Below are 144,179 nucleotides of genomic sequence, written 5' to 3' on the forward strand. Positions count from 1 at the left end.
TTGGTTAAGTGCATGGACTCTTATCTGGGAGAACCAGGTTTGATTCCCCACTCCTCCACTTGCAGCTGCTGGAATGGCCTTGGGTCAGCCATAGCTCTCTCACAGAGGTGTCCTTGAAAGGGCAGCTTCTATGAGACCTCTCTCAGCCCCACCCACCTCACAGGGTGTCTGTTGTGGGGGGAGAAGATATGGGAGATTGTAAGCCGCTCTGAGACTCTGATTCAGGGAGAAGGGCAGGGTATAAATCTGCAGTTCTTTTTCTTCTTCTTCTAAAGCAAAGAGCTAGTCTGGCTTTCATCTGCTTTCACTGAGGTAGGTACTTCAGAAGAACACAGGAGGCATCACTTTTCAGTCTGCAGGTAAGTCTGATTCTGAAGGAGCTGCTTCCATTGCAGAAGAATGCTCAGCTTGACACCTGGCAACTTTTTAGTTTCTTCTTCTTCATTCCAAAAGTGCCCATGGGCTAAACATGATCAGGGACCCCTGCTATAGATCTTTTCATATTAGAAGAACATGTTCTTTATGACTGCTGGAAGAGAAGAACTTGGCACTGTCTTTTTTGCTTCTGCCTCCAGAGGGGGGTGGGTTACAAAAGAGTCAGTTAGATAGACAAGACTACGGTGGGCCTTTCTTCCTGTTTACTTTTCTGGAGTTTATCCCTTTCATGTCTCAGCTGAGAATTACAGGGAAATTGCCTTCCTTCCTTCTGTTCACTCTCACTCCTCTTTCTTTTACCCACGCACAAAGGAGGTGCATGTTTCTCTCCATCTTGCACCATGGAGGCTGGATATGCAGGACTGTAGCTAGCAGTGGGGGGGGGGGGGCACAGGTGTAGTGCCCTCTGCTGGCTGAAAGAGAAGATTGAAGAAGACTGGGTGGAGGTGCTGCAGATTCTACAGGGGGCACCGCACTGTGTCCCCCCTGCTGGCCATGTGTCCAGCCCTGTGGTCATGTGTCCAGCACCCAGCAGCATCCAATTAGAATAGGTAATCTATCTCTATCTCTTACCTACACTGTCTAGAATATAACTCCTTTACTGAAGTTTTCCTATTACTTTGAAATTGATAAAAAGGCTCTGTGTAACTCTGTAGTTTTGATAGCACACACAAAGTCTCAGTATGGCTGTGTTAAACAGCTTTTGAACACTCTGTGACTTTACTCAGATTCCTAACAGTACCAAAGTCCAGAGAATCCAACAATGACAAAGCCCTGCCACCAACCTGACTGCCACAACCAAACCAACTGAAGTTTCCAAATCACCTTTAAAGACAGCCCCGTCTAACTGCATGGCAAAGTGTTCCACAAGAGGTAAGGCAGTGATATAACCTTTTGGATCAAGACTGGGAGTCACTCAGAATTCTTTCTATTCTTTTTCACTGGTCAGTAAAAGCTATCACCTTACTAGGTGGCATCCCTCAAGAGTGGAAGCAAAGACAATAACAACCTATAACTTCTTCTTTTAAAAGAGGATTTTTAATTAAAGGGTTTAAACTAACAAGGAGGCACCTATGTACCTTTCCCTTATCTTTCAGATAAAGACCTCCTGGGGTAAGCCTGACAAATCCTTATCTTAAAGATAAAGGACCCCACTATGATGGGCCTTATCGCTTAATTAAATCCTAGTACAATGTACAATGAAGTCAATAATTGGTTATTCAAGATAGCAGTTCCAAAATTGTGTCTGTATTGGATGAGGCATCTCTATTGGCTCTCTTGTGCTATAGTGTGGAGTGTAAGGGGACGGGTTACCTAGCTTGTTTGTGGGGAGGAACAAATTAATTAAAATCCAGGTGTGAAGCTTAATGTGGAGAGGGACTGATAAATAAGTCCAATGGCCTGGGAAATAATTGAAAGAGCCCAGGAGACTGCAGGTCTGAATCTAGCAGAGACCCAGTACAGCCAGGTCTCTCCTTCCCTTTGCCACTGCAGAATGAGCAGATACAGCACACACAGGTGCAGAATCCACAGAATGATGGAGAAATGCACAACATCTGAATTCAGTTTAAAAACCAGTGCAACACAAAAAGCATACGTACGCAAAGACAATGCAAAGGAAGAACATAAATTCTCACTATGATACAAACCAGAATACAAATTCTATTTGTAGGAAGTCCTTCTTTGTAGCTTTCAACCACCAGTGTATCCCTTTGAGGATCAAATATCTTATCACCCATTGGGTATTGAGCTTCTGTAGGGTCTGTCAAAGCTATGGTATTCCAAGTAGTGAGGTATGGCTGTGAGAATTGAATCATAAGGAAGGCCGAGCGCAGAAGAACAGATGCTTTCGAATTGTGGTGCTGGAGAAGACTCTTGAGAGTCCCTCAGACTGCAAGAAGATCAAATCAGTCAGTCCTAAGGGAAATCAACCCTGACTGTTCCCTGGAAGGTCAGATGCTGAAGCTGAAGCTCAAATACTTTGGCCGCCAAATGAGAAGGCAGCACTCACTGGATAAGACCCTGATGCTGGGAAAGACAGAAGGCAAAAGAAGAAGGGGACGGCAAAAGATGAGATGGCTGGACAGTGTTACTGATGTAACTAACATGAATTTGAGCACACTTTGGAGAATGGTGGAAGACAGGAGGGCCTGGCGTGACTTGGTTCATGGGGTCACAAAGAGTCTAACTCGACTATGCGACTGAACAAAAGGGACTGTGGAACCAGTATGCCTTCCTTTGTAGGTGATTCACTTCAAGTACTTTTAAAGATCACTGGTGGGGTCTGTTGCAGAAGAGTTCTGCTCTGGCCTGTTCTATTCCGGCAGCTGGGCCCCAGTGGCTGCTGCTCCCAGGTTTTCCCAACACCTGGAACAGTTTTTCTCTCCCTCTCTTGGTTCAACCACTGCCACCACCTGGCCTTTGCAGGAATTGCCCTGGAGATCAATGGGCGATAGATGTTGCAGCCAGATCGCCCTCACATCCAGGAATTGCCCACTGAGAGAGCCAAGGCTATCTCTCCCTGTTGAGGCCTTGCTACCAATGTCTGGTTACCACAGGGACAACTTTCTGCCTTGTGCACCACTCTGAGGGAGTAGCCACTCGCCAACTGACGGCACTCCCCCCACAGCATTCCTTTTTTAAAATAGTGTGCCTGGAATGATGGAAGTCTAATCTACTACTGAGAATCGCTACTAACATTAAAAGTTATAAAGCATTTCTTAAACATATATGTCTACATGCACACTCTCAGCACAGCCACAGACTGAGCACAGAATTCCAAAGAAAAGGGTAAAATGCAACCCCTCTGTTGCTCCCTCTGTACATGTCCCAGTGGACCTTAGTACAAGGCAGGCTGTTTCGCTTAAAAAGTTACAGTTGTTCTATAGGGGCCTCTGCTCAGGTGTGCAGGCCAGCACATGGCAATGGCCACCTCCTACAGCCCTCAGGTAAGACTTCTGAATGCATTGATGGAATCGGCACAAAAGAGAGTTGTTTCCTCACTTCCAGGAGCTGTTATTCCCCCCCCCCACACACACACACAACCTTATGTCTACTTTTTTTCTTTTCTCATTTTAAAAACTTTTTTTAGTTGCTGGGTTATGAGTCCCCCCTTTTATCTGGGAAAACAAAAAATGTAATCAACAGCAACATGCTGAAGGTCCTAGTTTCAATCCCAGAATTTTCAGTTAAAAGAATCCCAGGGCTGGGAAAGGCAAGATAGACCAATAGTCTGACTTATTATGAGCTTCATATGTTACATCATCACTGTTAATCTACTTCTGTGCTAATCACATTATCCAGGCAAAGCTTGTGTGTGTGTGAAACAGGCAGAGCTATGAAACATGCCGCAGTGACAAAGCAATTACCAAGAACAGGGCTCTGAATCCACCAACAGTAGCCCTCGTGGGAACTGGGAGGTACGACTGGGCTGAACCCAACCATTTCATTATTTTCTTCAAGAACTAACATTGGGATAAACCATCTGAGGTTATCAGTGCAGTCCCTTTGCAAATTTGTATTTTTTACTTCATTTGCAATCCACCATTCTTTCCAATGGGGGCTCAAAGTGTTTTGTATAATTTCGCTCTCCTGCATTTTATTATCCTCAACAACTGCCTTGTGAAGTAGGTACTGAGGCTGAGAGTGTGACGCACCCAAGGTCACCAGGCAAGCTTCCAGGACAGAGTGGGGATTCAAGCCTGGGTCTCCCAGATCTTATTCTGAAAATGTAATCATAATACCACATGGCCATTTATATGGACTTTTTTGGTGTAGGCTTGTGAAAAAGGTGACATGCTTGGTGACTGGGATAAACTTCATTTGCACAAAGAAAGATTCAGGTGGGGTTCTCTCCTGGGTGGCTCCTGTGCTGCTGAGGCTATTGCCGTGCTTGAAGCATTTATTATCCGTTCTCCCTTGTGTGATTGCTTGGATGAGAAGTGAGATTTCTTCCGCCAATGAAGCTTTTACTACATATCATACCAGGCATTTGTATGATTTCTCCCACACGTCTCCTTCCACAACAAGTTGTCAGTCTCACTGAACTTCTTTCTACCCTCAGTGCATTTATATGGAATCTCCTCTGTAGTGATAAAGGTTGGTGCTCTGGGAGCACATACAGCCAGGGCTGCGCGGACTGCACTGGTTGCGTTACATACCGGATTCATTACAAAGTGCTGGTTATTACCTTTAAAGCCCTATATGGCCGAGGACCTGCCTACCTGAGGGACCATCTTTCCCTGTATGAACCCCAGAGAGCACTGAGGTCAGCAGGGAAGAACCAACTGACCATCCCCGGGCCGAAGGAGGCAAAACTGCAGAGCACTTGTATGCAGGCCTTCTCTATCGTAGCTCCATGCCTATGGAACCAGCTCCCGGAAGAAGTGAGGGCCCTGCGGAACTTTGAACAGTTCCGCAGGGCCTGCAAGACCATCCTTTTTGAGATGGCCTTCACCGATTAAAATGACAGAGGGACTCGCCTAGGTGACTTTCACCATCATGCTCAAATAGCACCAGAATGTTAATTTTAGAAAATGTTAAATTAGATTGTTTAAATTAGCTACTGTTTTTAAATATTTATTGTATAATTTACTGTATTTGATGTTGTTAGCCGCCCTGAGCCTGCCTTGGCGGGGAGGGCGGGATATAAATAAAATGTTGATTGATTGAAATTCATTCCACACTCAATGCATTTTTGGGTGGTTTTTTTATGTGCGTGGTTACACACATGCGTGTGCGCGCCTCGGGAAGTCACGACAACCTCTGGTGACTGACCCCTACTGGAGGGCATGGAAGATATTCAGAGAAGTGGCTGAATAAATATTGCCTCTGTCCTCCTGACTACCGGTATTTCAAGGATCCCATCCAAGTACTTGCCAGAGTTGACCCTGCTTAGGTTCTCAGATCTGACAAGATCACGTTGCATGAGCTATCCAGGTTAGGGGGACGACACAATGCATTTTTATGGGTCTCCCCAAGATGGCACAGAGGGCTGGTGTGAAGTTCTTTCTCCACTCCGTGCATTTGTATGGTTTCTCCCTTGTGAGACTCCTTTCTTTGATGCACCGTTAGTTATCTGAAGCAACTGAACCTCTTTCCACACTTCAGACATTTCACTCAGAGCAAATTTTATGCAAATTGTTACTCCAGGCTAATCAAATTAAAATCGATTGAGGCGGAAGTGACTGCATGGGATTGCACTGTCATTCGCCAAGCCCTCTCTGAATAAGTAGGAAAGGAAAACTAAAATAGAAAGAGGAGATAAGAAAGCCTTGCATGATTGCTAAGCAGTTCCCAAAACTGGCATCCCGTTTTTTTAAAAAATTATAATACCGTATTATTGTAAGAATAATAATGATAATAATATTTTAAAGTAGTGGGGACGACTTTTTATTGAGGCGACAAGTGCAGATAGAAAGAATTATGCGATTCATACGCCGAACATGCGACTTTGCGACGCCCAAGAACGCGCAAACCAGCCACGAAGATTCATCCTGCCGGAAGAGCGCAATCAACGCAGGAGACCAGAATTTCTTCTGCGCATGCTCCGCACCATCTCGCGTTTGAGATTTTAATCGCCAGCGTTCTCTCTCCGACCCTTATCCGAAAGGCGCATGCGTACCACACAGCCCAGACTTTTGTCAATAAGCCGAGGAAGGACGGCGTAGTAAAAAAAAAATATTGCTTGGCGCACGCGCAAACATCACGTTGCGTCACCACCCGCCTCCCTCCCTCCCCCCCGCCCACTTTCGTCCTACTTCCAACTCTGCGCAGGCGCCCGCGAAGCGGCTCGTCGACCTGGTGCTGCGAGACAACCAATCAGAAGAGCCCTCCGCTATCCCAGCCTGCACCGCGGCGGGGGTAGTGAAGTGCCCCCCTCCCCGCTTTTTCCTTCAGCCACCGGCAGCCATGTTGTGCTAGTTTTGTGCTCGGCGGTGGCGCCAACCGAGAAATTTCCTCCACCGTCGCTCCAAGCGGGAGAGCTCGTCGCTGTGGGCCCTCGCAAGGCCCCGGCGCCATGGCAGCTGCTTTGGGAGGTGGCGCAGGTACGAGGCCGGTGGGGCGCGGCTAGAGGGCGGGCCGTGGAGAGAGGCGGCGGGTGGGCCGCAGGAGAGGGAGGGGGCTCACCTGTGTGCGTGTGGGGGGGCGCTTGGGGGCATGGCAGGTTGAAGCTCTTCAGGGGCGGCGGGGGAGGAGGAGGAGGAAGAAGAGGGTAGTGGCGCTTAGGAGAATCGGGAGGCGGGGGGTGGGGTGGAATGGAAATGGATGGTGGCTTGAAGACTCGAGGTTATCTGTCTTCTGGTTTGAGGGTTCTCTGTGCAAGAAAGGTGGGCAGTCTAGCCCGTAGCTACAGTGGGGCCCGGGGGGGGGAAGCCCACTCAATTCAAACCCCCCTTCTGCCTGAATGGTCCCTCCATTGGAGGGCCTCCAATCTGCCCCCTTTGCTCAGCGCCGCTCGCTGCCACTCTGAACAAGTGCAGTAGTGCTACTGTAGGGGCTTCAGATCGTTATGGGGGTGGGGGAAGAAGCCTATTTGTAGCTGGTTCATCCTGGAAGGTTTACTGAGTTAGGCAAATGCTGTCGCCTTACGTGGGAGGCAGAGAAAGTGTTTAGGGCCAAAACGGGTAGCCCCCTGCTCCCCCCCCAAACCCCCCCCCCCAAAAAAAAATTATGCTGCGGGCCCCGCCAAATATGAAATCCTGGCTACAGCCCTGAGTATAGGAGGCCTGGGCTCTCGTGACTGGCATCTGTGAGCTTCTCAGGCGCTGTTAGAGTTGCTGGCTGCGCAGATTGGATAATGCGTGGGGGTGGGGGAGAGAAGATTTCTTAGAAGCCTGCCTGTAGGTTTTGAGGGATTGGAAGGTCGAGTTGCGTATATCGGGGGCGCTGTCAAGGTAAGTTGTTTAGCTGCAGCATATCGGAAGAGGAGGATATCAGATGCAGAGTTGTTTACATGGGTTGGAAGCCAGATGAACGTCTAGAGAGATGGGAGTGTTGCCTTACAGCACCTTGAAGATGTAGATAGTTTGTAGCACTAAAGAGGCACCTTGTGAAATGAGCTGTGATTTGCAAACGCTTTGTTGAAGGTGCTGTAAGACTAGTGCTTATTATTGCAGCAGTAAACTAGCGCAGTTGTCCCTCCAGAGAAAGGCAAATATGAGAGCGAGGCATCCAGCATGCTTTTTTCTATTTACAGTAGATTGTTGCTTAAGAGAAGGCATAAATAAAAGCCAGTTTATTTATAAAGTGTGGCTGTTTCTTGTTTTCTTTCTGTCAGTATAAGAGGGGTTCAAGTCCCTAACACAGGGCTGTGGAAATTCTGATAGAAAATATGGTGGTGGTTTATTGTCTTCGTTTGTACCCTGCCCTTCTCTCCAAGGGGGATACTAATTAGAATTCATTGTTCTTCTCCATTTTTACCTTACAAAAGCCTTGTGAGGTAATGTTAGGCAGAGTGTGCAAGACTGCCTCAAAGTCACCCGACAAGCATCCATGGCAGAGTGGGGATTCAAACCCTGGTCTCCCAGATATTAGTTCAGTAACACTTCCTCTTATTGGCGTAGTAGAAGTGTGAAATAAGACCTCTTTGGATTTATCATATGCTTAGGATTCCAGAAGTTTCTTCTTGACGATTTTCTATATCTTGCAAGTGTTGCTGCTACCTTTGTTACTTTAGGTGATCTTCCTGTAAAAATTTTTAGTGCAGAAGGAGTGCTCAAAGCATCCTTCATTGATATAGTTCTTCTTTCCACATTTGTCATGTGCACTTCATGAGTTTATTTTTTTCAAGCTGTAAATAAGATGCTTTATTTGAATATTTAATAATTTTATGGTACTTATTATAAGGGTATTATTTGAGTTTATCAGTTCCCTGCAATGAACTGTGGGCGTTGCTCAGCTGCCAGAAAGCTCCTGACTTAATTGGTTTATTGCAAGGCTTTCATAATCTTATTGACCTTGAAGTATGTTGATTTCTTGGTTTGGAATACACTGATGTGGTGCTCTCACACTGCATTGTTGGCTTGCTTTGCTGTAGCTCCCTCTCACTGCTCTGTCATCTGTTCCCAGTTCAGGGTGCTTCATTTAAAAATAAAATCCTGGATATTTCTTCTATGGCTGCTTGTGCCTTGCTGTGTTACTTGAAAGCCTGCCTTATAAAGGCTTGCCAGACTTTTCTGTGTACCAGTCATTTGATACATGTTATCTAGGCCAAATCTAGTTTCATTAGTTTCAGTTAATAGTTCCCCGGAAAGCTTCTTTGGTATTAAGCAAACCAGGTAGTTGTAGAGATGAGACATCCTGGAAGCATTTGGGGGGAAACAATTTTTTGAGGATTCTCCCCCCCTCCCCCCAGTTTTTCCAGTAGAAAATCTTGGGGAGCACTGGGAAAAAGAACTTATGTGAACTGTTTCTCTTTTGGAGTGAATAGTGGTGTGGATGTCTAATGGGTAAAATGCTTCCTAGGGCAAGGTTTTTCACACTCTAAAATGTTTAGCATTGAAGAATTTTTCAGGTTTTCCAGTGGAAAAATGGGAGAATTGGGAGCACTAAAAGCTCATATTTTTTCCCTTTTGGAATAAATGAAATGTTTTTCTCAAATGTGTAGTGACAGGTCAAAAAGCAAAATGTATAAGATGGGAGAGTAAATTCTCATTGCTCAGATAACAAGCCACCACCTCTAACTAAACTTCAGCTGAGACACTGAGGGACAGAGTCTCCACCCCATCCAAAAGTAGGACATTTGTAAGTTGAGTTCCAAAAACAATTATTTTGATAGTTGTAGCCAGAATTGGCCAAGGTTTAGCCTGAAGCCCGGAATCCCAAATAAAACTACAGATTATGATTAATAAGGTTTAGTAAAAGAAATATGCAAGAGCAATGCAAAACAGGAAAGAAAATAATAAAGCTAAAATAACTATCCTAAGGTATGTAATTAAGCTTAAGTCCTCTGATCCAGATATTTCCTGGCCAGACTGAAGAGAAAGAGTAGGGATGGGCATGAACCTTGTCATGAGCATAATTTTGTGATGAACATCACTGATTCATGGTTTGTGAACTGGAAGTTCTGTGCCCATCTCTATCCATGACCCTCCCACATGGTATTGGTGAGGTTCTGTTGGGAAGTGAGAGAGATGGCTGAAATTGCTTGCATTTATTTTAGCTATCCCTTTTGCCCTCCCCCCCCCCCCGCACTTCCAAACATTCCCTTTATATGGCTTTTGCAAGCAGATGTCATGCAGCAAGTTCACTTGGACTTCACTTGCATGCAGTGCCTGCTTGTAAAAGCCTTTTGAAGGGAACATTCCTTTAATGGTTTTTGCAAGCAGGTGCTGCATATAAATGAAATCCAGCCACTTGGAGTTCACTTGCAAAACTCATTTGCATATTAGGCCACACCCCCTGGTGCCAGTACAACCGGAACTGTGTTCCTGCTCAAAAAAAGCTCTGATTCCAGCCATTCTCAAGGCCCAACCTGCAGTCACAAGGGTGACCCAAAGGGGATCCAGGAGAAGCAAGAATGGTCTTACTTTAAGCCATACTTACTGCAACAGATCTAGTCTTTTTTTAGCTCATCGAAGAGGGGCCTTCAGTAACTTAACTAGGCCCAAAAACCTGCATTCAAGTTTGCAAGGCCAAGACATGAGTGTTTTATCATTATTTTTAATTAATTTCAATTAGAAAAGAGAAAATAGCAATAATGATTGACTTTCACATTTTCCAACAAAGTTGCAACAAATAAGGGAACAATAGAATCAAGAATCAGATCCTTTAGCTAGCAAAGATTGTAAAGCTTAGATATAAACAATATGTAGCAATTTCAAACAGCAAACAAAGACATACAACTTGTAGGGATAAGTTGTGTAGAGCATTGTGATGAAAATGAAAATAATGACTTGATGCGTATGCAGCTAGGCCTTGTGGGAATACAAAAAGAAAAGGGGAGGGGAGAGAAAAAATCGAGAGGAAGAGCATCTAAAGATAAATCAGATTTAGATATATCTGTTTGTGGGGTTGAACATCGTTGGAGGATATGTATTTGAAGAATGGAAACCATTTTTGGGAAAAGTGCATTTGCTTGTGGTAACTTCTGACTGTTTTATGTGGTCTCATATCTTCTCTATTGTGAAGAGGTCCCATATTTTTGTGTACCATAATTCATGTGTGGGGGGTAAGATGAGATTTCCATTTTTATGTGACCAAAGTTTGTGCAGCAACTATAAGACTTGAAATCAAATCCTGCCTAATGCTCACTGTAGAGTTATCATGCCATATATTTAAAAAAGAGAATTTCTGGCAAAATTGAAATGTTGTAGCCAGTAACAAGACCAGTTTCTTGATATATAGTATGAAAAAATATATATAAAGCAATCTGCAGAATTAGATGACACAGTACTTTCAAGTATTGAGTCTAGTGGCATCTTTAAGGCCAACAACGTTTAATTCTGGGTATAAGCTGTTGTGTGTATGCTCACGTCTTCACAAAAGTTTTTATCTGAAATTAACCTTTGTTGGTTTTAAAGGTGCTGCTAGACTCAAACTTTGTTCAGTGTTACAAAGTTTAACTTGGTCTTCTCTGACTGTATGAGACTTTCTGTTCCTTTCTACAACATATCTTCATTTTTATTTGTTCTCCTCCTATCTCTGACGTGGAAAAATTAAGATACATATGTTAAGGTAGCATAAGATGCAGTTACTCAAGTATTGGGTGTGTTTGCAATTTTTAATAGAAAACTAAATTAGACTCTTACATTCCAAAGATGTGCAAAATAGTACAATTTTAATGCTAATTTAGTTACAAAATGGTACCTTCTGTATTAAATAAGTAAAAGGAGCTTAGGGTTTGATAGGGAAGTAAACATTGCATATATTCTTCCAAAAATACCAGCCCCTTTAAGAAGACCCCCTCCCCAGCTTCAAAATTTTGAGAAACCTTACCTCTCTAGGTAGTTGAGAGGAGTCTTATGCTTGAGTTAATGGAAACCTGTGCTCTAGTGACTGATGCAGTGTAACCTAGATGCTTCTTTGCCATGATATTTGCTTTATTGAATACAGAGTTTTTACTTTGTATGTAAATTTAAATGGAAAATCCCTTTGACTGTCTTACCTCATACATGTTTATGAGGAGTTGATAAATGGTAGCAAAATGAAATGCCTCTTGTGACATCATTCCCCAGTTTGATGAGTTTAAGTAATGCCAAATACTTGTGGCGCTCCTTACGTTTGTGTTTGTTTTTACATTTTTCTTGTCTTCCTTGGTTTGCAAAGTTAAGTTGTTTTGACATAAAGCCTGTCCCCAAAGCCCCCGGCTTAGTGGGGCAAATCATATGGGCTTAATTTTGTTTTGCTGACAAGTCTAATTAAAAATAAAGCATTTGAAGGAGTTTGCTTTTTATTGTGTAGGAATTCTGAAGGACTTGGCAATTATGGAGCTGTTTCCACGTATACTACAACTATACTATATAAATATACTATAGCTGACCTGATCCTATTTGACGGATCAGGTGTGTTCTAAGACACATAACCACAACCACATACTTCTGCAGCTAGTATGTGCCCTCAGTCAGGCAACTTTCCCTTGGGTTACTTACCCATTATAGTATAATTTATATAGTATATAAAGTATAAATGCTTTAGCTTTAACATGTTGCTTCTGGTTTATTCTTTACCAAAGTAGAATGTATTGATTAAGGTTGAGCAATGCATTTAAGATGCACAGAGGCACCATGAGTATAGTTGAGTTCTTAGAAAAAAGGAACACGGACAGTTTTCTTTGTCTTTCTGTTGTGAACTTGGAAGATTAAACTTAATTTGTGTCTTTAGTTCTGTAGTTATGCAGCTGAGGCTGTCATTTGAAAATAATGACTTGCACCTTATCATTGATGAAGGTTGGTAATAACCGCTCTGGACAACTACTCGCTTCCATTGCAGATGCTCTCCAGATTCCAATTTTGGGGGACTTGGTGGTCTGCGAGGGGAGTAAAGAAACTCCCATCAGGTAACCTTCAGGTTTGTTGGATAGAATGCCATCTGAAAGGAAAAGAAAGTCAAACTGAAATTGTGGTGAACATTGTATTTTAGGGAGAGAAAGTCTCATACAATAAAAATAGCAGCATATTTGGATATTGAATTTAAATTTTTAGGTTGGCGAACACTGAACAATAGTGCATTTATAATCATACCCATTATGGAATATTAATTGGGGACAAAATTAATTGCATTTAAACAATGAACCTGGGTGTGGAGAAACGCCATTTTAGGCAGTGGTGGTGCTTCATTTGGCAGGGGTCAGTAAATCCCTCAGCCGGCGTTGTAGCCTTCCCCTCACTCCCCCCCTCCCTTCCAGAGCCAAACCAACAACGCTAGGGGGAAAATCTCCTAGAGAGGCAGGAAGTGCTGTTGTTCCTTGCATGTGCTAGGCAGGAAGAGAAGCCAGATTTGAACGGGGGCTCGAGCGAGCATGTGGTGAGCAATGGAGGCTCCTGCCTGGGGGGGCCCCAGGCAGGCAGACTAAGTAAGTAATTCACAAGACAGGGCAAGTTTAGATCAGGGCCAGCAGGACGCGTTTATAATCAACTTTTCTTTGTTATACTGGTTGCTGTGCTGGGCTGTGCTGTGCTGGGCTGTGCTGTGCTAATTTTGTAGATGCAACTGTTTTTGTTTTGTTTTTCTTCCCCTATTGTTTTCTCTTTTAAATAAATGTTTTTTCTGTTTTAAATGCTGGCAGTCAACCTCTGTACCACATAGATCCCCAAACCGCTTTAGACCACGCTGTTTTTGAGAAAGGGGCCCCGGGGAAGGGGGAAGGCATGCAGTTGGATAAGGTGCCAATCCTCCAGGGGTGCCCCAAAGACGCGCTGAGGTCTCTGTGAAACCCAAGTGCAGGGTGGCAGAGGACCTGGAGGCCCAGCCTCACAGCTGGAGAGGGGGATTGGGAGTCCTGTTCCTCTCAATCTGAACCCCGGGACTGAGCAGGTGGTGGCAGCGCGCCCAAGGGGCAGGAGGAGCAATAGCTCCCTCCAGGAGTTGGCGACTCAATAGGGAGCTGACGGGACCGGGTCTGAAGGCAGAATCGGGCCGGTTCCGCCACACTGGGCATACTTATTTTGGATAGATATGTGTTCCCTTGAAGTCGACTCAGAGGCTTCAGTTGATATGGAGTGGTGCAGTTCAGCGACCATCAGGAGCCAAGTGGAGCATGCGTATTACACCTATTCTGCAGTTGCGCCATTGTTACAATCCATTGGCTATCACATACAAAGCCCCTCATGACCTTGGGCCCTCACATCTGCATGACTACTACTTCTATTCCCTACAATGACAGCACCGTTCAACTGAGTAGGGCCTGCAGGTGGGCAAGATCAACAGCTTGTCTGTACACATGCATTCTGTTGTGGCTTCCACCTTATGGAATGGTCTGTCTGCGACAGTTCCTGTTCTACTGGCATTCTGCAAACTGTGTAAAATGAGTGTCGAACTTATTTTGTTGTGAAGGCCGGATCTGACATAAATAAGACCTTGTCAGGCTGGGCCATGTGTGTCATAAAATGGAATGCCAGGTAGCGAAGACATAAACTTTATAAAGGACATAGACACAAAATTTTTTTTTAAAAAAAAGCTTTAAACATGCTTAAAAGATTAGCACTCTTGCAATATTTTATTTAACTGTGATAACTGAAGGAAGCAAGAGAGGGAGAAGGAAGCAGACAAACTGATAGGAGCCCTCCGGGGGCCTGATTTGGCTCTCGGGCTGTGTGTTTGACACCCATGTCACCCGGGGCTATATTATAATAGTTCAGGAACATGCTTTAATAAAAGGAATGGGGCAGTGGGCCACACTGCTTTGTATATATATTATCTGCTTGTTGAATTATCTTGCTCTCACTACATGGTTTTCCGCCGATGTAATTCCACTTTTTGGTATTCTTATGTCTAATATCCTTCGTTTCAAATTTCGGTATTCTTTGTTCTGCTAACCTGTTTATCAAATACCTTATTTTGTTGATTTCTCTGATCTAGATTTTGTAATCCATCTTGAATGTCAATAAAAAAGGTAGACTATAAAAAATGTAAATAAATATTTATATCCTGCTATAGTCCCCAATGGGGGCCCAGAATGGCATACAATATGTTTTCTCTTTCTCTGTCTTATCTCCATAACAACTGCCCTGTAAGGTGGGTTAGTATGAGAGAGTGCCCGAGTCAAGGTCATCCAGCAAGTTTCTATGGCAGAGTGTGTGCATTATTTTATTTATTTATTTTTTGATTTTTAGCCTGCCCTTCCCGTAGGAGGCTCAGGGCTGGTTACATCATAAAAAAGACAATCAACAGTTAAAACCAATTAAAATATATAAGATCTAAAATTACCGAGTAAACAGTGGAGACTAAAGTGACATATTTAATATGCAGGAATTGTCATTACATAATGCTGCAGCTTGGCTTACATTCAGAAAAAACGTCATATACATATTTTGAAAAGGCATTTCACTCATTCCAAAAGAGAAAATAGTTCACAGGAGTTGGTTTTTTTCTCCAAAGTGCCCCCCCCCCATTTCTACCTTGGAAAAACTGAAAGTTATGGGGGGCCGTTCTGAATTTTTCTAGCCTTAGTGTCTTTGACCATCACTGCATATGTGTACTGAATATGTGTATGTTTGGGCACTTCCCGCTAACTGAGCAGATGCAAATAGTCTAAAAGAATCAAGCCCTTACAAATAGGCTCTGGCAGAAAGGTGGCTAGCCCCTTCCCTTAATGAATGTTCATTTAATGATGCATTGTTTTCTCTAATGCATTGAAATCTCTGCTTACCTGGGAAGGAGGAAAGAGGGGTGGCATATGCTGAATAGATCTTCATTGATAGGTGCCACACATTCCTCAGCAGTGAGGGTAAGAGACTGTCAAAGAATTCCCATCTCAGCCAGTACAGTGTTTACCACATCGTGAACGGAGGTGTCGAACCTATTTGTTACAAGGGATGGATCTGACATAAATGCCACTTTGCTGAGCTGGGCCATGTGCGTCATAAAATGTAACATGAAGTACCAGAAATAAACTTTATAAAATGATTTCTGATGCCAAATGACAGTAGCCAACTTAATTGGATTAGGAGTGATATGCAGAGGTGGTAAGTAGATGTGGAGATACCAGCATTGGTAATGAGACAGGAAACCGAGGTCTCAATTCCATCCAGGAGGATTCAGTCTGGGGGGATGCAAAGGATAAATGGACGTAAGTCTGACATTAGCAACCACAACATTTAGTAGCAGTGCTCTTACAAAGGAATTTCAAATGAAGATTAGAAAGAGACTGCTGAATTTAAATTGATATTGCATCTCAAGACAATGCATCCTCCTCACCAATGTGTGCTGTTATCATTTGGCATCTGAAATCATGCCACTCGCCAAGATATAAGGACCAATCAGAGTGTTCTAATTCCTAATCAGGGTCTTTTTGAAAGAAAATAAGATCCAGACGGGAACAGAGAAACCCAATCTTTAAAAAAAAATCAGAATAAGCCAAAATAATTTCCTCTATGTAAATTGTGCTTAGAAGAATCCATCCACCCTCCCTCTCTCTGAAGACATTTGCTTGCACACAAAAGCTTATACCTGTAATAAAATGTTGGTTTTAAAGCTGCCATGGGACTCAAAATTTGCACTCTCTCTCCCCCCTCCCTGCCTCCTGCCCTCTCCTGCCTCCCTTTCTCCCCAAAAGAGGAGCAGCAGCCCCGGAGAATGAAGCAGAAGGGGTGTGGGTGTGTGTGAAAGAGGCTTGTCTTTGAATCTCTCCTGTACAAAGCAGGAAGCAGCCACCAAGGGAACTGTGTTTGTAAGGGCAGGGGAGGGAGGCAAGAGGCAGGAAGCAAAGCCACTGAGGGAGCTGGAGGGAAAACAAGCTACAGTGCAGCTGCTGCAGCAGCCTTAGAAAAGGAAGCAGGAGAGGGAAGTTGCTTGTGGGACTGATCTGAGCCCTGCGGGGGCCAAATCCATCCTGCGGGCCATATGTTTCACACCCCTGCCTTAGAGAAAGAGGCGCATGAGCAGAGGTTGGGCCAAAAATATATTTACTGTTTTATAATATTTGTATGCTGCTCTTCGATTGGTTAGTCTTTATCACATACTGTAGAGAAGGTCTGATGCAAATTCTCTAGGTTATCTGCCAGGCCTCAAAGTATCAGACACCCAAAATACTAATTCTAGCATTTAGACTTTTTTGAAACATCTCCTTTACTCTGAAGGGCTGGTTCCTAGGAAATTCAATTGTTTCCAGGCCTCCTGCCTAAGATCCTGCTAGACTCTGGTTTTTAAATGGATTTGAGTACTTCATGATTTATTTGCAGTTACATTGCCCGGGGTTGTCTCAAATGAGCTTTTCAGTAATATCAGGTCAGATACTGACAGTAGCTTTAATTTTAACACCTCCGCAGGTAGATGATGAAAGGTTTCAGAGACCAGGAGTTACAGAAAGCACAGTTGCTGAATTGCTGTAATCAGAACTGCTTTGCAAACAATTGCTCAGTGTTCATCCAACTATAGTTTGCTTGTTCATGAAGCTGCTGCTCCCTCCTAGTAATACTAAATTTCTGGAAATTCTGAAGCCATGGAGGGAAATCTTGTGTGTGTGTGTTTTTTAAACCAGTCTTTAAGGAAAAATGGAATTTAAGGAAAATTTAAATGTGCGTTGTACTTATCAAACCTAAACTAATTTTACTGTTGTAGCATAAAGCACATCATTTTTAATTTGGATAGCAAGAAGAGCTATAGGCCTCTGTTCTCTTGTGCTTCGTTAACACATGCATCTTAGTTTTTGCCATCTTAGAGGAAGAAAACACATCAGAAGTTGAAAATAGAAAATCATACTTTGGTTTTCTATATAGTTATGTGGAACAACATATAGTCACAGCAGGACTAGCAACATGTTTAGATGTAAAGTTCAGTGTTTTAAATGTTGAATTTTTGAATATATTATTGGAAACAGTTTAGCGAATTCATTGGAAATGAAAATCCCATTTAAGTAAATGTATTCTTGAAAATGTGCCATATATGTCCACAGTGGTCATAGGAATTAGCATTAACTAATGCTCTATCTTGTTTTGCATATACATCTTTATGTTATACATTTTAAATAGCCTTGCTTGAAATGGATTTTTATATTATGTCTTTAATTTTGTTAAGCATTTTTTGTTTGTATTTTAAATGCTTTTTAATGTTCACTGCATTGGGGACCTAGAACTGGGTAGAATAGTGGCATAGAAATAAATGTTTTAAATAAATAATTTTGCTCATTGCAAAGGAGAAAATTGTTCATTGGATTTTTTTTTTTGCAGTGCTTTCCACCACCACCCCCCCCAAAAAAAAATAAAGCCCAGAGAAGCTGTTTCTGAATTTTTCTGCCTCCAGTTATCTTTTATGCCTTTACATCTCTTTCCCACATGACTATTTCTCTTGGAATTGGCAGGTAGAACAAACGGTGTGTAACTTTCATAGCATTCCCTTGTCTTGGTATAAGATAGCATTATCAAAGCTGTATTTGTAGCTTTCTGCTATCTTACGATAAAGAAAATTTCAACAACTTTAGGCACTACAAAGTCTTGCTTCCTTTTTGCTAAGTTTCTCATGTAATGCTGAAAATAGCAGTTATTTGAAGAAGAAAATAACATGCTGTATTTACATTCTACGGCTGAGGATCCCTCCTTTATCAGTGTTAATGTCAAAGTATAGGAACAGGAAGTACTGCTTCTTTTAGAAGCACTGTGTGGTACTAAGTTTATCATTGTTGTCCATGGAAATTGGCCAGTGAGTAACTGCAATTTACCAATGAATCTATCACCTGCTGGCTGTTGGCATTCTTGTAACTAGTACTGGGCTAGATCATGATCTGATCCAGCTGGACACTTGCTTTTAAGAGAAATTGTATAGCATTTTCATAGAGAAGGTAGAGAAAGAAGTACTTCTCTCTCGTTCTCACAATACGAGAACTCATGGACATTCAATGAAATTGCTGAACAGTCAAGTTAGAACTGATAAAAGGAAGTACTTCTTCACCCAAAGGGTGATTAACACATGGAATACACTGCCACAGGAAATGGCGGCTGCAAGCATAGATAGCTTCAAGAGGGAATTGGATAAACATATGGAGCAGAGGTCTATCACAGTTTATTGTTGGAACTCTCTGTCTGGGGCAGTGATGTTTTGTATTCTTGGTGCTTTGCGGGGGAAGCACAGTGGGAGGGCTTCTAGTGTCCTGGCCCCACTGATGGACCTCCTGATGGCACCTGGTCTTTTTTTTTTTGGCCACTGTGTGAAACAGTGTTGGACTGGATTGGCCATTGACCTGATCCAACATGGCTTCTCATATTATTAAAATATGTGACCTGATGAATTTTATATTATCCTCTTTTTCAGACTGTTCTAATAAAATTCCATTTATGGAGACAAGATTTTGCATCTCATTATGCTTAACATGAGCTCATTAAGTCTGTTAATTCTTCTGTACTGTTGCAATCTCCCTGACATGGATGGCCCAGGCTATCCTGATCTTGTCATATCTCAGAAGCTAAGCAGGGTCAGCAGTGGTTAGTGTTTGGATGGGAGACCACCAAGGAAGTCCAGAATCGCTGTGCAGGGGAAGGTACTGGCAAACCTCCTCTGTTAGTCTCTTGCCTTGAAAATCCTGAGAACAGCAAGAGCCAGCATTCTGAAGTGGTTAAGAGCAGCAGACTTTAATCTGGAGAACCGGGTATAATTCCCCACTCCTCCACATGAAGCCTGCTGGGTTACCTTGGGCCACTCAATTTCTCTCAGCCCCACCTACTTCATTCACAAGGTGCCTGTTGTGGGGAGAGGAAGGGAAGGAGACTGTAAGCTGCTTTGAGACTCCTTAAGGTAGAGAAAAGAGAGGCGTCAAAACCAACTTTTCTTTTTCTTATGGGGTTGCTATAAGTCAGCTGTGACATGAAGTGCTTTACATACACTGTTCAAATCAGTCTTTTAAATGGCTTTTTAATGTTATTGTATGTAGGTGTTGATGACTCTCTGTCAGTCTTGTCTGATATGTGATTGTGACAAAAAGAAGGAAATGCATGTACTCAAGATTGGAATAGGCTATACTGTTGCCTTGTGTTACCATGTGCATGGGTAACTCATACCAAAGTACAATGTGGATGGAAAGCGTGGAACTGTAAGGGAAAGAAAACTCTGGCAGTAGCAAACTATATGCTGTGGCCGTTGGGGAGCAACTGGGCATCCGTGATGATTCCTAGATCCAGTACAAATGAAAAATTCTCTCCACAAGGAACATTTTCCACTCTACTTTTTAATAATGATTTGTGTTACATTGATACATGTGAGTTCCTTTGTGGGCCAGCTTAACCCTGAAAAGCAGGGTTAAAATAAAAATAAATGACCTTCCACCACTAGTTCCATCAAGAACAAATTCAAGCTCATTGGATGCTCAAGAAAATTCAGTTTGTACAGGCTAACTTCTAACTTCTGTTAAAGGGAGAATCCTAGGCAGCTAACCAGTAATTCCCATGTATACCAATATATGAAATTTTTTAATACTATCGAGTCATTGGCCCTTACTTTCTACCCTTCAACCAGACTTCCATTCTCTGAAAGCTGCAGAACAGCACCAGCCATCTCATTAAGTGGTTCACTATAATAAACATACCTTCTGTAGACTGAATATATAATGCCTTGGACATATATGTTGTCCAAATATATGTAGATGCTGTTGTGATTCATAAAATATAGATTCAATTAAAAGTATTGCTGAATTTGTAGGATGTTTTTTGTCGTTTGAAGTACACATACTGGACAAGGTTGGGAACCACTGTTATGGCATAGCAACCAAAGTAATTTAAGACAGAAAATATTTAAAATATTGTATATGTTTACAGTATAAGAGCTGGAAACATTTTCTCAGATTTTTCATCTGCAAAAAAGAAGCAACAGTTCTTCCCCCAGTTTCTTTTATTTTTTCTGTGGTTCTCACATATCTAAAGTAGATTATGCACAGTACTTATTTATATTTTACTTTTCTCCCTGCTGGAGACCTGAAGCAGCCTCCAACATTGTACTTCCTTCCTCTGTTTTATCCTTACGATTGCAACCCTGTATAGGGGGCTGGCTGAGAGAGTGACACCCCCAAGTCATCCAGTGAGCTTTCATAGCAGAGGGGTATTTGAGCCCACCAGGTCCTAGTCTGACACGGTAACTACTACATCATGCTTCGCTCAATATATAGCTGAAGTTATTTCCTTCCTGTGATTTACAGTGAGCTAATTATATACAGTGTATTCATTTTATGTAAATACACAGCAATAATTCAGTTTTATTGCACAAGGGGTATAAAAAGTCTCATAAAAATGTTTTACAATAACCTCTAGCATGGGGGTGTCGAACAGCCAGATCTGACATAAATGAGACCTTGTCGGGCTGGGCCATGTGTGTACCTATTTAAGATTAGGTAGCAGCGATATAAACTTTATAAAGGACATAGACAAGCACAACTAAAGTTTAAGAAAACCCCCTTAAAATAAAATATGCTTAAAACATTAGCATTTGTTGATCTTAAAGATGCTTTCTTTGTATCTCTCCCATGTATCTCTCCCACTGGGCAAAGAAAGCTCTGTTTTTTTCCTTCCTCCACCAGGGGACCAGGAGGGGGAAGCGCCTCGGCCAATAGAAGAAAGAGAGGCTTGGCTCAGTAGCTGTGCTGTGTGATCGAAAGAGCCTGGCAAAGCGAACTCCCTCCCCCCTTTCTCCCCAGGGGAGGAGCTTGAGCCAATTGAGAAAGATTTTGCTCTGTAGCTCTTATGAGATTGAGCAAGCCTTGCGAAGCAAGCTGTTATGCAGAAGGAAGCATGTGAGAGGGAGAATGAAGTGGATGATAGCCAGTTGCTTGGGGGCCTCATATGGCCCCCGGGCCACATGTTTGATACCCCTGCCAAATGCATTGAGTTAGGGAGCCAGTTTGGTCTAGTGGTTAAGAGTAGCGAACTTTAATCTGGAGAACCAGGTTTGATTTCCCCACTCCTCCACATTTATCTTTTGGGTGACCTTGTATAAGTCACAGTTCTTTCAGAGTTGTTCTCTCAGGAGCAGTTCTTTCAGAGTTCTCATAGGGTGTCTGTTGTGAGGAGAGTAAGGGAAGGAGATCGTAAGCTGCTCCGAAACTGAGTGATGCATGGGGTATAAATACAATCTCCTCCTCCCCCTCCTTCTGATGCAGTGTTAGTAAGCTGAGCATATTCTTAATTGTGGTGTGACAAAATTCTGTTTAACAATCAGCAAGTGTATTTGGTGCCTGCAACTCTTTAAATATGTTCATCCACAAAGTACAATACACTTCTGTTAATTGGAGTGGCATATCTGGGACTGGGAACTGTTATTTCCTGTCATGCAGGCTGCTCAAAAGGGTACATTAACAGCCTTTGTGCAATTCCAGGATGAGGGGGAGAGATATTGAGGATAAATTGAGGAAATCATATGCAGGGTTTTTAATATGTTGGACCTCCCATAGCCATACAATGAGAACTGTTGCTACTGTTCCCATTCTCATGCTCCCCATTTCTGCCTTGAGAAATGAGGTCTTTGGGCTTGCTGCAAAAGAGCCAGCAATGAAGCAGAAGAAGCTTTCTACAACCCACAAGGGGGGCAGGAGAGCCCTTAAATGCCAGCTTCTTGCTTGCAGAGGGCTGAGAACAGACTTTCTTCTTTTCAACTCCTGTTTATGTGTGGAATGCCTTTCACAGGAGGAAGGAAGGGAAGAATTACAGAAAACTATAAATGAGTAGAACTTGAAATGCTTGTTCTGTCGCTTAATAGGCTGCTATCTAGCTTTGAACAGGCTTGATTTGTATTTAATGATGTGCATGTTATTCTGAAGAATTTGCTGTGACAGTGTTAGGATATCAAGTAACATAGCCTGTTTAGAGGAGGGGCTGGGGAAATTACGTAGAAGTGTACTGACAAACTTTAGGCCTTGAATTTGAGAACAACACTGAAACATAAATATAATATCTGGTGCCTCTTCAGTTTCTGAATCTAGCTTGAACATTTGGACATTCTCATTTTGAACTTCACTTTGGTTGACTGAAAAATTAATGTGATGGGCCAGTAGTTGCTGCAATCTTGGACATCTTTTTCAGAATTGGAATGTAGCTTGAATATTTCCAGTGTGTGGGACATTGTTTTCCAAAAGTTAGTTGTCTCTTTTAATGTACTTATGTTAGTCATTTGTGCCAATGATGGCTTTAAAAAGCAACTTTGTAAAGTTCAGCTGAGGATGGATGAGCCAAGTGGCTGTTCATAGGTATGTCAGGAGTTGTGTATTTGAATCTGTATCATTGACTCAGATAATTGAATCAAATATGTAAACAGCAACTCAGGTATCCCAGCTTTCCTCAGAAATTCAGCAGCTAGTATATCCTCCATTTTTGAGTTACATGCTACTTTCAATAAACAATACACTGCCTTGTTTTTTTGTTTTACTACCAATTGTATTGTTGCTTGGATTGGAACGAAGTCTATTACATGCTAAATGTTTTATGCATTTGTAGGCCCTTAAAAGGTTTAAAGAACTTCAGCAGTGTTGCCTTTTTTTCTTCTTGTGAAGGAGCAGTGCAAAGAGAAAGGCAGAAAGGAGGGAAAGGTGTTTTCCACACAAGGATAGGCTTGTGCAGTTTCCCTCTTGCTGTTTTGGCTGCAGATACTGGCAGCGGTGATGGGGCCTCTCAGGTAGCTTTTTTAAAATCAGCGAATTAATAGCTTTATATCAATAAGCCATTATACTAAGATATGCATCAGGTTGTCTGAGGTCCTGTCTTCCATTTTAAAAAGTGACTAGCCCATTTTGTTGTGGATGCTTCACCCCATATATCTCTGCAAGGAAAGGGGCTCAAACTCATTTGCAGGGAGGGCTGGATCTGACATAAATGGGACTTTGTGGGGCTGGGCCATGTGTGTCCTAAAATGTGAAAGCCAGATAGCAGAGATATAGACTTTATAGAGGACTCAGGCCAACACAATTAAAAAGCACAAAGGTCACAGCAGAAACTAAAAAAAAAAATAAAATGCTCTCAGCCTGGGAAAACGTTCAGGAAACTTCAGGTGGTTCAGCTGGCCATAAGAATGCTGGGAAGTTCCTCTCCAGTGAAACACATAGACAAAGCTGCTAGGAAAACGTGGAATGGATTTTTGTTCAAATTTGCTCTGCCCAGAAGCTTGAAAAGAAAATCCATTTTGCATTTTCTTTGCAACTTTGCTTTCAGCATTAACTTCTGCAAAGAGAAGGCAGAAGGAGCGGGGAGCATTGTTGGCAGCCTCGGAGCTTCACAGGGTGAGGGCCGGAGGGGGAAGGGGAAGGAGAAAGCCCCGCAGGCCTGATCGAAGCCTTTTAAAAAAAATGAAATCTGGGAATTCAGAGAACTTCAAGTGTCTTTTGGCATAAGAGACTATTGATATAATACTATTAAATGTCTGGTTGAAAGCGAAAAAAACGCCGTGGTAGAGTGAGGAAACAGCTGCTTCTACTGTTGTTGTTGTCATCTCCTTGTCTCGTTGTTGTTTCAACTTAACAGATTGCCCCATCCTGGCTAGTGTGGGACTCTGGGCATTGTACAATACAAAAATACAATACATACATTTAAATTGGTCTTTTATTGTTTTTGTTGACTTGTTTTTATGTAACCTGCCCTGAGCCTGTTCTACGGGAAGGGCAGGTTAAAAATCGAATAAAATAAATAAAACCAGTTACATTTTTTGAAAAATTATAAACCCTAATGGCATCTCATTTAAAGTGCTATCGTTCAGATTCCCAGTTGTTACATTGGGGTGGGGTGGGAATATCCACTGAACCGGGGGCAGGGAGAAGAGGTTCCAGCATGGCAACTGTCATGGTCCTTATGCAAAGACTTGGCAGAACATCTCTGCCTTTCAGGCCCTGCAAAACTGTAAAAAATCCCACAGGGCCCTGATGTCTTCTGGCAGAGCGTTCCACCAAGTTGATGAGTGTTCCACTCATCGAGGACAGACGGACCTCTTTAGGGCCAGGGGTCACAGCAGGTTCCAACCAGTGGAGCATAATGCCCTTTCAGGGATATAGCGGAGGAGGCAGTCCTGTAGATATGTTGGTCGCAGACTGCTCAAGGCTTTACAGGTCATAACCAGAACCTTGAATCTGATCCAGTATTTAACCAGAAGCCAGTGTAGCTACCGCAGTGCAGGTGGAATATGTGCTGTCCATGGTGTTCCTGTCAGGACTCGCAGCGTTGCATTCTGGATCTGTTGAAGCTTCCAAGGGAACTATGGGGGAAATGGCTGGACCAGGAACATCTGAACTTTCCGGGCTTTGCTGCAATATCCCCCAAAACTTCAGAGTAGAAAGATTGTAGAAAATCCAGGGAAACCCTGCAAGGTGCACAAATACACCACAGTGCTGTGGGGAAGCAGGGCAATGATCTGTTTCCCAAGAGCATCAAGTTGTTTAGAAACTCCAAAAGCCAACAGAATTGGTGCATTGCAGTTGGTGCATTTTCTTCCTGTACAAATAAATGCCTTTTATTAATAGATGATGACTTCGATCAATTCGATAAGCCTGGCGCAGAAAGATCTTGGAGGAGGAGAGCTGGAGATGATGACTGGGACAGGTAAGCTAATGAATTTCACATTCAGGTTCTTTTTCTGGAATTCCATTCTGTTTGTTTTTAAAAGTGCACATTTAGATGCTAATGGAGCGTATGCTTGCCATGTATGCATCAGAAACTGAACGGTAGGAAAACATTTACTTCATTTGTATCCTGCCTTTCTTCCCAGGAGAGACCCTGTGCCACTTATATCATTCTCTGCTTCTCCATTTTATCCTCATAGTAACCCACTGAGGTAGATTCAGTTGAGAGTGAATGTATCTTCCGTGAAGACATAGGAGTGTTTTAAAATAAAAAAAATACAGTGCAGAAAATAGCACTAGGCAGTGTAATGTAAATCTGACTTTTGACATTAGTTTCCAACTAAATGGAGTCCTTCATGCTAGGTGATGCGGTAGAGAGCTCTGGAACCATATGCAGCCCAAAGTCTCTTGGATGCCTCTGTCCTGAGGCGTTCTTTTGCATAGGCGATGTGGAAGCACATTGAAGTACTTCCTCCCTAGTAAGATATGTGTGTTCGATTGGACCTTAATTTCCTGCCCATCATGCAGAGTTGTATGGGAGAAGGGAGCAAGAGCCCCGTGGCGCAGAGTGGTAAAGCTGCAGTACTGCAGTCCAAGCTCTGCTCGTGACCTGAGTTCGATCCCGGTGGAAGCTGGGTTCAGTTAGCCAGCTCAAGGTTGACTTAGCCTTCCATCCTTCCGAGGTCAGTAAAATGAGTACCCAGCTTGCTGGGAGTAAAGTGTAGGTGACAGGGGAAGGCAATGGCACACAACCCTGTAAAAAGTTTGCCGTGATAACGTTGTGATGCGACGTTACCCCAGAGTCGTAAACAACTGGTGCTTGCACAGGGGACTACCTTTTTTACCTTTATGAGAGAAGGGAGAGATGATACTCTTGAAAACAAATGGCAAAGAGGTTGGGGTAGGAATTGAGAAGACAGTGCATCACAGTGGTTATAGGTAAGTCATCTAAGGCCACTTTTAAGACTTAAATACCGTCTAATAGTGACTTACTGGCATAACTCCCTCGAGCCCTTTCAGCTTTCTTATACTCCAGTTGGTGTTTGGCCATTACTGGCTGGAGTAAGAGCCCCAGTGCCTAGTGGTATTTGTGGTGGTTCCTACACAAATGTTGCAACTATGAATCACAATTAGATCAGAGCATGCTTCTTTGTTTTATTTCTTGTGTTTCTTAGTTTTATGCTTTCCTACCACCAGGAACATTAACTGTTTGACAGACAGTAAGAGTCCTCTGTGGCTTTGACAAGTGGCAAACCTACTTATACTTTCTTCCTAATAATGTTGATGAACTCATAGCTTTTTAAGGTCCTCCCCCCCCCCCCCCCCCCGAAAAATCTGAGGTCGCCATGTTGAACACTGTTACAGTGTCACTGAAATCCTGGAACATTGTTATATATAAACTGAGGAGTAGGTGGCAAATGAAAAATAGTGCCCATAAATCTTTTGAGAAAGTTGCATACTGTATGCTATGTTCCTGCTTGTTGTGGCAAATTGAGACTATACTGTATTCTATACTGAAGAATTCCTTGGCAGTCCTTTTAGCAGATGCTTTAACTTTTTAATGAGCATATCGCTATTACATACAAAATCCTTCCTTCAGAAAGAGCTTATTCCAGGGGTATGTTTGTCTTTGTGTTTTCTTGCAGTGAACTGGATGATGACTTGCTAGGAGAAGATTTACTGACTGGGAAAAAGGTCGGTAGTAAACACATTTGAAATGGGTGCATAAATGCACAGGATACATAAGTAACATTTTACGTGCATCTTGTACTTGTTCCTGCTGGTTGTCTGCACACCCTGCGTGCCCTGATATTTATTTTATTTTATCAAATTTATATCCTGCCCTCCCCTGGCGGGCTCAGCAAATTAAACCACATAAAACGTTAAAAACAGATTACACAATAAAATCAACCAGTACAGTTTACAATCATAAAACCAACATGTGCGTTTTTAATTACTCTGAATGTTCTTACTTTAGTTACGATGATTCAGTGGAATTATCGGTGCCGTGGAGTAATAGCTACCTCCCTTCAGCCTCTAAAGGCGAGTTTAAATAATTCGGTTTTACAGGCCCTATGGAACTGTGGCAGGTCCCACAGGGCCGTGATATGTCATCTGCTTGTTTTTCTTTTTCAAATATGTGCATATACGTGGAAGTTTTCAAAGAGGAAAGCCAAGCTAGGCTCATTCAGCGTGTAACAGCCTATTGTTGCCATGAGTATTTACATTGAAACAAAAACATTTTTGAAAATATGTTGTGTGTTTGTGTGCCGAATAAATTATATTGTCATTATTTGATGCTGTGGATTGGTTTATATAAACATTTTCAAGTTACATATTGATTAAAACATTACCTTGTGTTTCACTTGCTTTTTAGTGTTCTCCCAAACCTCCCACTTTTTCCACTAAAAATGTTATCAGGCTTTTTTCATGTTCCATGTTTTGTGAGAAAAACCTTGTCTTAAGAAGCATTCCATTCATCCCAAAAGAGAAAATATTTCATAGGGGTATATTAGTACACCCCTAAATTTCCCACTTCTTTCATTGGAGAAAGGGAGGGGTGTTCTGTGGAGGATAGTTCCCCCACCCCCTTTTTTTTCCTGTTTCTACCCAGTCCTTCACATCTTTATCTGTCTCCTGGACTTTCTTGCTTGCTTTCCTCTAGAATGAAAGTTTTTCAACAAGATAGAACTGGAACATGCATCTGCGCCTGCCAATTGAGCTACTCCTTCCTACTGCCCAGCAAAACTGGTTTTATGTACTCACTGTATATGTTTTATTAATCACTCTTAATGTGTGCCACTGAGATATGAGCCATTGTTGCTGAAGATTTTGCAATCCCTTCCATAGAAGCCACATAACAGTTTATGGCAGAGTTTGTGTGTTGGAACTTAGCAAATTTGTCAGCTGGAGCTACCAAGAGAGTGGTTTGGAGTTTGAAGTCAGGTTGAAAAATTCATATATGTGGTTATGTAAAAATAAGTTTCTGGGTCCTGCAGCTCTTTTTCACTAAGTGAGGAGCTTTGTTCCCTCAGAAATAAGTTTCTTACTTTGTAGACGAGTCCTTGGTTCCTGCCCTTGGTTATATTTATTGTTTGGGCCAATCAGGTGGATCTCATGGGGGCTAAACATTAAGCTCTAATGAGCTTGTGTATTCTAATGAGACTATCTGTTGGACCCAACCAGATTTCCTGCTGGTGAAAAAGTAAGGAACAGTTTGGTGTAGCGGTTAAGTGTGCGGACTCTTATGTGGGAGAGCCAGGCTTGATTCCCCACTCCTCCACATACAGCTGCTGGAATGGCCCTGGGTCAGCCATAGCTGTTGCAGGAGTTTTTCTTGAAAGGGCAGCTGCTGTGAGAGGCCTCTCAGGCCCCCCCCCCACCTTACAGAGTGTCTGTTGTGGGGGGAGAAGATATAGGAGATTGTAATCTGCTCTGAGTCTCTGATTCAGAGAGAAAGGTGGGGTATAAATCTGCAGTCTTCTTCTTCTTCTTTCCCTTTGATCACTAGAAAAGGCTACACTTGAGATTGTAAGGAGTCTGAACAAATTGGAGGGGGGGGGCGGAGTCAGGTGACATGGGGCTGTAATAATCAGAATTTGATGAGACTGGGTGAAAATCTGACTATATCTAGCCCCATGAGGTCACTGTTTTCAAGCCTCATTATTCAGTGTTACGTCTGAGGCAGCATTCAGATGTTACGAGTCATGACAAGCTCCTCTTAAACTCCAGGCACAAGGTCAGTTTGTAGCTGTGGTTGTGCATGCCTGTTGCTCCTCCCACTTTCCTCCCTTAGTATGCAAACGCATCACATTTGATCAAGCGCCACTTTCCTGTGATATCTGGATTTACAATCTTAAATAGCTTGGATTTTGTTTATTCTGCACAAACCAAGAAGCGATACTGGCTTGTTTGGAGTACACAGACTCACAATTCATGGAGGTGCTTGCGTTTGTGTGTCATGGTGCACTGGAGCTTCATCCAACCAGGAAATGTTCATTCAAGTTCTGTATGCTAGAAGTGGGAAGTGCGGAAGGAGGGAAGGGGCATGTGTGAGCACAGCAGCTTTTGTCCAATTTTAATTGCATTTTGCTTTGATTTTTGAATGCAGCCTCTGTTTGGGGAGCTTTGAAATCTTCAGTCAGCTGATATATAGATTTTTCAGAATTGGTGTTTGTTGCACTGATGGTCAAAACAAACCTAATATTGATAATGTCTTGCTTGATATTGATAATACCTTGTAAAAATGTCCCAGGCCTGAAGAACAGCCATCTTTGCTACTTCGTTTAGATCTTTATATATATATTGGGTGATCTCAAGGACAATTTTTTCTGTAATTTAACATTTAGACTCAGTCAGATATATCAGATGAAGAACTGAATGATGATCTTCTGCAGAGCGATAATGAAGAGGATCAACATTTCAGGTTTGTCTGTTTAAAAACCATGTAAAGTAACTGGTTTTCTTGTTCAGTACCTTGAATGTGAATTTTACCAGAATGCTACAGCAGTGAATGCAGTGTACTTTAACTCTGAACAGAGGTGTCCATGCACAAGTGCTAGAGCTGTATAAAAACAGTATTTTAAAATAAGCTGTTTTTAACTGTGATATTTTGAATAGAAATCCATTTTTTCCTGCCTGGTAAAGAGAGTAGTAGGATTTCTTAGATGCATTCTGTAACGCCAAGTTAGACCTATTTTTTAGGGATCAGCTTTTTCAAAATATGATGTTTTGGCTAAATTTTAGTTGTGGAGGGTACTTCAAAATCTGATCCTGTTTTATCATTTGTTCATCTCCATATCCTGTCCCATAGTTTTTGGAGAAAGAACCAAGAAAACTGGGGAGCTGTTCCTTATTGCTTTGGAAAACAAAGTAAATTACACAAAAGTTATTGTAGCCAAGCTCTTAGTTGCTAGTGCGATTCTGGATAGGAGACTCTGGGCAGCTGGTGTAATGAAAGCTTTTTAACCCTGTGCGAATTCCAGTAAAGTGTGTTCAGACTCCCCCTTTAAAGAAGCATCAGTTCTGAAAAAGTCTTAAGATTTGATATAGTGTAAAGAAAAAGAAGTTAACATTGTAATAGTAGTTCTCATGTTGCGCCTTTTTTGTTAGAATGGGAATTAAAATTGAAAGCAGTTTGCTCAGTTACTATATAGAGCCTCTTGCCAACCTAACCTGCTAGACCATCTGGATGGTTTGATCCCTCTGCTCAAATAGCCTGCAGCTGGTGATAAGCTGTGATATAAGTATGCATTATGTGTTTGTGGCATGGAGTCAAGTTGACACGTGGGCTTGTCTTTTTTTCCTGGCTAATGAAGAAAACTGAATGCTTCCGGCATGGTCCAGACTTCTCAGACCTTGCCCACGAAATACGGAGAACGGATCCCTTTATTTCATTCAGGTCTCTGTATTTTATCCTAATGCAGTACCCAGGATGTTGCTGTTAGTCTTAATGCTACATCTGGCCTGGTTCAGTCCTTTGAGCTCTCGGAGAGAGCTCATGATCCATCCACCGAGCAAGATTCAGAATATGAACAAGGGGATGATGAACTGGCTTATGACAAATCAGAGGTTCCTGAAGAATATGCAGAAGAGTACACAGAAGAAGGGCAGTATGAAGGCGCAGAGGCTGAACTGGCAGAAGACCAAATAGAATATGGTGAAGATCAGGGAGAAGAAGAGATTTATAATGATGAAGTGCTAGATCTTGAAATCAATGAACCGCTAGATGAATTTCCAGTGAGTTTCTTTCTATTGTATTTTCTGAGATAACATTGCTTCATGTGTCTAGGTTTTTAGACTGATCTGAAATCTGTTTACCTCCCTAGGGATGGGGGGGAAATTAGACCTATTATCACTGTCTGCCAGTTTCTTTATCTAGCCTGTGACAAAGTTTGTGTTGACAGCTTGTTTGGCTGTAGGTAATGCTCCTTTGTCATTCTGGAAGGCAGTTGAGAATCATGACCTTGAGGATTGTATCCTTAAGGAAGAAAACAGCTTTGTGTGGTGGAGGCGCACAGCCAATTGTTAGAAGTACTTAATGCAAAAGCTTTTATCCAGGCTTTAGACAAGATCTGATAAAGTCCTTCGAAGGTGAAAAGATTATTGACCTGCTAAAGACATCTTTAAGGTGCTAATATTTGAAAGTGATTGATGTCCTGCTCATTCATCCTTTTTTTCTTGTAACTGAGAACTGTCTAAACCTGAATAAAGAGATTGGAGGTTAGTTCAGAAAATGTCATATGCATAATTTGTTCCCATTTTAGTGTCTTGCTTCGAGCAGCTTGCCTTGACTTTAGTGGAAAGTACTCTTGTGACTATCAGTATAACCAAAATATTTCACAAGAAAATTGTGCGTTAGCAGGGCAATTGAGAACCATTCAATTTTACTATATTTCTTGTTTGTACAGCATCTCTTGCAGTTCAGCTATGATAGCTGGCTGGACTTGTTAGGACTTTTAGGTTGCCTGTAATAACTGGAGAAAAACAAAGTACAATTAGATAAATCAGTGACAAAAATATTTTTATGGTGGTGTATGGCAGCTCTTAAATTGACCACATCCAACACCACAGTTGAAACAGCTGCATAAGGAAAAATATCATACTTGTTTGGTTACCTGTGTCTGTCTTAACCTCGCAGATCATGAAAGCTAACTGAATGTATTGAAATAGCTGATACTCAGCTAAACTAGTTACTGCTATAGCCTTCTGTTATATGTCTGTGGTAAAGTTTGGGACACGCTGCTTGGGCCCCTGGCACCCTGGGTGCTGTTGATCTCTTAAGAGGTGGGTAGGGAGCTGCTGGACTCTGTGTCCCATGTGCAAATCCCCACTTCCCTTTCCTGATCTGTGTGGTTCAACATGGCTTGTGGAAGTTACGGGGGAGGTCTTGTAGAAGGGGAGAGCTCTGTTGTGTTTATGGACTCTTTCAGCCGTAACAACTCTCCAAAATATTTGCAATAAAAATAAATATTAAATGAGGAAGAAGAGATTGGATTTATGCTCCACCCTTGACTTGATGTCTCAGAGCAGTTTACCATCACCTTCCCTTCCTCTTCCACAATAGACACCCTGTGAGGTAGGTGGGGCTGAGAGAGCTCCTTTGAGAACTGCTCTTGAGAGAACAGCTCTGCTGAGAACCTGTGACTGACCCAAGGTTGCAGTAGTGGGTTACAGAGATGAAAAGAGGTCAGTCCCTCTTTTCCAGCCTTGCAGTTGTTAACTGCTGAAACTGTTTTTTCGCTTAAAGGGCAAGATTGAAGAAAGTAGCTCCCCCCACCTGAAGAAGTGTTCTGCAGAACAGATACCTGCCATACCAAGTGGTGATCTTCTGGGGAGGGGGGGGCAAAATTCTTCTCGAAGGTTGAGAGGAAGGAAGACATGATCCCACAGGCTTCTTCCAGTCACTTTTGTAGTTAGGAGATTGAGACTGATTTCACACTCACCTTATGCCGCTGTCATGTTCGTCTTCTCAGTGTGCCTTCCTTCCGATTTCACATTATCTACCCCAGGGCTGCAGCAAGCATCTTCGCGCTTTTGCACAGCAAACAGAAACTAGTTTTTTAACACCAACGCTTGCTGCAGCCCCGAGGGAGATAGTGTGAAATCGGAAGGAAGCCATGCTGAGAAGACGAATGTGAGAGCGGCCTAAGGTGAGTGCGAAATCAGTCCGAGAGTTCTACAGATATATTTAGTCCCTAATAAACGAGCAGGTAGGATCAATAAATGAACAGGTAGGACTAACAACCTGCATTTTTTCCTAGGATGAAGACTATATGCAATCCTATGGTGAGCAGCAAGTAATGGAAGAGCAAGAAGAATACGTAGCCGAAGAATTGGAACAGGTTGCTGACAGCCAGACTCCTCCAAATGAACCAGAAGAGGTATTTTGGAAGAGCTGAAATCCTGAAGGAGAATATTGCTTACTGGGTGGGATTTGAAGGGAATCTGAAATTCACTGTGCAGTTACATTAAGGCCAAGTAGCAAACCTGACACCGGTCTTGCATCTTTGAAGCATAGTAGTACAAAGAAAAACTATTCTGTTCATCCTGGTGTTACTCCTCCTTTCTTAAACATGCCCCTTTATGATGTCAGGCCATTTGTCAAGATGCTCACAGTTCTTGTGGCTATACACCAGTAGCTAAATGTCTCGAAATGTTTTTCTTCTTTCCTTAGTTTTTCTTCATCTCTGCTCTTCTCCTAAACTCCTGTACCAGTGTTATCTTTAGGGATATTGGTGTAAGTTTGTGTTATAAGTTCTTGGTAAGAGAGGAGGGGAAATATGTAGGACCTGGACTTTACAATTTGCTCTTCTTTCACCACTTGAACATCTGGATTTTGCTTGGAAAAATAAATGTTTATTTTCCTTGACTTAAAATTCAGAACTGTTAAGTAGCACTCCATAGTATTTATTTATTTATTCGATTTATATCCCGCCCTCCCCACCGAGGCGGGCTCAGGGTGGCTGACAACATAAAATCTAGAACAATAAGATTAATAAATATTAAAATGCATATACAATAATTTACAATAGTTAAAACTGTAAAACAAGAACAAACAGTCTGACAGTTCGGTGCTATTCTCACACCCTTCCTTTGCAGTTTTTAAATACCAGTTAGTTATATGCCAACCGGAAGAGGACCATCTTACAGGCCTTGCGAAACTGCCCAAGGTTCTGCAAGGCCCTCACCTCCTCCAGTAGCTGGTTCCACCAGCAGGGGGCTGTAATTGAAAAGACCCTGTCCCTGGTTGACTTCAGACGGGCCTCCTTCGGCCCGGGGATTACTATCAGTTTTTAGTAAATGAATACTTCTCTTCTTATCTTGTTCTTTTGACTCAAAGGTCTTGAATTTTTTGAGATCCAGCCTTCTTACAGGCAATCACCACTGCTAAATATTTAGCGACTGCTAGGGTAGTTTTCCAGTCCTCATTTACAACAAAAACGGGATGGTTTTTTGAGATGGTAGATTCACATAATCTATTAAGAGGAAGGACAAATACCTTTCTCTCAAAACAGACCAGATTTCACACTCCAGTAAAATATGTTCTAAGGACTCAAGGTGACCAGATCCACATTTACAAATTCTGTCTGCATATGCTATGCCTGCAAATTGGCCTTCCAGCATGACTGAGGGGAAAGAATACTTAGTTTTTTTCATATAAGGCTAACATGCAACTACTATACCATCCTGCATGACATTACCTGCATTTTTATCTTTTGCCTCTGTATGGGAATTGTCTTGTTCCTGAAGGAGGACAGAAAGGGTCAGGCCAGACTTGGGGGAATCTGTTTCAAATCCCCACTCAGCCATGAAACTCCCATTAAAAAAATCATTTAGTACATTTACTACCTTGGACCCTGTTCATGAGTACCCTTTTTTTTTTAAGTCACCTCAAAGCTTTGAAATGAATCTAAGAGATCTTTGATCATCTGCTTGGTAAATAATTTTCATTCTTAGCCAGCAGTTTTCAATAAAGCCTGTTTTCTGCACAGCTGTCTATAGAAGCTTCACCTACCGTGGACTGGTCCCCCCCCCCCCCCCGCTCTCCGTGCCAAGAGAGCCACACAGGCAAGGAAGCTGCAGTCTCAAGCCAGGCCAAACCCTTTAATGAAAATGCCACGTACTGTATAGTGCATGAGTTCCGACACTTGACACTTTAAGACTTTTGGATAAGCAGACATCATGCCAGCAGATGGAGACAGGAAATTCAGAGTGACTTAGGGAAGCCATCCGTGAGAAGACCAATTATCACCTGAGCAATAAGTTCATTTTTGTCTGACGCTTTTATTTTTCCTTTCCTCTTCTGGACGAGAGTAGCTGCCACTCTTCTCTTTTATTGCCAATATTTGAGGCAGAGGATTATATTACTTTCTGGATTTAAGGGTCTTCATCTTAGTTCTCAGGTTCTTTTAAAGTAGGAAGTTGGAGCTTTATCTTAGATTGTGTGACAGGTAGGCAATTTTTTCCCCTCCATCTTCTTTCTAAAGCTCCTCCTCACCCAGTCTTGTTAATGTTTTCTTCAGTCATTTTGATTCACTCAGTGTTTAAAGCCAGTGGCAGACCACTTTGTAAAGCATGTTTAAAGCATCTCCTGCATCACAAATGTTACTTCATTTTAGAACAGAGTCCAGTGGCATCTTTAAGACCAACAAAGTTTTATTCAGGGTATGAGCTTTCATGTGACAAAGCTTTCATGTGAGCTTTGTCAGATAAGAACATTAGAGAAGCCATGTTGGGTCAGGCCAGTGGCCCATCCAGTCCAACGGTCTCATACAGTGGCCAAAAAACCAGGTGCCATCAGAATAATGAAATCAGATAATGAAATGGAATGCAGTGAACAGTACTACATGCAGGGAGTGGGCAGTGAATTAGCCTGCAAAATAGTGAAGATGTTTTTAACAGATTAAAAGAATATAACAAGTTTATCTCATTTGCCTGGGTTCAGTGGAGGGGGAAGACAGCAAAGGCAACAAACACGTCAGAATTGGACCATCAATGTTATTTGGTTTCTTTCTTGTAAAGCAGTATGTACACACAGTAAAAAAACATAATCTTGTTGTAAACTAAATTATATGTTATGTGCATAGTTAATTTAAAAGATATAACCAGGTGCTTTCTTATTTAACAGTGTGGTATTGTTGGTTTCATTAGAGTGATCAGAAATGAGGAGGGACATATAGAACTTGATAGCATCGGTGTGATGTGTAAGGAACAAATGTCTTCATAAAACGGACATTCATCATGAATCAGGGAACACTGTAGTTGTTTTGTTTGTCAAGAGTAACTTTGCAGGGTCTTGAAGATAATGCAGCTGAAACTAACTACACAGTGCAGTCCTAAGCAGAGCTACACCATTCGGAGTCCATTAAATTCAGCGGACTTAGAAGGGTGTAACTCTGCTTAGGATTTCAGAGTAAGTCATGAACCTTGTTCAAACGTTCCTAACAGAACATTCTGTAATAACAGCATAGCCCGTGAACAACAAGGCTTGCATAATTCCAAGTGTCATATCCTTGAATGATATTTCTTGTAGTCACATTATACCAGTGGCTTAGGTATCTTGGAACAAGCCAAGCTACTCTCTTCTTCCTTTGATGCTCTGCAGTAGTTTGTGTAGCATGTGTGTGCAGTAGCGTGCGTGGATGATTATGTGTGTGCCCTTTGCACTTCATTGCACACTTTGTCCCATTTGCATGCAAGACATACATATCAGAGTGTGGCTTTTGCCTCTTCTGGGTTGGATTCAGAGTAAATTTTTCATCAGTGGAATGGGAATTCCCTGCCTCTCTCCTCTCACTGTAGCCAACCGATCTGTTGAAATGCTGCTTCCGGGAGGTAGGGGACCCTGAGAAATGATATGAGGAGGAGAGGGGCCTGCAGCAGGAAGTGGAAATCAGAAGTTGCGAGTTTAGTCTGGGTCCAACCCTTTGTGTTGCAGAGTAGCAACTTTCCAGTTGCACATAATATTGAAACTTTTCAGTTGCAAGATTAAGAGGAGGAGAGCTGACTAGGTGATATGATGAGCAGCAGAACATGAGGAGGTTTTAAAGGAGTAACATTTGTGTCTGGCCTCTTTGATCATTGCTTGGAATGCCAGCATGTTCCAAGGCAATCAGAATTGCTGTAGCCTTCTGTTAAAAACTAGTTTTGGAAAAGAGGTCATTCAAGAAGAAATATCATACTAGTAGGTAATCTTGAATAACTTGTGAAACTGGAGAGGAGGATAATTCTGTATGCCATTTCACTTTGTAGCTGAAACCACTTTCAACTGGTGAAATTTGTTTATTTTGAATTATATACTTCCAGACTCTGCCTTGGAGTTTTGGAACAATAAAAATAAACCATGTGGGACAGAACTTGGCAGAAACTCTGGGTGAACAGAAATGGATTCACCTGGTATTTAAAACTATGGTGTGGTGTAGTGGTTTGAGTGTTGAGCATGAGAGACCCAGGTTCAAATCTTCACTCTGCCATGGAAGCTTTTGCTTGGTGACCTATCTCACACACACTCACCCTAACCTACCTCACAGGATTTTTGTGAGGGTAAAAGGGAGGAGAGGAGAATGATGTAAACCACTTTGGGTCTCCATCAGGGAGAAAGACAGGGTGTAAATGAAGTAAGTAAAATATCCAGACATTAATAGGCAGCCCCTTTACCATTGTTGAGATATGTTCCCTGTAGCTTATATAGCATATCTAAGTGCTGTGTTCTAATCCAACTGAAGTTTCTAAATAGCCTTCAAAGACCACCCCACGATAGGCACATTGCAACAATCTAATCAGGGTGTAATCAGAACATGGATAACTGGGCAATTTATGCTTTATTAAGCAAGTGTTATATCTGGGCACAGTCTGTAAATATTGATCTAAAAGTACCCTAAAACTGAGAATTTGTTCTGGGGGAGGGTCTGCAGCCTCACCTGAGCAACCTTCTTTTACGACTAAGGAGTAACATTATTAACCAGCAGTACCAGAGGTAGTGTCCTGGTTAAACTCTACTTCATTGACGCTCAGCTATCCCATTATAACTCTGGACAGCCATTGTCTCAGCTGATTTGGTTGAAAAGGTAAAACATAGAACTAGATATTACCAGCATATGAACACATATGAAGCTACCTTATACTGAATTAGGCCCTCGGTCCATCAAAGTCAGTATTGTCTCCTCAGACTGGCAGTGGCTCTCCATAGTCTCAAGCTGAGGTTTTTCATGCCTACTTGCCTGGACCCCTTTTAGTTGGAGATGCCGGGGATTGAACCTGGGACCTTCTGCTTACCAAGCAGATGCTCTGCCACTGAGCCACTGTCCCTCTCCCATGTTGATAATATCTCCAAATCCTTTGCATAACTTCTTCCAGTTGTGTCTTATGGATGCTGAACTTTGTGGGAGATAGAAGGGAACCTTGTGGCCAGTGGCCATCTAACACACTTGTCTAGTATTGATTGGGAAGATATGTCTGGAACCACCAGAGGGGAGTGCTCGTGATTCTTACCTTGGCCGCCTTAATCAGAATGGTACTGTTGATAGAATCAAAAGCAGCTGCATGGTCAAGAAGTAACAGTAAGGCCATACTCCTGCCTCTTGTTGTTGTTCAAGGCAAGTAGAACAGTTTAATCCAAAACTAGGTTAGAAGCTAAGTCGAAATGGAACTTGAAGATAATCCAGAAGTTATCTAAGAAAGCATGGCCCATCCTGCACATATTCAGGGAGTTTGCCCAGAATAGGTTAGCTGCCACTAGCTTATAGTTCCACAGATCATTTGGGTCTAGGGAGGACATTCAAGATGGACTTCATGGTCACCGTCTTTAAGATGGTTTTGGATCTTTAGGAGATCTTTGCACACGGTGTGCCACATATATGAAGCTGTGAATTACATGCCTGATAACTGTTCTTTAGCCTTCACCCGACTCTGCTGAACTGAAGACAATTGATGTTAGTAATTCATTCACCTGCTATTATGTTACAGGCAGTTATAGAAAATCTGGAACTTCAAGAGGAATCCAAGGAAGAGTCTGATGAAGAAGAAGATGATGATGAAGAGTCTGGTCGATTACGCTTCAAAACTGAACGGAAAGAAGGAACGATCATTAGGTTATCAGATGTCACAAGAGAACGGAGAAACATCCCAGAAACCTTGGGTAAGATTTGGGGAGGGGCTGGACAGTGTTACTGATGCAACAGCAGACTTCGGAGGATGGTGGACAACAGGAGGGCCTGGCATGACTTTGTCCATGGGGTCGTAAAGAGTCGGACTTGACTGTGCGACTGAACAGCAAAAAAAATTGTAAGTGTTATAAATAATGTGCTGGTCTCAAAGATTAAGATGAGGCAAATAGAAGGTGAGTTGGTGTTAATCTTCATTAATTGTCTTTTGTACTTGCTCTAGTGCCAAGAATACCTTCTTTATGTATTACATGCTGTAGTATTTTATGGTTATTTTAGACTTGATTTTTTTTTTGTAAACTGTGCTGGATACAAAGTGGGGTCTAGATGCTGAACTATAAGAATCCTTCCTAAAAATATTATTCTTGGCTTGGTTACTGATGGGATGATTTAATTGCAGATAATGTTGATTTTGTCTGAGACTGGATACAAAATGAGAAGCTGTTTGAAGGAAAAAGATTTAAACGTGAGGTGGAAAAGTCATGTTTGGCTTATAAGCTATAGATCTTAAGGCAGTTTTACATACATAAAAAAACCACATTCTGATTATATCTGGATGTGTCTTGTCATTCCTAATTTGAGAACAAACAGGTTTTCTTCTAGGGTGACACACAATGTGTGCTCAGCATGGGGGTGTCTTTTCTTTTTATTTTTTTCCCCTTTCCTGGAAGGATTGGCTGATTAACGGTGATACCTGAAAGAAATCTAAGATTCATGTTGTCATCACAGTGAGGTGGAACCGGCAGGATTACTAATGAATTATTTACAGTCCCAGCGTGTCATCTTGAAAGAGAGTACATGCAAACAAGCGTCCTTCTGAAAAAATCCTCAGCATCAAGATCAATATAGAGACATTGTAGAGCTGGCAAACAGAATTTGTGCTGGGAGCTGATACATCCCAGGGTGCGGCAGCTTCAGAGCTGCGTCTTGTGTTGAGTTAATGCAGCCAGGGGTAAGGCACGGCGCTCCCTGCAATCTTATACAAAAAATCTAATTCAGAAGTCCCATGAATTAGAAGATGTGAATGGTTTGGAATTTTGTGAATGACAGACCTCTAGGGGGAGTCTGGTTTACCCACAAATTTCCATATAGGTGCATGGATTGTAATTCTGATGTGTTATTAAAAAAAAAAATCAAGCATCTTTATTTAAACATGTTTGTTCTGCTTTTCTCTCCCATTGAAACATTGGTCCTGTGTTCACTTAAAAAGGCAAAGGTTGTCCCCTGTGCAAGCACTAGTCGTTTCTGACTCTGGGGTGACATTGCATCATGACAGACTTTTTATGGGTTGGTTTGCCATTGCCTTCCCCAGTCATCTACACTTTTCCCCCAGCAAGCTGGGTACTAATTTTACCGACCTCAGAAGGATGGAAGGCTGAGTCAACCTTGAGCCGGCTACCTGAACCCAGCTTCTGCTGGGATCGAACTCAGGTTGTGAGCAAAGAGCTTGGACTGCAGTACTGCAGCTTTACCATTCTGCTCCACAGGGCTCCTCTGTGTTCACTTACATGTGTGTCTATTGTTTTATCCTTGTGTTCACTTACATGAGGATAAAACAATAGACACACAGTAAGAACACTAGGAAAACCCGAAACAACTGTGCTAATACAATCAAGACCACAATACAGATAATTCCATTTATGTCTGATTATTAAGAATAATTATGAAACCCATATACATGAGACACTACATATGAAAGCAGTCCGACGGTGCAGAAATGTCCTTCATAGAGATTTCAGTCTATCAGAAGTTGCAGCAATTCCACCACATGTGCCCTCATCAGATAATGTCTATATTTCTGTTTCTCTGTTTCCTCAAATATGTGGTGGCCTCTTCCCCAAATAGTTGTCCGCCATAATGGTGATCAAGAATACCCTCAGTTCAGACAGCATAGAGTTGATGTCATTTGAGAACTTGAACCACCTATTTGGAGTCCTACCTTTCCTGGACAGGACCACACCTTCTCTGGAAGATCATGTTTGCAGCTTGGGGCATTCATCTGGATCTGGCTTTGCTCTTGCATGAGTACTGGCTGTCACCCAGAGTGCCTTTTACAAATTTGGGATTGAATCATCTGCTGTATTCATGACGTCTCCATTTACATTCATATACCTTTGTGACTGCTTTATTGCCCTCTTCATGGAACTGCTCCTGTAAACAGTCTGGGCACTTCAGTTGGTATGGAATGCTGCAGCTCCAACTGTTGACATGCATAAATGGTATAGGTATATTGCACCTCTTTTTAAAGCACTGACCTGTGTCCAAATTAAGGTACCAGTTTTATCTTTAGAGTGGTGAGCTGCAGTACTGCAGTCCAAGCTCTGCTCACGACCTGAGTTTGATTCCTGGCGGAAGCTGGGTTTTCAGGTAGCCAGCTCATGGTTGACTCAGCCTTCCATCCTTCCGAGGTTGGTAAAATGAGTACCCAGCTTGCTGGGGGGAAAGTGTAGATGACTGGGGAAGGCAATGGCAAACCGCCCCATAAAAAGTCTGCCATGAAAACATTGTGAAAGCAACATCACCCCAGAGTCAGAAATTACTGGTTCTTGCACAGGGGATTGTCTTTATCTTTATTTTTATCTTTAGAGACCTAAGCGGTCTAAGTTGTTGAAATCCCAGAGAGTGTTTTCTCTTATTTGATTCTCTGTCCTACCCAAAAGGTTTGCAACCTGCCATTAACACAACTCTTTTGGGGTGCTAGCATGCATTAGGATCCTGGCCTTCTCTGTGGTGTCTCCAGAATGTTAGAATGCCTGTCCCTAGGAAGTCTACTTGTTATCTTCTCAAGTTGCTTTTTGAAAGTTGTTAAAGACACTTCTATTGTAACAGGCCTTTGGAGGCTATACTTCATTGTTTTTGGTGACTGTGCTATTTTTTATTTTTATGCTTCTGTTTCTAGGAGGATTAATAGTTTAATCTATTTGTCATGATTATATCCTGCCTTAATCAAACTCAGAGCAGTCGATTCAAATTAGTGAAGGGGGGAAGGGCCTTGTATCTCCTTGCTTTCCTTGCAAAGTGGAGCTAGGTAAAAGTTGGGACAGGCATACTGAGGGAAGGATGTTTCTTCTGCCTCCTTGTTGCTTATAAACTACTCTGACAGAACTGTAGCTGGAAGATGGAGAAATATTGGAACTATTTAGAAGCAATCCAACAGCACTTCATGGGTTGACATTGTAGTCTAGAAATGTCTGTGAGGAACTTCACATATACAGTGTAGGAAGGTTTTTGCACTGTTCTGTGTGGTGAATGCGCACATTGATTTCACTTTGTGTTTTCAATACAGGAAGGCACTGTCCATTGGTGTCTGATCCACTAAGCCATTTTTAAGGCTCATACGACCTCTCCTTGTCTGATTCCCATTTGAGGCTGTGCTTTTGCAGAGAAAGAGCATGAGCAGGAGCTCTGTTGGGATATTTTAGTATGCAAGGCAGAGAACACAATGGATATTGAAGCCAGGAATTGGGATCAGTTTGATTCATAGGCACCAGCATTACATTTTTATATGCCAACTCTGCACTAGGCTGTTGAATAATTATGTCAGATTTTTAGGCTTCATTAACACTAGTTGCCAGGGATTGTGTAGGCATTATGCACTCTTTTGCTGGCATTTTTGAACTGCAGGGCAGTTCTTCCACATTTATTATGATAACGGAAAATCTGAGGAGTGCTATCCAGAGTTTGGCTAGGCTGGAAAAATTCAGAGTTAGGGAGGTTTATGCATGTTACCAACATACGTTAGCTATCTTTTCCCATTGTAAGAACCCCTGTATGCGAGTTTTGTAATTCTAATTAAGGAACTGATTTTCTACCATAGCTTTTCAGGCTTCTAGCCTGAACTGTTTCAAGGCTCACTTTAGACTGCTCAGTGTGTTATGTTGTTTTTAATGCTGGGTATTTAATGCTATTTTTCCAAACAGTTAACTATCAGCAGGGCTTTTTTTGTAGAAAAAAGCCCAGCAGGAACTCATGCATATTAGGCCACACCCCCTGATGTCACCATAGTTTCACACAGGACTTTTTTTTGGCAGAAGAAACCCAACAGGAACTTATTTACATATTAGGCCACACCCCTGACACCAAGCCAGCCGGAACTGTATTCCTGTGCGTTCCTGCTAAAAATAAGCCCTATCAGGGCATTTTATGTTTTTATTATGTTTTACTTACAAAGTGGCTTTAAACAGGTTCTTTGGAGAGGGAGCCTAGAAATTTGCTGATAAACTAGAGCAGCTCTTGTGAGAAAACAGTTATTCCATCTGGTCTGGTTCACGTGGGGTCTACAATGAAAAATTCTGTAGAAGATTTAAAAATGTAAGCTGAAGGCACTTATTGGTATGTACGCTATGGCGAAGTTGCTACAATTTGCAAAGAATTCTAAATGCAGTATTTTTAAGTCTTCTAGTTAATTGTGCGATTTACAGCCAAGTTTTTCTTTGATAAACCGTTGTCAGCCAGAGCGCCTCAAAATCTGCCATAATTGATGTCTATTAGGAGTCAACTTAATAAGAGTAAAGTATGTAGCAGAAGTGGCATAATAAATATTACTTTTTCTCAGTACTGATTGCTCTTAATAGGAATAATGGTATAAAAATGAAACTTGGTTGTATAGCTACATTTCCTTACTTTAAAAATTCAGGCGTAAGTTGAGAAAATACTTAAAAGAGAAATTAATATTTCAGTTGAAATTACAAACGTAATTTCCCTCCTGTCACTTTTTGGTGACCTTTTGTGACAGCTTGTCTCTATTGGAGGGAAGCATTCTTACTTGCTGATTAAAGATGTCGTTTGAAACCATTTTATTACCAAGGGTGGCAAAATTAATCTTGACACTTGGAGGCACTAGAAAAATAATTGCTGATTCACTGCATTAGCTGTGTGAAAGAATTCTGCAGTCGAGACTGCATCTGTGCTGGCAAAAATATGTTAAATATTTTTCCTTGTGAATGAATTTGGAGGTATCTTCTGCCTTTGCAAAGAGAAAGGGAAATCTCTGGTTTTGGGAGGATGTTAGATTAGGTAGATTGCATAGCTTGAGTATAAAATGGGCGTGAGTTGTGGCCAGTAAGGCCTGTCCTGGCAGTAATAACGGGAATAGCCTCCCAGAAGCCAATAATATTTGAAAGTATTTAAAAGGGACTGCAAGATCTTTTCAAAAGGGGTTTTACACAGTGACAAGTGAATACCGCTAGAGTGTATTCTTGGTTTTATGGGTAACCATTTAAAATGTTGTGTGCTGCTAGAAGCACACAGGAAGGATATGCATAATGGGTAACCTTGGGTAAATTGTTGTACTTTAGTCTAGTAACAGGGTTAGGAGAATAATTTGAGACAAATGGGAATATCCAAGAAATTGGGTGAGGAGGAGGAGGATGTACAGAGGAGAGCCAGTCTGGTGTACAGGTTAGTGTTAGACTAGGATCTGGGAAGCCCAGCCTGCCGTCAAGCTCACTGGGAGACATTGAGCCAGTCACTCTCAGCCTTACCGGCCTTACATAGATGTTAGGACAGGAAAGGAAGAATTGAGAGTTAAGACTCATGGGCTGGATCTACACGTGGCTGGATTGTTGTGCAATAGCAGTCATCTGCACCTGGGTTGTCTTGCCTTTTTCTAAACCTGACTAATGCCCCCTCCCTCATAATTGCATTAGAGTGAGCTCTTCTTTTCTTCTCAGACCTGACTGCTTCCCTGCTACTGAATGCACCCCACTTTCAGCTGCCAGGATTCTGCAGGGTTTGTGGGCAGCACAGACATAGCAATGGTTGCAGACACCTTTGCAGGAGAGGACAAGGGTGGTTCTGAAGCTACATGTGGCTCTGAAGGCAGCTTCTTAGATTGGCTCCATCTTTTATTCCTTGTTTCCCCAAGTTTGGTACTTGAGAGTTAAGACTCATTCCTTGGAGTGAGATGGAAAAGAAATCCAAGAATGTCACATCTCGTTTAACCCTTACAATCAATGTCAGATATATATCCATTTAAATTTAGTCTATTGCAACTTTATAGAAAAATGGGACAGAGTCTGATTTTTCACAAAAACGGCAGTGCTGCTGCATCAGGGGCCCCAGCCTTTCTGAGCCTGTCGGCGTCTTTGGATGGTGGGTGCAGCTACAAAATGGCTGCCGCAGGTGATGGTGCCAGCCACAAAATGGCTGCAGTAGCTTAGCTTCAGTCACACAGAGAAGATCCTAGTGCTGTGGCGGCAGCTGTTGTCAAGGGAGCATTTTTAAAAATCTGTACAGTCAGTCAAATCTCCCAGCAGCCAATCGGAAGCCTTGCTGGGTAAAAGTCCCACCAGGCCCTGCCCGCTTCCTCAAAATACTAATGCCAGGAAAGATGTCATCGGGATCCCTTTACTCCATGTTCATTGCCCATCACCTTGCGCCCCCCCCCCCCCCCCCCGGTATTGTGCTCAATATATGATCTGATGTTGGAGATGAATTTGGCTGCAAGAAGAGCATGTGAGGAGAGAGGCTGCAGAAAGGAACATGGGAAGCCCACTCTCGAGGCACTTCTGCTGTTTAAAGCTGGATCTGCCTACACAGTTTGGGTAGGTCTGAGCTCCAGTGCTAAGTAAGCCAGCAGTTTCTGTAGGAATGTTTGGGGTTGCCTTTGACAAAGCTGCATTTTGGTTCTTAGGCTGAACTATACAAAAGCAAACAGTAACAGGACAAGCTCAGCAAGAAAAATATACTTTTGGACAGCACAGTGGTTAGTACCAATTTCCCCCAGTTCTTGATAAAATAAAGGCTTCATTAAGCAAATAGCCCTGTAGCCGTGATGGCTGGACTCCTTCAAAACGTGTTGAGGAAAAAAAACATTCAGCTAAACCTCAAGGTAATGTTTGCTTCGTAAGAGTTTCGGTTTTGACAGATTGCATTTGAAGTAGAAATTCTTTATATCTATATATAAATATATAAAAGTGCTAAGTGTTGAATGCTGTTTGCATTTCTGATGGAGCTTGACCTGTTCCTCTGCTCTCCCATCCCACAGGGCCTTTGTTCGCACAAGTCCCACAGTCCTCGGGATGGCCTTTTTCTGTTGTATAAGCGGGTCCCTCTGTCCTTTTCACAAGCAGAAAAGCCAGTGGGATCCAGCCCATATGCTTGGGCCAGGGACAGTGGAGGGAACAGTTCAGAAGCTGAGTGTTAAGACTGCCCAGAGTTTACTTCTCAGTTCACTGCTTTACTTAAAAGTGAAACCAAGAATAGAAAACATGGCGCGGTCTGCCATGTCATGAAACTACAGAGGCCTCCAGTCTTGTTGGTTCTGTGGGCGCTTTTGGACTTTTGAGATAGGGTGTGGGTGATGCCACAGGATGGCCGCCATGAGAGAGCAGGGCCAGTCAGAAAGTCGCTGTTGGAGACAGGATTGGGCCTGTGCTTTGAGGGGGAACTGCTCTGTGGTAGCAAGCAGTTGGGTGCCAAGGAGGGCATCATGTTGACGATCACTGGACTCTAATGGCAGCAAATAATCACAAAAGCTCACATTAGTTTTTCCACATGTGAAAAAATTTTCTGCCATTGCGGTAAAACCCTTGGCGCTTATTTGGGCAAAAGTAAGACCATTATGGTATGCTCTCGGTAGAACTTCATATCCAAGGTTTGGAGGGCTTTTGTCCTTTAATATCACTACAATAGGAGTGATGGGGATCCATTTCCTAACTTCTGTGAAAGGATCATCAAGGTGTTTTCGTGTTGAATCCCTTTCCCTTGCTTTGGCTATAAATGATACAGAGAACTGTTTGAATGGTCTGAAGATAAACTAGAATTAGTAGTATTCCTCAGTAGTTTTATTTAGAAGTATGTCTTTCTTTATGTAGTATTCTGCCATTGTGTTTGAAATTATAAGTAAATGGACATTTCTCCATGAATTTCTTGAATTTTACTTAAACTAGAAGGGAAAGCAGGGAATGAAATCTAAATTAAAAATAGAGGTTGATATCTGGTCAGACACTGAGAACGGTGATGGGATCAGCCTCCTGTTCTAGGAATCTAGTGAGTTCTTTCCATTAGTAGCTATATGTTCTCAGTGTACATTAGTTTTCATAATGAGGTTGAGACACACAGAGAATTTAATGCAAATAGTTTCACTTGAAACCCTGTCGACTGTGCTAGAAATGCTTATCTTCCAAAAGTTGAACTTAGTTACATTTTGGGGGTGGGGGGAGACGGCCTGTTTTCAAATTCAGTAATTTGCCACGGGGAAGAGGAGTACTTTTGAAAGAAGAAAAAAATGTGTCCTCACTAAATGCAAGCATGCATTTGCAAATTAAAAGGATATAAGGAAATGATTACATGAATTAAATGTTCATCAATCGTCTTGGGGTTGCATACCATATCATCAGAGGGGCTGATGTTATTCTATCATAGCAGCAGTCAAAATGTTATCAGTTGATTGCTGTTCTAATCCTTCTGGCAAACACCAATTGTGCCCATTTCTCTTGTACAATAGAACTTTCTGCAGAAGCCAAAGCGGCATTACTTGAATTTGAAGAGAGGGAGCGGCAGCTTAAACAGGGGCGCTACGGCTCGAGAAGAGGAGGAAGGCGAGGAGGGCCTTTAATGTGTCGTGGAATGGGAGAACAAAGAAGAGACAATGAACGGGGCAGGCTGAAGGATCACCGGCCAGCACTGCTAGCAACCCAGACGACTGTCACGGTACCCTTAATGCCATGCTGGTTAATGCAGAATCCTGTGCTGGCTTGTATTCATCTGCTTTTAGACACTGAGCTGAATAGCTCCATCAAAGGGGTTATTTGGGTGTATACCTAAGCCAATGCACTGTTGCCAGTGGAACACATGAAATAGCATAATAATAATTTTTATTTTATATCCCGCCCTCCCCCGCCGAGGCAGTCTCAGGGCATGCTTCCTGGTGTCATCCCAAAGCTCCTGAGAGCTGCAGCTCTGCCTTTAGCCCTGGGGAAAGTAGGCTACAAATCTGGAGAGATCACTTTTAAGGGCTTCCAGCAAGGCTTGTTGTGTGATGTAAAGGGGGGTGGGGCGGGGAGGATTTCCTAGTGGCTCAGGTTGGTTTCACTCCAGCCCAGATGGCACATGTATTTGACTAGCTGGATCAAACTGACCATCATTGGTCAGTGTTAGCTCTTTGTTCCAGATGTAATCTGTGTTTGAGTAGAGAATTGGCCATTTAGGGACATTCTGAGTCTCCTGGGGGACAGCAATTGCATGATGTTAGACAAACAAGCACCCTGCTGGCTTAGACTGTGGTCCGGCAACCTATTTCCAACTGCAATTGAATAGCACAGAAACCTTAACAAGTAGAGAAAGAAGGGCAAGAGTGGTCTCCTGCTTTCTTTTGCCGCCATAGCTGGGATACTGCCTCTGGACATGGAGTTTCCATGAGCTGTTGATAGAGTGAATTTATACAATCTCCAATGAAAATATGAACTTGGAAATTTCAGGAAGTCTCCTATGTTTTATTTGTGGCACGGGCTGTTTTTAACACAAAGGTAATATAATTTCAAGCGGTTACATTTGTTTGTTTTTGCCTTGTCATTTCAGTCTCATTCGCAAAGGATGTTTTCTCATCAGCAACCCATCAGGAATCTCTTCCAGCAGCCGCCGCCACCGCAGCAGCCACAGATGCAGGGCCTGCTGCCGATTCCCCCTCAGCATCACACGCCGCCCCCTCCCCCTCAAGGGCTCCACATGCCCCTGCAGCTAGAGACACCAAGAATACTGATGACTCCTCCTCCAGTGACCTCGCAGCAGCCAAAGAACATTCACATCAACCCCCACTTCAAAGGGACGGTAGTAACTCCTGTACAAGGTGAGACTTTATCAGGAGGACACCTGCATTTTGTCACTTGTTTAGAGATACCATTCTCTGGTCATTTAGCAAATTACAGCTGTCAAGACAGTTAATGGAGAAGAAGCAGTTCTTTGGAACAAATCACCAAAGGCCCAATAATAATACCTTTTTAAAAAGCCATAAGGGCAGCAAGCAGCCGTGCAGACATATTAATCCAGTAGCAGTAGGGCTAGGTTAGGACAAGGCCACAGTCACAGCCAGCCAGTGTAGGGTGGTGGTTAAAGTGTCAGACTTGAGGCTGGGAGACCCAGGTTCAAGTCTTCTTTCTGAGGTGGAAGCTTGCTGGGTGACCTTGGGCTGTTTACACCCTCAGTTTAACTTGTTTCCCATGAGAGTTGTGAAAATAAAATGGAGGAGAGGAGCGTGATGTAGGCCTCTTTGCGTCCCAGTTGGGGAGCAAATGTGGGGTGTTAGTGAAATAAATATGAGGAGTCCTTCTAAAATGAATGAAATACAGTGCAAGACAGACTTCCTGGGGAAAGAGTCCCATAATCTTGGCACCTGAGTACCATCATCTTGGTAGTCAGGCCAGTACATATGCAAGTAGACCTCACAGAAGCCAATACCCAGCAATTCATACCAGCCAATACCAGCACACTAGTCCTGACACAAGTGGTTAGCAGCAGTGCCAGTTTTATATGCATGTTGACCTTAGAACAGGTTAATTCAATGGCCTTGTATTATGTGCCTCCCCATAATTGATCTTTAAATGTTTTCCTCTGGTGATGTGGGGCAGAAAACTTTCTCTAGAACGTTATCTGGAGAAGGGCATGTTACACTGCAAATACATGTAACAATCCAAATAAGAAATCAAGTTATAAAGTCACCAGACTTATAGCTTATTAGGCCACACACCCCTGATGTAGCCAATCCTCCAGGAGTTTACAGGGCTCTTATTCCAGGGCCTACTGTAAGCTCTTGGAGGATTGGCTTCATCAGGGCATGTGACCTAATACACAAAGGAGCTCCTGCTACAAAAAAAGCCCTGGTGGAAGGGATATTATAATTGGCACTCTGAGATGTCCAATTGACCTATGTGGGTGAGGACTGAATTCTGTTAAAACAGACGAGTGGACAACTATGCCCAGGCCAAATTGCACACAATTCTTTACACATGCTAAAATAAGCATGTCAGCAGTTTTCAGTGCCTCCTTTGTTCTTAAATTTGAAGAATATAAGGAATGCACACTCTTTATCTTTAAATTTTCAGTTGCTACCTCTTCCCAAATAATGCCCACCCTTCAGTTTTTTCCATAAATATTTCAGTTCAGGTATTATTGGTACACAAAATTAGCATGAGGTGCTACTTAAATTAGCTTACTAAATATAAGTCAAAATAAGCATGCTAAAGAAGATCACACTGTTTAGGTTAGGGGTGTCAGACATAAGGCCCAGTGGCCGGAACTGGCCCAGCCAAGGGCTCCTATGCAGCCCGCAAGAAACTGAGGCAAGGGAGAGAGTGCTGGAGCAGAGGAGGGGGCAGAGCCACTCCATTGTGGCTTCAGCATGGCAGAACAACATTGTCTGCAGCAGTCAAGCATTGTGGGAGCATCTGCCCAGCACTGCACTGCTGCCTCTCCAGTCTGCTTCTGTGGGTTTTCATCTGCACCCCACTCCTAGCCTATGAGGCCTTCTAGTGAGGATACACCATCTATGAACTTGCCAACTACTGTCTTTTATCTCTCTGGTACCTGGCATTATGTTTTATGGCACACATGGCCCGGCTGGACAAAGTCTCATGTCAGATCCAGCCCTCATAACAAATGAGTTTGATGCCGCTGGTTTAGGGCATTTGATCATTCCCCCCCCCCCCCCCCCAATGTTTGGTTCTTATGTTTCCAGAAGGCCCACATCACTATTTTCTTTGTTCCAGAGCTTCCTGAAACAATCCAAATTGCTTGAAAACTCAATTGCAGGAAGCAGAGCAAAATTGGCAAAACTTTCAAAAAGATGGCATAAGTTGGACTAACTTACTGTGGTGTTGCTGTTGACTTTGGTGATGGGGGTTGGGGGAACGGAGCACAGGCAAGCATCTGATATAGCATGTTTGGAAATTAGGCCATAGGTCAGTTTTGAGTAGTGCTCGTGTTTGAGTGATATGGTTAGCTGCCTTTAGAAGAAAAAATATAAATTGCCCATAGATCGTCCGGTTCTACATTTACGTGTACATTTTTGTAGCTGATGCCATTAGGCTCCTGATTGCCCTGTTGCATGCTGTTAACTGATTTTGACTGCCTGCAGCTATTTGTGGGGATGGGGGAGGCAGCTGCTTGTGAGGGTGATGGCTGATAAAAATGGCACGGAGTCTCGGCTAAAACAAATTGATTTCAAAGGTGCGATCCTTGTTTTCAGTGCCCTTGCTGCCAGTCCCAACCCAGCCAAGACCTGCCGTGGGACCCCAGAGATTTCCCGTGAGTAGCAGCTGTTTCTTCTTCTGTGATATGGATGAGCATACATTTGCAAGGAAATATTAATATGGCAAATACAGGCAGGGCCAGCGAAATACAATTTTTAAGGATTTGTAAATATTGACAGTGATCTGTGCAGTTGAAAATTGTTTGTTAAAAGCTTAAGGTCAATGAATTTTTGAGAGCAGAATTAATTTGGTTTAACTGTAAAATGGTTGAACCAGTCTGTCCATGGTGGAGTTAAGAATGCACCTTTCTATTACGGTCCTCTCCATACTAATAGGAAAATTGCTTACTTAATAACAAAGCAACCTGCTTGGTTATTTTAAGCGCTTAATATCAGATGTTGATCTGGCATTGAGTGACCCTCCTCTTCTTCCTTATCTTTGGCTTCTAAAACACACTAACCAGCTTTCTCTTAGCTAATCCACCAGCCTTGATTGATTAGTTCTTCGAATGGCATTGAGTACACGCAACCCGCTTGCCATTCATATTCTGGCAGTATGTAAATTCTGCTATTTTTTTTATTTTAGAATTTTTCCACACTGAGCATCCATCTATGTAGTGGGCATGTTCGGAAAGGGTCGTTGCCCTCATTTCCCTCCCCTTAATTACAGAAGTATTGAAAATGTAACTCTAAAACAATTGCTGAAGTAACCATGATTATTGTTTGCATATACAGAATTGCTCTTTGTATTTGGCAGCTACACACAAAAATTAGTTAGAAGCCGAAAATGCACCTCTCAGAAATACAGGAATAGAATTGTGATTTCCATATTCCTACAATAGGAGGATTATTTCTGCTTTAAAGATGCCTATCTAATCAATGACTGTGCCTGCATTTCCTGTGAAGGATTACTGATAGTTATAATAATGAATGTAGAATTTGTATTAAAACATACTAGAAATGCCTTGAAACCTGTGGGCGTCTTGATAGCATTGCCAACTCTTTATTTTTATGATGAAGGATTCTGATAGTGTGTGCTCTGGCTTTTGTTTCAACCAGAGATTCCCCCCCCCCACCCATAAAACAGATTTCCTTTTAGAATAAAGAGAATTTTGTTAACAGATTTCTTTCTGAAAGAGTACCTCCATGACCAAGACTTCCAAGATTTATTAAAAGAATGGAACTCATTATGACCCTTTCACTAAATACTGAATGTTAACTGTCCTAGGAACTAATGGTTTCTAGTCTGTGTTATGCTACACATTAGTCTTGGGCCCCAAAGTGCCTGGCTTGCTCGTGGCCAGATGGATGAATTGTCCTCACCAGTACAGGTGTCTGAGCTTAGGTAATGGCAGGCAAATGGGGAGCAGCTGAGGAAGAAAGTGCTTCCTGAAAAGCCCCATTAAATGGTAACTTTGTAGTGGTCTTCTGCCTTTATGCAATGCTCATGAAGTCCTAATCTAATAAAAATAGGGAACTGAATTCCTTTCAAGCAAAACTGAGCAGAATCATGCAGTTGGTGGAAAGTGTCATGAAGTTGCAGCTGACTTAGAGTAACCCCATGGGGTTTTCGAGGCAAGAGATGATCAGAGGGGATTTGCTGTCGCCTGCCTGTGCATTGTGACCTGGGCTTCCTCAGTGGTCTCACATCCAGATACCAACCAGAGCTAATCATGCGTAGCTTCTGAGAGCTGACAAGATCAGACTAGCCTGCGCCATCCAGGTCAGGGCAGAATGACCACACGTTTTTTGATAATTTGGCAAGGCAACATGAGTGAGAATAAAGTTGTTTTGGAGGGTAGAGAAGGCCTGTTTACCCATTGTTACCCACCCAGTTTTGGGTGAGATGGTCAAATGACCAGGCAAGTGTTATCTGTCTTTGGAGGAGGTAGAACAAGTCCCCCTTTCTCTGTCTCTCTCAAGATCCAGTTACAAAATGTTTCATGGATACTGATTTGTCTTGTGTATGTTGTATGGCAGTCTAGTTGTAGATATTGGTGGAGATGGTAAAACGGTAGCATCCTTCTTATTTTCTTCAATTTTTATTATACCAGGCTACTGCATTTTAGGAAACCAAGACATAGCAGTTAGAGAAAACTGTGTACAATTAGTCACTTGATTCTGGTTCTCTCTCTGTTTTTGCATTAAATTTCTAAGCCATTCTCCTGTTACATTGTGAAAATGCTTATTCATATAATTGTGTAAATACTAAAAAGCAGAAATGAACCTCCGTTGTGTGGAGTATCATGCAGCACTTTCAGAAGAACACAAAATAAAACCAGGTGATTTGTTGACCTCATCTAAGCTGACTAACATGTGCTAAGGAAGAAGGAGAAAAGTCATTGGTTGAGGTCACACTGTATACTCTTGAAAACCACAGTTCTGGGACGCTCTAATTCTAGGCGCTGGCAAAGATAGACTTCACTTTTTCCAATGTTCTTAGGGACAAGAAACCTGGGAACTGTAGCCAGTCCTTGGTTTCATAGTTAGCTGGCTACCTGAGCAGGGTAGGGGGTATGTCATGCTCCTGTTTCATATTTCTTAGGTTAAAAGAATACTTCTAAAACATGTGCAAATACTTATTTATGGCACATCCTTTCTGGTTCTAAATGTCTTGCAATTGCTGGTCCTGATGTTTTGAGAGACAGCTGATTGCCTCCTTGTAACACTGTTTATTTAGGTGTAAGACATTTTTTTTAAAAACCAACCAAGTTACTGCTATGATTCTGCTTTTGTTATGGCGTAACAGTAAATGAAATTTGCACTCCCATTACTGTGTAGCAGGAGCGGTGGCCAATCCCATGTAGTAGGGAGAGCATTTTGTTTTCTTTTCTAGCGTGATACAAGGTATCAGGTGGTCATGACTGACATGTCTTGGATAGAGCTTTTATATGGCATTTCATGCAAATCATGTTTGAATGAGGCCGCTGAATCAAATTACATTTCTCTTCTATTATAGCTCCTGCAGATGTGCAACTGAGCTTCCTGGGTGCCTCCAGCAAGCTTTCCTTACGAGCGCATAGCGTTTTTGCAACTCACCAATGTAGTTCTATAATTACAGCGCTTACAATAGTGACGGAGCGCAGAGCATTTTTTTCCTCTTATCAGATCCATAAGTGGTAGCAAAACAGATGCCGCGTGAGATCCTCCCCCTCTCCCCCCTTCCCCCTCCCCCTGTCAAGCAGCATCAGGCTGGCAGGGGAGAAACGCAATTTAAAATGCAGGTGACATAATAACAAACATCCTCCATTTGCTGGTGGGCTTCTGATTAATCACTATTACCATACATTATCATACCATCAAATTTAATCATATCAGTGAATTCCCATCTGCAGGAGGAGCAGCGGAAGCTAAACATGACGGTAACAGCTATTAAGCAAGAGTGGAAAAGGGGGCGTCTGAAATGAAGTAACCCTTTCCCTCGTGCTTTCTGTGCAGTGCCTTGTCTCTGCAAATGGTACCATCGAGCCAAAACGATGGGTGCTTGGTATGGACCATGACTTGCCAGGCCATGGATTTAGGTGTCCTTAATGGAAGGTGGGCATATGTAGGATATAGCAGGCATCTTAGTAAACAACATATGTAATTGGAAAACCTGGCTGGAAGGTAGTTAACATGATCTGGAAGAGTATAATCTGAATTAATGTAGTTCAGATCCGATTTGGAGGCACTCTTGCAGAATCCAGCTCTTCCACGAGCCTTGGATGGGTTGTAACCATTTAAAAGACACAGCTTCCGAAACAAGCAGCTAAACTCTATACTCTGAATATTCTGGCCTCTAGAATAATTGAAGCAAGTTGCCTTCAGTTTTAGGGTCACTACAGATCATAGTTTTGACTGAGTCTAGGAATGTTTTCAGTTGCTTAACTTGGGTTATGTCCAGAAGCAGAGAGGCCTCCCGTTCAACTGGGAATCTTTCATTTCAGCTTGAGTTTTTTTTTGTAGGAATAAGGGACCTGATTTTTGAACCAGAGCAGTTCAGGAATGGTGTTGCCTCGGTACGGAAGAAAGGCATAGGCAGGACAATTGAAACTTGTCTGTGAAATTTCATTGAGCCTCAAGTTTTAAGGCTAGTGATTCTTGGTGCAGCAGCCAATAAGGGTCATGGCCTTTTTAAAACTGATGTGTGTTTTGAAAGGAATATGTGGGGTTGCAGGATGAATCTCTCAGTTACTGTGAGTGTGACAGCCGAACATGGCCTCTGTATTTTAAAGCTTATTTTACAAATATTCAACACTTGCAGGAAACTAAAGATGGAGGCCTTGTTTTCGGGCAGTCCTGAGTAGAAGTTTTACCTTTTCTCTGTTTTCCTTTTCATCAGCCAGTAAATAAAAGATCATACCAATGCAGGTCTAAGATTGGTGTGACTGCCCTGTTTCTCCATACTTACAACCCAAGCAGGCATTAGGTGATCAAAATGTAATGAGCATCTGCTGATAATTGTTACAGAAAATTCCTCTGGAAAGAGGAGTCACCATGTACCTCTCTCCCAGACAGTTTGAGACAGGGGTGTTTGTCCTCTCTGAACTGAAATGGCTGGTAGTTTGCAGCAAAAAGAAGGGTAGTCAGTCTGAGGAGTTGGCTTTAGCTGAAATATTGAGGAGAGAAGTTTCATTATACACAGGATGTTAAGTAGTTTTGAACTTTTTTTGTTTTGTTTTTAAAAGCTTTAGAATAGGGGTGGCCAAATTTGTTTAATGTAAGAGCCACATAAAATAAACATCAGATGGTTGAGAGCCGGAAGGAAGGAAGGGTGAAAAGAAAGCAAATAGATGTGGTGAGGGAGGTAGAGGTGGAAAGAAGATGATATAGATAGATAGATAGATAGATAGATAGATAGATAGATAGATAGATAGATAGATAGATAGATAGATAGATAATTTTTATTTATATCCCGCCCTCCCCGCCGGAGCAGGCTCAGGGCGGCTAACAACATCATTCAAATTACCATTATACAAAAGACAAAGTTACATTAAACATTAACATTAAAATTCTGATAAGTTTAAAATTAATTAATTAAATTGATAAAAGTGCTAATGCTATTTGTTCTTTATGATGGCGGTAATCATTAGCAATTTCTTTCTACGTCAGCGAAAGCCAGTCGGAAGAGGAAAGTCTTGCAGGCCCTGCGGAATTGTTCAAGGTCCCGCAGGGCCCGCATTTCCTCTGGAAGTTGGTTCCATAGGTTCGGGGCTACAGAGGAGAAGGCCCGATTGCGGGTGCATTGCAGCTTCACCTCTCTTGGTCCGGGGGTGGTCAACAAGTTTTTTCCAGCTGACCTCAGTGCTCTCTGGGGTTCATATGGGGAGAGACGGTCCCTAAGGTAGACAGGTCCTCGACCATATAGGGCTTTAAAGGTAATGACCAGCACTTTGTAACGAACCCGGTATATAACTGGCAGCCAGTGCAGCTCGCGCAGCCCAGGCTGTATGTGCTCCCATTTAGGGAGCCCCAGCAACAGTCTGGCCACTGCGTTCTGCACCAGCTGCAGCTTCCGGGTTCGGTACAGAGGCAGCCCCATGTAGAGGGCATTACAGTAATCCAGTCTCGAGGTGACCGTTGCGTGAAGTACCGTTGCCAGGTCTTGGCGCTCTAGGAAGGGAGCCAACTGCCTTGCCCGCCTCAGATGGAAAAAGGCTGACTTGGCAGTGGCTGCAATCTGGGCCTCCATTGGATTTATACCCAGCCCTATACTCTGAATCTCAGAGTCTCAGAGCGGCTTATAATCTCCTTTACCTTCTCCCCACCCTCCCAAACAATAGACACCCTGTGAGGTAGGTGGGGCTGAGAGAGCTCTCCCAGAACTGCCCATTCAAGGACAGCTCTGCAAGAGCTATGGCTGACTCAAGGCCATTCCAGCAGCTGCAAGTGGAGGAGTGGGGAATCAAACCCGGTTCTTCCAGATAAGAGTCTGCACACTTAGCCACTACACCAAAGAGAGCAACTTCAACTTTAAATGCATTCTCCAAGCTGCCAGCTGGCTTGGCTTGGTGAGGTGATTTAAAGAGACAAATGCCCTATCCAAACTGGCCAATAGGGCGGTGGGGGCTTCAAGAGCCACACAATATGTTTGAAAGAACCACATGTGGCTTCCATCGCACAGTTTGGCCACCCCTGCTTTATAATAGACAATTTGGAATAATTCATTCCTAAGCAATGCATTTGTTATCCTATATGAAAAACAAGGAAATCGATGAGTAACTATTTTTAAATCCATGGCTTCTGAAGACAAGAGGCAGATCTCACTTAGGGTCAGGCATGAGGTTCTTCAGTTCTTGCTAATCTGCCCTCTACTAATTAGTGAAGTATATCTTGTTTTGGGGAATAGGGTTGTTGTTAATCCGCAGTAGCTATTGTAGCTGTCCAACTTGGAGTCATTTAAAGTAGCTGGGGTTGGGGCCTTGAAGATTCCTTTATTGCCTCTGATTATTGTTGGGACTTGGCTTTGAAGGTGTTTTATGATGCACAGAACTGGCACATTATACTTGCATATAGTCCTCTCTCAGGTTTGACCCCAGTTCCTTTTTACAGTCATTGTACCGCTAAACTGATGCAGACCCATGTCATATGAAGAACTGCATCACGAGGCCTATTCCAAGTCATCTGGGAGTCCTCAAAAATGGATTGCTGAGAACACAGCAGCCACAGAAAATGTTTTGAGACATGAGCCACTTCTGTATGAATCATGCCCAGAATTGAGTTAAGGTCATTTATCCAAGAAAAGTTAAAGTCCAGTGGCTGCTAAAATAAGAAGATTAATATTTAGTGACCAATAGCTCTAGCTTTAACCACATTATAGGTTACTGTGGTCACTGATGCTTTGCATTGATGCTGTTTTAATAAGAATTAAATGAGTATCCCTACGTTGGTGTCAGTGGCATTCTCTTAGCCTCTTTGCATTTTAAGTGAGATTAATAAATGAAAACATGTTGTAGAGACAGGATGTAATTTATTGGAAGATTTGTGAAGTTTCAATGACATTGTTAGGGTATTTAATTAGTCTCTCGGAAAAAGTATAGAGTGACCCTTCTAGGAAAGCTGATAAGTCATAATAGCTGTTAGATCCTCTTTATTCCTCCCTTTATAAGATTAACTTTGCGCTAAGCAATTTATGCTAAGTTTTTCTCTTCTATTGGTAGCCAAAGTTATCAGTGGTTCATGAATAGATTATAGTAGATAACATCATGTAATTAACAAGAGATGCCGAAAAGTAAAAATACAATTTGTGTAAGAATTGTGTGAGAGAGTGTTAATTTCTTAACTAGGGAGGATATTTGAGAGGATAAAAAGGAAAGCAAAATAGTGTAATTCTTTGACAGGATTAAGGTAACGTTATCTCATGTTCTTTCAGAAACTAGTATTGCCTCCATGTGTGGAAGTCATGTTCAATGAGCAGCTCATTCTCAGAACAAACTGTAGACAGTTAGGCAGTGCAGTTTTGTTAAAGCAATTGCTATTATGCCCGGCTAATGCCTTCTGTACATTATACAGTGGAAAGGGGCATAAGAGAAAGAGTTCCCTAACAGTGTCAGGGCATCAGTTAAACATAATTTAGGACCCCCTAATTCATGAGAAGCAAATGATTTACTAAAGCGTGATCTACAGTGTTGGGGATAACACCAATCTACTCTACAGGGTGGTTGTTGAAACTTGTGGATGCGAATGTGCTGTATGAGTGATGGTGGAGGAAAGGCTGTCGAGGCACAGCTGGTTTTTGCAGGGTTTTCAAAGGCAAGAGATGGTCAGAGAAGGTTTGCCATTGCCTTCCTCAGCATTGCAACCCTGGGCTTCCTTGGCGGTCTCCTTGGTGGCTTCTTTGGCCAACCCTTCTTTGCTTCTGAGATCTAATGAGATCAAGCTCAGCTGGACCATCCAGGTCAGGGCCAGGCCTCAGATTCAGTGGGAGCTCACAGGAGCTCAGCACCCGAACATTTCTGAGAGTTCCTCCTCCTCCTGAGAGTTCCACCTCCTTGTCCATTGAATAGTATGTGTAGCTGCATAACAATCCCCGGATGAGCTCCATCACCTATTTTTCTACAAAACAACCCCTGATCAGGGTGCTATATAAATATTGAGCCTGGCTTTGACATTTGTAGCTTCAGGGCAGCTAAGCTTAGGATGAGATGCATTCCTGTTCTTATAGCAGAGGAGTAGCCACAGTTGTTGCTGCGTGTGAGCTGGGAAGTGCCGTTGTATGATGTAGAAGGGTTTTCTTTGTAAGGAGAATTGTCCAGGAGGGGAACGAGGAGTGTTCAAGGACCATAGTTACAGTGTGTGAAAATAGGAAGGATCTTATAGATCATCTACGGAGCCCTGTGGTGCAGAGTGGTAAAGCTGCAGTACCGTGGTCTGAACTCTCTGCTCACGACCTGAGTTTGATTCCAGCAGAAGCTGGATTCAGGTAGCCGGCTCAGGGTTGACTCAGCCTTCCATCCTTCCTAGGTTGGTAAAATGAGTACTCAGCTTGCTGGGGGGAAAGTGTGGATGACTGGGGAAGGCAATGGCAAACCACCCTGTAAAAAAAATCTGCTGTGAAAATGTCGTGATGTGACATCACCCCAGAGTTGAAAACGACTGGTGCTTGCACAGGGGACCTTTCCTTTCCTATAGATCATCTGGTCTATCTCCCAGCCCATGCTCAGTTCAGGAATACATTACAGCAGTGTTTCCCATTTGCAGGGTCATGACCCAGTACCAGGCGACAGAAGCCTCACTACCGGGTCACAAGAAAAACCAAAGCTAGCCCCTCCCACAGCGAAGCATGACCTCTGCTCTGCTTTCTTCCTTCCCCCGTCTCTCTGTTGTGCAGAGAAAAGCTAGCCTTGAAGACTGACATAGGCTGCAAAGCCTGCTCTCCATTTGGCTTCCTTCCTTCCCCCATCTCTCTGTTGTGCAGAGAAAAGCTAGCCTTGAAGACTGACACAGGCTGCAAAGCCTGCTCTCCATTTGGCTTCCTTCCTTCCCCCATCTCTCTGTTGTGTAGAGAAAAGCTAGCCTTGAAGACTGACACAAGCTGCAAAGTCTGAGCTCTGTTTGGCTTCCTTCCTTCCTTCCTTCCTTCCTTCCTTCCTTCCTTCCTTCCTTCCTTCCTTCCTTCCTTCCTTCCTTCCTTCCTTCCTTCCTTCCTTCCTTCCTTCCTTCCTTCCTTCCTTCCTTCCTTCCTTCCTTCCTTCCTCCCTCCCTCCCTCCCTCCCTCCCTCCCTCCCTCCCTCCCTCCCTCCCTCCCTCCCTCCCAGTGTTTGAGAGAAAGGCTGGCGTCCACTAGCACTTTAGACCCATGAAGTGTTCAAGGTATGAGCTTTCCTGTGCCTTGCAATATGTTCTTTTGGGGAGATTTCCCTGGGAGGCCTGGGCGGCAAAGAAGAGTGTGTGTGTTTTCTTCAGCCGGGAGGGCCCGGGAGTGGGCATTCCAGTAGCTATATTTTTACCAAATGACCCCTGGGCAGAATTATTACTGTCTGAGGTCATCTAATAGTGAGGAAGGGTGTTTTTTTTTTGCCCCCCCCCCTTTCTTTCTTTCCCTTCAAGTGATGCTCTGTCTGTATTCTTGGTGCTGGGAGGGGGAGAAGCAACAGTGGGAGGGTTTCTAGTGGCCTGGCCCCACTGGTGGACATTCTGGAAGTCACATTGCAGGAAAAGGTGGAGTTTTGGTTCATTGTGCCCCAGAAGTGACATCACTTGGCCCTTGACACCACAGGAAATGACATAATTCCTATCTCCCAGCTCCACCCCCAAAGTTTCCTGGCGTCGCAAAGGAGAAGTGTAAAAATAACCGGGCCACGGGAAAGAAAAGTTTGGGAAACCCTGCACTACAGCATAGCTAACAGATGGCCCTTCAGCCTGTGCTTAAAGACCTCCAGTGAAACAGGGAGGTTCTCTTGTCTTCTGAGGCAGTTTATGCTGCTTATGAATGCTTTTTAGCAGCGGGAAGTTCCTCCTAACGTTTAGCTGAAATCTGCTTACTTTTAATTTCTTTAGAATAGTTGTAGTCCTGCCCAACGGAGCAAGAGAGAACAAATTTGCTTTGTTTTTTGTATGACAGCCCTTTGGATATTTGAAGCTAGCAGTCCTGCCTCCCCTTACCCCTACAGGAAGAGTTGGCACGTGTCTCTGTGGAATTTTTGTTTTTATTTATTTATCTGAGATTTATATCCCACCCTTCCCACTAGGTGGCTCAGGGCGGCTTACAACATGTAAAACTAACATAAAATATAAAATTAAGCATTAAAATTAACAATTACATAATTTATAGTTAAAAATCTAATCATTTGTTATATACATAAAACATTAAAATCATTCAGCGGTCTTAAGTTACGCTCAATTCAAATTCGATGTTCAGTGTTCAGTACTCAGTGCCAGTCAGTTGTGGGCCAGCCGGAAGAGGGCTGTCTTACAGGCCCTGTGGAATTGGGTAAGATCCCGCAGGGCCCTTACCTCTTCCGGCAGCTGGAATAATGAACAATGCAAACATCTGGTTGGTTTCTGATAAGTTGGTTTCTGACCACTAACGAAAGCTACAGTGGGGGTTATGAGATCCTTGTGAACAAAGTCTGTGAGGAACAGGGGCTGCAGAGAGAAGGCAAATTGTGGGAGATTGAGTAGAAAAACAGTAGGATCCAACCCTCGGTGTATTTGATAGCTCTGTTTCTTGAAAAGACCAGTTGTGTGAAATCTTCTAATGGATAATGCAGTTTCTGGAAAGATAGAACAAGCTGGTGCAGCATTGTCAGCATTCACTCCTGGTTGATACAGTTCCTCCACCTGTTTGAAACAATTTTCCATTTAACTTCACAAATAGGTTTTTTTGTCATAGCACAGTGGTAGTCCCCCCCCCTCCAAAAACCCCCCCACAGTGCCACAGGATTCTTCATAGCAGTGCATAATTTGTCCTGAATTCCCCTTTCTATATCAGACTACTCTATGTGTGCCGATCACAAATTGAAGTGTGGGTATGTTTAAAAGTGAGTACCCAGCTTGCTGGGGGTAAAGTGTAAATAACTTGGGAAGGCAATGGCAAGCCATCCTGTAAAAAGTCTGTCATAAAAACTTTGTGAAAGCAACGTCACCCTAGAGTCGGAAATGACTGGTACTTGCACCTTTACCTTTACCTTATGTTTTAGGTAGCATTCATTTTTTAAATATTCACCCAAGTAGGGCTGAGAAGGTTCTGAGCACTTTTCTGTGTTGTGCAGGATGGGATATGGTGACAGAAGAGCATCATGTCTAATGAATTTAGCTGGTCAGTGTCTGAATATGTTACGAATTTGCCTTCAAAGTTTGCAAATGACCCAGTATAGTTCTTCAACCAACCTTGGGGGGGGGGGGGGGGCGAGAGGGGGGAGTTTCAATTACAGAGCTTCCATTTAAATGGCTTGTTCCAGTTCTGGTTATGAAATAGCTGAATCTTGTAGCAGTCTTTAAAGAATTTATTTAACACCAAAGGTGGCAAATCCATGTTAATTTTTCATATCCCTTTGGTGTAATGAATACTTGAGATTCTTAAGTATTTAGGGTTCTGTGATTATGTGTCAAACATGGGATCCCTGTTATTCTTGAAATATGATTTCTTTACTTCAGAAAGGGTGGGGGAATCAATTTATGACATCCTGAAAATTAAAGTGGCTTCATTTTGGTTGCTTAGGTTGTACTAAATAGATAGCAGAGAATAGCACGGTTTAAAGAGATAAATGTCAGGAGCATTTTCTAAAGTAGACATTCAGACTTTTTGGATTAATGGGATAGAAGGTCAATAATTGCATGGATTTCAGTAAGCTTGAGAAGAGACGGCGTTCCTGCGGTGCCGCTGTGATTATTAAAACATTTTGAATTCATTGGAAAGAATACAGTGCTTAGGTTCAGTGTCGCTGCCAGACCGGCAGATAGGACTCAGTAGGGTTCCCAGTTTGTACAGCTTACAGGAGATAATTGGATTGTTTTAAAGGAGAAGGGATTGTAAATGGTCTGTAAAAGAACTGCTCCAAAACTGGGTTAACCCTTGTGCTTTCTCCCACTCTCTTTGTATTCAGGGACCTCCTGATTTCCAGCAGAATCCTCCTGGACCGGTTCCTACCAACTTCAGTCAAGCCCCCCGACTCCCCCTCCAGGATCAATGGCGGGGGCCGCCACCCCCACCTCCACCACTGCCACCCCCACCTCCACAGGACAGAGAGCCTTTCTTCATGGCAGGTGAGGGCCCCCTCCCCCAAACGTGTCAAAAGCATCATTCTGAGTTGGGCGCAGTTTGGTCAGCCTTCATCTGAACTGCTGAGCCAGATGGGTTTTTTACATTGGTTGTCTCTAGTTTGCTGTAAAAGCTACTGAATTCAAGCTCAGGATTTAGTGGTTAGAACCCGGTTTCCAAGCCATCTTGATTGTCCAGGCTTTAGAGGACAGCTTTAATTGACTTCATCTTCTCCGTCACAACACTGCATAACTTGGGCAGGTGGCAGAGTGCCAGCTTCAGGATGGCTCAGGTCAAAGCAGCAGAGGCTGCTGAGTTGCCCTGGGATTGTCCATTGGGCTGATTAATTGCAGTAGCAGAAATTCCAAATACATGGTGGGTAGGTGTTGAGGCGTTAGTTCCAGTTTGTCATCTATACTGCCAAATTGTCATTGCTTCCATTGTAGAAATAATGGACCCTGAGTCTGAAAATAGATTTCCTGAAATGGTTTTCAGGTGGGCCCCCTGGCTTAGGTGACAGTACATCTGCTTTGCAAGCATTCCAGTCCCTTGCATACGCAGTTAAAAGGATTTGATAGCAGGTTATGTAAGAACATAAGAGAAGCCAGTGGACCATCTAGCCAACACTCTTTCACATAGTAGCCAAAAAAAAAGGATGTCATCAGGAGGTCCACCAGTGGGGCCAGGACACTGAAAGACCTTGGCCCAGTACTGGGTGAGCCAATTTGATGCAATGGTTAAGAGTGTAGACTCTAATCTGGAGAACTGGGTTTGATTCCCCCACGCCTCCACATCCAGCAGTTGGGTGACCCTGGGCAAACCACAGTTCTCTCAGAGCTGTTCTCTCAAGAGCAGTTGTCTCAGATCTCTCAGCCTCACCCTACCTCAGAGGGTGTTGGTTGTGGGTAGAAGAAGAAGAAGAAGATATTGGATTTATATCCCGCCCTCCACTCCGAAGAGTCTCAGAGGGCTTACAATCTCCTTTACCTTCCTCCCCCACAACAGACACCCTGTGAGGTGGGTGGGGCTGGAGAGGGCTCTCACAGCAGCTGCCCTTTCAAGGACAACCTCTGCCAGAGCTATGGCTGACCCAAGGCCATGCTAGCAGGTGCAAGTGGAGGAGTGGGGAATCAAACCCGGTTCTCCCAGATAAGAGTCCGCACACCTAACCACTACACCAAACTGGCTCTGGTAGGGGAGGGGAAAAGAGATTGTGAGCCGCTCTGAGACTCCAAGTGAAGGGTGGGGTATAAATCGAATCTTCTCCTCCACCACAACCGTGATCTTGGTAGACCAGTGGTTTGACTCGACATAAGGCAGTTCCATGTCCCTTTTCCTCGTTAGGGTTCCTTGCAGGCATTTTTGGTTGCAGATTTATTGTTTATAATTGCATTTCTGTAGCACTTTCAGACGTCAGAGTGTTTCACATCTACCACCTTTTTTGTAATCGTTATAATAAGCCTCAGAGGGTAGCCAGGTAGTATTAAGATACTTCAGATTTTGGGGTGGGTGGGGCTGAGACTAAGGATGTCGCTTGCCTAAAGCCATCCTGGCAGATACAGAATTTGGACTAAGGCTGCCTAATTTGTTACTCAGTTTCTGAACAAAATCCCCTCTCTGAGACATTGAGCTTCATGACTGTTTTTCTTTCCCAACATTAATCTACTTCACTGGATTGCTGGGGGAGGGGTGTGTGTTGGAAATAATACAGTAGAGGAGGGGAGAAAAACTCATTGCCCTGAGCTCCTTAAGGGAAGATCAGGATGGAAATGTATTAATAACAATAGTTTGCATTGTATGGTTTAATTGGAGATTAGGTATGGTGTTTGGGGAATGGCTTTACTTTGCAGGAGCAGATTGGACTTGAGAGCCAAGAGTGTCTCTAATTCTGATTGTCCACCTGCTTCTGCTAAAACTGAAGTTAAAATAACAGGGTGGAATGAGTAAGTCTATATTTTTCCCCCAGGTGTATCTATGATTTAGTGTGACTTTTGACATTTGGAATAATGTGTACAATTCTGGTCAGCGCACCTCAAAAAGGATATTACAGCATTGGAAAAAGTGCAGAAAAGGGCAACTAGAATGATTAAAGGGAGGGTTGGAACACTTTCCCTTATGAAGAAAGGTTAAAACGCTTGGGGCTCTTTAGCTTGGAGAATCGTCAACTGAGGGTTGACATGATAGAGGTTTACAAGATTATGCATGGGTAGAGAAGGGAGAGAAAGAAGTCCTTTTCTCCCTTTCTCACAATACAAGAACTCATGGTCATTCAATGACATTGCTGAGCAGTTGGATTAGAATGAATAAAAGGAAGACTTCTTCACCCAAAGGGTGAATAACACATGAAATTCACTGTCACAGGAGGTGGTAGTGGCTGCAAACATAGACAGCTTCAAGAGGGGATTGGATAAACATGTAGAGCAGAGGTCCATCAGTGGCTGTTAGCCACAGTGTATTGTTGCAGCTCTCTGTCTGGGGCAGTGATGGTCTGTATTCTTGGTGCTTGGGGGGGCACAGTGGGAGGACTTCTAGTGTCCTGGCTCCACTGATGGACCTCTTGATGATGCCTGGGTTTTTTGACCACTATGTGACACAGAGTGTTGGACTGGATAGCTTCTCTTGTGTTCTTACGTTGACTTACAGGAAGGCGCAGGGTGGAGATTTGATTTATAGACAGAGTGGTAACATCTGTTTTTTCTTGGTGCGGGGGTAGATCCAAGGTTTCCCAGCCATCACTTGTTTGAGCAACGGAGTCCACCGCCGCCGCCCCCTCCTCCTCTTCTGAACAGCAGCCACCCTGTTCCCAGTCAGAATCCGCTCCCTTTCAGCCAGCCTGGACCAGGCTTCAGTCAGCAAGGGCAGCAGCCCGTCTTTCCCAGAGAGAGGCTGGTCAGGCCAAACATTCAGCCTCAAGGCCCTGTGGGAGTTCTTCACTTCAACCAACCGGGAGCCGGAAACACGCGACCGTTCCTTCCCCCCAGGCAGCCGTTCCTACAGGCCCCAGGGCAGCCCTTTCTGGCAACTCACACGCAGCCCAGCATTCAGGTATGAAACCATAACCAAAGTTTGGAGCAAGCATTTGGTGATCTGCTGATGGCCTCTTTGGCTTTAGCTCCCAGTGGGAGCGTTTGCCTGAAACACCCTCTTATTGCCATTTTGTGAACATCTTGTTTTGATCACTAGAGAGAAGATGAGCCCTTTCATCTTGCAATAGTTGTGAAGAGCAGGGAAGGTGATCAATTTTGGAAATGAATTTTCTTGGTTTTGTGGGACCATTTTTAGCTTCCCAAGATTGACTTAGAAACTTTAAATTACATTGCACACCCCTGCAAATGAAAGCTCCCCTTCCCCGGCCCTGTTCTTTCTGAAGTTTGTTACGATGATGAAGTGTGACGAAAACTGCAAATTAAAAAGCCTCCAAAACATATGTTGCTTAAGCAGAAAACTGTGAAAACCTTTGAAAACACCACCTACACACATAAGGTTTGGTCTGATGTTACAAGAACTTTAAGTGTGCCTTTTCGCTGCTGTGCCGAGCATGAAAACGCACTTCCTTCCGTGTTAATTGAACGATGAGAGCTTTAGTGGCATCTTCCTCGTTGCATGGCGGTTCAAAGTGAAGATGTTGAACCGCTTTGAATTTTTGCAAAACTGTTCTCCGTTAATGAGATTAGAAAAGTTTGTAATGTGACATTTTGTTCAATATTCCATGGATTCCTAAACTGATTGATTTCAGCAGAGCTATGAAAATAACCTATTGTTTAAAAACATGTCCTTCCATACAGCGAGGAGATTAAGCTTGCATCTAGTGTAATTACGGTAGGCCACAGCTAAGGTTAGAGCCTCCTCTGCTGGTTCAATTTAGTATTTCCAGTAAGAATGCCTATAAACGCAGTGGTGTGCCCTAAGTGTTTTTTGAAGTTTCCCAGCTCTTTATTAAAATTTAAAATAATTATACTGTACTTCAGCAATAAGTACCTTATTCAGACTCCAGTTAGGTTTCCTTGTTTTTTAAAGAAGGGAGCATAATGTAATACAGTTAGGTTCAAGTCCATTAGCACCTTTGAGACCAAGAAGATTTTCAGGGTAAAAACTTCCAAGAGTTAAAGCTCCCTTTGTTAGACACGAGTAGGAATGTAACGGAATAATAGTAATGCTCGATCAAAGTTCATTTGAGAATGGAGGGGATTTATTTTTTCTGTGGTCTCTCTTTTTTGCTAATTGTAATGACCATGGTATACAAAGACCTGTTTGCTAATGGTGACGATTGGTACACAAAGAGTGGCTTCCTTAGCCTTTCCTGATTTTTTTTTTAAATAAATCTTTCTCTCCTCTCTCTTAAAACGTCCAGGGTCCTTTGCACCCTCCTCTGCAACCGCAGCATCAGCAACACCCGCAGCCACAGCAGCATCCGCAACACCCGCAGTCGCACCACCAGCAGCATCAGCACCAGCAGCAGCACCACCTCCTGGCTGTGCCTCCCCAGCCTTTGATTCCTGTGGCCCCCTCCCAGTTCAGGCCTCACCTGCAGACTTCACAGCAGCAGCCGAACAACAGTCGGATGCAGTGTCAGCAGAGGCAGGGTCTCATAAAGTCCAGACATGTGAGTCGCTTCAGTGCAGTAACAGAAAATATCAAGAGGAGGAAAATTTGCCCCAAAGAGCACCTTTTAAATTTAAATTGATAACATGAGTGAGAGCCCTCTCACGTTACAGTGTATGTATATATACAACTCACCATGCATTCTGTTTCTGAATGGCCTTATGTTTAGGAGGTTTTAGGGAGTGCTTGCCCATCTCCTGTTCTGTTCACTTACGTGTCCTTATCCATTCCACACTATTAGCAGTCCTGCTCACAGCCTCATAGGGCTGCCACATCTCTGTTGGAAAATACCTGGAGATTTTGGGGGTGGAGCTGGCAGAGGACAGGGTTTGGGGAGGGCCCTCAGCATGGTACAATGCCATAGAGTCCACCGTGCCAAGCAGCCATTTTCTCCAGGGGAGCTGATCTCTGCCACCTGGAGATCAGTTGTAAAAGCGGCAGATCTCCAGGCCCCACCTGGAGGCTGGCAACCCCTTTCAGGACTGCATTTTGCTCTTATTCCTCCAGAGAACAAGGAGGAAGCCATGATGGCAGCGAGCATTAGTTCTTTGCTCCTTTGTACTGTGCCTTTTGAAGGGAACTCCTTGCCCACAGCACCCACTGGCTCTGTCCCTCTGTTAAAACGGGACTGCACAATTCTGCACTGATTTGTTGCAGAATCAGTGTGGGAGTTGCTTTGTTCCAGTCGCTTTGTGCTCTGAAGATGAAATGCTCTTCCTTGGAGCTGCAGGCAAGTCTTGTGAAATAAGAACCCCACAAGCAGGCCTGTCGGGGTTTACCAGGGAGAGTGGATTCTACCATCCAGAGAGCCAGTTTGGTGTAGTGGTTGTGCGGACTCTTATCTGGGAGAACCGGGTTTGATTCCCCACTCTCCACTTGCACTTGATGGAATGGTCTTGGGTCAGCCATAGCTCTCACAGGAGTTGTCCTTGAAAGGGCAGCTTCTGGGAGAGCTCTCTCAGCCCCACCCACCTCACAGGGTGTCTGTTGTGGGGGGAGAAGATATAGGAGATTGTAAGCTGCTCAGAGTCTCTTGATTCAAAGAGAAGGGCGGGGTATAAATCTGCAGTCTTCTTCATCATCCTAGCATGAAGCAAAAAAAAAAAAAAACCCTGCCCATGTTAACAGCTGCTTAGGAGTCTTAATTGCAAAGTAAAGGACTTTCTTATTAGCCTCACGCAGTGCTCAGGTTTGCCGCTACTCACACCAAAGTGCCCCCAGTTCAGAAATTGTTTGCAGAATTTTCCCTTTCCCCACTGCTGTCCATGAAGCAACTATAGAGAAAAGCCTTCATGTGTTGGCTCTGCAGCTGACCTTCCATTTCCCATTTGAAAGAGGAGAGCCGAGTTCTAAACGCAACTCAGGCGGGCTGTTCTGTTTTTTTTCCTTGGAGGCAGGGAAGGAAGACATAGGTATCTTTCAGAATGTAGCCCAGAGGAAGGAAGGATGGGAGCTCCCTCAGGAGGCAGCTTGCACTTTCCATCTGTGTCCAGGGAAGTGGCTGCTTGTAAGCCTCACGCTGCTGTCACTGCATCGGGATGGAGCCCTTTGGGGAGGGTCTGTGGTTCAGGGGTAGAACATCCGCTTGGCTTGCAGAAGGTCCCAGGCTTGGGCTCCGGTGTGTCTGAGACTCTGGGGAACCCCTGCCGGTCCTGCTGCCATTGATAGTCCAGTGATCCAATTTTGTATGCGGCAGCTGCATGTGTCTAGGTCAAGACTCCTAGTCAGAGTAAGACAACTGAAGTAGAAAGGAAGGACAAAGTTGGGTCAGACATTGGAGCAGTGGGGGTATTGAGCCGGGCTAATTGGCACTGAGTAGAGCTAGGGCAAAAGAGTACAGGAAAACCTTTGCCGTGGTGTTCTCATGGATGGGTTTGAATGGAGGAGCGGATGGTTCTTTAGGACTGAATATTGTGTGCACTAAGGGATGTGTCTGAAAGGTCATGCGTAGCTGTCACTGTTCCTGTGACTATAAAGGACCACTGCTGAATTCTTCTCTTCTACCCAATGCCATTAAAAGTTTAAAAAGCATTCAGTGCTGTTGCTTCTCAAGCCATCAGCAGTTAAGTGAATTGATAACCATCACTTCCATAGTATAAATTTATCACAATGGGGAGAGCCAGGCGATGGTCTCTTCCCCTCCTTCCTTTTGGTCTTGCTTTGGAGGAGTACAGCCCTGATGGATTAGCCAGCTCTGTTGGCACAGCTGAGTAGAAGCAGATTTTTTACATATGCCATTGAAATGCCTGCAAGATAGTCTTAATTCAGAAGCTCCGTAGCCAGGCTTTACTCCCTGTGACAATTATGCCTCCTGAGGTCGAATCTTTACTCCATATTACTCCATTCTCATCTTTCCAGAACGCCCCAACGCAGAACATCGTGAAACGTCCAAACCAGCAGCTCCAGTCAGGTGCTCCGAGGAACAGCAACTTGCGTGAACTGCCGATAGCACCGCTGCATGCGATCGAGGCCGTGAGCAACCGCCGAACCTCAGCCCCTGCAGCTCAAGTGAAACCCATCCCCAGTACTGCTCCTGCCGGCAGGCCTGCCACAGGGACCAAGCCCCAGCAGGGGAGGCCGGAGGTGAAACCTCAAGCTGCTACTCCAGTGGCCCAACCTAAAGCGGAGGTCAAATCTGAGCCAGAGGTGAGGGGCTCTTAGTTTGTTAATTACCTGTCAGGAAACAGTTTTCAAGGAGTGCATCTCTGGGCCAAGAGCTGTCCTGTTGCAGCTGACTTACAGCAACCCCAGCAAGCGGCTTGCAAGACCAGTGAGAGCAGGTGGTTTGCCATTGCCCTTCTCTGCCCTCCAACCCCAGGTATAGACAGACAGGCAGTGAAATGTGTATATATACCAACAGGAGGAGGGGTATTTGTTCAGTTAAATCAGAGCTTTTTTAAAAAAAAACACCCCAGAAAATGCCTTATAGGTATTTTTCAGGTATTGGATTCAGCCACAAAATGATTTTGGATATTTGTCTATCTGAAATGGCCAAGGACGGGGAATATATCTGCAATTCTTCTTCTTCTTCTTTAAATGCCTTTCTTCCCTCTATTGAAATAAATGGAGGATGGAGGCATCTTCTTTGGGGGGCCATAGAATTGGACCCCCCGGTCCAAACTTTTTAAAACTTGGAAAGTTTTTTTAGGAGAGGCACCAGCAGCCATGCTGCAAATTTGGTGCCTCTACCTCAACAAACAGCCCCTCTCAGAGCCCCAGATACCCATGGACCTTATGGGTATAATGGAGCCAAAAAATTTTTTCTTTGGTTTCCCAGATATTTTCAGAATCTGAATACTGTACCGTTATTATGATATCAGGAATATCAACATTCCCAAACCCAAAATATGCCATGTGTGGGGTTTTTTTGAACACCCCTAAACAGCCATTTATGTTTTGCTGATTCCTCTGCGTAGTAACAGGGAGTCATGATTGTTTTGAGAGAAGTCTTATAAGCCAGTTATTGCTACCATAGCTCTGATAGGCTGCTGAGACTGGCATAGCATGCCAGGGGATCACATTGATCTTGAGGCATGATGGAACACTATATTGCCAACAGAAGTAAACGTAATGTAGAATTGTTGCATATTATTATTATTACCACCACCCTGTGCCTTAAACATTTACAAATTCCCAAATGGGGGACAGCCATAAAATAAGCAGTTTAGAAGCAATGGTTAAAAGTAGCAATACCTGCACTTAACATAGTAGAGTTTAAGTGATAGTAGAACAGGTAGATTCTCAACCTTGTTAAAAGTTAAATGCCTTTTCCCCCCATTAAAAGGCATTTACTTACTGCTTTCCTGAATGACCCAAGCAACCAAATCTGGTAAATATCAAGTGGACAAACATTCCATAAAATTGAGGCCATAACCAAGAAAGCTGTTATTGCCTGAAAATGCTAGCCATGTCTCTTATAGAGGTGGTACTTGCAACAAGGGCTCATCAGATTTTAGTGAACAGGGGAGTACACAGTGGCAAAAGATCGGCTGTAGCTAGGGAGGGAAGGATGCTGCTCATCTGAACTGTCTTGGTAGCGATAGAAATCCGGGGTATTTCATAAGCAAATCAGTCAATAATTTATTACAATAATGAACCAGCAGAATAAAACTGCAGCAGAGTGGGGATAACAATAATATATATGGGGCATTTTACAAATAGCGAGAGGAGACATGCAGTGATGAGTAGAAGCAAAGTTAAGTCAGCTGGTCCCCAAAAGTAGCACTGTCCTTCCTTCATATTGATTTCCTTTCTCTCAGTCATAGGTATTGTACTGCAGGCTAGTCTTTCTTTGATTAAACTGGCTTGACTTTTGAAATTCAGCACACTGTTTAGATCCAGAGAAGTGTGAGGCATGGAGGCTTTTCAGCTTCCCTCCTTCTGATGCCAAGCGTCCTGCTTCTCCAGGGTTTCAGGGTATTTTTCACATGCCAGGAGAAGCTGCTGCCTAAGGGGGCAATCTGTTTGCAGGCATGCTTAGGCCTTTCTGGGTGGGAGTTGTTGTCTTTCATACCCCAGTCCACAAAATACATGTGAATGGCTCTTTGTATGTTTGGTGATCATTGCTCGCAATACGTGTGTTAAGTGGAATACTAGTCCTTTTCACACCTTTGGTTCAGAGTCTTTTGGAGATAAAACCTATACAGCTGTGTGAGGCTGTGTAGCATTGGCTGGGATGCGGTGATTCATAAATTTAATAAATAATAATAATAGTTTATACTTGCACCTTCTGAAGATGACGTGGACTATGTTCTGTGATTGAGAACCCAAGGAAAACATTGTACGCTTTTCTGCAGTGCCATTAACAACCTTTTATTTCAGTTTCTGGTACGTTCATTGCTTTCTTCCTAAGAAGTTTTTTGAAGTTTGACCTTGTAAATTCACTTTCCCACAAAAGAACTGGGAGGTAACAAAGCTGTAATGCATCGCAGGAGATACTTCATAATACACGTGAACGATACTTTAGCAGTGGTAGGTTCCAGTGAGGCAGCCATGTGAGTCTGTGTAGCAAAACCGAAACAGGAGTCTAGCGGTGCCTTAAAGATTAACGTGTACTTATTGTAGTATAAGCGTATGTCACAAATGTGTTTCCGAGCACCAACACTGGAAGGAAAGATGTTCTTGGGAAGATTTTGAGTTGAGATTTATAGGGATGAATACGCTGATGAAGTTCTGTGTCGGGATGAAAGAAGCAGCACATGTGTCCTGCAGGGTTTTTGTTTGTTTGCTTGTTTCGTTTACTGTTAACTTAGAAGAAACCAGTGGCAAAGATTGAGCCCAGAATACATATACATATATATACACACTGTGGCTAATAGCTACTGATGGACCTCTGCGCCATATTTTTCTCTAACCCCCTCCTGAAGCTGGCTATGCTTGTAGCCGTTGCCACCTCCTGTGGCAGTGAATTCCACATGTTAATCACTCTTTGGGTGAAGAAGTACTTCCTTTTATCCGTTTTAACCTGACTGCTCAGCAATTTCATCGAATGCCCATGAGTTCTTGTATTGTGAGAAAGGAAATGAAGAAAAGTACTTCTTTCTCTACTTTCTCCATCCCATGCATAATCTTGTCAACCTCTATCATGTCACCCCACAGTCGACGTTTCTCCAAGCTAAAGAGCCCCAAGCATTTTAACCTTTCTTCATAGGGAAAGTGTTCCAACCCTTTAATCATTCTAGTTGCCCTTTTCTGCACTTTTTCCAATGCTATAGTATCCTTTTTGAGGTGCGGTGACCAGAATTGTACACAGTATTCCAAATGAGACCGCACCATCGATTTATACAGGGGCATTATGATACTGGCTGATTTGTTTTCACTTCCCAGCATGGCGTTGGCCTTTTTTATTGCAATCGCACACTGTCTTGACATTTTCAGTGAGTTATCTACTATGACCCCAAGATCTCTCTCTTGGTCAGTCTCTGCCAGTTCACACCCCATCAACTTGTATTTGTAGCTGGGATTTTTGGCCCCAATGTGCATTACTTTGCACTTGGCCACATTGAACCTCATCTGCCACGTTGACGCCCACTCACCCAGCCTCAACGGATCTCTTTGGAGTGCCTCACAATCCTCTCTGGTTCTCACTTGAACAATTTAGTGTCATCTGCAAACTTGGCCACTTCACTGCTTACTCCCAACTTCAAATCGTTTATGAACAAGTGAAAGGGCATGGGACCCAGTACTGAGCCCTGCGGCACCCCACTGCTTACCGTCCTCCACAGCGAAGACTGCCCATTTATACTCACTCTCTGCTTCCTATTAATTCGCTAGTTTTTGATCCACAAGAGGACCTGTCCTTTTACTCCATGACTCTTGAGCTTACTAAGCAGCCTTTGATGAGGAACTTTATCAAAAGCTTTCTGGAAGTCAAGGTAAACAACATCTATTGAATCTCCTTTGTCCACATGTTTGTTCACCCACTCAAAGAAATGTAACAGGTTAGTTAGTTAGATCTTCCCTTACAGAACCCATGCTGAGTCTTCCTCAATAACTTGTGTTCATCAATGTGCCTACTCATTCTGTCCTTGATAATGGTTTCTTCCAATTTTCCCGGTATTGAAGTCAGACTGACTGGCCTGTTATTTCCCAGATCTCCTCTGGAACCCTTTTAAAAGATGGGGATGACATTTGCTACCTTCCAGTCCTCAGGAACGGAGGCAGATTTCAATGAAAGATTACATATTTTTGTCAGAAGATCCACAAGTTCAACTTTGAGTTCTTTCAGAACTCTCGGATGTATGCCATCTGGACCTGGTGACTTATTAGTTTTTAATTCGTCTATCAGTTGTAGGACCTCCTCTCTTGTCACCTCAATCTGACTCAGGTCTTTCAACACCCCTTCCAAAATAAGTGGTTCTGGAGCAGGCAAACACTTCTCATCTTCCTCAGTGAAGACGGAGGCAAAAAATGCATTCAGCTTCTTAGCCATTTCCCTATCCTCCTTCAGTAATCTTTTTACCCCTTGGTCATCCAAGGGCCCCACTGCCTCCCTGGCTGGTTTCCTGCTTCTAATATATTTGAAGAAAATTTTATTATTGGTCTTTATGTTTTTTGCAATATGCTCCTCATAGTCCCTTTTTGCCTGCCTGATCACAGTCTTGCATTTGATATGCCACATTGTGTTCCCTTTTATTAATCTCACTTGGACTAGCTTTCCACCGCTTAAAGGAGTTCTTACTTTTTACAGCTTCCATGACTTTATTTGTTAACCATGCAGGCCTTTTCTTATACCTGTTTGTGCCTTTCCTTACTTGTGGTATATATTTTATCTGAGCTTCTAGGATTGTAGTTTTAAATAGCCTCCAAGCTTCCCCAAGGGTTTTGACTGTATTTACCTTTCCTTTCAGTTTCCTCTTCACATGCCTTCTCATCTCAGAGAATTTACCCCTTTTTAAGTTAAACGTGGTTGTGCTTGTCTTTTGGGGCAACTCTATTTATACAAATGGTGAAATCAATAACATTATGGTCACTGCTCCCAAGCGGTGCAATCACTTTTGCATCTCTCACCAAGTCTTGGGCATTACTTAGGACCAAATCCAGGATCGCCCCACACCTTGTAGGTTCTGTGACCATCTGCTGCATAGCACAGTCATTGAGAGCATCTAGAAACTCAATCTCTTTCTTTCGGCCAGAACACATATTGACCCAATCCATCTGCGGGTAGTTAAAATCACCTATTAAGACACAGTTTTTACGTTTAGCCACTATCTTTAATCCTTCCATCATATTATAATCGTCCTCTATCTTTTGATTTGGTGGGCAATAACAAACTCCCATAGTTAAATTTCCTTTTGGGCCCTCTATTTCGACCCAAAGCATTTCCAAAAGGGAATCTAATTCTCTGACCTCAGTCTTACTGGACCGTATGCCCTCTCTGACATACAGAGCCACCCCACTCCAACCCTTCCCTCCCTATCCTTCCGATATACCTTATATCCAGGAATCACCATGTCCCACTGATTCTCCTCATTCCACCAAGTTTCTGAAATTCCCAGAATGTCTGTTTTCTCCCAACACTAAACATTCCAACTCACCAATTTTACTTTGAACACTTCTAGCATTTGTATACAAACATCTATAATTTCCCAGGCAAGTTAGGCCCGCAACCTTCTTCCTGCTGCCTCGAGACTTTGGCAGACAGTCCATACTGTTTGTCACCATCTCAGTGGACAACTCTGATCCATTACCCGGTAGAAAAGTAAGAACTAGCCCTTCATCTCTTTGAGATGAGTCCTCCCGAACCAGAGACATTTCATCTTTTCTTCCTCCAGATTTCATCTTTACCTCCTATTCCTCTTTTCCCTATTCCCTGCCTCCCTTTTATCTTTTACCCTTGTTAGTCCCCTCTCTCTCTCTCTCTCTCTCACTCACACACACCCCCCCCCCACACACACACCCACCCACCCACCCCCCGGCACTAATCAAGGTGTGGAAGTCTTAGTGGCTACCAAGATCTCATGACATAATCATGGGATCTGTTGGCACTCTTTTTAAAGCTGCGCAGTAGATGAAATGGACACGTTCAGTGATAGCCTATACTCAGGAGAGCTGAAGGACAAGATGTAAGATTTGGCTCAATAGCCCTTCATATACCAATAATTGAAGGCTATTAACTCCAACTCCCAGAACTGATACAGAACATAGCCTAACTCAAACAGGACACAGTATCTTATTCCAAGGCACTGTAATGCTGGACAACACATCCAATTTACCATGTTAGATTACATAGGGAAGCCATTGAAATCCAGAAACATAAACACAATTTCAACAGGAAGGAAAAAAGCTTAAGAATGAATAGGGCTTGGCTTCCAGTCCTGAAAAACACAAAATGCCCTACAGCTTACAACAGCACTACAGATAAGATTAGAATTTCAATAGCCAATCCATATACAAAAGAACCCCCTCAGGTAAGCTCCTCCATTAGCAAGTCACAGCCCAGGAATGACTCAGCCCTACCACATCTGCCTGAGTAGATATAAATTACATGCCTACCAACTTCTTCTCAATTTGACCCAGAGGGAACTCCAGTTTTCTGAGTTACACCTCTGAGGATGCCAGTCACAGTTGCTGGCGAAACATCAGGTGTCACAGTGCCAAGACTACAGCAACACAGCCCAGAAAAACTACAACAGCCAATGGACTCCAGCCGTGAACACCTTCGACAACATATTGTATTGTTGATTGTTGTAGAAGAACTGCTGCTTACAGATTTTCCACAGTGCCAATGTTCTGTGGAGGACTTTGAAGAAACTTAATTATCAATTAAATGTGCATATTGCAAGAAGAGTGTTTTTTCTTATGGTGACAGTTTTGATTTTTAGTAGTTCAAGTTCCATCCTGGCGGAAGCTGGGTTCAAGTAACCGGCTCGAGGTTGACTCAGCCTTCCACCCTTCTGAGGTTGGTAAAATGAGTACCCAGCTTGCGGGGGGAGGGGTGTGTGTTAAAGTGTAGATGCTTGGGGAAGGCAATGGCAAACCACCCCATAAAAATGTCTGCTGTGAAAACGTGATACATCATCATCCCAGAGTTGGAAACAACTGGTGCTTGCACAGGGAACTACCTTTACCTTATTTACTTATTATCTTCTTCCCCCACATCAAACGCCCTGTGAGGTAGGTGGGGCTGAGAGAGATAGAAGCTTCAGAATGTTGAGTTGTGTGAGAGAGACTCAATTTAAGCTTGTTCTGTGTTCACATGACCAAAAGCAAAATTCTTACTGGTGAGCAGGGGGCGTTCAGGAGTAAGCTTCTTGTAATTTGTTGTGCTCATTCTAAGAATATAATCACAATTCCTGCCCCTCCCCAATAGTAGCAGTGAAATTAATTTGAAGTAAATGATTTGTCTCCTGTTTTCTTTCCAATTTTTTTTTGGGGGGGAGGGTGGGACTGTCAAGTCACAGCTGACTTACAGTGACTGAGTGGGATTTTCAAAGCAAGAGGTGCTGAGAGGTAGTTTTCTGTTGCCTGCCTTTGTGTAGCGACCCTGGACTTCTGCGGGAATCTTCCATCCAAGCACTAACCAGGGCTGACCCTGCTTAGATTCCAGGATCTGAGAGGGTGCATTTTTCTTAATTCCACATTATCGGCATTCCATTTGCATTGTAGGGTATAGCTGCTCTTTATAGGTAACACATTGATCTTTCAGTAGCATGTAGAATGTGGATTAGCATGTAGAATGTGGCCCATCCCTTTTTTTGGGTGGGTATGTTAAGCAAAGAGAAGTCAGTGAAAAATGGGTGGGTGCGGGTGGGGAGACAAGGACAAGGTATGGTGAGATACATAAGTCTATATTGTAAATTAAAAGTAGGATCGATGTTGCCAGTTTGGGTAAAGGAGGGTCCCAAGTCTCAAAAGGTTGAATATCATGACCCTAGGTAATTTAACATCCCTTCTGTGGTAGGGCGGGATATAAATTACAAATAAATAAATAAAATAAAAAGACTGAAACATTGTGGAAGGATGTAGAGATCTACCATATACGATAATTGTAACCCCTTCTCTCTTTGGAACACATGAAACTGCCCTTATACTGACTCAAAACACTGGTCCATCAAAGTCAGTATTGTCTACTCAGATTGGTAGAGGCTGTCCAGGGTCTCAGGCAGAAGCCATTCACATCACCTCTTCTCTGTTGCCTTTACCTGGAAATGCCAGGGATTGAACCTGGGAACTTCTGCATGCCAAGAAAATGCTCTACCGCTGAGCTATGGCCCCTCCCAGTCATGAGGATTGATGAGTTAGTGTCTTAAAGGTTTGTTAAATCTGAGCAGTTTCCATGGACCTGGCCGAAGTTACGGAAGCACAGTTATGGAAGTATATTGGAAGTACAGTTCTTTGGCCCCTTGTTTCATATCTTTAGGCAACTCCATAAATATATCACAAAGCACGGCTTGCTTAATATACAGCCTGCTCCGAATGTCTTTAAGGTGTCAATTAATTGTATTTGATAAATGTCAACATTTGGTATATTACCAAAGTATAGGAAATTCATTATAAAGCGTCTAGGTGTTTCAGGGGTTAAAACTATTGTGTCGGTTATGCAGTTCCTTAAATATCCTTTAAACCTGCATTGTATTGAAGCATGCTCACTCAGGAGTGACACTTGAAGCGGCCGTTCTTTGGGTCGTGATTTCCTGTGGCGTCCTGAAAGGATCCTCCCCCCCACCCACCCCCAGCCGTTTCCAAGCCTTTTAGAAAGGTTATTTGATGCCCAGAGAGTATAATACTTTCAGAGAAGCTTAAGGATGGAATATTAAAGCCATTCCCAATATACCATTAATATTCCAGCACTGCGTTTGGCAACATTTTAATTCTGAAGAGAGTGCATGAGTTCAAGGTCAGAGAGATTGACTTGTGCTGTTCATTATAACCAATTATTGTGTGACAAATGAGTTTCAGATCAGGCTGAAAATTCTGTAAGAAAAATCAATAGTTCTAATCAGGGCCTTTCAGGTCATTTACCACCCTACCTTTTGTTAGTTTGTCAGAAGAGAGCAAGATAAAAACCTGCCTGACAGAGGGCTGCCTCCGTATTGTTACCCTTTCCATTCGAAACAATATTTTGAGATCTTGAATTATATTAATAGTTTAATTGCTTTTCCACAACTTCTAAATTAGTTCCCATTTAGAAAGCTTCTGTTTCAGCATCCTGATTTCTCTCTCTTTTCCCCCCAAAAAGTCCAAACTAGAGTTACAGATTCTTCATGTACAGAATGACTAATTAATAGCTAGTGAATCTCATTTGGTAACACCATATCTTTGTACCTTTCAAACACTCCTTGGAGAGCTTGCCATGATCCTTTCTTTCTCCCCTCCCTGCCTCACAAAGAAGTTGCCGCTTGTAAGAAAACTGGAGAGGAATTATGTCCCCTTTATAACTTGTCTCCCCCCCCCCCCCCGCTGTTCTGTAGTTTCCAGATGAAGACGAAGAAACCAGGCTCTACCGCCTGAAGATAGAAGAGCAGAAACGGCTGAGAGAAGAGATCCTGAAGCAGAAGGAGCTCCGGCGGCAGCTGCAGGCTGGCGCTCGAAAGAGAGAATTGCTTGAAAGGCTGGCCCAGCAGCAACAGCAACAGTCATCATCTTCTACACAGCAGGAGGAGGAGGAGGAGGCGGCTTCACAGTTGCCCACCAACGGAAACCCTCTGCTCCCCCTTCCCAGTGCTCAGCCCCGCCAAAATGTGAAGCACAGGCTGATGGTTAAAAAGCAGGACCTGGCAGTTCCGAATCCCCCCGCCACTCAGCCTAAGCCCGCAAACGTCCTCCAGATGGGGGACAACATGCAGTTTCAAGGACAGCAGATAAAAACTGTAAAGCAGCTAAGACAGACTAGGACAGTGCCCGAAAACGAGCTCCAGCTGCCACACAAAGGGTTGCCAACAAAGCCTGCCGCGGCGCACATGAACTCCTCTCCGATTGCCCGGGTGGCATCAGTGCAAGGCCAACCTCAGGAGCTGAAGCCTGGGGTGAAAAGGACTGTCATGCAGCGGGCAAACAGTGGTAGTGGAGATGGGCCCCATGTCGGCACCAAAGTCAGGGTGATTAAGTTGTCAGGAGGGGTAAGTTACCAGGCTTGTCTGTCTTCTGCTTCCGTGTGGCTTGTTTGTTTGTGGTCTGTGCCTTTCCTGTTGGCATCACTGGCAGAATCACTAGCATGCATTGATAAGAAAAAGCTTAATAGAATTCACATGTCAAATACAAAGTTTCCCTGGTTAGTTTTGAAGGAGCACAAATGTGGGATGGGCGAAGACGTTGTAGCCATTTTATACAGATCTCTTTTTCCAGCAGTGTAATCCTACGCAGTCCCAGTGAATTAGTTGAATATGCCGTAAGTTGGCAATCAGGGTAAGAACAACCAAGGTAAAGAAGGCAGACCACAGGTTTATTACTGATTAGAGGTGTTCCATGCCTCCTTGTGTTTTTGCATCTGAATTAAAGAGGTTTGGTGTCTTAGCGCAGTTAGAAATGGATGTGGAGGATTTAGTGGATGACAGAACCAAACACAAGTAATCCACATAGCTATATCCAAATGAATAAAGCTGCCTTTCTGTGCCTTGAACAGAAACCTAAGTGTAATGCCAGGACAGGGCATGATTGCAGTGTTCTGCTTAACTGGGCTTAGCTTGACAACGAGGTGCAGTTTTGAATGCTAGACTCTTAAAATGTTAACAAATTGGAGGCTTTCCCAAGCAAAGGAACAAATGTAGATTATCCTTTTGCTTGTCAAGGAAGCAGGAGATAAACCGAAGCAGTAACAAACGCAGATACGATTTTAAGACAGCACACCAGGAAGGCTTAAGGAGAGAGATGACTTGTTCAGACGAAGAATTATCTAGACCCTGGCCCCAGATTTGGCCACACAGGAGAGGCCTCAGGGAAAGTCAACTCTCAGGGCCTAATAGAAGCTGAAATTTTAGAAAATAATGTACCATAGAACAGAATGGGTCAGCATTGATGAACAGTCCTGAACCTCAGGGGTACTAGGCAGAGGCATGAGGAAGTTGGGAAGAACAGAGGCCCAGAGGGTGAGGCAGGGAACTAGCTGCAGCATAGCTGAGGGGGTATCTTCCTGTTGGTGCATCCTGCTGAATGTGGACAGGCAGAGGCTGCACTGAGGCCCTTGCTGAGCCATTGAATGTGGACAGGAAGGAATGGCTTCCAGCTGGCTCTCCAGCAAAATATAGCAAAGCAGCTGAGTGTGTTGAGTCCCTTATTCATGTTTGTTGTTGAAATATTCTTTGGGGAATCTTATAGCCCTGTTTTGTGTGTTTTTAAACGTGTATCTAGTTTCATGGGACTGTTTTTGACAGCCTCTGAGAGTGTTTATCACACTGTCTGTGGGCGCTAGATTCCAGGAGAGCCATTTTAAAATATTAGGGAATTGGTCAAATTGTTTTAAAGCTGTGTCTTCTTTTATCCCAGAAAAATAATTATTCACGTCGTCGTCTTTTTTTCGGACAACTGTAGCTAAATTTACAGGATGTATGTTTCAGGAGAGCCAGTTTGGTGTAGTGGTTAAGTGTGCGGACTCTTATCTGGAAGAGCCAGGTTCGATTCCCCACTCCTCCACTTGCACCTGCTAGCATGGCCTTGGGTCAGCCATAGCTCTGGCAGAGGTTGTCCTTGAAAGGGCAGCTGTTGTGAGAGCCCTCTCCAGCCCCGCCCACCTCACAGGGTGTCTGTTGTGGGGGAGGGAGATAAAGGAGATTGTGAGCCGCTCTGAGACTCTTCGGAGTGGAGGGCGGGATATAAATCCAATATCTTCTTCTTCTTCTTCTTCTTCTTCAGAATACAGGGAAATAGTTTTAAGCTGTACCTCTGGGTGGCATTCTGATTGCAAAAAAACCATTCAGCCAGTAGATCAAGAAGCCTATATAGGTTATAGAATCTCCTTTCTCTGGAGGTGGATTGCATGAAGGCATTTGTAAGATGACATATATGGAGACTGTTTTATGAAGAACCTGTATGCTTGGGGTGGAGGGGGAGGGGGAAGCATGTACATGGCTAGAGGTTTTAGTGAAGAATCTTGCTGTAGTTACTTCCACTGCTAAAGAGGGAAGGAAAAAAAACTGCTGTGCCTATTTGGCAACATGAGCTGCTGTATCAAGAACTTGAAAGAGAACTCCAGGTGTGCGCTTGCTTCTAGCCTTTGTAAGCTCAGAGTTCTTGGATCAAGGCCAGAGTACCCTTGGATCAAGACCAGAGTATGAGCACAGAGTAGGAATTCCAAGGGTTTTGACAGGTGTATTTTTTTCCTAAGCAATAACTATTAGTATTTTTTCCCCCATTCTAACTTGTAAAAACATGCTGGTTTCTCTTTGCGCAGCGGAATATTTCATTGCATCATCCCCTAATAAATCCTACTGAAATTAAAACCAGACACAGAAATACTCTGATCAAGACTTTCTGATTAAACTTTTAATAGTTTGTCAAAAAGCTAAATGCCAGTTAACTTTGTTCCACATGCCACGTAGAGAGAAAGGGAGTCGCTGGCAGCGGGAGAGGCAGTCTGGCCAATTTTGATAATCGGAGTTTACAAAAAGATTTAAGTCTGCTGGAACGAAATCCTGCTGCATATCTAGTTATGAGTCCTGCGTAGAAACGCTTTTGATAATGTAACTCTGAGGCACCTGGGTATTCTTCCTTCTGTTTCACCTTTTGATTTCAAGTGCTCCATCCCAGCTGAGCTCTTCCGAGTCAGCTGTGTCATGTTCTCTTTGAACAGCAAGTTGTTCTTGTGGCATCGCAGCTTTCTCTGCAAGTGTTCAAAACTACGAACCCCCTTTTCCTCCCCTTTTTTGTTGTTGCTTCAGGCTTATGGAGGGGGATATCGGTGACAATCTCTGCAGTATGATTCAGGTGGGTAGCCGTATTGGTCTGAAACTGTTGAAAAAAGTTTGAGTCCAGGGACACCTTTAAGACCAACCGTGTTTTATTCAAGGTAAAAGTTTTCATGTGCCTGCGCACAAATGTTTACACCCCAAATTAAACTTGTTTGTCTTAAAGTGCTACTGGACTCAAACTTTTTTCCATCTCTGTGATAGTTCTTCATCAAGGCAGATATTGTGAAGGGTACTGCAGGGTTTTAGATAATGTGATCTCCACATAGAAGAAGAAGAAGAGGAGATTGGATTTATACCCCTCCCTTCACTACCCTAAGGCGTCTCAGAGTGGCTTACAGTCTCCTTTCCCTTCCCCTCCCCACAACAGACACCCTGTGAGTTAGGTGGAGTTGAGAGAGCTCTTTTTCAGAAACTGCTCTTGAGAGGAACAGTTCTGCGAGAACTTGTGATAGCCAGGATTTCATGTTTGGTGGGGCCCACAGCAGGAGTTGTTATTTGGAGGGGCTGGGGGGGGCACATGGTTTGGTGGCCCTAGGCTCTTGGCACTGTAAGCTGCCTCGAGTTTCCCAAGTGAACCCCACTTTACCTGGGCAGTCACAGCAGTTCCTCACCCCCCATCCCTTTCTTATGTGCCCTTGCCCCTTTCTCAGAGAGACAGAGACCTCTCGAACTGAAGTTGGGCACTCGGAAGGCTACCTTCCAGAAGATTCCAACCCCCGCCCCCTGCGGCCTCTGCACGCTGTGTTAGGGAGGAGAAGAAAGTGAAAAGACAAGCCACAATGCTACTACTTGTTCAGAGTGGCGGTGAGCAAAGGGGACAGATTTGGGGCCCTCTGATGGCAGGGCCATACAGTTGGAAGGGGGGGGGGGTTTGAAAGGATGGGTTTGCTAAAGGCATGAATTGACTCAAGGTCACATCAGGGCAAGAGAGGAGCTGAGGTGGTTTGCCATTGTTTTCCTCTGCATAGCAACCCTGGACTGCCTTGGTGGCCTCTCCTCCACGTACTAACTGGCCAACCCTGCTTAGCTTCCCAGTTCTTGAGCTTGAGCTAAGTTGAACTGTTCAGGCTGCACAGGGAATAAAAGGCAAACCCATATGTTTACATCTTCAGGTGTGCACACTGGGAAATTACAGGTCATGTAAGCCATCCGGCACACAAACATGTAGCAAAATACATTTTGAGCAGTCAAGTCTGACCTGTGTACAGGTGGTTTGCTGTTTTCTGCAGTTTGGTGCCCTCCCTCTCATGTTTTGTCTTTCAACTGTGATCGGGCGATATTTTTCTCTACCAGTTAATTTTTTTTTCTGCTGTAAAGGAAGAAAACTTCCTGCAAATGACACTAACCTCAGCAGTCCTACTGGTAGCTGGGCCGTAAATGTGCAGGATTTGGAGCAAAAGTACCAAAAGGGGGAAACTACCTTTTCTGTTGTGTTCTGGAGTTAACGTGCATTATAAAAAGTTGTGCCAATATTACTTTTGCATTGTTACAGCATCTACTAGAATATTTTTTTTTGTATAAGCTGCAGGGCTCAGTCAAGATAGTAAATAGATCAGTGACTTGCTAAGCTTGTTTGAAAAGTGCCTACAGATCTTCTGGGTTGTGTTGTTGTTTTTTTCTACCGGCGCTTGCCGATTTCTCTCAGACCCTGCCTCCAGCTTGGGTGACGAGACAGGGCCAAGGAGTTTGTCACCTAATGGCAGCTCCCTTGCCTGCCCAGACTCATTACTGGTCCTTTCCATGCTTCTTGGAAGAGTCAGTTCAGGGAGGACAGCTCGTCCATCCCAGCACACCAAGGCAGGGCATCACAGCTGGTGCTTCCTAGGAGGCAGGAGAGCTGCGGTTCTACAAATTTCCTTCAGGATCAGCCCCATTAAAGTCAGTGAAACTTGTTTGTTTATGAGTGTCAGACCTGCCTTTCCTGAAGAAAGGTGGCTTTCATCACTGTAGAAGACAAAATCTAGTAAAATAGAGTAATATGCACATTCAGATTTTTGCTGTTGCTTTGTTTCTCGTTGTCAAGTCACAGCTGACTTACGGCAACTCTGTAGGGTTTTCGAGACAAGAGCCATTCAGCAGTCTCTGCCTAGTGACCCTGGACTTCTGGTGGTCTCCCATCCAGATAATGACCAGGGCCAATCCTGGCCCATCCAGATCAGGGGTGGTACGTACAGGGTGGTTTTTTGTAGCAGGAACTCCTTTGCATATTAGGCTACACCCCCCTGATGGAGCCAAGCCTCCAAGAGCTTACAGGGTTCTTCTTACAGGCCCTACTGTAAGCTCTTAGAGGATTGGCTACATCAGGGGGTTGAAGCCTAATATGCAAAAAGAGTTCCTGCTACAAAAAAAGCCCTGGGTACGTGCACGCACATAGGGAAGCCCTGTTCAGAAGCACCAGCTCTGAACATTGCATCATTCTCTTCACATTAAAAATAAGGTCTGACATCCAACCAAAGAAGTTTTTGCCCCAGAACAGCTAATGCAAATTTATGCATATTTTACCAATTAATATTTGTTTCCTTGATCAGATGACAGCCCTACTTCTCTGTTTTAGTTTAGATTAGAAAGTAGCTTCCCAGATACATTATTGGCAGCTCAAAAAAAACTTAATCAGGTAGCAAATTTATGCCACCGTTGATGTGGGGAACTTTTTAAATGTCTTGTGATGTCCATGACCCCATACATGTATTCTCTGGCTGGTTTTTAGGATGCACAAGATGAACATATGAAGCTGCTTTATACTGAATCAGACCCCTGGTCCATCAAAGTCAGTATTGTCTTCTCAGACTGGCAGCGGCTCTCCAGGGTCTCAAGCTGAGGTTTTTCACACCTCTTTGCCTGGACCCTTTTTTGGGAGATGCCAGGGATTGAACCTGGGACCTTCTGCTTACCAAGCAGATGCTCTACCACTGAGCCACTGTTCCTCCTCTCCCAACACTCGCTCAGAATAGTAGCGGCTGAATGGCAGGTCAGCTTTGGTCTAGAACAGGGGTGGGGAACCTCCATCCTGAGGGCTGTATACGGCACTTGAGGTCACTTGGTGTGGCCCTCAGGGATTGCTGGACCGAACTGAGCTTGTGGCAGCCTTCTTGGGGCCTGGCTGGCCAGCGAGGATCGTGGGGCCCAGCCGTGCTGTGCAGCAGCCTCCCCAGGGCCAGGCAGGGATCACAGAGCCCAAATGTACTGTGCGGCAGCCTCCTTGGGGGCTGGCTGGCCGGCCAGAATTACTGCAGGGCCTGGAAAAGTTACTGTTACAATTCAGTTTGCACTTGATTATCCCAGATGGTGTGACGTAATATGCTAATGAGTGTGTGACCTAATATGATAATATTAGGGGATGTTGTCTAATATGCTACTGAGTTCCTGCTGGACTTTTTCTATGTATTTGCCTAGGGTGGCGGGCCAGCTGTGTGTGTGTGTGTGTGTGTGCGCCAGATTAGGCTCTCCCCACATGACTTCAAATGGAAAGACAATTATTTGCATTAATTTTGCTGGTCTGAATCATTCTCCCTCAGCGGAGCACTGTTTTTTAAGTTGATATTTTTGTATGGCCCGTGAATGATGTTATAAATATCCATATGGCCCTTGGCAGAAAAAAGGTTCCCCACCCCTGGTCTACAAAAAAAGCACCCTAAAAGTTGAGGACTCAACTTGGTGTGCATCCTGGTTTTTCTGTTTATGTATTTAAGAGCTTTGTTGTATCGTCAAGCTTCTGCTTTGCTCAGCTTCTTGTGTGCCCGTGCAGATGTTATGGTTGTGTTCTCCTGCAGAAATATCCTTTTGTCTGATATATTTTTGTCATCTCTCTGTCTCCAGCATAACAGTGAACATGAGAGAGACTTGTAGCAATGTTTCTAGCATGAGAGCCGCTACCCATTGATCTTAACAATTTGGAAGGTTGTCACCTCACAACATTTGGAGGAAGTGTGTGCATCAAGTCTTTCTAGTGGTCTCAGGGATCTTAGCAGGAGATACCTGACCAAAACTTGAGGAAGACTTCAGGGAGTGACCATGGGGAATTCAGTTCTTTGTGGCAGCTGTCCTGTATCTCTGGCTTCTCTTACCTGGCTTCAGTCTTCCATGCTACATAGTTCTCAGGCCTAGTACTGTGTCAAATATTTGTTTTGTCTGCAGTGATTTAAAGGGGGAGGGGGGTTGGTGTTGGCGGGGGGGGGGTGGCAGCTTTGGCTGAGGTATCATTAACTGCAAGAGGCAAGCTACGCAGTCTCTCTTGCACATCCTCTGTCCTTATTTGGTGCTCTTTGCAGAGCGAGGGTGGCAGTGCTGGGCTGGATGAAACTTGGTTGATACGTTCAGCAAATCCCTGACGGGCCCACAAAGGATGCTGCTTCAAAGGATGCTGGAGAGCCAGTTTGGTGTAGTGATTAAGTGAGCGGACTCTTATCTGGGAGAACCAGGTTTGATTCCCCACTCCTCCACTTGCACCTGCTGGCATGGCCTTGGGTCAGCCATAGCTCTGGCAGAGGTTGTCCTTGAAAGGGCAGCTGCTGTGAGAGCCCTCTCCAGCCCCGCCCACCTCACAGGGTGTCTGTTGTGGGGGAGAAAGGTAAAGGAGATTGTGAGCCGCTCTGAGACTCTTCGGAGTGGAGGGCGGGATATAAATCCAATATCTTCTTCTTCTTCTTCTGCTTCAGAGCTGACTTGTGCAGCCACATTTCTATATATATTTTTTTCCTTTCAGTTGTATGTTGAGATGCATGTTTAAAAATGCATGAGATATAATTTTTTACATCAAATTACATGCTTAGATTTCTAGCTCTCCTCTGGCAGGCTGTAACTTAGCTCTATCCTGGGGCCTTGTTGGAGGTTTTATACTTAGTAATACTATCTGCTTAGATTGTTTTTCTTGCCTGGCCCCTGCCGTCTCTTCCATTCCTTCCTGCCATTATGTTAGTATTCGCATTTGCAGCTTACGGAAACCAGTGGGACAGGATACTCACAACTTAAGGTGCATTGTATTTTCTGTAGAAAAGAGTAAGTGTCCAGTAGCACCTTAAAGACTAACAAAATTGGTGGCAGGGTATGCAGTTTCGTGAGTCACTGCTCGCTGTATCTGAAGAAGTGAGCGGCGACTCACAAAAGCTAATACCCAGCCACCAATTTTGTTAGTCTTTAAGGTGCTATCGGACTCTGGTTTTTTTGTATTGCTACAGACAAACATAGCTACCCATCTTGTTGTATTTCCTGGTTACTGCAAACTTTTGTTGGATTGGGGGGCTCTGTCTTCTGGACCCCTCTCAACAGCATCCCTATGTTCTCTCTCTGTTTCTGTATCTCCTACCTCTCATCCTGACCCAGCTCCTCTAATCTCCATTCCCCAGGACTTTTCCCACACCTACATTTAACAGACATCAAAACAGGTCATATAGAAAGGGATAACACTTTTTGAAAGCAGATGCTGTGGAAGGGAACATCTCATGAGAAGATAGAGGACGATGTGGGGAGTGTGCGCTGCAGAAGGGAGGGTAACTTTGAGGATGGGGTTGGGTGGAGTAATCAGATTTACAGCAGAACATAGGAGTGAGTGGGAGTGGTCTTCTCCGCAGGGGGCACTGTTTTGACCAGCATGAGGCTACTGTCCTTTACTTGAATTGGGCAGATTGCAGCCATAAACCTGGAACAAGCACCTGCATGGCCCTTTTTCTACTCCTTAACTGATCAGGTATAGCAGAGCAGTCTTCTGTTTACTGTGCCCATAAGGGGTGGTATGCTTGTCTTCCAATTACAGCTGTATGAGTTTTTGGAAAAGTCAGTTTGTTTTTTAGTACTTGGTTACAATGCCAAATCAAAGTTGCATGGTGGGCCAGGTGTAGCTAGCATGCATGCCTTCCTTGCTGCATTTCCTTCCTTGTAAGTTCAGTAACCTGTGGAATAGTCAGTCATGATTTAAAGTTACAGTGCAGGTGAGGTGTGTAGTTCAGTAACCTGTGGAATAGTCAGTCATGATTTAAAGTTACAGTGCAGGTGAGGTGTGTAGTTCAGTAACCTGTGGAATAGTCAGTCATGATTTAAAGTTACAGTGCAGGTGAGGTGTGTAGTTCAGTAACCTGTGGAATAGTCAGTCATGATTTAAAGTTACAGTGCAAGTGAGGTGTGTATCGGTCAACACAGCAGTGTAATGACGACTGGGTAAGTCATCCAGTGAATGCCATGGAACTGCATAATGCTTCAATATAAACTGCTATTTAACCATCTTACGTTATTGTTGGGTGATTTCTCCTTAGCCACAGACTGGGCCCCCTTGCTCAGAGTGATGCCTAATTCTCTGTCGTCTGAAAATGCTGAGGCTTATACTGGACCAAGAACGCACCTTTTTGTCTCTCTGGAGAACTGCACTAAGTGGGTCTTTTGTCTATGGAAGAATCTGCTCTGGTCCCCGTCCCCCCGTCCCCCAATGCGATTGTTGCAACTGTTGGTAGTCATAGACCTTGCCGAGGCAGAAACCAGCTGCTGGCTTCAGAATTTTGTTTAGAATTCCCGTCTATGTGAATCATTAGTGTATGTTAGGTGGGGAAAAGGGTGAAGGAGCTGGAGGCACGGCCGAGAAAATTTTGCTGTTGTTGGGTAGCAAGCGTTGCTCTCTCAAGAAGAGGAAAAAAGTATGTCCATCTCACATTTGATACAGACCTGCCTACAAAGTTCAATGATTGTACAGTTTTGGTTTATTTTGGATCTGTATTACTCATCTCATGCAATAAAATGTTTCCAACTGATTTGCACTTTTCTAGCCCTTTTATTGTGATCTCACAGATCATAGCATCCTTTGTATTGGGTGGGAAACAGCAGTCAAGGAGGCAGGTCTCATCTCTGGATCCTCCCCACCCCCCCTCCAAACTAGGATAAGGTGTAGGTAAGTGTTGAGGATGCTACTCAGAAGTGGGCGTGGATGGTTCAGGAATCTGTGTAGAAGGTGATGGAGAAAATGTAACTTGGGAACAGAAGTAGAAAAGCAAAAGCCTCATTTTTTATTCACAAAATGCTTAAGGCATTAAGTTTTGACCAGGCAGTGTTGTGATACTTAAAAAGAGTGCAACTTGATTCCTGCTTTATTCAACTGCTTCAGACCAACACGGCTGCCCACCTGGATCTATTTAAAAAGAGAGAGAGTTCAGTCCCAATTCCGACAATCCAAATTCTGAGCCAAGAAAAGCTGGGTTCTGCATCCTGTGTAGAAATATCCAATTTTAACAAATTTCACATAACTGAATTGGCATGATTTCATTCATTTATTCACTTCATTGATATGCCGCCTTTCTCCTCAGTAGGAACTCAGAGCTGCTTACATCATTCTTCTCTCCTTCATTTTATCCTCATGACAAACCTGTAAGGTGTGTGCCTGGGTGTCTGACCCAAAGTCCCCTAGCAAGCTTTCATGGCAGAGTGGGAATTCAAACCTGGGTCTCCCTGATCTTGGTCTGACTGTCTTATCACTGTGCCTTACTGACTCTCGTGATTTATTCTGCAGTTTTAGTGTTTTGCAATCCTGACGGTGTCAGTCATGACAAGAGGGACATAGGCACCAAATTACTGGATATCTCATACAAGTATTCATGTAGCTTAAGAACTCCCAGCATGCTTTGCACATGCACGGACACACCGTTCATAACCCTGAGGGCTAGAAATACGCTGTGTTTTCACTGAATGTTTAGTTTCTCAGGAAGCTGGCATCTGTGCCCAGAATCTTTTTGTGCTTTTTCCTTGATCCCATAAGACTTGCAATATAGACAGCATTGGCAGAAAGAGTCCAGTAGCTGTGGCTTCAACAAAACTGCATTCACGGTTGCACTACATGCTGTAAATGGGTTCCTGTCCCAGGATACAGCCTTGACCTTTGAGCAGAAATCTCCAAGTCTTTTAGTGAGGGTGGAACGTAATCTGTTGACTTCCAGTATTGGATGTATACATTCTTGTCATTGCATCTTGTAACACCCCCTCCCCCTTCCATCAACTATAGATGATCTTTCTTAACAGTGCTTTGCTACTTGAAAGTGCTAGGGTGCTTTTCAGTCCCTATGAATATGTATATGTGGCACAAAATGTTTGTGGAGAGAGAGAGAGAGAGGCTTTGTCCTCTGACATTGACCAATTCTTCCCTTAGGAAAACTAAGTATCTAGGCCAGTAACCCAAATCAGCAGAGCACTTCAGTCAAAAGATACAGGCTCCTCCCTACATATGGTTGGAGCCCCAGTGGCAGTTAATGAGATTTGATGATAGAAAGGGAAACCACCTCCTGTTGACTGCCTCCCCAGTTTTTAGAAATTGTCTTGCTCCGAGTAAAGTTGGAAGAGCCTTGTGAGCAGCCTGCCTTTCAACTTCCAATGCTTTTAGCTGAGTTAGTCCCTCCCATCATCAGTTGCCCCCACAGGATTGCTTGCCAGCATGGTCCAAGTTGGGTTGTTTCCATGTTCCCCCAGCAGCCCCCTGAGAGCACCAAACAGCTGATTTCCAGAATTCATGGGACTTGCCTGGGGAACAGCCATGCAGCATGAATGGCTATGGGGCGGGGGGCAGCAGATGGAAACACCCCCTGCCTTTTCCTCCACTGGCTAAAAAGGCGTAGCTGACCTAAGAGACTTGCCCGTCTTTGCTGGATCTGGCTGGTGTTTGTGTGGCTTTTGTTTGTGCAGAACCCCAACCCCAGTTTCAGGATAAACCTTTAACCACAACCATGGTTCCTTCAAACCCCCCTCCCCACGAAACCTTTCATCTCCACAAACTTATTATGCCAAGTTATATTGCTGCTATACAGCAGTTGCCTGTTAAAAGCCAAGACTGAAGAAGATGCTTATCTGGAAATTATCCTGAAACTCGGAACATAGTGGTGCTTTCCTGTTTCGAAAAACTGGTGGCTGTTCTTTCCAGCTGGAGGAAGCCTTGGAAAACCTGTAGCCTTGCCAGTGCAAACATCCAACTCCCTGCCATTTTTGTGAAAGATTTCAGGAGAGGGTTTGGGGGGGCGAGGGAGTAAACATGCCGCTGGCCTACCTGTCCTGTAGAAAGCCTCCAAAGAAGGTGCATCCAATACAGATCAGGAAGCCTAAGCCCCACCCTCACCGCCACCCCCATCTGCACTTTATTCTTTTTTTCCTCACAGGTAACAGACAGACTCCTATTTCCCATGCATGGAAATGTGAGTACATACGAATAGATGGCCACCATCCAACTTGTCACTGGTAATTAGGTTTTATTCATGTTAAATATATTGTTAAACCCACCCACCCCCCAAATGTAAAAGTGTAATTGCTGATTTCCTAGCCTTTTGTTGCCTGTTTGCCTAACAGTAGCAATGGCTAGAAATGTTCCCTGCAAATAACAAAATCACTGCTAGCCAAAGCAGTAGTCTTAGCCATTGGCAAGGCATTTTGGAAATTCATATGCTGGCTGTTTTGGATCCAGTAATGGACCAATTCAGCTGACTCTCTCAGAACAATGTGGACAAGATCCTGAGAGCCATAAAGTTTGCCACCTACTTCCTGGACGCGTGTCCGTCATAGTTGGTGAGGGCCAGCGGTGAGAGAATACTGAGACCACTCTTTAAGAAACCATCTCTGGATCCCACAGATCCATCCAACTACCACCCAGTTTTGAACCTTCCCAGGCAAAGTAGCTGAGAGAGTGGTAGCTGATTCCTGGATGACACGTCAGTTCTTGACCCATTCCAGTTTGGCTTCTACCCTGGCGATGGGATGGAGACATCTTTGGTTGCCCCTTCAAATGACCTACATAGACACCTGGATGAAGGTGGGTCAGCGCTGCTGGGTCTTCTTGATCTCACAGCAGCATTTGACATGGTTGATTATGACCTAGTGACCCACTACTTTTCTGACGTGGGGCTTGTGGGATAGCCGTGAAATGATTTGTCTCATTCCTTCACAGTCGGGGACAAAGGGTGATGCTAGGGGAGAGGGTTTCACCACAGTACCCTTTGCAATCCTCTCCACAATTTTATTTAACTCTGAGCCTGTTTTCGGGAAGGGCAGAATAGAAATCTAAATAAATATCTATACGCAGCCCCTCGCCCTACTGATACGTACACTGATGACACCCAGCTACATCTGTTAATGGATGACCAGCCAAACACTGCCCCAGATATTTTAACTGAGGGCTTGGAGGCCATGGTTGGCTGGTTGAAATAGAGCTGACTGAAATAAAACCAAAGACGGAGGTCCTGTGGCTGAATAGGGGAGGACCAAGGTTCGGGGGCCAGCTCCCAACTCTTGACAATGTATTATTAACGCCAGTGTCAGGTGTGAGGAGTCCTGGTGTGATGCCTCCTTTTCAATGGAGGCCCAACTCACAAATGTTGCCAAACTGACATTTCTTCATCTACGCCAGGTCAGGCAACTGATCTCCTTCCTGTCTCACCCTGATTTAGCCACAATGATCCATGCAACTGTCACCTCCAGATTAATCTACTGTAACACCCTACGCAGGATTACCCTTGAGGCTGACCCAGAAGTTACAACTGGTCCGGAACATGGTGGTGTGTCTCTTTACAGGAACATCATCTAGAGCCCATATACAACCGGTGCTCTACCAACTGCACTGGCTTGAAGTTGAATACTGGATGAGATTCAAGGTTTGTTTTTGACCTTCAGAGTCCTACATGGTCTGGGACCAGCATATCTTCGGGACCGTCTTTCCTGGTGTGGCCCTCAAAGAGCATTGCACTTAATGAATAATAATCTGATGGATCCTGGCCCAAAATGCATCCGTCTGGCCTCAACTCGATCTAGGGCCTTCTCCACTTTAGCCCCAGCCTGGTGGAACATTCTTCTACAACATGAGATTCAGGCCCTGTTGGACAATGCTGTTCTGCATGGCCTGCAGGACCAAAATGTTCCACCAGGTATATGGCTGAGGCAACTAGCTTCTTGATTGGCTCCCTCTTTCTATCTCTCCAGCCACCAACTCAGTCTTAATATCAGTTTTAATGTCTACAAAACACATGATGCCCAATCCTTCCCTTGAGAGCTTGGAAATTGTGCCATCTGTTTGATCAGTAATTGTATTGGAATGAATTTGAATTATTGTATTTATTGTTTTAACCATTGTTATCCACTCTGATCCCTGCTGTGCAGGGGAGGGTGAGCAAGGAATCTAAATAAATAATTGTATAGCATTGAACATCATACATTTCTGACCAGGAATAGGATCCAGTCAGTGTCACTGGGGCTATGAAAAGGCATGTATTACAGCATATTTTTTTTAAAAAAGAATCTGTGTTCTTGCATTCTGGAAGCCGAAATCTATCCTGAAGTCTAGCAAAGTTCAAGCCAATTCAGGGAAAATAATTTATCATACCCAATTAAAACACTTTCCCCCTCTAGAATGTCGCAGGTAATGATGTCTCCAAGCAAATGTGTACACAAAATACAACTGTGTAAGAAGGCTGAAGTTTTTAGATCAGATCTGATTGGTGCTGTCCAAGGTGCTAGGCAGGAATGCAGCTCTGCTTTCCTCTTCCTTTTTCTGTGGAGCCATTGCTTCGGTCCCCACGATGAGGCCGCCAGCTTCTTCCTGTAGCCAGAGTGCAGAGGCTGCAAAAGTGAGCCTCTTTGCTAGTTTTAAGAGATAACAGATTGCTTCCCAAACTGCAATAAGAGCTTCTTGGACATGGAATTTAAAGTAAGGGTAAACACTTAACGTTGCTTTATAAGAAAACATATACACTGAGCCACAAGTAATTTCCAGAGCCATATTTTTTTTTAGTGGCTGACCATTTTGATTTCATATAGGTTTTTCCATGTCCTGATATAGAAGTTACAAAATGCTGGGAAGTTTCTTGCTGCAGGCATCAGAGTGAAGAGCTGATGCAGCATTTAAATCTAAGGAGTTGTTTAAAGCTGAGTTTAAAATGGAGGTCTGGAATTTACGAGGATAAAATACAGCGTTGTGTTGCTATATAGTTTTGATAAGCTTTCCTTGATCTGGCCTTTTGTCCTGAATCAACTTCAAAGTCTAAAGAAGAAAGATGAATGAAATAGGTTCCCCACCCCACCCAGAGTGTTCTTGCTCCTTTCTCTTTGGGTGGGTGTGGGGGGGAGACCAAAAAACACCAAGGAAAACAACCACCACACACTCTACTACAACAGATTTCTATACTGCCTCCCACAACCAACATGAACTTCTTTAGAAACAGTCAAGGTGTAGACCAGGGGTGGCCAAACTGTGGCTCGGGAGCCACATGTGGCTCTTTCACACATATTGTATGGCTCTTAAAACCACCACTGCCCTATTGGCCACCTTGGAGAAGGCATTTATCTCTTTAAGCCACTTCTCCAAGCCAAGCCAGCTGGTGGCTTGGAGAATGCATTTAAAGTTAAAGTTGCTTTTTTTCACCTCTCCCTCACTCCTCTCTACTTTGCCTTCCTTCCTTCCTGCTCTCAAACATCTGATGGTGACGTCTTGTGGCTCTCAAACATCTGACATTTATTCTATATGGCTCTTACATTAAGCAAGTTTGGCCCCCCGTGGTGTGGACTGTCTTCAGTGATTAGTTCTCAAGGTTTATCAAACCATCAGTACATTAAATCCATTTATGTCTTTCCAGTTGGAATAACTTGGATCTGTCAGTCATCATCAGCGCATGCCCACATTCTCCTTATGTGCTCCTGAATATATGTATTCTCTGGGCATGTTATAAATAGTTCCATGCATTGCATGTATAACCGCCTGTCTCTGTGTGTGGTGTCTGTACAGATGGAGAATTTGCAGATTAAAATTTTGAGGTTTTTAATACACGTTTTGTTCTGCTCATTTTTGCAAGTCAGTTTCCCAGTGAGTCGAATAGTTTTTATGCTAAACGTTATCCCAAAAGGCACCCCGAAACAAATGTTTCATGTACACTGGTGGATTTCAAGATCACTCTCCGCCAGGGGATTTCAGTTTCTTGTTCTGCCAGTCTGCACGCATGAACTCCTCAAGGGAGCTAATTGCTGCTGAAAAGCTTCCCAAGGAGTTTGCGAGGTCCCCGACACAGACTTCCAGAACAAATAATACTCCCAAAGGGAAGAGAACTGAAAATAACATTCAGCTTGATATTAACTATTTGGGGTAGTTTTTGAGGTTTTTCTCCTTTATTGGTGAACCCCTCCCCCCTTTGTCTTGGTATGTTAAATGCTCTCCTGTGAATAGGCATGCTTGTAGAGGGGTTCAAAAGTGTTATGCTGCTCTGTGTTATCATGAAAGATTTTATAGCAAAGGCTGCATTTTTTCTGCAGTTATGTCTTTCCTGTAAAATTTGAAGGTCAGGCTTTTGGATGCACGAATGACACCCAGAAACTAAAAGGATGGTTGTGCCAAGAAAACATCCAGCTGGAATTGAGAGAGGCAGGTTCAGATCCCCACTTCGCCACGGATCTCCCTGAGCGACCTTGGGCCAGCCACCTCTCTTGACTCAGCCCACCTAATGGTGGGAGTGGAGATAACATGGAGAAGGCAAGATCCACATATGCCACCCTGCACTCCTTGGAGGAAGGGGTGTGATAAAAGTGCAATAAGGGCTACAGTGTGCCCTCTCCCATAGAAAGAGACATATTAGTCAGTGCTGTAGTCTCATTTCTCATTTGGATAAAATGTTTACATTTCTTTGGGTCATCTGCATGCTGCATGATTGGTTCCTCATAATAAACTGAATGAAAGCAAAGAGACTGAAATTCAGCGGTAAGTGCAGAGGTAAGAAAAGGCCACAGATTATTCTTGGGTTGGACGTTTAACCATTTAGAGTTTTGGTCAGATCATGGTTTCTGTTAATTCTGTAATTATTTATTTAGTTGGATGTAGTTTGTTTGATGTTTTGTAAGGTTTTTTAAAATGTTGTAAGCTGCCCAGAGCCCGCTTACAGGATAGGGCAGGGTATGAATCGAAAAATTAAATTACTAAAATAATCAAGCATTTTTAAAACAATAGCTTCATTTAAAACCAGAGTTGCCTTAATAATCAACTGGCTTGATAGGTATGCTAATTACAGAATGTCAAACCATTTATATATAAATATAAGTTACAAGTTTTTTTTCAGTGTTAGATATAAGGCTGCTATAAATGTGAGTAGTTCCTGAGCAGGAGAACTTTTGGCTTCTCTTCCAGGGCACCAAGAGCAACCCAAAGTCAGAATATCCTGTTATAATATAAAAGCTGAAATTAAAGGATTAGGAACAGCAACTAGTTAAAAAAAATGTACTTGGCATTATATGCTGATACAGCAGACACTCAGGTAGGGGTGGGGAGAGGACCACTGCTGTATCCATGCAGAGCTATGAGCAATCAGCCTTTATCCCTGCCCTTGACAATAAATGACATCCTAGTGAAATAAGTAAAGCCAGGTACCTGGAATATATGGCAATATTTGATGGTAGCCAAATAACAGAGAGGTAGCCAGCTTGAGGTTGACTCAGCCTTCCATCCTTCCGAGGTGGGTAAAATGAGTACCCAGGTTGCTGGGGGAAAGTGTAGATGACTGGGGAAGGCAATGGCAAGAAGTCTACCGTGAAAACATCGTAAAAGCAACATCACCCCAGAGTCAGAAACAACTGACTACCTTTACCTTTTTTTTAAATAACAGAGAACAAATTGATCAGTCACAATTCCCAGCACCCACACTGTTGGCATTTGCCTTCTTTCTTTACCCTGTCCTCTCCTTTACCCGAATGAATGTCTGAAAGGAAGCTTGGTTCAAAACCCTAACCCCCCCTCCCACATGCCAGTGTGCCAGTACTGTGATTATGGACCTGCCAATGGGTAAACATTGTTGCTAGCTAGTTTTATGCAACAGCTTTTAAAAAAAATTGGATTGGGGGTACCTGATTGTGAACAGAAGACGGTCTCTGAAATGCTTTTAATGGTGGGAAGGGAAAGGATGCAAAAACACATGGAAGACGCCATATCCGATTTCAGTGGCGGCTCCTCTTCACTAGATAGGTCTGTAGGGAGACCTTTTTGGCTGTGTCCCTTTGATGGATCACTTGACAGATCAACTCAGGTTTATTTCATCTAAATGCTTTATCTGGCATGCGCATCCCCCCCCCCCTTGCTGTTAGGTGATTTTTGAATTGCTTTCGAAAAGATTACATGGATAAATACAGCATTGTCGTCCTTAATAGAAACCTGTGCTGTGAGGTCGGTGGGCTGCAAGATCTGTAACAGTGCCGTTGACAGTGAAGTATAGCCTTATCGAAAGCCGAATTCATAAGAGGCTGCTCCGGGACACTCCACCCCTGTCCTTCTGTGTATCCTGACAATGTTATCTGTCCTCTCAGTGCAGAGTATCAAATGTCTGTCACGAGTATAGAAATTAATTTAATGTCACCTGAAGACATGCAATTAATCTTTTGGAGGTTTTCATAATACCTTTACAGAAAGAGTTGCCAGTTTGGCGGATTTGGATTTTGGGGTTTAGTTGAAGATAAGGAAAATTAATTTTTCATCAGGGTTAATACAAGCTAGCCGGGCCACAAAGGCTGAAGAGAGATGGTTGGGGAATTTGTCAAGTGTTGTCACTCTGGAATAATGCTGCTTAACGTCTGATAGGTGTAATCAAGAGTTGAGATTTCTATAGGAGGGGATTAATCAATTTGCCCGCTGCAGAATGCAAGTGAGCGATATCCCTCGTTCGTGAGGTTTTAAGAATTAAAGTAAGATTTGATCTGTCAAATTGCAGGAAGCTCTGACACTATCAGTGGGCAGGGTTTTTTTTTTTAATATAATCACGACATCCTCAAAGCATTTGTTATAAATAAATTTGTCTGGGAAAATATTGGTGGCAAACAAACTTTGTCTTCATTGTGAAGCTGTCAGGAGGGCCGTAGTGGAGGGCACAGCTTACAAAACTCTGGCATCCCTCTATTGGTCTTGCTACCATAAAGTAATTTTTTTACAGGTGTTCTCTTAAATTTCTGGTGATAAGGACCAGAGTTCCCTCTAGGAGAGCCAGTTTGGTGTAGTGGTTAAGTGTGCAGACTCTTATCTGGGAGCACCAGGTTTGATTCCCCACTCCTCCACTTGCACCTGCTGGAATGGCCCTGGGTCAGCCATAGCCCTGGCAGAGGTTGTCCTTGAAAGGGCAGCTGCTGGGAGAGTCCTATCAGCCCCACCCACCTCAGAGGGTGTCTGTTGTGGGGGAGGAAGGTAAAGGAGATTGTGAGCCGCTCTGAGACTCTTCGGAGTGGAGGGCGGGATATAAATCCAATATCTTCTTCTTCTAAGCTGCAGAGTCTTGTGAGCAAAAATTCTACTTTGTGAACTACTGGCATTAAAGTTGTGAGCTTCTGCATAAATGAGTGTGCTCTGGGGTCATGAGCTTCTGCATAAATGAGTGTGCTCTGGGGTCATCCTTCCTGAGCTAAGACAAAAATGTGTGAGCTGGAGGCTAAAAATCTGTGACCTGGCTCACGCTAACTCAGTTTAGAGGGAACTCTGATAAGGACACACTTCTGCAACCCCAAAAAAGGACTGAAGTAGAGACAGTTGAAAGTGAATGAAACATTTGGTGTGACTCAGCACAGTAGGGCCTTCAAGATGAACAATTAGGATTACGTCAGATCCAAGGGGATAACATCTAAAGATGAAATGCCAAAGAGCTAGCTAGCCATCTTAGTCCAAAGCAACTAAAACAGTTTTATAGAATCATAAAGACAAACACGTGGCATAAGCTTTTATGAGCTATGGCCTGTTTTGGGTGCATGGATTGGTAACCTCATTTGACAGGACATTTGCGTGCATGTGCTTTTGCTGTCTCTTACTTGTGAATGCACTTAAACATCTTCTGGTTCCTGGGAGTTAGTAAGGGCTTATTCTTTGGTATGAAATGAGATCTGATCTTGTCAGATCTCAGAAGTTAAGCAAGGTCAGCCCTGGTTAGTACTTGGATTGGAGACCAGACCACAGAGGAAGTCCAGGGTTGCTACGCATAGGCAGGCGATGGCAAGCCACCTCTGAATGTCTGTTGCCTTGAAACCCCTGTGGTGTCAGCATGTGTTGGCTGCAACTTGATGGCCAAAAAGTGCACTATAACGATGGGGCGGACAAATATATATTTTTAACTTCCTCCTTTAAATCTGTTGGCTCTTTTGTCTACAGATCAACAGTTTCAAGTTTTGATGTGGCCAGGGCTTTTTTCATTTCGCTTTTCACTTGCAGTAGGTCAGCTTCCTCATGTGTATAATCCTACCCCTTGGTTATCACTTGGCATACAAAGACTATCAACAACAAAAAAGTTGAAGTGTGATTTGCAAGTGTGCCATTAACTTGCAGTGAGGGCGTGGGTGTGCTTTATTGTTTCAAAGTTTGAGGATCAGCAGATCTCCCAAAGCATTTCACGAGCGTAACTTGCTGGCTGGTTAGTAGCTCCATTCCGAGTCTTGCTTCCTCAGCAGAAGTGTTGAGGTTGGAACATGCCTACCGCTGGGAGCTCAGCTTTAGAAACCATGCGTGATGCTCACATTGCAGGCAGAGACTGCACGCTGAATGCTCCAGCAGAAATATTTTACTATACGAGGTAAAAAGTCTTTGAAAAGGCAAACCTGGCAGAAGCTGAATTCTGCTAGCTCTTGGTCCCACGGCAGCATTAAATGTGCATTGACATTATTTTTAGAACTGTTTGTGTCTCTTTAGGATGCAAAAATCTAGGCTTGCATTTTAACCTTCAAATGTCCCTCCTAAACAATTCATTGGGAGAATTGCCTAATATTGGTCAGTAGATTTCTGTGAATAATTTGGCCACATTGGTGGAATCTGCTGCTAGGGGCCAGAATCGATGCAGGAGAAGAGGGTGGATTTACATGTTGCATAAAGAATGTAAGCACCCTGCTGTATCGTACTAGCAGTCCATCTGGTCCAGCATCCTGTTCCCCCTCCCCAATGGTGAACTAAATTCTTGGGCTCCAAGCACAGCATGAAGACCAGAGCCTAGTACTGCTGAATTTCCCCCTTTCTTTTTAGTATTCAGGGCCATATCACCTCTGAACGTGGAGGCTTCATTGAACTACCGTGGTTCAGAGCAGTCAGTAGACCTCTTTCTCTGAATTTTGTTTGTCTTCCTTCAGAGCTAGTAGCTGCTACAGCATCACATGGTGGTATGTGTGGCATTTTGTAGACTCCTGAACAGCATGTAATTGTCTTCTTCAGGGGGGTGAGAACATTGGCCTTTCTCATCCAGAGGGGCCTCCCCACCGGCTCCAGCAGCCAGCTGAGCAGAGACATCAGCCAGTGCGGAAAGTTACATTGACAAAGGGGACAGTCCAACAACCGCATCAGCACCAGACCCATCAACACCCGCTGGCACAAATTCACTCAACAGTTCCTCAGGGGCTGAAAAACATCCAGGGGATTCATCCAACTAAAAAGGTGATTGAGATTTGTACTAGTGCTGCGCTGTTTGCTTGGGGGAAAAAATAGCCAGAAATAGCTACCTCTGGTTGTCCACAAGTTGATTTGAGAAGCAGTTGAGGGGGAGGTTTTCCAAGGATGGCATATAAAGTGTTAGGTACTTGCTGGCTTGTCATTTTGAAGTTAGCATGGATCACTGACACCTGAAATGTGTGGATCCATGCCAGTGGTTCTATAGACAGCTTATAAAATGTGCAGTTCACATTTTATAAGTTGTCCACTGCAATGGTAAAGAAATGCCCAGAATCATCAGTTCCTCTGTTTTTCAGAAGTTGACATGTGTTTTGTACCTCAGAAAATTGCCCTCTTCCTTTAAGGCCAGTGGAACCTCTGAAATCGGCAGGTGGGGGGGAGGGGAAGGGATACTTCTCCAGAAGCCTCTGTGGGATTCTGAACTGAGGAATACTCCCTCTAAGCTGTGGAGTTTTGTGAGCAAAAATTCTACTTTGTGAGCCACTGGCATTAAAGTTGTGAGCTACTGCAGAAATTAGTGTGCTTTGGGGCCATTTTTCCTGAGCTAAAACAAAAATGTGTGAGCTGGAGGCTAAAAAAATTGAGCTAACTCACACTAACTAGCTTAGAGGGAACACTTGTGGGGACAACCAACCAGCCAGCAGGCAAAGCTAAATATCCTCAGGGAGGCAACAGAATAATCACTTTCTCTTGTGACATTGTTATTGCAGTTCCCACATAGCTGCACGTTTGCAGCCAGTGAGGAAATTTGAGCGTTTAACAAAGGCGTTCTAAACATGTGGGCCTTTAAAATTTGCCAGCAGTGACGTGACACCTTTTTATCGCCCTCTGCTTTCATCATCTCCTTCTAAGTGAATTACTAACTTTCCCGTTGCTTGTCAGGATGAGTTAGGGGAGACAGCCAGGAAATCAACAATGCAACTCACTTTTGTTCTGTTGTCGGCAGGTCATTATGCACGGGAGAGGCAGAGGCATTGCGGGCCAGATGGGCCGAGGCCGCTTGATGCCGAATAAACAGAATCTGCGAGTGGTGGAGTGCAGACCGCAGCCCTGCGTCGTGTCAGTTGAAGGGCTTTCTTCGTCAACTACCAACGTCCAACTGAAAAACCTGCTGATGTCAGTAGGACCCATTCAGGTAGATCACCCTGGGCTTCCGTTACTTGTGCCAGAAATCTTTCATCCTACAAAGCTCACTGTAACAACTAGGAAAAGCATTTGGGAGTGGCGTGAGAGGGGGAATGTGAGTGGTTAACTACATGTATTTAATGGTGTTTTCCCCTCCTGGTTGTGTCTGAAAGGAAAAAATTTCTAGATCAAAGAACTGACATTCAGCGGTGATGCAGGAAAACAGAGCAGAGGATTAATGTGTCTTGCAGTTGCCTCTCCTCACTGCTCCAGAATTTCTCTTCTGAGAGTCAGTTTGGTGTAATGGTTAAGTGTGCAGACTGTTATCTGGGAGAACCGGGTTTGATTCCCCACTCCTCCACTTGCACTTGCTGGAATGGCCTTGGATCAGCCATAGCTCTGGCAGGTGTTGTCCTTGAAAGGGCAGCTTCTGTGAGAGCCCTCTCCAGCCCCACCCACCTCACAGGGTGTCTGTTGTGGGGGAGGAAGAGAAAGGAGATTGTGAGCCTCTCTTGAGATTCAGAGTGGAGGGCGGGATATAAATCCAATATCTTCTTCCTCTTACAGCTCCTGTCACAAAAAACACAGGGTGCTCCTGAGGAAGCGCAGAGGAATTTTTTTTTTTAAAAAGCACCTAGAAAAATAATGTGTAAACCCACAGAGAAGAATGTGTTGTTAGATGGAATTGGGAGAGGGTTTGGTGGTGTTCCTCGCAAACAGTTTATGACTTTTGTCTTATCCACATGAGCAAGAATGATTATTATAAGATTCTCTTTCTCCTGCCACTCCCAGTGTGTTGAGTTGAGGCTTGTAGAAAGTGCAGTCATTTGCCCATGGTGTATCCTCAGGCCATGGGCAATGCAACTTCTAGAGCAAGTGTGGGGGATTAGTAATGATCCTCCCATTTCAGATGGTTGCCTGTATGCCATGAGGGGGCAGAAATGAAAGAGTTTGAATTGAGGCGTGCTTATGGGGTGAGATCTCCTCCCATCAGTAAAATCTTCAGGATTTGGAATTCAGCAGCGTTTTAAAAGTGGGGAAGGGAGGCTTATGGAGTGTGGCTCTTCCTACTTTTAGAGCTTGGAAATGTAAGGTTCCACTTATCCCAGGATATTATTCTGCCCATCTTTTTTCCTGCACCAAGCTCTGAAAAGGAATGATTGTTGCACTCTCTAGATGTTAGAAAGGCTTTATTATTTTACCTTACAAGAACCCTGGGGTTCTGCAGGGATAGAGCACTGTTTATATGTTTCACTGGTCCTAATACAGGAAAGAGTGCTTCAACTTAAAAGACTTTTTCCTAGTGGATTATCTGCTATGGTGCAGCCAGGTTGCCATGCCCACTTAATATTCATGCCCATTCTACGAGAGCTGTAGCTTCTTTGGCAGCTTTCTTCAATGGATTACCATTGATGGAGATCTGCCAAGCTGCTACTTGGTCATCAGCAGACATGTTCATGTCCCACTACGCTTTGGGTCTGCAGGCAAGGCAAGAAGCTCGAGTGGGAAAGGCAGTGCATTATTCATGGTTCAAGTGAGGAGAGCGTGCCCCACCAGCCTGGTAAGTAGCTCGCGATGATCCCTATGTGAGACTGCACAGAAGACGGATGATGAAAACAAAGTTGCACTCACCTGTAACTATTGTTCATTTAGTATCTTCTGTGCAGGCACACATACACGCCCTTCTGCCCCACTGCATGCTCTGGCTTTGACAGTGCTAGAGGTACTGAGGGTGGGGCCACTGCTGTGCAGGTCACTGCGTAGGAACAGGTTTCTGACTCCAGCGTACAGCACCTCCTGGAGGCTTTCAGCTGTAAAAAACCTGTCTGATGGCCGGTCAGCTCACGCACAGTCTTCCCATGTGTGCCTGCACAGATGATAAACAGTAGTTACAGGTAAGTGCAGCTTTGTTTTTCTTGTCTTTTCTTGGTTTCTGCAGAAGGATACCATGAAGTATAAGAATATTTTGCCTGGTGTCTCTCTCTTTTACAGTCTGTAAAAGCCTAAGGCAGATAGGATTCATAGAACTCGTGGACTAAGCTCTTGTATATCTAGGTTTTGTTTTTTTAAAAAGTTATTTATATTTTAAATGAGTGATGTTTTAAAAGCACCAACTTAAAAGATTCTTTTTATGGCTCTGGGATAGGGAGGCTGAATGAAGGTCCTGTTTTTTTTAGCACATCCCACATAGCCTTCTTAAAGTAATGGTATTGCCTAATGCTGGCTTACAGTAATTTCAAGTGTGTGCTGAGATCTAACTTTAAAAGCTTGTAGGTAAACAAAAATAAGACGAAATAACAAAACAGGGGAATCATATAGCACATGAATCAAACTGTTATGTTTTCACCACTTTTATCTGCTAAGATCTCTTTGATCTTCATATAGGGCCGCTCCTAAAGACAGAATTGAGTTGCTGTGATCATCTTCATCCTCATGTCTTCATCTTTTCATTCGCTCCTTGTTGCTGTCCAAATCAGCATCAACAACCTTGTCCGGTAACCCGATATTTCCCTTTGCAAATTGCACAGGAAAGTGCACTGCTGGTCCTTTGTAGGCTCCTGCCAGCAAAGGCCAAAGTTACCCAGTGAAGTAGAGAAGCCTCTTAAAAACAAAGTGCACACAAACTCTTGTAGAGGAAGAGCCCATGTAGTAAAGAGCACTTTGGAGAGTTGCATTCAACTTCCAAATCCATATGCAGAGTGATTTCAAGCTTTTTTTTACATGCGTGGTTCTAGGAAATTATGCATTGTTATGCATGCAGAAGATATGTATGTGTTTTAGGAAGTGATAAAAATGTGAGTAGCATGGTCATTGATTGAGTTTGAAGTTTCTTTAGAAGAAGGGAAAGTTGAGTTTGCTGTTATCACTGCAACTAAGACATGCAGACTTAACTCCATTTTATATGTTTTCCTAGCACCTGTACTTGGACTCCCCAAAGCAGTCGCTGGTGAAGTAAGTTATTAGGATCATAATCATGAGTAATAAGGAGATTTAATGTCATCATCTTAAATATTTTTTCTCTGAATTTCCTTGCCACACAAAAGGCCCTCTTCACTTACGCAGCTGCTGGTTTTCCATTTGATTCTGCATGCTTACCGCTCAGCAGGGTCCCATGGAAAAGCAGTGGAATTTTTTCCAGTTTGTAAGTAGAATATATAGCGGAAAAAAATGTATGTTAGAATAATATTCCTTTCTCCTAAACCAGGGGTCCCCAGTCTTTTTGCTAATGTGGGCACCTCTGAAAATTTGGCACAGAGTGATGGTCACAATCACGGGTGGTTGCCACAAGAGGCAGAGCCTGCTGCAAAATCACCTCTACAGTGGGTGGAGCCACACTCAAAAACAGGAAGCTCAGGCGCTGGGGAGGAAGTAACTTTAAAAAGACTCAAGGAAAAAAGAGAGTGTAGTACCAGCATTCTAGTGGCAGCTGCTGCTGAAATGTTATTGGATTCTGCACAGCCATCTCCACTGCATCAGATCTCCACTGGCCATTCAGAAGCCCTGCTGGGCAAGAACCCCCCTTGTCCCACCCACTTTACTAAAACATTGGTGGAGGGCCCCAGGCAAAGTATTGGTGGGCGCCATGTTGGGAACCCCATCCTATATAAATGTAGACTTGAATTTAAATTCATTTGAGACGTAAAACAAATATTTAATGTAGCGTGTTCCTTAGTAAATATAAATTCAGATTCACTTATGTTTCTTAACTACTGTGTTTCAGTGCAAGCGCAGATATGTTTTAATTTGTGTTTGATGCCACTGAGAGCCCTGGCATTCAAGGTCCCAAAAATAAGATTTTCAAAACCTTGACACCAGTTGCGGGTCGCGTGCAAACAGCCGTGATCCAAAGTTGAGGTTGGCTACAAATCATGAAAGTGCCTTCTCACGTTTGCTTTATTCCCGTGGGAAAGTTGACTTGCTGGCTTAATCCTTTCCAGGGCTTTTTTTTGTAGCAGGAACTTCTTTGCATATCAGGCCACGCACCCTGAAGTAGCCAATCCTCCAAGAGCTTACAGCAGGCCCTGTAGGAAGAGCCCTGTAAGCTCCAGGGGGATTGGCTACATCAGGGGTGTGTGGCCTCATATGCAAAGAAGTTCCTGCTACAAAAAAAGCCCTGATCGTTTCCAAAACGATTAATGTGGTATAGTTAAAAGTTTTGTGGACTGTCGCCCTGAGAAAATGGTGCTGTGGCTAAACCCAGCTGCTTCTTCTTTTTCTCCCAATTGGCTCTCACAGGAGGCTGGAGGCGAAAACATTGGGAGAAAGCCCAGCAGTAGTTGAGAGAGAAGCACCTAACTTGGTTGTGGTGAGGATCAGTTATTAGCAGCAGGGCCGAAGAAGTTTCAGGAGAGGGAGAGTGCCAGTGGCACAGGAGGAAGTCGCTGCACGCTGCAGATGGGGCATGACCCCGCCCCGTAGTCTCTCTTGTCCCTTGCGTTGAGACTGATGGACATTTGAACTTGCCTTGCCCCTCAGGGTTGAGGAAATTATTTGCAATTAGTTCCCTGTTTGGCGGGAGAAGATTTGTTCCTGTTGTTAAATGCAAACAGCATCTTTTTTTGTAAAGTTTTCCTGTATACAGTGGCTAGATCTGGCTTTACAAAGTGTTATTTAGTTAAACTGGTTAACAGCTGACGATGGGGTGGACCTAGCAGGTTAAAGAAGGCTGTTCATAAAAACAGAGCAGAGCCACATGACAAAGGACGAGGAGAGCACAGACTTTTAGCAACCATCTTGTCCAGACCAACATCCTGGGAGTTAGATGCTATCATCCCTGTATGGCTGTTGTCATACTGCTGCATGGCACACCTTTGTGTATTCACTTTATGTTTAAAAATGCTAACATTCACAGCTTAAAAGCTGCAGATGTGTTTGTTATATATTTTTTTTTCCTTTTTAAAAATCCAGTGTTGCATTCACACTGCCAAAGCCATCTTGCTTTTTTGAGAGGCAATGCAGAAACCTCCAGCCCAAGACTGGTTCTGACTAGTCTGATGAAGGCTTTAAAAAGAGCAACTTCAAGAATGCCTAGAAGCGGCTTTTCTGAGAATTGGAAGCCAGTAGTTTCCACTTTGTTCTGTACTCAGTATGAAAAGATAGTTGAGAATGGTTTGACAGACAGGTTTCACATTTCCTCTTTCCCATATTCATCTCTGATGGTGAAATTTTCCATGCCCATTTTTGTTAAATGCAAAAATGGGGACACTTAAGAAATGCTGGAAAAGGTGAAAGGGGCCTTTTCATTCGTCTTCACAGAGCAATCAAACGAAAACATTTGGATACTGTTGTATTCTGTGTTTAAACACTAAAAAATTATGATATGCAGGATCTGGTTCACAGGTTTCGAAATTCTTTCTATGGGGAATTCTTGCCAGTGATTTCCATGATTTCGTTTTCATTGAAAAATGTATTTTGTAAACCTGTTTAAGGATCATTTACAAATAACTTGTTATATACTGGATGGATCCTGATTATCTTTCCTGTATCTCCCTCAAGGCTTTTTTTTAATCAGGAACTCCTTTGCATATTAGGCCACACATCCCTGATGTAGCCAATCCTCCTGGATATAACAGTAGGCCCTGTTCTAAGAGCCCTGTAAGCTCTTGGAGGATTGGCTACATCAGGGTGTGTGGCCTAATATGCAAAGGAGTTCCTGCTATAAAAAAAGCCCTGCCCCTCGCCCTCAGCAGTCACATCTAACTGTGGGAAACTTAATTCCCATTGACAGTTGTGAGAGCTGCATGTAGTAGCCACACAGCTGGAGGGAGGTGATGGCGGGGAGAAGGAAGGGAGAGAACTTGCCCCCTTCTCCCTCTTTTTGTTAAGAGATCTGCACTAGTGGGGAGAGCAATTGTTTCCCCACTTTGACCCCTTGAGCTACATAGCTGTTAGTTCTCATGGGTCTTGTGACACCCAGGAATCATCCTTCCCAGGATCAAATGGGACTTCTGGGAGGAAGGGAGCACAAGGAAGGATCCACGACTATCAGTATGTTCTGCGAAAATGGTCATAAGATCCAGCCCTGCGTAGGGCGCGCTCACTGTTTCAAAAATAAGCACATGTCGATTGTGGTGGAACACTTACCATGTAATAATAGATGTGGGTATACTTTTAGTTTAAGTGATAGCGCTTAGAAGTGACTGAAAATGTATCTTTGTATCGAATGAATGCCTACCATTAACTGACACTAAGCAGATGTGAAACAGAATTTTTTGTAGCTCTAAAACTGGTGGCAGTGAACCAGATGTTCAGGTAGCCTAACTGATGGTTGGGATACAGGAAGCTTCAGTCTGTTATCACTTAAACTAATCAGGCAAACCCAGCCTTCCACAAATGAGCGGAATGTTAGCAGTAGGGCTCAGGCCTCAACCAAGGCTTACGCACTACAGTCACTGCCAAGAAAGTTGATTGAAAAATAGACTATTGGTTAGCTTAGTGTTAGTGTTCTGCATTACTTCTGAGCGATAGGCTAAAATTATGTTGAAGGACTAATTGTGATACTAAGAAAGTGTATGTTCTGTACGTAATATATTTTTTTCGAGTAAACTTTATGTAAGTTATTTTTATGTAGTTTTATTTTTCTGTAATAAAAATTCTATCACTTTATGGTCCATATGTTGCGCCTTGCAATAAAAAGTACAATAACCACACCTGGTCATGGCTGCTGTTCCTTGGGGAGGGGGCTGTGGTTCAGCGGTTAGAGTATCTGGCTGGTGTATAGAAAGTCCCAGGCTCAATCCCTGACATCTCCAGAAAAGAGGATCAGGTTGTAGGTGAGGGGAGAGATCTCTGCCTGAGACCCTGGAGAGCCCCTGCCAGCCTGAGTAGATGGTACTGACTGTGATGCCCCATTGGGCCAATTCAGTCTAAGGCAGCTTTGTTGTCTTCATATTAATCAACCTACCATTCAGATCTTATTTATTAGACTTATATCTCACCCTCCCCGCCAAAGCAGGCTCGGGGCGGCTTACGTATCAATAAAACGTTACATAAAACCAGTTAAAACAGATATAGAAAAGAATACATTAAAAACACTAAGATATTACAGGTGCTGTAACAAGGATCTTAAAACGATGGCGGATAGTTGCCTATCCATTCCATATCTCATTTCAGCTGTTACACCCATATGTTCCGTTAAAAAATCATAGGATCAGGCCTGTGCTTCAAGGTGGTTCAGATCACTTCATTCAAGGTTGCAGTCTCCAATCTTAGCCATCAAAGGCTTGGTGGAAGAACACTTTTTTTTTTTCTTTTTAATGATGAATGATGGTAACCCTTAGCATGCTCATGTTTTCCGTTGATTGTAGTTCTACTTTGATTTCATGTATTCTAGCCAGACCCTCTCCATTACATCCATAGTAAAGAGCTCCATACTCAGGGTAAGAAGTCCCAGGAGTTTTCTTTTTGAACAGGTTAAAGCAACGAGCAGTTGGGCGGCTTCATTGCACTAATACTGTAGTCTGCTAAGGACAAGTAGGTAAAACAGTAGTATTAGGGCTTTTGTTGAAGGAAGCAAGAGTTGCTGCTAAGGCAGATTTGGGGGCAGAGTTTGAAAAATCTTGCACAGAAGGAAAATAGCTGTTCAGCAAGTGGTAGCCCAAGAGTTCTGCAGCAGTTCTTCTCACACTTATACGATCATGGAGTTGGAAGGGTCCAGAGAGGCCATCTAGTCCATGCAGGATAAGCCTAGAGCATGGGTGGCCGAACTGGCTCGGGAGCCACAAGTGCTGGTTCTTGAAGCCCCCACCGCTCCATCAGCCATCTTGGGTAGGGCATTTCTGTTTAAATAAGTTCTCCAAACCAAGTCAGCTGGTGGCTTGGAGAATGCATTTAAAGTTGCTTTCTTTCCACCTCTCTCTACCCTGTCCCTCCCCCCTCTATTAGTCTTCCTTCCTCTGACATTTGTTCTTTGTGGCTCTTATGTTAAGCAAGTTTGGCCACCGCTGGCCTAGAGCCTCCCTGACAAATGTTTATCCAGCTGCTGCCAGTGAGAATAAAAGCACTGATAACTGTCTTTCAAGAGAAGAGTCATTGTTTGATATGTAACATCTGGATAGGCTCTACAGGTGACAAGAATAGTTCAGCACCTCTCTAGACAGCTGATTTCACAGATGAGTGGCTCTTACTATAAGTCCCCCCCACCCTCATATCCAGCTAGTACCTCTCCACACATGATTTAAACCCTTTACTACATGTTACTTCTTCTTGCAGAAGATGTTGCACAGCATCTTGCGCAAGCTGAAGAGTGTCTTGGGATGATTTTGTTTCCTGTATCTCACACAGAGCCCTAGCACAAGTGTGAAAATTAGGAGTCAGTTAGGGGTTAGAGTGCTGGGCTTAGGAGCCACTGGTTCAAATCCCCATTCTGCCATGGCAGCTTGCTGAGTAGCCTTGGGCCAGCTGCTCTCAGCTTTGCCCATGTCAAAGGGTTCTTGGAAGCATAAAAAGGAGGGAGGAATGATTTAAACCACTGTGAGGAGAAGGAGGAGGAGGTATAGATACTAAATAAACTTCTGCACACAGAGGTCACCTTACAGGCGTAGGAGGGAGCTTTTTGGATCCAGCCTGCCGCTCATAATCTGCTGCTTTGACCCAGAATTACAGTGATAAAATGGCTTCCCTTGGGCATAGTTGGAATTTCCCTTGGCTTGTAATGCAGCAACTGAGCTTAGAAATCCAGCATTCTCTGGATTTCCACCCTTCCAAGGATTGTACCCCCTTCCAAGAGTTATTCCTTATACCAACCATGATAACTTCTCTTGCCTTGAAAATCTTGCAAAATCTCATCCCCTGCCACAAATTCTGTGCGTCCATACGGCACTGCAGAACTCTTGTTGTTCTTTTCTGCTGCTGCAGACAGACTAACACAGCTACTCGTCTTGATCAAATGTCGTTTGTGCTTTTTTATTATTGGAAACAGCTTTGGGAGCCAGTTCTAACCGCAAAGCAAAATAGTAGGGCGTGATACATACAAAATAATTAAGTAGCATCATAGGGAGAGAGATGGTGACATGAACTGGTGTTATAGAAAATGCTGTCAAGCTGTAGCCAACTTATGGTGACTCTTAAGTTACTGCTTGCTAGAAGTTCAATTAAATTTAATTTTTATATTTATACCCCGCCCTACCCCGCAAGCGGGCTCAGGGCGGCTTACAACAATAAAAACAACATATCAAGATTAAAATCCATATATCAAGATTAAAACAGCTTCCTAAAAGAAGTGAGCAGTGACTGAAGAAAGCTCATCGTCTGGGTTTACATCAGCCTCTTTCAGGAGACAGAAACAGTGACGGGGGAAAGGACTGTCAAGTCACAGTGCATGTCCGGTGGGCTCCCTTTGGTTTGGTGGGTTGCAGGTTACACAGCCTGGCCTCAGCAGCGGCCGCCTTCAACCACATCTCATAGTGGAGACAGCAAGTTCCTTCCATCCCTGTTCTGTGTAGTGAGCCCTGATTTTTTTTACAGTGGTCCAATTCTTCCTTTGGGAGGCGGTTTGAAACAAAACTTTGCTCTTGAACAAAATGTAAGAGACACTTGTGTGTGTGTGTGCTTTGTCTTCCACAGAGTTTACAGATGATTCCTCAACAAAGGAAGGCCATTGCAAAATTTAAAGAGCCAGCCGACGCTTTAAAATTTCAACAGAAGTTTCACAGGTAGATTGGTTAACATGCAATTGTCTTTGTGATTTGTACTCTTGGGTTTGGCATCCCAACCCCTCTGTAAGTGCTTTTCTTGCCATATTTCTGTTTTCTTGTGCATTAGTAGATGCATTGCACAGAATTGCAAAGATGCGGTTACTGAACCTTGTAAGAACATATTTATTTATATGTTGGATTTAGAGCCTGCCCTTCCTTGTACAACAGGCCTCAGGGTGGGTAACAACATTCATAAAACAATTCCTATAAACGTAGTTGTTAAGTGTTTTTGCAGTAATATTAACAACTAATCAGATGGCACATTAAAAGAGCACAGTCTAATGCCTCCTATCCAGGGTTGGGGAGTAAAATATATTACAGCTAAGCACTTGGAGGAATAACAAACACAAAAACAGGACTGGGATGGGATGGGCAGGAAGGAGAGAGGGTAGTCTAGTATGGAGACCATCACTGACTCAGTCATAAGTCTTCCCAGGAAGGAACCTTTCCCATGCCCCTTAAGGAGGCAGTGGTTTGCCCTCTCCTCAAAAAACCATCTTTGGATCCAACCATATTGACAAACTACCGGCCGGTGTTGAACTTGCCCTTTTTTGGTAAAGTAATTGCGAGAGCAGTGGCAGTACAGAGATTTTTGGATGATGCTTCCATCTTAGACCCATTTCAGTCGGACTTGCGGCCGGGCCACGGGACGGAGACGGTACTGGTTAGTCACCCTTATGGATGATCTCTTAAGACATCTGGATTGGGGCGGCTTGGCAGTGCTGTTACTGTTAGATCTGTGTTCGATACAGTTGACCACCAGCTACTGTCCCACCGCCTCACCGAGGTGGGCTTACCTCTTTTCTCCAAGGTCGGGACAAGGGGTGGCCATAGGGGGCAGTTTTCTCCCTGTTGTTGTTTACTTTCTATATGCGCCCTCTTGCCCAGATTGTCCGGAGATATGGGCTGCGTTGCCACCAGTATACGGATGACACCCAGCTCTATCTAGCTTCCAGTCCAGCTGTGTCCTGGAAGATCTGAACCTGGCATTGCAAGCCGTAGTGAAATGGCTCAAGCAGAGTCGACTGAAATTGAATCCAGCAAAGACAGAGGTCCTGTGCTTAAGTTGCGGCGGCCAGGGTAGCGAGATCCCTCTGCTGGCCTTTGATGGGATGCCATTAGCACCAGCTTCAAAAAGAGCTTAGGGATGCTCCTGGAGCCTTCACTGACAATGGAGGCCCAGGTACCAGCCACTGCCAAATCCACATTTTACCATCTCAGGCAGATAAGGCAGTTGGTTCCATACCTGGAGTGCAGCAACTTGGCAACAGTGATCCATGCATCCGTTACCTCAATAACAGACTACTGCAGCGCTCTCTACATGGGGCTGCCCCGACTCATATTTGAAGGCTGCAGCTGGTGCAAAACACACCAGTCAGGTTGTTAATGGAGCTACATGTACAGGAGCACATTCAACCTGTGCTGGAAATGTTGCACTGGCTGCCTGTAGCGTTCCAGATTCATTTCAAGATGCTGGTTATAACCTTTAAAGCCCTATATGGCCTGAGCCCTGTCTATCTTCGAGACTGCCTTTCCCCATACATACCCCAGAGAGCACTATGTTCGGGATCCCGAAATCTTAAGATTGCCAGACAGAAGGAAGCTCGATTATCCATCACCAGAGCCAGAGCATTCTCAGTAATAGCCCCTGCTCTGTGGAATGCCCTCCCCAAAAACATCAAGGCCCTACGGGACCTGCCACGATTCTGCGGGGCCTGTAAGACCTCGTTCAAACTTGCTTTCAACGGTTAAGGGAGGTGGCTGTTATTCCGCAGCATCGGCAATCTCACTGAACTGAAAGAACAGAAACTGAAAACATTGGAATAATCAGAATATTAATGTACATCTTGGACGTAATGATTGTAAAATGTATGGAAATGATTTTATTGTATATCCCGTTTTTAAATTTTATGTTTGTTTTAACTGTTGTGAGCCTGAGCCCATTAGGCTCAGCCTGAGCCCATTAGGAGAGGGCAGAATATAAATTTGATTGAATGAATAAATAAAATAATAATACAACTCCAGAAACAATAAAGCAATATAACATGTATTGTAAATGCAAGAAATGCCAGAAATTACAAGAAGAATTACAATATGATAAGAGCAACACACATAATAGAATCTAGCAGACAGGCGAAAACATAAGCCAACCAATAAACCAGAAAAGATGTGTATATAAACGAGTAAATCACTTCCACAGTCAAGGTATATCTTCTCTCAACAGGATCCAATTGTTATTTACACCTGTTTCAGTACCTCTACCTTTTTCAAGAGTAGAGTTAATCATTATAGCTTTATAGCAATTTCAAAAATTACAGTGGATATCAAAGCAGGGGAGTTCCAAACAATGCACGACATAATAGTAAGAAAGTTCAAAGGGCTAGGAATTCCTTATTGTTCTTGGAAAGTTCTGTGCAGTTCTCTTTCTGTCTTCCCAGCCCTGGTTTTTGCTCAGTCATAAGCCTGGCAGAACAGCTCTGTCTTGCAGGCCCTGTGGAACTGCACCAAATCCCGTAGGGCCTGGATCTTGTTCAGCAGAGAGTTTCATCAGGCTGAAGCCTAGTCTGAGAAGGCCCTGGTTCTGGTTGAGGACAGCTGGTTAGTTTTTAGGCTGGGGATCACCAGTAGGTTGAGAAGAGCCCTGCTGGATCAGACCTACCGTATTTTTCAGACCATAAGACGCACTTCCCCCCAAAAAAACAGCGTCTTATGGAGCGAAGGGACGATAGGACGTACCTTCCTCCAGGGGGGGCGATCCGCTGCCTCCGCCTCCAATCCCGGTGCTTCCCCTGTGCCTGCCTGGCTCCAGCTCTGCTTCCAGCAAGCGCTGGGATTGCTCCATGCTGCCCCCACAGCAAACCCAGCGCTTCGCGAGCGCCGGCTGCGGAGGGGGCAGCATGCTTCCTCCGTGCCTGTCCGCCTGGCTCCAGCTCTGATGCTTAAAGCAAGCGCCAGGATCGCTCTCTCCGCCCTCCGATCCCGGCGCTTGCTTTAAGCATCAGAGCTGGAGCCAGGCAGACAGGCACGGAGGAAGCACCCGCCCCCTCCACAAACCCAGCACTTCGCGAGCGCCGGCTGCGGAGGGGGCGGCGTGTTTCCTCTGTGCCTGTCTGCCTGGCTCCAGCTCTGATGCTTAAAGCAAGCGCCGGGATCGGAGGGCGGAGGGAGCGGATCGCCCCCCAGGAGGAAGGTGCGTCCTATGGTCCGGAGCGCCTTATGGACCGAAAAATACGGTATGTTCCATCTAGCCAAGCATCCAGTGAGCAACCAATTCCTCTAGAAGGCCAACAACCTGGCATAGAGGTTGAGGCCTTCCCCTGATGTTGCCTCCTAGCTCTGGGGTTCAGAGGCTGGCTAGCTCTGAATGAGGTTCCCTTTAGTCACCATGGCTAGTAGCCACTGAGAGACCTGTCCTTCATGAATCTGCCTTAATCCGCTTTTAAAGCTGTCTATGCCTGACCTGGATAGCCTGGACTAGCCTGATCTCATCAGAAGCCAAGCAGGGTCACTCCAGGCTAGTATTTGTATGAGACCTCTAAATACCAGGGTCATGATGCAGAAATAGGTAATGGCATACCACCTCTGAACATCTGTTGCCTTGAAAACCCTTATAAGGTCACCGTAAGTCAGCTGTGACTTGATGGTACTTTTCATGTCCATGCATGTAGCCCTCACAACATCCTCTGGTAGTAAATTCCACATTTTTTTAATAGTGAATTCCACATTTTAATCACTCCCTTAGAAGCTGCTGGTTTGGTGAATGTCTCTGGAAGCCACATGGCTTTTTTGTGTCCAGTGTTTTAGCAGGAGGGGCTCCTTTGGGGGGGCTGCCCGCTCTTATTCCCTAAATCTTGGCTAATTTCTCCCAAGACCTGATGCAGATGTCAGCTTTTTAAACAGATCTTCGGCAGAAATTCGTGAGAAAGAAGGCTCTTCGGCACACTGACGCTACGAGCTTATGCATATCCTTTGACCCTTATGCTTTACCCTTCTCCAGGCATATGATAGATCTGTCCCACATCAACGTGGCCCTGATAGTGGAGTGATCTGATGAAGACAGCTGATTCATACACTACAGATGGTGTGTTCTGGAGGAAGCCACGAGGGCAGGATCTCCCTGGGCAGCCTGATCCCAGCTTTTGCAGTACCCCATTTAACCTTCAGACTACTTTGATGACGCTACAGACATCAAAAGCATTGCTGCGAAGGAAGGCTCCAGGAACGGGGATTTAGTCTTGGCTTTGTCTTTTACCGTGTAAATCTGTGGGAACTGCGGGGGATCGTGCCCTGGAGCACGACACACAGCACGCATCAGTGGTTCTCAAGAGATGTACTGTGTGATCAGTGACTCGCACTGAAAGAACACTGACTTTGCAAAGATTTTCTTAAAAACGTTTATTCATAGAAAAGAATACTTGATAATGGTTGCTCTTATCTTCAGTGAGGGGTATTGAAATGACAATGCACCCACACCTCACCTTTCATATCTAAGCAGGTAGGGCCATATAATATGTAGAATAACATGGGCTACATAACTGGTTGGTAGTTGGCCAAGGGGTGCTGAAACTAATTCTGCAACATGGACTCTGTTATATTCTCTCAGCTTTCTTTCCTCTCTTGGTGCTTACTTACAGGAATAACTTTGCCAATTTCAGCTCTTAGCGTAATGAAGTATCTTATATTTTACTTTTCTGGAGTCTCTTGAGATACGCCTCTTTGTATTCATGTATATATATATTTCTTAGATCGCTTTGAAAGGGGGCTTACAAAGTGCACAGGGAGGGAGGGGAAGCTCTTGAGTGTTCCCATTCATTATAATGCTAACCAAAGGTCACAAGCAAAGTCCGTTTCCTGACAGCCTCTTGCAAATTGTCCTGCTGTTGTTCAGTTTGCTCCCAGTAATCTATTGCTTTTGATCCCCACTTCCTTTTTTGGAGACATGCTCTGTCTTTTAACTCGCTACAAAAACCACGTAAATGGCAGAGACTGAGACTGTTGGATTGTACTTTAGTGTGTGTGTCCCCCGCCCCAGGTGAAATCAGGAAGATACTCTATTCTTGAAGACATGGGGGCTCTTCCAGGAATTATGTACAGATTTTAAGGCAGCAGGATGGTGAGAGTAAGTAAAGTTTCCCACTGTCTCTTGCCGTTCTTCCCAAAGGGGAAGGTCTTTTTTTGGCATTGAAAACTGCTTTGCATCCAGCCTAAGGAATCTTCTATAGTTAGCTGTATAAGCACATTCCAGCACTAGTGCATTAGTTGAAATAGGCACCTGTTGAAATTATGGATACTCAAAAATTACTGATAAAGAGCTGGCAATTAGAAAGTGCCTAAGTATTTAATGGGGTCAAAGCTTCTTTAAAAAATCGCCAGCACAGGGAAAAGAATAGTCCGCTGGAAAATGTCATTCCTGATAAAGGCTGCATATGTTGTATGTGAGGCTTAGACTCTGTAGGAGATGACTTTCCAGTCCCCAGTTGAGATGCCAAGCTGCCAATACTAGAAAAAGTCTTTTTAGGCAATACTGCTTACTTCTGCCCCTGGAAATATTTCAGGAATAGCTTAGTTGTCAGTAAAAAGGACAGATGTTTTAAAAGGTGTTATAAACAAATGGCTTGTAAAGGTGAACTGTGACCTCATGGAGTGCCCAGCCTCAAACAGGCCACGGAGGTGAGTTTTGTCCTTAATCCATTCGTTTTGTGCTTGTTGAGGCACCAGGAATCTTGGGTTCCGATGGATCGTCAGTTTTCCTGTGCCCAGAAATGGTAGCTTTGGTTCCTTTGCAGACGTTAAATCTTTTTCTTGTGTTTAGACTCCGATGGCAGTTAAATGTGGTGCTCTTCCTGTTTGCTTCTCCAGAAGGAATAGGTTGGGCAAAATCACGACATCCCTACAGGGGGCCTGAGAAAGAGACGAAGTGCAGGGATTGCAAGCAGCTTTCAGGCTCTGGGCTTAGTCAGAGGCAGGATTGCACGGCTTTGGCCAGGCTTGAAAAACAAAAAAATGCCTTTGTGATGGAGGGGACAGGATGGCACCCCTTGTGCTAACCTCCGTGGGGCTGCTGCTACCGTAGATAACTTTGGACTGGTAAAGAAGCAGTCATTTAAAAAATTATTTCAAGGATTGAAACTCTGACCATGAGAAAAAATAGCTGTGGCATTTAAAAGGTTGGTAGGCGTTTCCGTACAGGTGCTGTAGGAATACTAGGCTTACTTCGCATTATGGAGAATACAGTATGCCTTGTCTGTGTGTGTTAACTGTGCGTGTGCACATCACGTAGATTTCTGTTTGTACACGACTGTCAGCTGGAACTTTCCAGTTTCGATTACGGGAAAGGAGAGCTCTCCTGCATGCTGCCGATTCTTCCCCTCCATAGCTGGTAGGAGTCCCCTGCTCTGGGTGGGAGGCACCCGGCCACTGAATTAAGTAATCCCAGAGGGAACAGGTCATGCAATATCTCGACTCATGCTAACTTAGTAGTAGGATTTGTTAGCAGGATCAGATTGTGGCTCTTCTCAGTTCGAGGTGCCTTTGGTAAAAATGGCAGTTAAAAATAGGAAACATCCCCCCCTCCTTCAGTGCAACACGCCACAATTTTTGCAGAAGATCTGTTGCAACCATTATCTGGTTCTTTCTGTATCATGCTTTGAAAATAAGATGCAAAAATGCAGGACTTGCATTTCATGTGTTATGTAAATATCGGACTTTGGAACAAACTTTAAATAAGGATATTCAAAGTGCTTACAGTTTTCGTCACATCAGAACTCTTGGGGGTGGGAGGGGATGAAAGTGGGTTGTGCTGTCTTATCGAAGTTTAAGGACACAGTTCCCTAAATGTTCATTTTTTTTGTGTAACTCTTCAATTTTTTTATAAAGATGCTAGTAAGTCAATACATATATCCTGATCTGCGTATTATTTGTTCACTAAGCTTCAGAAACTTAAATATGGTATGGATATTTTTAGCCAGTATCTATTGTAGGCAGAGTCAGGGTTTTTTTCCTCTCTTAGAATAACTTCTGTTTTAGTTTTGCGGCATTTTCAAATTCACATTACCTTTCATTACCTTCTTAATGAAAAAAGAACCGCAGCCGAATGTTGTACAATGTTGGATCTTAATTACAACTTAACAGAAAGTTTAACTGAGCAATAGTTTTTTTCCAGTGGAAAATATAGTGAAAGTTTTCAGTTTGGTCCTAGGGACTTTAAAGATTGGGACATGATCTGGGAATTCTGTTTGTTAAGATATCTATAGGGTTATTTCCATGGGAAATCTTCCATCAAGACTGAAATAAGGTGGTTTTCTTCATACTGGCAATTCAGGCTGGTCCTGGAATTCTCAGTACAGCTCTCCGTATGAGTACTGAATTTAACACTCCTTCATGCTCTCAAGGGTTTTGTTGCAATATTGATCCTAAGGAAACAGAGATGGTCAGCTAAAGCCCATTTGTAAATACAGGAGATGCTACATACATATATTCCTGATTCTGGCTCCTTAAACTGTTGAAGTAAAAAGATAAATAGTTAGATTGAACTTAGAATAGGGAAACTGAATTATATCATTGTTACCAAAAAAAGATAGTCCATTCTGTGGATTGCAGTTTTTATGTTCTAGAGAGGACAAAACTAGAGAATGGGGATGATGAGTTTATACGATCATTTTTATGGGGAAATGTTGACACAAGGTGACATTTCTCTTTCATTCATTCATGGTAGCTTGTTCACATCAATGTGTCCCCTGTGATGAAATCCAAAGATAACATATTTGTTTTCAGCAGCTGAATTGTATGTGGTGCTGTCTTTGTTTCATTATCAGGACAATATGTGGATCCAGAGTAGCAACTCCAGAAGAATGAAGGGGGGAATGTCATCTTGTGGGTGGGTATTCCCTGTAGTTTCATTTTTATTTTTTACATATTTTAATTTATTTATTTATTTATTTTGTCTGTAGTTGTGAGTTATTTTCACAGAAAACTTTAGCTGGAAATATAGATGACACCAGGAATTCTGGCAGTTGTATGCAGCATACACTTCAGGGATCAGTTCAGAGTGGAATTTTTTTAGTATAGCCTTGAGCTATTAATAGTTTGGCATCTTTTCTCAATCTTTTCTTTATTAGCATCAAGGGAAATAGTGGAATAAAGTTTGAGTCCAGTGGCACCTTTTAAGACCAACAAAGTTTAACTCTGGGTATAAGTTTTCATGTCCATGTGTGTTGCTGTACCTCTGGCTTTTCTGGGTTGGCTCTAGATGTCCTATTAATTTCCCTTCCCTGTTTGTTACATTGTTCTTTCTTTTGGCCTTCTGTTGACATGTCCCTTTACCTGAATGGTAGACTGTTGGTCTTGTATTCTTACCAACAGTCTGCACATCTGGGTTTTAATCAGCTGCTCATAACTTTCCTCACCATCTTCTAAACTTTATTTTGCAGCAGCAATTTTGGACAAAACAAAGCGTTGGAAACCTGTTTCTATTAAACACTAGAAGGTGCAAAGATTTTAAAGGAGCATGCCATAGAACACTTTTAGGCTGTCAAAGTTAAACGTTTGCTTGTGGGATGTTGCATTAGCACCACGGTTAAATATCAAAATGTCAATACTATGATAGTAGCATTGCAAATTATTAAATCCTAAGGATTTTCTGTAAGGTTTTTTTGTAACCTGTGTACATTTTTTTTTATTCAACACAGTTGACTACCTGTAATCTACATAAGCCTTTGGGGCCTTATGTACAGACTCCAGATTCATATTGGATCTCATGTATACCATCTTCTGGTATAAGTGTGGTTGGGAAGGATCTCTCTCTCTCTCTTTTTTTTTTTTTTGGTGATCTACAAGGATGCATTCCCAGTTTTCATGTTCATCTTGGTAAGACTGTCCTTTTTCACACTACTTGTGTTTTGGTGAGGTCAATTCTTCTTGAACGCCATCACCACCCTTCGCCATTGGATTGGATGTGGATCTAAAAAGGCAGCCTGTGAACACAGTGCTGCCTTTTCAGCAGATCCATGCTCTGTGTGTTACGTGCCATCAAGTCGCCTACGACTTATGGCAGCCCTGTGAACCAGTGACCTCCAAAGGGTATTAATGCCCACTGACAATCTGGGAGGATAAATCTCTTAGAACCAAATGTGCAAATTAATTGGAGTGTCTAGTATGTTTTAGAATGATGTCATTGAAATTATGTATGTAATTGTGAAAAATCTCTGAATTGTAAAATTCTGGTTTTTTACGTGATTCTTCAGTCATTTGTTTTACAGTGTGTAGTAGTTTTCATTCTTTGCTATTTGTATGCATCTAACTAATTCTCTTTTTTTAAAATAATTCAGTAATTTTCTTTACAGGTGTAAGGGAGACCAGGGAGTTAATTCTTAAACTCCTTCCGGGTTTGACTTGAAAGTAAACACTTTTTTTTTTTGCAGGCACAGCAGAAACATCAGATTTATTTATTTGCAGAGGATCTTTGGGCTTGTCTCTTTTCATGCACTTTTAGTCATGTCTTAACAGCATTCTCCCCCTCCCCCCCCCAAGTTCTGTTTTGCTTGCTATCATCCCTTAATTGCCATTATTAGGCTGTGAGGTTGAGGCTCACCCAAGGCCATCTATTTAGATAAGCTTCCTACAAATTTGACCTTGATTTTTTTTCATGTCTAGATCTGCTGCCATGCAATATTTTTCCTGCTGTTTGACCAGGCAATGTCATCATCTTCATTTTCTTTTTATTCTCACAGTTCTTCCTTCCCAATAGCACCCAGATATCTGAACCCAAATGTTTTATGTTGACCCATAATGAGACTTGGCATGCGGTCGTACTTGCTGCCTTTTTGGAGAGCAGATTGCCGAAGGGCTTCATGGGAGCCCAGTATGGTCTTCCTGCCCCTCCATCATGTGATCTCCTCGTGTGCAGCGTCACAATCAGATCAGTTGAGGTCCCCACTAACTGGCTTCTCCCTGTGTTGCCTTCATAGTGCAATTCTTGCTTCTGTCTTAACGCAGGGGTGGCCAAACTTTCTTAACATAAGAGCCACATTGAATAAATGTCAGATGTTTGAGAGCCGCAAGATATGAGCGTCAGATATTTGAGAGCTGCAGGGAGGAAGACAAATAGATGGGAAGGTGAAAAGAACGCAACTTTAAATACATTCTCCAAGCTGCCAGCTGGCTCGGCTTGGATAATTGATTTAAATAGATAAATGCCTTCTCCAAACTCACCAAACAGGGGCAACGGAAGCTTCGAGAGCCACACGGCTCCTGAGCTGCACTTTGGCCACCCCTGGTCTAACGTATGGATGCTAGGAGAACTGAGGATAATTTGTATCTAGCCCAATACTGCCTACTTGGACTTGGCAGCAGCTCTTCAAGAATGGAAGCAGATGTTTTTCCCAGCCAGAGATCCTTTTAACTGGGGATTCCAGATATGCAATCTGCCAGTTTTGAGAGCCAGTTTGGTGTAGTGGACTCTTATCTGGGAAAACCAGGTTTGATTCCTCACTCCTCCACCTGCAGCTGCTGGAATGGCCTTGGGTCAGCCATAGCTTCCACTGAGTTGCCCTTGAAAGGGCAGCTACTGCATGAGCTCTGTCAACCCCTCCCACCTCACAGGGTGTCTGTTGTGGGGAAGGAAGATAAAGGAGATTGTAGGCTGCTTTGAGATTCAGAATGGAGGGCAGGGTATAAATCCATATCTTCTTCATACAAAGTATTGAGGACTCTACCGTTGAATTAGGGCTCTGAGTGGATCTCTGAGGGCTTCTGTATAAGGCGCTGGAGAGTCTTATGCTGATGAAAATGCAGTGTCCACAGCATAGCATAACAACCTGAATAGTCAGAGCTCATCAGAAGTGAAGTAAGGTCAGTGAAAATCAGAGTTGCTGTGCATAGGAAGGCAATGGCAAGCCATCTCTGCTCATTTCTTTCCTTGAAAACTCCATGAGGAGGTCACCATAAGCCAGTAGTGACTTGACAGCACTTAATGTTACTACAGCCTAGTGTTCAGGGGGAGCTAGACCAGTTTCCAGTACTTTGTACCCAGCTCCTGTCATACAAAACAATGCAGCAGGATTGCATCCAAAGACCTTTCACCAAATCAAGCATCAGTGGCATTCTCTCTATATTAAGGGCCAGTCCAATAGCCCAGAACTGTCATGGAGGTGAAAGCTTTTGAGCCCTTTGAGTAATGTTGTTTTTTGTAATCCATGGCTGATAAACTCTTGTTCTAACTGGAGTGCCAGTTTGGTGTAGTGGTTAAATGTGGACTCTTATCTGGGAGAACCAGGTTTGATTCCCCACTCCTCTGCTTGCAGCTGCTAGAATGGCCTTGGGTCAGCCATAGCTCTCACAAGAGTTGTCCTTGAAAGGGCAGCTTCCGTGAGAGCTCTCTTAGCCCACCTACCGCACAGGGTGACTGTTGTGGGGGTAGGAGATAACATAAGAGAAGCCATGTTGGATCAGGCCAATAGCCCTTCCAGTCCAACCCTCTATATCGCATAGTGGCCAAAAAATTTATATATATACACACACACTGTGGCTAATAGCCACTGATGGACCACTGCTCCATATTTTTATCTAATCCCCTCTTGAAGCTGGCTATGCTTGTAGCTGCTACCACCTCCTGTGGCAGTGAATTCCACATGTTAATCACCCTTTGGGTGAAGAAGTACCTCCTTTTATCTGTTCTAACCCGACTGCTCAGCAATTTCATTGAATGCCCATGAGTTCTTGTATTGTGAGAAAGGGAGAAAAGTACTTCTTTCTCTACCTTCTCCATCCCATGCATAATCTTGTAAACCTCTATCATGTCACCCCGCAGTCGACATTTCTCCAAGCTAAAGAGCCCCAGGTGTTTTAACCTTTCTTCATAGGGAAGGTGTTCCAAACCCCTAATTCTAGTTGCCCTTTTCTGCACTTTTTCCAATGCTATGATAGATAGATAGATAGATAGATAGATAGATAGATAGATAGATAGATAGATAGATAGATAGATAGATAGATAGATAGATAGATAGATAGATAGATAGATAGATAGATAGATAGATAATGGAGATTGTAAGCCGGTCTGAGACTCTGATTCAGAGAGAAGGGCGGGGTATAAATCTGCAGTCTTCTTCTTTTTCTATGAGACCTCCATGACCCCGGAATAATTGCTGATCCATTGCTGATGTCCTTAATAAGGCACTTCAGACCAGTATTCTAGGACTCAAGTAGGTGTTTCCATAGTGGTGGAGAAGGCTGGAGTGTATACAAACACTTACAATACAGCTGAGGTGTAATTTATTGTGGTTTTCCCTCCCCTTTACAGGCTCTCTTTTTCTCCTCTAGGAATGTTGCAAGGCTCTTAACTGTTTTAATGCAAGTTTACTATCCATACAGGCAAGTGGCACCAGCTTCCAAGGCAGTCTATGAAGGATACGTCGTCTCTAACCTCTGCTCTTTCTTCCTCCTTCCCTTTTCAGGCTCTCCTACTTCTCCCCGAATTCAGTGATAGCAATAGCTTTCCATGTAGCGGTAGCGAGAACCTGTCGATCTGTTAGTACTGTGACTGAATGTGATCTTTCTTAACCTTTGTAACCTCCTGGAATACTGTACAGACTTGAATGTAACTGGTAGTGCCGTTCAAACTTGTACTGCTCTAATCTGGACTGTGGAACTTGTATTTATTAGGATAAGCTCAAGAGCTGGCTGCTGGGTTATGAGACTGACGCCCCTGGGGTTTACATCCTGCCTCTTGCTTTCTGCGGTATCCGATGCCCACGTTGTTTTTACACCTCGTTTTCTTAAATGTAAATCTGTGTGCCTTTTTGGCACCAAGTTCATTGTGCTTGTTTTACAAGGTTTCTCTGGAGTTTGTTCACATGGTATGAATACATGGAGAATATCGGTGTGTAAATTTGTGATTCCAGATTTCGGAATGTCAGTAGCTAATTAAACTTGCTCCAGTGTCATTGTGCAGTTAAACTTATCTGCTGTAACTGAACTGTATAAATAAAACCCCTTTTCTTTATAACACGGCTTGTGTATTTTATTCAACCGCTTCAAGTATTCTATTAATTTATGTAGTTAAAATACAACCTGGGGCGGGCTACCATACATTGGCTTTTTAAAATTTCATTTCATTGAATTTAGAACTAGCAAACGTAACAAACATCGGAGATTTCAGTTCAAGCATTACAAACAGAGTGTAAGATAAACTTATGTTTCAATAAACCAGCATTCAAACTGAGTTTGCGAAAGAAGTTACACAATAATATATTAGTAACGTCAATATTTTGCAATTTAAAAATTTAGGTTTTCTAAAGAAACGTATGAAAACCTAATGATCCTTTAGTCTGATACCAACAATTAAAATAGTCAATACTGATAGGGAATAGACTAGGCAACTTTATGTAAATATCCATATGTTACAGTCAGATCGATTCGGTATAACATTGGCTTCTTTCCACAGCAACCTTGCGAGGTAGGTGAATTCTTGACCTAGCAGTGATCTGAACTGAGAACTGCTACACCTCTTGTGTTTAGGAGGTTGTTATAGATCAATGGTATTCTCTAGGAATGCAAAGATCCAACTTAAGGAAAGAGTTAGAAGGACCACAGTTTTAATGGAATGGCAAGAAAAGTGTATTATTCAAGGTGAAAAGTAGCTCAAGGCTGAAAGAGTAAAAGTTTTGCACTGCGTTGATATTGTGGGATTTTGGAGCCCAGGAGTATTTCTAGGACCCTCGGTTCCCTTGAGTTCTTTTATTGGTTGGATGGGGACTGGCAAGGGGGTTTGAATTTAGTAAAGAGAGAATTATAGTCTAGCAATTTTTAGGACAGAAAATACATCAATTTTAAATCTTGAAGACTGAAAACATTTCAGTATTCAACATATCTCATATTCAGCATATCATAATTTCATAAAAACACTATACTTGAAATTAGTGCATGTATATGAACTTAAGAGGTTCAGATATACAGAGCGTTCTGGACTGGTCACCAGCGTCTCACAAGGAGCTGTTGATGGCCAGCCCAGAGGAGACAATTTCTTTAACAGTTTATACCCTCTGGACTCATAGGTTTAATCAAAATGGCTGACTGGAGCCCAATACAATCCTAGCAGAAGTGAATCTCTAATACAATTTTACTGTGAACTCATACCATAGATAAGGAAGTTATGTGATAGAGTGTCGTAGAAATATTAATGATCATTCTGAGAATCTAGGAGCCTTCAGCAGATTGTTTTGACTTTATTTTGACCACATGGTAAGTGCAATGCATAGCTGTGACCCCTGAGTTCGCAAGCCTTATCTATCAGTCATGCACTATTGACCTTCACCCATCAAGAAAGCATTGTAGAGACCCATGGGGCTTGGGGAAGGAGATGATAACATTAGAAAATATAAACTATTCTTCTATACATAGGGAAACCAAGGCCACAGAGAAAGCGGTTAACCTTGGCTTGCAAGACTGTCACTTCAGTTATACTGCAAAGTTCTGTTAGCATTAGTTCAGCCTTCTGTTCTTCCCTCTCTGAATGACAGGAAGTCTTTCTTCCTTTACTTTTATCTCCCCATGGTGTTCCAGAATTAGGTGATTACTTCTCAGGAGTTCCTCTGTTTCTGTTTTCTGGCTAATACATGGATTCCATCCATTGGTGGGCGGTTACTCTAAACCTGGAATCTTCAACATCATTGACTCTGCAGGCACTAGTGGAATGTTGAGGAAGGGCCAGGGAATCGCAAAATAATGATGTTCCAAGCCAAGCATCCTCGTATGATGGGAACAGCTATTTTGGAGTGAACACTTTGTGCAAACCCAAAGCTAATACCTCTTGGCATCTTGTGAAGCTCCTCATACTCCATTGTGGTTGCAGATGGCCAGAACCAGCTCCTTGCGTGGAGGAAGCAGTCTTAACACGATGGCTGCTGAACAGCCAATGCCAAAAACAACATATACAAAGGATTCTTACAGTGTCAACAGGGTATTGCTCTTAAGAACTACCATTTTGAATAGCAGCAGTGCGATATGTTCACTCACCCTGAAATAAGAACAAGAGGGATAAAAACTGCTCATCTATAGAAGCTTTACCTAATGCCGCCCTGAGACACTTCGGTGAGAAGGGCGGGATATAAGTCCAAATATAAATAAATAAATAAATAATGTCTTTATAGTCGTTCAGTTTGAAAGGTTAATTTCACTGTAACTGTTAACAGTTGAACAGGTTTGGGCTTAGAACTGGAAGTATTAATGATTAAAGTGTTGATCTAATAGTCAGCCTTTTAAAATACGTGGTCATTTCACAATATTCAAGCACTGTTTGTGTATATTGGATCCAGCATTTCACATTGGATAAACATATGGAGCAGAGGTCCATCAGTGGCTATTAGGCACTAGGTATAGATGGAACTCTCTGTCTCGGGGAAGTGATGCTCTGTATTCTTGGTGCTTGGGGGGCAACAGTGGGAGGGCTTCTAGTATCTTGGCCCCACTGCTGGACCTCATGATGGCACCTGGGGTTTTTTGGCCACTGTATGACAGAGTGTTGGACCAGATGGGCCACTGGCCTGATCCAACATGGCTTCTCTTTATGTTCTTACATCCTTCCTGCATCACAACATGCTTGGTTAATAGAATTCCTTCCACAGGAGACTAGGGCCTGCATGTATGGGGAATGGAACCATTGGATCCAGGTCCAGAGCTTCTTTCTATCACTCAAATGGCCAGCCTTAGTTTATGCAGCCAGGAGGGGTGTATAAGCACGTTTCTTAATAATTACCAGAACTTTCAGAGTTCAATCATGCTTGTCACAACCTTGCTCCTGGCTCCATCCCCAAAGTCCCCAGGCTTTCTAAGGTTTCCTGAGTTGGACCCGGCAACTCTAGAGAAAGGTGAGGTATATCAATAAAGTAGATTAAGAAACCCAGAGGCCTAGTTCTTGGTACTGCACCGTCCTGGACTTTGAAGGTTAGTATTTGCTTTAGGCAGCCTTTTTGCAGCTCCTCATTTTGGTCCATTTTGGTCTTGAAGGGTTATTGCTGAGTGGCAGAGCACACGTTTTGCATGCAGAAGCTTTCAGGTTCTGCCCTTGTGGTTTCCCATTAAAAGGAGAGATTACAAAGACTTCTGCATGAGAGACCTTGGCATGCCAGCATTCCTTGGCAGTAGACAGCTCTGGGCTAGAAGGGCAGCCCACTCCAAGGCTATTTTAGGGAGAAACCAACAACCTTTTCAGCCAGGCATGTACAACTCTCAAATAAGAGGTGCATTTCCCCTCGTCCAACTTTCTGTCCATGATTAGCTGCCCATCTAAAATACAATATATTCAAGAGCACTGCAGATGAAAATAGCAAGTCTCAACAGCTAAAAGCCATCTCAGTCACTGGGGTCATCATGGCTTAGGAAGCCTGTTTGGTTCCCAGAATGTGCAGCTTTTTTCGGGCTACCTTTGGTGCCCACATGGACAGTGGATGTCAGTCCTAGTTTACAAGGATTCTACAGGGAAGGGCCAGGTGTGCCCAGCACCAAGATCCCTGTGCAAATCTGACCGTGAGGAAAATTCCTTCCTGACCCCAAAGTGGTGATCGGCATTACTGTGGCCACTGTGGTCGTATAAGAAAGCGCCCTGAGAGCCAAGCACTGACTCATCCTTTCCTGCCCTCCCCCTCACAATCTACCTACATTCTGAAACATCTAATGGGAAATAATTACCAATCTCTTCTGTCGCACCCTTCCTTAGCCGCCTATCATTTTGATCTGTGGCTTCCTTTTGATGTGCCCTCTCTGTCCCAGCTTTCAAGAAACAATCTGGTAAAGGGAAAACTCGTGCAAGCCTAGTTAAAAAAATCAGTGAAATATAGACGTCTTTTTTCCTTTGGGCTTCACCCACATGCCCCATTTAATCAGCAGCGTTTTGAACGAAAACTCATTTCCTCGTGCGGGGAGGGAGGTGTCCGCCTCACATCTCATCAACCAAACCCTCAATCACCAGGCCTGGAACAGCAGGAAGGAAGAAACCCTCCTTTCCATGGAAGATTTTTGTTGTGGCCTGATCCTTTATCTTTTCCTCCGCTTCTAGGTCTTTCTTTCCCACCTGTGCCGTCCTCACACATTTATGATCCCCCTCCCTTTCTTCAAATTTATGAGGGAGAAAAAATGGCCCCCAGCACCTGAAAATTAGAAGAGCTAAAGGCCATCGAGTTGTAAATGAGGCTGAATGATTATGGACTGCCAGCTGTGTGAGGGGCACTGATTGGGCCTAATTGCCGAGCAATAATTGCCTCCTCTCTCTCCAAAAAACAAGAAGCAAAATGGGCTCTTGTGCTGAATGCTGCTGATTAAGGGGGCTGGAGGGCACTCAGGGCAGCAGTGTATCAGGCCTGTCACTTCAACCAGGAGAAACCTCTCAGCATACCTCATCTGGGCTGGGGAAAGGGGCAAAGTCCTGGGTGCAAACCTAAGGTAGGGGCATTTTCACATTCAAAGCCAGTTCAGCCCCGGTCTTCCTCTTCTCTCCCCCACCTCCCCACCTGAAGCTTCCACTGGGAAATGCTATCAAAATAGTTCCTCTTCCTAATGGTGTGTGTGAAGTGCTGCTTTCCTACTTAATGGCAACCCTTTGAATTAATGGCCTCCCAAGCGTCCTATTGCTCAAGTCCTGCAAACCGAGGGCCATGGCTTCCTTGATGGAGCCCATCCGCCTCATGTTGGGCCTTCCTCTTTTCCGGCTGCCTTCAGCTTTTCCTGGCATGACTGACTTTTCAGTGACTCTTGTCTCTGATGATGTGACCAAAGAATGAGAGCCTTAGTTTGGTCATTTTACCTTCAAGGTTTGATTTGATCTAGTACTCAATTCTTATTCTTTTTGGCTGTCCATGGTATCTGTAAAACTCTCCTCAAACACTCCATTTCAAATGAATCAACTTTCTTCCAGTCAGCTTGGTAATGATCAACTACCATAAGTAGATGGGGGCCTTGAGATCTCCCAGAATTACAACTGGCCTCCAGACTACAGAGATCAGTTCCCCTGGAGAAAATGGATGCTTTGGAGGGTGGACTCTGGCATTGTACCCCACTGAGGTCCCTCCCCAAACCCCACCTTTTCTCCCACGCCCAAATCTCCAGGAGTTTCCAAAGTGGGACTTTGCAACTCTACTCTTATGTGGCTTCCCTTTGTCTCTGGCAATCGAAATGTGTACCCTTTGTCACAGGAAATATGAAAATGTCCCATGTTTTTCAACAACTGCTCCTATAAATGGCAAAATCAACTGTACCCACCAGTTCTTTTGTCCCAGCGGCTTTAAGGAGGGACAAGAAATGAAGCATTTAGGGCAGAGTTTAGGTTAGTCTTGGATGCCCCACCACTTCAACAGCACACATCTGAGTAAAGTCTGCGGAAAGCTCCACGCTGCAAATGGGTCATTGTGGTGAAGTGGTTAAGAGTAGTGGACTCTAATCTGAAGAACCAGGTTTAATTCCCCACTCCTCTTCCACATGAGGGCTTGCTGGGTGACCTTGGGGTCAGACACAGTTCTCTCAGAGCTGTTCTCTCAAGAGCAGTTCTCTCAGAGATCTCTCAGCCCCACCTTCCTTATGGGACTGTCTGTTGTGAGGGAAGGAGATTGTAAACCACTCCGAGATTCTTATCCTTGTGGTGATATTTCCAAATTTCTGTAATCCAGGGTGGTGGTGGTGGTGGTTGCATTTCTTATATGTCATGTTTTATGTTGTTTCTATCACTCTGTCTTTTAATTCCATGATCTGGTTTTTATTACATTGTTTATCATTCCTATTAAGTTGTTTTAAATTTTGTAATCTGCCTTGAGTCTCAGCGAGAAAAGTGAATAGCATTTCAATCAATAAAATAATGACTCCACAAATCACAGAAACACACTACCAGTACCACAAATGGGACTAGATGCCAGATCTTGATGGCTAAACAATATGCTGCATATTTCATTGACTGCCAACACTCAAAGACTTGTATCCAAAAGCTACTTAGGCTTAAGGAGTGGCCTGGTTCTAGTATTAAGGAAGAGGCAGAAAAAACTCCCTCGATCCACTTTTCTCTGGCCATGTACAACTTTATAAACCTCTAGGATGTCCCCTCTCATGCTATAGCTTTCCTTAAGTGAAAAGTCCCAGGCTCTTCATCCTTTCCCCAGAGGAAAGGGGCTCCAACTTCTTCATTATCTTGGTAGCCCCCATCTCTGCTTTTCCCAGGTGTTTTGTAAGAGACATGCTGACCTGGATAGCCTGATCTCGTCCCATTCCAAAGTTGGCCCTGGTTAGTATTTGGATGGGAGACTACCAAGGCCAGGGATGCATGAGACAGGTAATGGCAAATCACCTTTGAAGATCTCTTGCCTTGAGAACTCTGCAGAGTCCCCAGGCCTTGAATTCAGCAGCTCCTGAACCTTTCTGACACCCCCCCCCCCATCCTCCTCGCCTACCTTGTCTATTGAATAGTAGGTGCAGCTGCATAACAATCCCTGGATTTGGAGAGCAAGCAGCCAGCCAGCCACCACCTTTGCCATGCCCCCAGCAGCCCTCATTAACTTCTGGAGAAGCCCATGCCACCCTTTCTCCACTTCTTATGTGATTTTGGGTGGCAGGTGCCTTGCTGGCCTTTTGACTGGGGGCGGTGGCAAAGGAGAGCCCCAGGTGAGTGAGGCCTGCTTGGGCTGCCTGGATCTCTAGGCAGGCCTCGCTCACCCAGTGTTCTGTTTTCTTGCATTGAGTTGCTTTTGGCTGGGGAGGGGGGTTGTGGCATATGCTAATGAGCTCCACCACCTATTTTTTACAAAATGACCCCTGAGGGTCCCCATACTTTGTTTCTGACTAGGAGGAGGAGGAAAAAGCAGCAGCAGCAGCCATTCACTAGGGAACTCATAATGGGAAACCTGGTTTTCCCAGCTGCTAACCATATCAGTTGCTACTCCACTAAAGAGAAGTATTGCAAGTGAATGCATTGCTGATATGGCTACATGTCCCTGCTCAGTCTATGCACAGGAACAAGCCCTAGTTTACCTCTATATGATGTATAAAAAGGCACTTAACAGTAAAGAAAATCAGCACACTTTCTAAAAAAAGTTTTCTTTAGCTTTTCCACAAGATGGCGCTCGAATCGCATCCTGGATACACAGACTCTTTGCTTGCGGTCTCTGCATGCCAGCAATACAACTGCTAACACAGTTAATTGGGTTTAAACGGCTAGTATCATCAGTAGGACATCGACAAGGGAATTTCCACATTTAAATCTGGTTTCTCCATTGTTAACAGGAAAGTGGAAACACTATTACATCGTCCAAGCATTAAAGGCACAACAAATACTAATGAATCTCCAGTCTTTGTGTGTGTGTTCTTCATATATATAAGTAGTGTTGCCAGGTCTGTGTTGGAAAACACCTGGAGACTTGGGGAGTGGAACTGGGAGAGGGTGGGATTTGGGGAGGGGCCTCATCATGGTACAATGCCATAGTGTCCACCTTTCAAAGCAGCCAATTCTCTAGGGGAATTGGTCTCTGCCAAACCAAACCAAAAGATCTCCAGGCCGCACCTGGAGAATGGCAACCCTAACTGATGTGCTAGCCCAGATTTGCAGGGAGACTGAGAAGTCACATCACTCTTTCACCACCATTAATGATGTATATTTTAAAGCAAGAAGAAACCAGGGTGTTTGTATTAGAATGCTTCATTTAAAACAATGCTTCTGCATAATCAACAGTTACAGTAATTTTTTAAGCATTTTAAGAATCCACTTCAGTTACTCGAGTAAGGCAATCATACTTGCAGATATAAGCTTCAGAAAAGTAATGTAAAGTTCATTGCACTGGAAGCCAGGGGTAGCCCCAAGACAGCATGAGAAATGTAAAATAGAAATCTATTGAGGAAAGTTTATTTCCTCATGAGCCCTATGTGTATGAAGGACCTCTGTACATATGGACCTCTGTACATAGGACAAAGAGCCCCGTGGTGCAGAGTGGTAAAGCTGCAGTACTGCAGTCAGAGCCCTCTGCTCACGACCTGAGTTCTATCCCAGTGGAAGCTGGTTCAGGTCGCCGGCTCCAGGTCGAATCAGCCTTCCATCCTTCCAAGGTCGGTCAAATGAGGACCCAGCTTGCTGGGGGGAAAGTGTAGATGACTGGGGAAGGCAATGGCAAACCACCCCATAAAAAAAGTCTGCCATGAAAACATGAAAGCAGCGTCACCACAGAGTCGAAAACGACTGGTGCTTGCACAGGGGACTAATAGAACAGCTCATTGCTAAAAAAAAACCCAGCAGCTAAAACACATTGTTTTGGCTGTTCTATATTTGTTACTGTGTTTCCCCAATTTTGTATTAAAAAAATAAAATAACTTCTTTGAAGCTCTGCTGTGAAGCTGGTCACTCCCTTGCAGCCTGTCCAACCTGACACCCACCTGTCCCAGAGAGGTAGACAGAAAATCCAAGGGAGCTTAAAATCAGGCCAGGAGCATCGCAAGGGCCGGAATGAGGGGCGGAAAAATAGATCCAAATTCTCAGCCATGTACTAAGAGATGATAGAAATGGTACATCTCCCTTGGAGGTACAGTTGCCATCCTGCAGGTAGTGCCTGGAGATTTCCTGGAATTACAACTGATAAGAACATAAGAGAAGCCATGTTGGATCAGGCCAATGGCCCATCCAGTCCAACACTCTGTGTCACAAAGTAGCCAAATACACACACACACACACACTGTGGCTAATAGCCACTGATGAACCTCTGCTTCATATTTTTATCTAACCCTCTCTTGAAGCTATGCTTGTAGCCGCCACCACCTCCTGTGGCAGTGAATTCCACATGTTAATCACTTCCTTTTATCGGTTTTAACCAGACTGCTCAGCAATTTCATCGAATACCCATGAGTTCTTGTATTGTGAGAAAGGGAGAAAAGTACTTCTTTCTCTTCTTTCTCCATCCCATGCATAATGTAAAGCTCTATCATGTCACCCAGTCGACGTTTCTCCAGGCTAAAGAGCCCCAAGCGTTTTAATCTTCTGATCTCCAGAAGATAGAGATTTGTTCCTATAGAGGAAATGACAGAATTTCCTAATCCAGAGCTGGCCCTGCTCTAGTATACCCTTGTTTTGTTAGCAAGAAACCAGGGTAGAAACGTCACAAAGAAGAGAGGCCTGACTGCAGCACCAAAACTCCTCCAGAGATGATCTTGGCAGGCAGACAGGATGGTTTGGGACTCGGAGGAGATGTTTCTTGATCCCTGGCAGCATTACCAACCTCCAGAGGGGGCCTGGGGATCTCCAGGAATTACAACTGATCATCTCCAGAGGATCGAGATCATTGCCTCGGAGAAAAATGGCTGCTTTGGAGGGTGCAGCATGATAATCACCCCACTGCTCTCCCTCCCTGCTCTAAACTCCACCCTCCCCAAGCTTCACCCCTAAGTATCCAGGCATTTCCCAACCCGGAGTTGGCAACCCCATCCGTGGCCAAACGGAAGATGCCACCCTCTTCCTGAACCGCCAGCCAATGGGTTGTGAGGGCATTATTCAAATCCAACGTGAACCAACGGCTAGCGTCAACGTTCTTTTAAGTGCCCGCTGCGTTCCTGCGGGGTTCTCGAGGGCCACTAGAGGTCGCTGTGATTCCAGTTTTGGGCGGGAAAGGGGGGCTTCGCGTGGCGTCGAGCAGAGGGCTGCACCTGCTGGTGAGCAAGCGGCGTGGCGCGGGGGCTCTCTCCGCAGGCAGGTCAAACAATTCGCGGGAAATCCGCGCGTGTTCCTGGAGTACAGAACCGCAGCAGGAGGGGGGACGTTTGTTTCTTTTTTCCCTGAGCCGTCCGCCTCGGAGGGGTGGGAAAGCAGGCGCAGCAGGGGAGTTGCGGCTTGCAGCCAGGGGAGCTGCTGGAGCGCGGGCTGCAGACTGGGGGGAAACCCCGGTGGGCACCTCCCTAAGCTCCTTGGAGGAAAGGTGTGTGGAGGAGCTGAAAGGTGGTGAAGAAAGATCTGTTGACGCTCTCTGGGAGCTCTGGTGGTTTCCCGCTGCTGCAGTTGCGGGAGCTGGTGCTGCAGACGTTCGTGTAGGTTTGGGTTCAAATCACCCCTCAGCCATAAAACTCCCTGGGCCAGTCTCTCGCTCCTACCAACACACAGGGGTAACCTGAGGGGTGGGAGGAGCGTGGGGTGGGAGGAGGAGAAGCATCTGCCGCCTCATAATCGCGTCTTTCCACAGCTCCCTCCCCCATAGTGGTTGAGGCTGAGAGGGAAAGGCCACAAGGTACCAGGCAAGCTTTGAGGCAGAGGAGGAACTTGAACCCAGGTCTCGTCAGTTCTACTCTGAAACAAATAGCCATGGCTTACTCCCACTGCTGGCTTTATTTATTTATTTATATTTGCATATATGTGTGTGTGCACCTGGAAATCATGGCAACCTCTGGTGATTAAACCCTACTGGGGGCCTGGAGGGTATTCAGGGGGGTGGCTAAATAAAGCCTGCCTCCACCTCCCGGCTGCTGGTATTCCATGCTCAACTATACAGAACCATGGCAATAACTTCACACCTACGAGTGAATTTTCTGCCCAAACTTTCCAGAACTTGCCATATCAAGCCACTTGGGTGTGGAATGATGATTAAAAATCTGCTGTTTTATGCTTCGGATGGTTGCCAATGATCCTGTGGTTGAGTTGCATTCCTCATCAAACGGTGACTTCCAGGAGACTCCCGCAAAGCTCTGACTGCTCCGTGAATGTAAAGTTCATAGGCACAGTGGCACTCCCCAAGAGCAACTGGAAATGATCTAAGCCAGTTCTGCACCCCTACGCATACATTTGCCCACCACCTCCTAACATCCCTAAAACAATGATGCTGGGTTCTGCTATACCCAAAGGTGTAAACACTTTGCACCCAAGGCCCCAGAACTGGTTCTAGGGAGGAGGAGAAGAACACCAAAGACTATGGCCCCTCTGCTGGCTCCCAGCTCTTATCAGCCAGTTTGGTGTAGTGGTTAAGAGCGACAGAATGTAATCTGTAGAACTGGGTTTGATTCCCCACTCCTCTGCATGAGGCCAGCTGGGTGACCTTGGGCCAGTCACAGTTCTCTCAGAGCTCTCTCAGTCCCAGCTACCTCACAGGGTGTCTGTTGTGGGAGAGGCAGAGAAGGAGTTTGTAAGTCACTCTGGGACTCCAGGTGAAGCCCAGTCCTTCATCATCAGTGGGGGTGGGAAGTCTTTTCCTGGCCCTGCACTTCCACTGCCTAGGGCTGCCAACTCCAGGTTAGGAGATTTTGGGGGACAAGCCTGGAGAAGGGGCCTCAGAGGAGTATAATGCCATAGAATCAACCCTCCAAAGCTACTCGTCTCTCCAAAGGAATTGATTTCTGTAGTCGGGAAATCAATTGTTATTCAGGAAGGTCTCCAGGCCTCACCTGGAGGTTACAAACAGGAGAGACTGAGCATGCCCATTCCATCCAGAACTCAGTGATAGCAACGTATATGAATACACCAAAGGAGGCAAAGACATTATTTGAAACACTTTAGTTGGGCTCCAGAAGATCAGCACCAGCAGACTGGACTTTGGAATACATTGGTAGGACTGCGCTTTATTGAGATTGGAATGATATATACATTGTACTTGAAAGAGTCATATGCATTGCACTTTATTGCTCTTGTGATTTATGATGATCGAAAGTAAAGTGCCCTTATGTGGATATTGAAATTAATACATAGTGCGTTAATTATATTCATGGTTCTTTGTGTTTGCTTGGTCCCACCTGGAGGCTGGCAACTCTGCATGGCTTGAACCCTGAGAGTGATGTTATGGGCTCTAAAAGTAATGGGTGTGCCTTGCTCGGAGCAACAAAGCCCCCTTGAACCTGCCCTGTGAGGACTAGAATGACTTGGAAATTTCTTTTCATGTTACCTTTTGCATTGTACCTCTGCATCCTGACATCTTTTTTTGCAAAACACGCCCCCCCCCCCACCTCCAGACTGGGGATATAAAGACTCCAGGAGCTCCTTGTATCTGATGAAGGTAGCTTTGACTCCCAGAAACTTTTAACCCTCGCCCCAAAAAAGTCTTGTTCAGGGCTTTTTTTGCAGAAAAAGCCCAGCAGGAACTCATTTGCATATTAGGCCACACCCCCAATGTCACTATTGTTCCACGCAGGGCTTTTTTTGTAGAAAAAGCTCAGCAGGAACTCATTTGCATTTTAGGTCGCACCTCCTGATGCCAAGCCAGCCAGAGCTGCATTCCTGCTCAAAAAAACCACTGGCCTTGTTGATCTTTAAGTTGCTCCTGGACTCCAGTCTAGCCCTCGGAAATCCCTGTGGTGTGTAGAACTCTTGGATGGAACCGATTATTGCGGCCCTTTTCATTCCCAGTTTGGGCTTAGTTTTGACCCAAAACTGACTGGAAACTGCCATTCCAGGCCAGCCTCTGACTTTCTGACAGACAGAGATGTTTTCCAAGGGAGATTAGATGAGACATTTTTGGCTTGGTCAACCCGCGCCACTGAGAAGGGAGAGCTTCTGGGAGCCTTCTTGAGAGGCCTGGCTCGGCAGTGGCGCCACAGCGAGGTCACCCGCCCGCCATGTTCACACCCAAGGCTTGCGTGTTGACGGTGAAGGGGCCTCCTGCCTCCTTTTGTTGCCCCGGCTCTTTGACAAATTGATTTTCTTTGCACGACCATAGATTATTTCACGTGTAAATATTATGCAGTCCACTCAGTGTTTAATTTGGGTACGAGGTGAAAGAGGGGGGGATGACAGAAGGGCCCTACAGACACTCCTTGAATTCCTGACATATTTGAAACAAGTTGAGATGCCATCGAGTGGCTGCAGAATAGCCATTTGCAGCAGGAGAGACTTTAATGGATTTTTGTCCCACAGGAAAATGTGGGGGGGAGAGGTTACACCGAAATGGTGTTATGTGCTAAGACAACTGCTTCTTTGCCCATAAATGTAAGAAGTATTTCAAGGAGTCTTTGAATTATTGGTGGATTGTAGCTTTAAAACAAATGTTTTCACCTTCATCTCTACCTAGCTGAAAGACTACTCATGCAGGAATCACCCTTGAGAATGACTGTAAAGGGTCTGAGAGCCTGGCCTACAAAAAGGGCAGATCCTTGGTTCAAATCACTCTTCTCTGCTAAGCGCTCTCTTCTTTCAGCTCAGCCCTCTTTTGCGATGTGGAGATAATGATGTGTATCTACCTGACAGGGCTGTTGTGATGAAGGATGCTAGGGCTGTTTTCACACACGGTTGGATGTTGCACTCTGTAGCATTCATTTGCAGCTGGATTACCTTGCCCATGAATTGGGGATGATGGCTTTTTTAGTCAGTTGGCATTTGTGTAGTCTAGAGTGTTTTGGGAAGCCTGCACTTAGTGTACATTCTCCCAGTATAGATCCAGAGGAGTTAACCATGTTAGTCTGTTGCTGCAAAATAGTAAAGAGTCCAGTAGTACCTTTCAGACTAACAAATGTTATTGTAGCATAAGCTGTCAATAAACACAACTCTTTTCATCGGATGCATGCATCCCTCCTCCCCCAATATATTCTCCTTCCTTCCTTGACTTGTGACTTTCAAACCTCTGACATTTATGTCTTATAGCTCTCAAACATCTGATGTGTATTCTATGTTGCTCTTATATTAAGCAAGTTTGGCCATTCCTGCCATTGAGTCCACCTTTGTAAGCTGCCATTTTCTCTGGAGAGACTGATCTCTGTAGTCTAGAGACCAGCTATAATTTCAGGAGAATTCTGAGCACCACCTGGGGGTGTGAAGCTCTACATGGATCTCTTAGAGTTGCCAGGTCCTCCTTGGCTGCCAGCAGGGAGTAGAAGGTAGAGTTGCCAGATCCAGGTTGGGAAACTCGTAGAGATTTGGGGATTGAGCCTGGGGGAAACAGGGACCTCCATGGGGTGCAATGCCAGAGTCCTCCCTCCAAAGCATCCATTTTCTCCAGGAGAATTCCATAATCTGGAGGTGAGTCATAATTCCAAGAGAACTCAAAGCTCCATCTGAAGGTTGGCATCTGTGGACCTTTGGAGGAAGGGCAAGAGATGAAAAGGAGTTTTGTGTGCAGTCTGTATCTAAAATTCAGAGTGGAAGTCTCAAAGTTTGAAGACCTACTGGCTCATACATTAAGTTACTCATTTTTGGATGACTTCCAGGGCTCAAGGTGAGGTATAAAGTGGCTGGAAGAGGTGGTTATATCTAGCCCATAGAGAAGTACAACGTGGGCCTCTTAAGTGGCGTTCTCTTGTTTGTCTAACATCCACTGGATGGCTCGCACGCTGATCCTGATCAAGGCCAGCATGGCAGCTGTTGACACAATGCCAAGAAGTTTGGAAACTGGAATCCAAAAAAAGAAAAGAAAAGAAGAAGAAAGACCTTCTAGCCATGCCGATAACGAGAAAGCTCTTAGAAGCCTATTTGCAGAGACATTAGGGAGGGAATTATCAATCACTTCGAGTTTTTATAGAGCATCGTATATACGCCCCCAAATGTACATAATCCAAACTGGGGAGAGTTTATAACCTCAAAGGTAGTCACAACATTCCAGCAACAGAGACTTTATGGCCTTAATGATGTTGACACAGCGCACGGTGAACTGAAGATGGCTTTAACAAGCCCAAAGGCTGCCCCTTTGTAGGGAGAGCTGTTCCCCACTTCAAGGTGGGTTTACAGCCCTGAGACTGTTGTCACACTCTGAACAAGGGTGTAGCAGAGGCACGCACGATCCTGGGCGGTAAGGACCAGTCTACATTGTGCTGACTTTTAAGGTGAGGTCAAGGTTCCTCTACCACTGAGAATGATCCGCCACCCACCAGGCTCCTCTTTTTACTTGGGCCTCAAGTGAAATATCATGGTACACAGTTTCTGCAAAAGTGACAACCCCTGTACATTTTCATCATTATGGACTCTGGAGCAATTCACCCATGTCTCGAAACATGGTGCCAGCAATGGGTGGAGATGGGGTGGGGTGGAGAGAACATCAAGAGAGGAGTTAGATATTATGAGTGGTTTTGGTGGAAAATGCCCTCAAGTCAGAGCCGATTCATGGTGGTCCTACAGGGCAGTGGCTCCCAACCAGTTTTGTGGAAGACAGTTTTTCCACAGACCCAGGGGGGGCAGCACTGGGGTTTTTGCTGCCCCCCCATGGGAGTCTTTAAATGGGCAGAGACTGGGACTGCTTCTGCTGCCTCCCCGCTAGGTAGGTGAAGGGGTAGGCGAAGGTTGCTGCCAAGCTGCCCCTTCTTCCCGCCCGGGACATGTGCAGATGAAAGGCAGTGAGACTGCTCTGCCTTGCTCCAAGGCAGCCTCAGAGCAAGGCCACGCTGCCTCTTTCATCTGTCCAGGTCCCAGGTGGGCAAAAGGGGCAGTTCAGCACCTCTGCTTCACTCCACGGCCCAGTTGCTAAGAGGCTGCAGGCCGGGACCAGTCCATAGCCTGGGGATTGGGGACCCTTGTTGTAGGGTTTCCAAGGCAAGAGATGAACAGAGGTGGTTTGCCATTGCCTGCCACTGCGTAGCAACCCTGGACTTGCCTGTTGGCCTCTCATCCAAGTATTAACCAGGACTGACCCTGCTTAGCTTCTGAGATCTGATGAGATTGGGTTAGCCTGGCCCACCCTGTTCAAGGCAAGAAATGAACTGAGGTGGTTTGCCTTTGCCTGCCTCTGCCTCTGGACTTCCTTGGGAGTCTCCCATCCAAATAGTAACCAGGGCTGGCCCTGCTTACCCTCCAAGATCTGACAAGATCAGGCTAGCCTGGGCCATCCAGGGCAGGGTAGTGTTATAGGAGAGATGATGAAATGTGCTTTTCACTATTTTCAGTGTACATTGGGCGTGTTAGGGTTAGGTCCTGTGGATCGGTTCCACTAAAGGCGCCACTTTGCCTTTGCACTAAAGGCTCCTGCCCCTGCTTCTTCAGTCCGGGCACAGCTCCTCATGCCAAGAGAAAGCACCGCTGGTAGAAGAGTGGATCTTCAAGATCCAACCCCAAATGTAGTCCCCAGACTCAGTTTTGAATCCCTAGTTGGACAGTTTCTCATCATCCTGGTCTTTCAGCAAATAAGTAAGTCGCTCCTGCACAGCTGGTGTGAAAAACATGAGATCTGCCAGGAATTATTGCAAATTATTTTGGCAACCTTTCTGAAGTTCAAGTGGATCAGAGAAGCTCTCGGGATCATGGCCTGTAGGCACTTAAGAGCTGGCAGGTTGAGAAGAAAGAGGCATGACTCCCCAGGATCTGAGAGAATCCAGCTGGCACCCTGAGCAGAAGCTGGGCAGAGCGGAGATTCTCACACCGCAGCCTCCGTTGATGGTTTCCCAGGCATAGTTTAAGACTGCCCTAGAAGCTTTGGACCTGACCTGGATAGCCCAGTCTAGCCCAAGCTTGTGAGAGCATGAAAAGCTAAGCAAGGTCAGCCTCTTTTTTTGGTGAGTATTTGTGTGGTGCACGTGTGTGCATGCCTGGAAATCGTGGTTGACCTCTGGCAACTCCTGGTGGGGTTTGGACATTGAGAGATAGCTTAATATTGCCTGCCCCTGTGTCCTGGCCCTAGTCTTCCTTGGAGGTCCCCCATCCAAGTACTTGCCAGGGTCAGCCCTGCTTATCTTCCAGGATCTGATGAAATTGAGCTTGCCTGGGTTATCCAAGTCAGAACAGCCTGGATTAGTACTTGGATGGGAGACCACCAAGGAAGTCCAGGGATGCTTCACAGAGGCAGGTAACAGCAACCCACCTTTGTTCATCTCTTGCCTCCGAGATATACATGAGATGGCTGCAACCTGATGACACTTTCTACCAGAAGCTTTTCTAGCCCTACCGAGAAGTAGAGGACTGTTCTGGGATTTATCCTATAGCCCAGAACACAGGGCTTTTTTGTAGGGGGAAAAAACGAGTAGGAACTCATTTGCATATTAGGCCGCACCCCTGATGTCACCATTGTTTCATGCAGGGCTTTTTTGTAGATGAAACCCAGCAGGAACTCATCTGCATATTAGGCCACACCCCTGACACCAAGCCAGCCAGAACTGCGTTCCTGTGCATTCTTGCTCAAAAAAAGCCCTGGCCACATAAGTATCTTTTAATCACCATTTGAAATGTGGTGTTGGAAAGGAGTTTTACAGATACTGTGACTGTCAGAAAGACAAGTGAGTTCTGGATTAAATCAAGACTCAACTCTCCCTAGAAGCTGAAAATGACCAAACTGAGGCTATCCCACTTTACTCATATTATAACAAGGGTAAGAGTCATTGGGAAGAACAGCAATGCCAGGGAAGGTTGATGGCAGCAGGAAAGGAGGAAGACCCAACAGGAGATGGATTGACTCCATCTACAAAGCTACAGCCCTCCATTTGCAAGACCTGAGCAAGGCTATTATCGACAGGACATTTTAGAAGGCATTAATGCCTAGAACCATCTTGTCAGAAGCAATGTGATGGCACTCAGCACACACACACACAGCTTTGAATCAATACCCTGGAGTAAAACTATCCCAATACTCCACCATTTTCTTCTCTGCCAAGGAGAAATGTGTCAGAATTAAGACTCTCCCCAAGTCAAAGGCCTGGCATTTGCAAGGGTGATGGATTGTCTGTCTGATTTGGGCTGGGTGCTTCATATGGCTGTTTCCCAGACCGTCTTTAATGCCTTTGATTGCTAGTAAGTAATCCTACCCATGGCATTACTGTGATGGATTTGGCCAAGCAATAATATATCTTCAGCGTTCAAAGCCCTTCATACTCATTGGCATGGATCCATCGCTACAAGCCTGGGCATTTCCCCGCATGCTGCACCATCCCCAAAGCCTGTTCCCATCCCCAGAGAAATCATTCCCGGTACTGCTTGATCCTTGCAGGCTGGTGGGCTGCAGTGAGAAGGGGTGACCGGATGAGATGGAGTCCATTACTCAGCAGAACTGTGCTTGCAAACGAGAAAGGGAGAGTGATTTCACCTCTTTGGCCCTTCTCATTCAACTCTCCCAAGCCCCATAATTATTCCTCCACCTGAGTTTCCCTACTCTTTAAGTGATCCTTATGGGGTTAGAAGGGGCTGGAGGAGCAGAGAGGAGGAAACTCTGTTTCCCCATACTCCAAGTGGTAGGAGATGCACCACTGTGGTCCTTACAACTGCCCTGTAAGGTAAGCCAGTATGATTGTTACCCCATATTGCTGATGATAGGCTGAGGCGGGGAAAGAGTGGATTTGCTCAGGGTGACCGCAAAGCGGGTAGCCAGGTTAGTCTGCCATAAAACTAATGTCCTGAGAGACTATCAACATTTTTTTTATACGAGCTTTCACAAAGGGAGATGCAGCTTACAAAAGTTTGTGCTGAAGTAGATGTTGGCCTTTCAACAGCACTTCCGTTTTACTTCAGATGTGGCGTGACAGTGCTTCCGTTTTACCTCAGGATGGTCTAGTGGGCTTCAGGCTGAGGCAAGATTTGCTCTGGGGATCCTCAAGGTAACAGCTCATTTTCTCCAATACCATCCCTACTGTCCCACTCATGAAGCTGCCATGATATACTAAATTGGTCCATTGGTCTATCAAGGTGAGTATTGTGTACTCATACCGGCTGTGATTCTCCAGGATCTCAGAAAGGCTTTTGCATCACCTACTGCCTTGCCTGGGCTTTTCTAACTGGAGATGGCAGGGATTGTACCTGGGACCTTCTGCATGCCAAGCAGAGGCTCTTCTATTGAGCCATGGCTCTTCCCCAGGTACCCACCCTTGATATTAGATACTCACAGCTCCTATTTCCAGAACTTTGAAAAAGAACAAAACCAACGTGATGCACCAGGAATCCGTTGTTCTTATATACTAACCAGACTGTGCATGGCACATTTTTATTTCTATAAAACTATTAAAACTATTACAAAATATTCAAAAAAATACATTTTAGTAAATTGACAGCGGTTATTTACCAGTTTATTAATGC

The 144,179-nt window shown here is 43.9% G+C and overlaps 1 protein-coding gene across 2 annotated transcripts; it reads left to right on the forward strand.

Moving 5' to 3' along the window:
* The first annotated feature begins 6,246 nt into the window (after nucleotides 1-6,246).
* On the forward strand, nucleotides 6,247-116,493 carry LOC132578180 (RNA-binding protein 33-like). 2 transcript variants are annotated; one of them, XM_060248054.1, is made up of 19 exons: nucleotides 6,247-6,482; nucleotides 25,010-25,088; nucleotides 26,755-26,803; nucleotides 29,458-29,534; nucleotides 30,535-30,847; nucleotides 32,872-32,991; nucleotides 38,576-38,747; nucleotides 47,222-47,427; nucleotides 48,295-48,562; nucleotides 50,957-51,015; nucleotides 62,986-63,145; nucleotides 65,854-66,185; nucleotides 67,492-67,743; nucleotides 70,101-70,388; nucleotides 79,655-80,302; nucleotides 101,232-101,450; nucleotides 102,412-102,600; nucleotides 112,155-112,243; nucleotides 116,283-116,493. In XM_060248054.1, exons 1-19 carry the CDS (start codon nucleotides 6,455-6,457, stop codon nucleotides 116,329-116,331), a joined length of 3,597 nt encoding a protein of 1,198 aa, XP_060104037.1. In that variant the 5' UTR covers nucleotides 6,247-6,454; the 3' UTR covers nucleotides 116,332-116,493. The 2 variants fall into 2 exon arrangements, with proteins under 2 accessions (XP_060104037.1, XP_060104038.1); XM_060248055.1 differs by lacking the exons at nucleotides 101,232-101,450; nucleotides 102,412-102,600; nucleotides 112,155-112,243; nucleotides 116,283-116,493 and adding an exon at nucleotides 89,332-89,820 and having other exon boundaries at nucleotides 6,325-6,482.
* Nucleotides 116,494-144,179: the final 27,686 nt, after the last annotated feature.

Source organism: Heteronotia binoei, chromosome 10, assembly GCF_032191835.1.
Source record: "Heteronotia binoei isolate CCM8104 ecotype False Entrance Well chromosome 10, APGP_CSIRO_Hbin_v1, whole genome shotgun sequence".
NCBI lineage: Eukaryota > Metazoa > Chordata > Lepidosauria > Squamata > Gekkonidae > Heteronotia > Heteronotia binoei.

What these genes read in the sequence shown, in the direction of transcription:
- LOC132578180 (XM_060248054.1), top strand. Translation starts at nt 6,455, where the DNA reads ATGGCAGCTGCTTTGGGAGGTGGCGCAG. An exon ending in ATTTACTGACTGGGAAAAAG is followed by an intron (nt 26,804 to 29,457) that starts GTCGGTAGTAAA and finishes TTTAACATTTAG; the next exon opens with ACTCAGTCAGATATATCAGA. An exon ending in AACCGCTAGATGAATTTCCA is followed by an intron (nt 30,848 to 32,871) that starts GTGAGTTTCTTT and finishes ATTTTTTCCTAG; the next exon opens with GATGAAGACTATATGCAATC.